This window comes from Euleptes europaea, chromosome 3 (genome assembly GCF_029931775.1).
Source record: "Euleptes europaea isolate rEulEur1 chromosome 3, rEulEur1.hap1, whole genome shotgun sequence".
Taxonomy (NCBI): domain Eukaryota; kingdom Metazoa; phylum Chordata; class Lepidosauria; order Squamata; family Sphaerodactylidae; genus Euleptes; species Euleptes europaea.
Genome location: NC_079314.1, coordinates 54,362,175 through 54,476,368, shown reverse-complemented (window position 1 = coordinate 54,476,368; position 114,194 = coordinate 54,362,175). Strand labels below are relative to the sequence as shown.

Sequence of the window (114,194 nt, the reverse complement as noted above, 5' to 3'; positions counted from 1 at the left end):
TTTACAAGTGCATTAAAAGTTGAATGTAAAACGTTTACCACAACATATGTTTGTGAAGTAGGTAGAAGAGCTAAAGTTCTGCCTTGGTAGCACCCTTTGTGTGAACATTTTTCCTGTGGATATGCTTCACCAAGATTTCATTTTACCAAAATGTGAAGATATCCTTTCATCAGGATATTTGGGAGGAGAGTATTATATAATATTTATTTTAAAAATCATTAAAATACTTATGAAATTCACAATTCATCAATTCATGTTACCTGCTTAGGGTTTAGATACCTACTTTTTATTTGTCTTTCTGTGAAGTTTACAATATATTCAAGTATGAAAATAGTGCAGCCCCCTCCCATAAACTCTGTTCACAAATTACAATGAACACACAATGAACATCCAACATTCTAACCACTACACCAAGCTACCTGTAAATTGTTTACATATTGCCATATACTAAGGTTCTTGTGGTGGTGTACAAAAAGGAAAATAATTAATAAAATGAAAGATGATTCATGTATGAAAAATGTGTCACTCTCGGAATCCATGGACACATCAGCAAGAGAATTTCTCTGTGAAATTCAGAATGAATTTCAATTATCACATCACTCCAAATTAACCCAGGGAACAAGTAATATCTGTAGACAGTCGCCTGAACAAAGCACTGACTCTTCGCTAAAGTATGTAATTAAAATATTTTCCTCCATGCAACCTGGCAACCAAGTCCAACCATGTGACAACAATAGGCAATTGCTGCCTGGAGCTGATTAGGATTTCCATTTCAAAATATTTTGGCAGAAGTTCTGGAAGGTTAACACCTGTGTGGTGGGTGGAAATTCATCAGGTGTAATCACAGAGGAGAGAAAACAGAGTTAAGCATACATATCCTTCATAGGACTGATGTTTTCTTTGTTCAGGAGCTAGAGACAGCAGCCACAGAAGGAGAAAAGCCATTGGAGGATGGGGATTTTTAAAAATCAAATTGGCCTACTTCCCCCAGCTCTCTAGAAGCACTCTGGAGGAGAACAGCTGAGGCTGTTTAAGATGCACATTCTAGGTGAGGAAGGAGAAGCTCACTGCCCTTGACTGATGCCACGCATAGAATCACAGAGTCGGAAGTGGCCATACAGGCCATCTAGTCCAACCCCCCTGCTCAATGCTGGATCAGCCCAGAGCATCCCTGACAAGTGTCCAGCCTCTGCTTAAAGACTGCCAGTAAGGGGGAGCTGGATGGCCCAGGCTAGCCTGATCTCGTCAGATCTCAGAAGCTAAGCAGGGTCAGCCCTGGAGACCACCAAGGAATACCAGGGTTGCTGTGCAGAGGAAGGCACTGGCAAGCCACCTCTGTTAGTCTCTTGCCATGAAAACCCCAAAAAGGGGTTGCCATAAGTCGGCTGCGACTTGATGGGCACTTTACACACACACAAGGGGGAGCTCACCACCTCCCTAGATAGCTGATTCTACTGTCGAACAACTCTTACTGTAAATCCCCCCCCCAATATCCAGCCAGTAGCTTTCCGCCCTCAATTTAACCCACTGTTGAATCTGCTCAGGAATTACATTGGGTGTTGGGCTGACCCACTGAATCCAGCCTCTGGAGAGACAGCAACAGGACTGTCTGAGGGATGGCATCATGAGGACATTTCTCATCTCTCTGTCCTCAAAGCATCACGGAAACACCATTGAGCAAGGGATAACATTCACTTCCCGACCCATTTCTTTTTACTGTTATTTTTTTCTTCAGCCCTTTTGTTTTAAGCAATAACACGTTGTTAGCTGTCTTAAGTGTCAATACTGGGACCAAAGTGGGATATAAATGCTCTAAATAAGCGCTCCATAAAGAAGCAAGCACATCTATCACATTTTTATCTTCCAAGAAGCTCAGAACAGCATACATTATTTTCTCCTCCATTCTATCCTCACAACCATCATGTAAGGTAGATCAGGCTGAAAGCGTGTCTGGTCCAAGGTCATCCAGTTTCATAATTACACAGGGATTTGAACCCAGATCTCACTGGTTCTTGGGACAAACTGCGCCCCCAGGTCTGTTTCCACTGGCAAACATGGTGCAGGAGGGAAGCTTGAAGCCCTTCCTCCTCCCTCACAGTGCTCACAAGCCAAATGGCACAACAAAGCTCTTTGAAGGTGAGTTCCCGCCCCATCATACAAGTAACCTGACCCGTCACCTGACTCATGTCACATATGTTGTGTATTTTGGCTCAAAATAAATACATTGTAAAGGCGAAAGAGGAAACAAACAAAGCAGGAGGAAGGGAGGGGAAGGGAAAAGGTGAACACAGGCAACTAGGGTTGCCAGGCTCTGCTGGCACTGGTGGGGATGGGGGGTAGGGTTGCCAGATGCAAATTGGGAAACTCCCGGAGATTTGGAGATGGAGCCTGGGAAGGACAGGGACTTCAGTGGGATAAATGCCACAGAGTCCACCCTCCAAGGCATCCATTTTCTCCAGGAGAACTGATCTCTGTAGTCTCCAGGGGAACTGATCTCCGGAGACGAGCTGTAATTCTAGGGTATCCCCAGGTCCCACCTGGAAGCTGACATCCCTGTAGGTGACACAAGATAATTGCAAATGGAAAAAGCAAACACCCTATGAAACCCTATTCCCGTGCTTTGATAGTCATAGAAATACATCTAGGTTAGGATACGGGCAGGAACTCAGAGTGCGCAGATGCAAGTTCTAGGATGTTTAGAGGTCTCCAATTTTACAAATTAATAATTATGATCAAGACAGGAAAAACACGCCAATCTATTTTGACCAAGATAAATTCACTACTATCTAAATACAGGTTCACTTTTAATTTGTTAGCACATAGCAAGTCAATTGTGTTGACCTCAACAAAGAGCACCACACAAGTGTAGGCACACCTGCTTAGCTGATCACATTCCTCCGTTAATATAGAAACTGGCTACTGTGAGGACACTTGGACGACTGGTATCTCCAACTAGGGTGTAGCTCTTCCACTATTAAGGGCCCTGGCATGCTTGAGGAGGGAGGGGCCAAGGTGGAGTGCAGATCAAGGGCAGATTTCCTGTTCAGAAAGAGGTGATATGTGGGTGGCAACAAGGGAGGAAACTGATGTTTTATGCTCAGGAAGCCTCAAGCTTGTTTACATGTGCCTTTCTGATTGAAAGGAAGGTAGGGTGTGATTCATTTGTATTTATACCCTGAGCATAACATCCACACTGACTTGTCCGTGTGCAGCATTGAAACAATACTGTTCTAATATAAATGTAATAAAAAGTTTGACTAGGCAAAATTCTGGGAGATCTGTGATCAGGTATTTCCTGCAAATGGCAGCTGAGAGAGCCATTTGGATGGGAGAATGTGCAAGTGTGTGTGGGGGTGGGGTGGGGGGAGACAACCTCTCATAGTATTAGTAAGCAGCCCTCTACATGGAATCAGCTAGAGACCACGGTAGAAAAACCTCTACATTCAATGCAATTTATGTATATGAAAAATGGAGACAGCTATAATTTATATAAATACTATTTACTGTAATAATAGCAGTGTCCTATGAAAATTTACATGTGAAGTTTGACACCCCCCCTTTTAGACAACAGATTCATGTCTGTGAATAACAAGCCCTCCTTTCTTTCTTCAGGACTGTTTCTTGGCATATGCCTGCTTGCAATCTAGAAATAAGAGATAAAAACATTGGGAAATGCTAGGGCAATTTTGATCAGGGCCATGGCATGGGGGAGAGGGAGCTTAAGTCTTCTCCCTGTGTGATTTCCCAACCTGAAATAGCCCTGGGGAGATACTAGTTGCCCCTCTGTGGAAGCCACATGTACAGTTGCCTGAAAGGGACAGCCCAGCCTGTTTCAGGTTGGGAAAATAGTGATGGGATATAAGCAATCGGACCCCTCCTCCCGCTATGGGATGCCACAGAGGCACGGGGGCCAAAGACTGGCATAAGAGCAAGACACTGCTCCCCCAAAATAGATGCTTCTCAAAGAGTTTTGGGAACCACCTGGTGTGTCAAGCTTGGGCAGGAAGGCGGTTGGCTGCTGAACCTTTCCCCTGCCCCTAAGATGTGCCTGTCTGGGCAATGGGCCCAGCTCATCCCCATTGTGTCACCCTAAGGTGATTTAATCAGCGCTCCCAGCAGACCATTACTTACCCTATCTACACCCATCCCAGCAATCAACAGTTCAGGCATTCTCTTGGGTCCTGACAACTCATCAAGCTTCTCCTGTCTTTTTGTTTGAACCCTGAAAAAGCAATCAATTCTTTGTCTCTAGCTTTCCTGCCAGCTCACCTCATACTGCTTCAGGACCCATTTTGGGGTATTAATATTGGTCCTTTGGCGATTCATAGTGTGTGTGTGTTCTGGATCTGTGCATGCACCCTCACTTGTGTGTGGGCTCTTCCTTTTGCTCCTGGAAATGCTGACCATTTCCCTCTTCAGTGCTGCTTTCCCTGGATATCCCTTCAAGACTGGTAACTATCACCCATCCCTGAAATCCTATCCAATTTCCTCCCTTTCTCTTAGTCAGCTCTTGTATGCTTTGTGTGCGTAAGTTCATTGCTTAAAATATAGTTCTTGTTTTACTATTTCTATTCTTTAATAAAACCAGTTTTAATTGTACAACTGCCTGCTCATTTGAGAGTTTCCACCCAGGACTATCCTGGTATATATAGGTTATTGATCCCAGTTACCCCCTCTTGCTCTCTTTCTCCAGCTAATTCTCCAACTAAAGTGTGTGTTTGGCGGGGCGGGGGGAGGAGACTTAAGCTCCCTGTCCCAATCTGAACATGCTTGGGAATCAAGTTCCCAGTATGGAATGTACAACACACGTATAATGACAAAGTTGCATGAGGGAAAATGTAAGGTACAGACAGGCCCACAAAGAGCTAAGGCTTTCAGTAGCAGCATGAAGTCAATTCCTGCAGCACATTGGTTGGAAAAGAAGAAGAGTTGGTTTTTATGTACCAACTTTCTCTACCTTTTCAGAAGAATCAAACCTTCCTTTCCCCACAACAGATACCTTGTGAGGTAGGTGGGGCTGAGAGAATTCAGAGAGAACTGTGACTAGCCCAAGGTCACCCAGCAGGCTTCATGTATAGTAGCGGGGAATCACACCCGGTTCTCCAGATTAGAGTCCACTGCTCCTAACCACTACACCAAGCTGGAGAAATCAGTTGTGTGCCACCTTGTACCAAGGCTGCATCCCTCAGGTGATCTGGAGGAACACCAGGGTACCATGTCATCCTGAATAATCATTTCCCATTCATCCTCACCGAAAGGTTATGAAGTAGGTTCAGCTGAGAGATGGCACCGTGCCCAAGGTCACCGAGCAAGTGCCATCGCTGAGCAACAGTAATTCACTCACTGATTGCTATTTCCTCACTCTTAGGGGTTTCATCCCTCCTCGTTTGCCTTCACAGCCATTCTGCACAACAAGTTAGGCTGAGATAAAATTATTGGCCCAAGGACACTCAGTGAGCCACATAGCTGAGAGGGATTTGAACTCAAGTCTTCCAGGTTGTACTCTGACACTCTAACTGCCACACAACATTGGTGCAGTGTAGGGAGAACAGAAATTACACATTCTTCACGGTGAAATTCCGTAGTTTCCCATTGGTTGCTGTAATGCTTTACTAGTATTAATATTCAGTGTGGTATAGTGGTTAGAGTGTTGGGCTAATATCTGAGAGATCCAGGCTCAAATCCTCACTCTGCTGTGGAAGCTTTCTGGATGACCTTGGGCTAGTCACTCAGCCTTACCTATCTCGCAGGGTTGTTGTTGTGTGGATAAAATGGGGACGGGGAGAATTAAGTTGTAAATTGCTACTGGTCCTACTTTGAGAATACAAATGTCCCTAATGGTGAATTGCATAGAAATTATCAATTTTCTCCAGAGAAACCCACTGTGGGTTTCATGGAGTCATCTGCCTGAAAAAATCAGTCTCTGAAGGTTCCAGTTCTTGAAAGGCAACTACTCTGGTTGACCCTAGGCCAGTCACTGTTTATCTCTTAGCTGTACCTTCTTCACAAGCTTGATGTAAGGGTAAAGTATGCCATGCACACTGCCCTAGAATCCCTGCAGGGATGGTATAAACATGTAACAAGTAAGGTTTTGTTGTGCAACTTCCTCTGTCAGCTTGCCCTGAGGAGGAAAGATGCTTTGGAACACTCCTCTCTCATTTGCAGTAATTGTTAGTATGACTTCAACTCCCAGCGAAAGAGGTGGCCACATTTGAAGCTGAATCCAATTCTGATCCGGCAACAATGCAGACAATTCTCAGCTTATGCCTTTTCTTAATACTCTTAGCCAGAGGTGAGTATCTTATCCTATGGCGGCAACAGCGTGTGATTCGTCAGAACTGATGCATAGCTTACGAGAGATTTATCTCAGTATGCGCTGCATCTTTCTCAGAATATGGTGGCTCTACAGGATGTTCAAAGATGCTTCTCATTTCTGACACATTCTTCTGACATCTCTGTGATGCCCACACCTAGCCACAGATATGTGAGATGTACCCAGCAGTGTTCCTCACTGACAAAAGAAATGGAATGTTCCTCATAGTCCCCTCAGGAAAGTCTCATGAGGGGGTTGCCATAATTCTGAAGAGTTTCAAAACAAAATATGTGATTAAGGAAGCACTGAACGATGCTCTGATGGCTGTGTGGAATGTAGCTAGAGTGTAGTTACTCAATGTACTTGTTGTGGACGTTTTGTGATCAAACTAGTCATGAAGGGCAGTGGACCCAAGGTTCCTTTGCAGATATCTGCACTATTACGTGAATTTAAAAAAAGATTTTATTTTACGTTCAAAGTCCTATGGAGATCATGTGGTTCAAATCCAGGACAAGAGCTCTCATTCAACTATATTTTTATTTAAAAATTGGATCATTGTGAGATTAAATTCTCCCCCCTCCAACTCAGCAGTTGTCTCACTAGGTGAACTGACTGTGTAGTTATTTAAAAAGCTGCTTTGGTGATTGTATATTCCAGATTTTCTGCTAAAAAACAAACACCAGCATGGGCAAGTTTTCATAAACTGCTTTGAGCATTTTGGGGAAAATGTGGCTAACGAATATTCTCAACACATAAAGAAAATCTGAGTTATCAGTATGGGTCTCTTTGGAGGGTTTTGCATAACATTCCTGGGATTTTTCTGGAGACAGGAGACACCCAGTAGGAATCTGAAAAAAAGCTGTGGGGAATAGATTCAGGGATATGATGTCAAAATAGAAGGTAATTCTGGATTTTGGGGGGTCATTCCTAGATCAGTTTCCAAGATGATGCATATTCGTTTGGTTTCACTATACTCATTAGTGGGACTGCTGTGCTCTGAGAGAGATTGTGTGGTTTGCCCAAGGGCAGCCATTGAGCATTACTTATTTAAGTATATCAGTCCTTATCTCATTTTATCCTCACCAGAAAAAAAGCAAGACTGCTTGTTATCTGTGGTTCTCTGAAGAAATCTGATCTGGGATTAGGTTAGTCTTCCCCTGGGAAATTCTTGGACATTTGGGGGAATGGAGCTTGGGGAGAGTGGTGTTTTGGGGAGAGGGGAGCACAATAGGGATGTGGTTCCATAGAATTCACTCTCTAAAGCTGCCATTTTCTCCAGGGAAACTGATATCTATACTCCGGAGATCAGTTGTAATTCCTGGAGATCTTTAGGCGTCACCTGGAGGTTGTCAATCCTATGTGCAATATTCAACATCCTGAGTCTGTCTGTCTGTCTGTCTGTCTTTCTTTCTTGCTTGCTTGCTTGCTTGACTTGAAAATATATGGGTCGTTTGATGTCAAAATCTCTGAAGCCAGACAAGAGACATGGGATTTTCAGCAACTGAGGGGAGGGAGGGGGAAGGCTTCAATGGTTCTGCATAGTTTACAGCTCTTTTTTTTCTCATTAGAAAGCTATATACATTATGCCAATAGGTGCAAATTAATCCAATTTGCATAATATCACAGGTTTAGGGGGCTGAACATTCTCCTGCAGATGCTGGCTCTTTCTTATAGCATACAATATACACAGTTCTGGAGACAATTTTGTGAAGTAGGTTAAGAGAATAGCTTGCCCAAAGCAAGGCAGAATGTTTAATAGCTGATGCTGAATAGGTATTTGATCTAACTCATCTGATGGTAGATTTTCATTTTGCCAGGTTTACTTACATTATTGAGTCATAACCTGATCAATCACGTGCAGGGACAGCCCTATTGGGGTGACCATACAGGTCCTCATCAGAACATGTACAAGTGGGCGATTCACAAGGACTTGGGAAGGGGGAATCTTATTTTCCTTTGTATCCCCTTCTCCACTATTTTCTCTTTCCTTTCCCTGGCAGCCCCTACAGCTGCTCCCTTTTTCTTGCTTCCCTTTCTTCTTCCCACCTACCAGCCAACCTATCTTTATCTGTTCCTGTCTTCAGCCTTTTGTCCTTCTCTCCCCCTGCTGGCAGCTTCTCCCCAGGAAAAGTCTGGTTGGGTTGCATGGTGGATGCCATCACTAGGCTGGGTTGTGTAGGTAGTGAGTCTTATCACTGGGCTTGTCCCTAGTGAGTCTTCCTCCATCAGGTGATATGACAGGGAGGGGGAGGGGAACTTTTCCAGGGATTTTTCGGCTTCCAACTTATAGAAACCAAAGCTTGGAAGGCTCAGAAGCAGCATTGTTGTTGTTGCACAGAAACCTCCAAAATGAACACTGAGAGCTCAGTGGGTATTCTTTTCATAAAACTACAGGCATTGATTCTATTATTTTGGGGTGTTTTAATTAAGTTATGTAGATTTCATATTTTTTGCAGACCTGGGACTTCTTTCAGTTTTGTAGAGAAATCCCTGTCTGTCTCTGGCTACATTTTGAGAATCTATTAATGATATACTCTGTGGTGCAATTTGAAATTGATATATGATAAGCAGAAGACCCACAACCCCCCTTTCTCCTGTTTTCAATCCTGCCTAACCTAGCCAGGATGTTCTAGCCCATGCCAGGCATGAAGGTGAGACTGTTTGTACTCAGTCTGAGCTCTTAATGCCTGTTTTTTGAAAGAAAAAATGGTGTGGGGCTTATTTATAGACCCCCCCACCACTGTCAGTGCCTTTAGCTCCTAGTAGAAACCAAAAATAATACCTCAAGATGTCTCTCTAACCCAAGGGAGGTAAAATCAGTCTTTGTATTTTCACTTCTTTAAAGTTAAATCCAAATGCTATAATTTATTTAACTCACTTTGCTTTCCTGTCCAGCACTTGTAACATGCAACTATGTGCTCAGATAGGGTTGCCATCCCCCCTCCCCAGGGACGGGGAATCCTCTGCCCCTGGGCCTTGTTTCTGGCTGCCACTTGGAGAAAATAAAGTACAATAAATGGCCTTTGGGCTGATGATACAATGCCATTTCTAGGGAAATCCTGGAAGTGATGTCAGTCTTCTCTAGGAATTGCAAGAAATGCTATGGTTTTACTACAGATTTCCTGGTGATTCCTAGGTGAGACGTCAGGTTTCTCCAGAAGTGACCATTCCATCAGCCAACAACCACCCCCATGTGCCTGTCTCCTGGTCCCCCGTTGGTTGTCAAGCCATTCCTGGCAACCTTAATGCACACTCATAACAACTCATCTGTTCCATACAGGGATATTATTGGATCTATTTTTAGCAAACTAGATGTGAGGCCTAAGGAGAAGCTTCAGCCCTTTGAAGCTACTTATGTGCTGTCATTTCTTCCCAGTAAGGTAGTGAATACTAGGACCATGTCAAAAATAAATAAATAAATAAGGTAAAATAAAACAGGACACTATATAGCCTAGTCATGTTTCCTTTTTTATTGTTATGCTGGTCAATGACTGTATTTAATAAATCTGTCCATTGTTTTGTTCTCCAGGGACTGCACTACAGTGTGAAATTTGCACGGACCTAGGCCACAACTGTACTGGGAAAATAGAGACCTGCCCACCTGATCATGACTTTTGCGGCACCACATTGTTTGAAAGTAAACATGGTAAGCAACTGTGATAAAATTACTTTGTTGCTCAGAATTGGAAATGTTTTTAAGGTTTTAGCTTTATAATATATATTTTTATAAAGTTATTATTACCTGGAATTGTAATATTGATGTCTTTTGTTTGGGAAAGGATTGGATAAACCTCTGGATCAAATTGCTCATGTTACTCTGAAACAGCTTTTAATAATAATGTAACCTTGAATATTTTACGTGTATTTCTTTATAATAAATCATGTCTTGTAAAATAAACTGGTTAAGAGTAACTTGTTAACCTCTCATGCCTATTGAATTGTGTGCAGAAAGTGATTTGTCCTTAGAATGAAACTTTTACAATGAGCTTGACCAAGGATGATGTGGTATACTCAGAGACACAGTGTAAAGAAGTGCAGGAGAAAAGGAAGCACAGTGGGGTAGTAGGGGAGAAGCATCCTACCTGGATCCACTACCTAGGCAAAACAATAGCATGGCACTGCTGGCCCTTTTCATCACAGCAAATCTGCTAAATGATCTTGCACAATCAGTGTCTAATTTTCAAAACCACAGAATGCAACAAAACTGAGTTACTTCTCAAGATTCATGTTTCGTTGCTGTAATGTAGACAGTCTAATGTCTGGCTCCTGCTGGAAATGGGGTCATCAGACTGAGGGCCTTCAATATAATAACAGCTTTTCTGTGCTGTTTTCTGCCTGGGGAAGACTGGCAAGTGGAAATGTGTGTGTAGAAAGGCATCTTAGTTGACCACCAATTGTACTTAATAATAAATATGTATTTGTAATATTATTTTTAATTATCGTGGCTCAGTCTTCTAGGTTCCTAGCCACTTTTACAGGTTGGGTATGTGTGTGTGTGTGTTGCTTCTGACTCATGGCAACCCTATGAATCAACGTCCTCTGAAATGTCCTATCTTTGACACCCTTGCTCAGGTCTTGCAAATTGAGGGCTGTGGCTTCCTTTATAGAGTCAATCCATCTCTTGTTGGGTCTTCCTCTTTTCCTGCTGCCCTCAACTTTTCCTAGCATGACTGTCTTTTCTAGTGACTCTTGCCTTCTCATAATGTGACCAAAATACGATAGCCTCAGTTTAGTCATTTTAGCTTCTAGGGTCAGTTCAGGCTTGATTTGATCTATAAGGATGGTGCTGCTTCACTCGTCTTGTTAGTGGCTTCCTAGAGGCACCTGGTTGGCCACTGTGTGAACAGACTGCTGGACTTGATGGGCCTTGGTCTGATCCAGCAGCGCCTTTCTTATGTTCTTATGTTCTATAACCCACTGATTTTTTTGGCAGTCCACGGTATCCATAACATTCTCTTCCAACACCACATTTCAAAGGAGTCTACTTTCTTCCTGTCAGCTTTCTTCATTGTCCAGATTTTACACCCACACATACAGGTTGTGTATAGCACCCCTTTTTGTCGTTGTTGGTTTTAGCTTACAATAGTCAAGGACTTTTACACATTTACTCTCTTGTTTTGTTTACTTTCTGTGTGTTTCTTTTATGGCTTGTTTGGTCAACTGTTTAAGGGGCCGCTCCAAACAGGCTGAAAATCAGATTAAGTATATAAGTAGTAAGTAACATTGCAGCGATACAGAAGAGGCAATGGAAGATAGCAACAACAGCCTTTAGGTTTTGCGTTTGGGGAAGATGTTATTCTCTTTTGAGGCTCTGTGTAGCATCATCTGTTAGAAATTCTTGTCTTTTGTTTCCTTGCAGAAGACATATTGGTTCATGGCATTATTAAGAACTGCATTCCATCCAGCGTGTGTGCAGCTGGTTCTGCTGATATAAACTTGGGTGACAAAGGAAGATCGAGGACTCATGTTTTCTGCTGTCAGGGTGATGCTTGCAATGCAGCCACTGCAGCCAAATGTAGGTATTCAGTCATGTCCTTCTTCCAAGCTCTGCTCCTGCTCTCCATTGGCAGCAGGAGGAAAATAGGGGGGATGCTGCTGTTTCTTTGATGTCACTTTGGGCTGAAGATCTGGAAGTGAGATTGCTGCCCCTCCCTCCCGAAATACTAGGGAGTCGGGACTAACCCAATCTCTATGGTATTTACCATAGAGTTTCAGGGGATTCCTAGAACTTCATGATGTCAAAGCATCAGCAATACTTTCCCCTCCCAAGACTAGTTCCCAAACAGTCTCCAGGGAGTGCAGGTGCGAGCCTGGTATCCCTTCTTCTTGGGTTGTTTCTGTTGTCAGGCATCTCTGGAACCCTGTGGTGCTTGCCACAAGGATGCTACTGAGAATGGCATCCTCTTTGTGAGCAATCCCTCCCTTCCTGGCTATTACATATAGTTGGAGAGAACACTATATGGCACAGGGTCAGCATGTTCTGATTTTGCCATACCTAACCAATGGAAACCAACCAATAGCATGGAGCAGAATAGGGAAACACACAATGTCAGTAAGAATGTCAAGAAATTACTGGGTGAGGGAAAGGATAGACTTCCTTACAAGGATGAGTGTTTTCAATATCATTTCAGTGAGATTATCATCTGATTTATAGGCAAGCTTCCTTCTGAGTTTGCAGGTGTGGAAGCTGCAAAACCGGGTGATTCTGCAAGGCTGAATCAGAGCTTTGCAATGATCTTAGAGTTGATGCAACTAAACGTGCTCCTTCTCTCCATCTATAAGCTCCTAAACCTTCTTTACAGCTCAGTGAGGGTACAGAGGAGACCCATAACAGATCTCTGGAGTCTGTTTTCCCCAGGATCCATTTGCCTGGTTCCTTCCGTGGAATCTCCAGTCCATCTTTAGGCATCTTCAGAGCTGGTTATCTTGGCACATTCCTTGGAATCAATCCATACCAACCCCCCTCCTCAAAAGGCCACACCAGCCTCCCCAGAGCTCATTAACTCCTGGGTTCGATGGAGACTCTGGGTGGGTAGATTCTTAGGAGGCCCACCACCATGTTGTCGCTAGAAATCTCAGGATGCAGTTTCGGCAACTCCAATATCCCCTGATTCACCAGCTCAAGGGCTATGGGAAGAAGTAACCCTTCTCCCTTTTTACTATGTTCTGTCTATTGCAACTTCCTTGCAGGTTCCCACCTCTTTATATAATGACATGAATGGAGCTTTACAAAGAGTCCTAAAGGGGAAAAAATGTTTCTGCCATGAGAAGCTGATCATCTGCATTTCATATACAAGTGTCCACCTTTTCGGGGAACTGTCTAAAACCTTTGATGGCCATAACATTTAATTCAGTTCTTAGTCAGAGTATTCTTTCCGGGGAACACTTTCTGCAGGTTTTGAACACACATCTGCATTTTTGCATTTAACCCAAAGGCATGCAAATTAAGTACTTAATCCAGAGTTTCTCTTTTCTGTTTGTTCAGTTATGTCTTCAGAAGCCAAGATCAATGGTCTGCAGTGCCCCGCTTGCTACGCTTCGCTCGATGAGACATGCAGTGATGCAGACATGGTCAACTGCGTTGGATCTGAGCTTCAGTGTATCAATTTGGCTGGATATGTCAATGATGGTAAATCTGATTTGTCTATTAATTGGGCTTGGGTCTCTGTCATTCAACAGTTAACTCCAATTCTACTTGACTCTTCTGTCCAAGGCTTTACAGACGAGGGACAAACAATTTCTAATAGACCCATGCATTATTGGCCCAAGAACAGCCAAGGACTCGCTTCTGCTGAGGAGCCTTCCTTTGAGAGAGGGAAGGGTGCCTCAATGGGGAAGACTGTTCCCATCAAAAAAAGACTCTCCACATAGTAAAGCATTGGATACATCTCATTAACTCCCTAGTAAACAGCTTACTGGGAAATATGGATTTGATGTTCTGGAATGTTGTCACCTGTTCAAAATATTTGACAGGATAGAAATTAGCACCCCTTGCCCTGGTCCAGAGTTCCACAAGCATACAGCTCTCTTGTGGGCAGAGGTTTCTCCCTTCATTAAATCCAATACAATTTGCAAGTGCCAGGAAACGAAGATGCCAATCGAGTTTCTCCACTGAAATGAATAAGGTCAGGTGATCACTGCATTTATGCATAATAGTTCCTGTGACCCAATGCAAATGCATGACTGGCAGCGCCATCCTAAGCAGAGTGACACCATTCTAAGTCTAATGAAGTCAAAGGGCTTAGATGGTTGTAACTCTACTTCGGACTGCACTGTTAGACACTATTTTTTTCTAGTGCGATACTTACACAACAGAACATTATTCTCTTTTTGATATTATTTTGTGAATGCATACACACACACACACACACACACACACAACAACAACAACAACAACAACAAACTGTTTATAAACAGTGATCAGCAATGTCAATTTATGTGGGGAAGATACTTTCCCTATTTTCCACTGAATCAGAAATCTGCAGTGATAAGACAATGGTAAAATTCTTCTCAGCATATTTGCAAGCAGTATAGATGGGCAGTTCCTGTGCAAAATGAAATAAAAGGCCATTGGCACCTTTCAACACTAACATTTATTTCCATATGCGCTTTTGCAAGTTACAGCTCACTTCAGGTACGTGGCGATCAACTATCAGTTCCCTCTGAGAACTGATACCCACTGCAGTAAGTTAGCACTTAGTTACCCTGCGAACAAGTTTTATCTTGGCTTTAGATTCCTAATGAGTCAGGTTATACAGAACATGTGCGTTGTATGAATTTTGAAATGGGAAGAGCACACAGGAGAATGGCTAGTGGGATGATTAACCATCGCCCTCTTGTGGCAAACAACTAATTGTTTCCTGTTCTTCTGATCCCAGGTGAATCGTCTCAGAGGATCGCCATGAAGGGTTGTGCCACCCCGTCAGTTTGCAGTGCTAGTGTCGGAGGCGCGGCGACATTTGCAGGCATCAGTTCAGCGATAACAAAGCTTGAGTGCACACCAGCCTCCAGCACAGCCAGCCCGTCGCCTGGACTGTCTGGACTCCTTCTTTCAGCAATTGTTGGATTTCTGCTGGTGAAGCTCTGATCCTCGTTGACTGACTGTCTTTGCTAATGCATCGTATGGAGGCGTGCTAAGCCAAGGCCTGCGCCAACGCTCGGCTCTCTTAATATAAACAGACAAATAGGGTGATGTGCAATTCAGCTATTTTGTACATTAATGACTGAAGCAGGAACATTGATTTTTTGAAGTCTTAGGCTCAATTTAATGAAATATTTTAATTAACCATTTTACTTTTATTTATTTAAATGTATGGTTCACTACAAAGTTACTGCAGCAATGGAACTCAAGTCCTGTCCTATTGCTATCACAGTGATGTCCACAATGACAGCGAATAATCTCCTCTTTGCTTGTCTAATGGGTTCATATCTGGCATATTATAATTATTTTATGTTTTCTACCTGTAGAACTATTTACTTAAAAAGCAAGGTGGCAGGGCTGAACAGTGCTAAAGGCTACATCTTGTGGCCTGGAGATCCCATCCCATAATCCAAGAGGTCCAGGGGCTGGCTGAGGTTGCTCAGTTGACGATAAGCATTTTGCCCCAGAGCCTATCAACAGTGGCAGGATTGTTACCAAGGCAGCTTTACCTAGGACTCTACCTAGGAGTTAGAAGGAGAACATGAGAAAGTAAAGAGACATGAAGGGTTCCATCAGTTTACTGATATAAATTCACCATGATCTAGATTTCAATTGCTACTAGTTGGATCTTCCCAGGTTACTGGATACCTCTCTGGAAGACAGGCATGATCCAAGGTTCAGTCTTGTTGACACAGGGTGGGTAGAAAGATCCCAGTAAAATCAGTCATGTATTGCTCTTGATTTTGCTTAACTATTTCAGTAATACCTACACTGTGGGAAATTACTCCTTGTGCACTTCAAGTTGTCTATTACTGGTGTTCTTCCAGCAACAGATACCCTCAAAGAAAAATTCTTCCTAATATTGTGGAATATGCAGTTGGGTAAAGATCATGCAAGCTGACTTTTCCTCTCATTTTATCTTTGGAGTTTAGGTGTAGGCACATTTCAATCACTAGACACAGCTGGTATATGGCACTCTTGCTTCCACAAAATGCAAAATGGCTTCTTAGGACAAAAATGGATTCCTCAACCCTCTGGCCAGTTCTTCAGCTTGGCTAACAGAAGCTGAGTTGGTATATAATGTAGTTGATTAACATAAAACATGATTGGTTAATAGGGTGCTGCCCTTAAAGATATAAACTTATCAAAAGTGCTTCTGTGCATGCACAGATTGCTTTCCCCTTCACACCAAGGGCTAGCTCACACAACCCTTTCAGCTTGTGACAGCTGTGAATTTCGGTAAGGCTGTTTTGCTAGCAATGGCAGCAATGGCTGTTTTGCTAGCAAGCACTGAAACCTAACTATAATTTTCGCCAACATCAGCATTCACCAGCTTTTTCTAAAGGTATATGTTCATATCTATTTGGCAATAAAGTATGGCCACAAACAGATTAAAGGTTGCATTGACTATTGCTTCTGACCATTTCTTTAGCTATTCATTAAACAGTAAAATCATTGAGAGGAAGAAAATATGGGACATTGATTTATTTCAAGGTTTTTTTGGTGTGTGTATTGTGGGGAAGGTTAAGTTCCTTCTGTGTGTATTTTATATCCTCTTTTCTGATTTGTAATTAATGTATTATTTGATGGATTGCAACAATCAATGAAAGCTTTCAATTCTGCTTCCCGTTTCAGATAATCTATGCTGAAACTCTGTAACATTCATATTAAACATATGAGCTTTTAAAACACGGTGCTCAGTGGAGCCAACCTCAAGATGGCCATCTGTCAGCAATGCTGATTCTATGACCTTAAACAGATGATGAGAGGGAAAGCATCTTGGCCATCTTCTGGGCATGGAGTAGGGGGTCACTGGGAGTGTGTGGGGGAGGTAGTTGTGAATTTCCTGCATTGTGCAGGGGGTTGGACTAGATTACCCTGGTGGTCCCTTCCAACTCTATGATTCTATGAGATATTTTTTACAAAGTCCTGCCTCTGGCAACCATATGGATATTAAACGTATGCCGCTATTCCGTTTCTATTCACATGTTGCCCAATTGGGAATTATTCTACATATGGCGGGACTGGAACTCAAGTCTCAGGCAAGTACACCCCCAAAATTCTAAAATATTTTATATGAAGTGGGATTGATATAAATACATTTGTACAGCCCCTGTATGCTGTTTGCTATTAATAAGGTTGCCAGGTCCCTCTTTGCCACCGGCTGGAGGTTTCTGGGGCGGAGCCTGAGGAGGGCGGGCTTTGGGAAGGGGAGGGACTTCAATGCCATAGAGTCCAATTGCCAAGGCGGCCATTTTATCCAGGTGAACTGATCTCTATCGGCTGGAGATCAGTTGTAATAGCAGGAGATCTCCAGCTAGTACCTGGAGGTTGGTAACCCTAGCTATTAATAATATAACTCACTCAATGAGACTCACACAAGGCGAATGACGAAGCATATTCTATTCAATAACAAACATGTCAGTAAAAGTAATAGCAATAGAGAACATTCAGCATAACCAGCAACTATGTGAAATATAACTGCTAATTCACTTAGACATATTCAAATAAATAACAATTCAGCATAGTTGCAATGGGTTTCTTTGCATTTTCCCTGCTCCTGCCACATCCCCAGCTTCCATTCTCCTCTTTACACCAGAGGGCTTTAGCATTTTAATGTTGCAGCAATCTGTTCTAACCATGTACTACTTCCCAGTTTTTTTTTTTTTAAAGAAAGTCTCTATTTCTTTTCGTTGCAGAGTTATAAGTGGGAAGTGCAAGATACAAAAGTGCAGATACAAAACTGAACCGCACCATGTGAAGCGTATTTCCCCTTGAAAATCGTCAGGATGCCCGAAAACCTATTGAGGGACGGTTGTAAAAGTTTCATTCATAAATCGTCTAAAACATACACACAGCCACAGAAAACGAATTATGTCGGTTTCGCCTTCCACACACAAAAGCCATCATGTACATTCCTGTAGGAGCCAATCCTAAACCATCCAGCACATATTTCAGACAGAATCGTAATTATTGCGCACAGAAGGCTTCTGTCTGGGAGGCGGCCCTCCCACGGCTCTCCGTGGCTATAGGCAGAGAGGACTAACTGGCACTCCTCTGGCCCAATCAGAGATGGGCTCACAAAGAGGGCGGTGAGAAAGGGGGAAATACTGTCTTTTTCTTTTATCTCTCCCCCCCCCCCATTTCTTCCTCCCACCTTTTTTTCTGCTTTGCATTTCTGATTGGGCTGGAGTAGTGTCAGCCAAGTATCGTTTGTGCCAATCAGAAACGACAAGGACTTTGTTCCTTTTGATTCCTCCCGCTGTTGAAGTGGCCCGAATTTTGCTCTTAAGCCGCTTTTCTGGGTTAGTATGTTATTATTTTCAAATGGCGATAGAGAGGAGCACTGATCTATATCGGGGTGAGGGGCGGGGTGATTTTAACAAGTTAAAAGTTTGCAATGAGATCAGTGTTGGAAAAGGAGATACTTTCGCTGAGAAGCCGCCTGGTTCTTAAGCTTGGATGTTATGGGAGCTCGTTGTGGCTTCTGTGGTTGCATGTTGTATTGCTTCCGTGGCAAATGATAGCCTGTAGTGCGGTATCCAGACAAGTCTGGATGCAGCCGTAGTGGGAAGGCAGAGGCGCTCTTTACATGCTTAGAGGGACTCTTCCCCTGAGTACCGTTGCGCAGTTCAGGAACTCATTCCTGAACCTCCTACATAACACGTTATAGCATATATTAGGGATGAAGGTATGTAGGCTGATCTTGGACTGTATGCAGTTCTAGGGGGTTCATGTGCCATCAGTCACAGACTTGGATCCTGATGATATTCTCTGCTAACAGAAGGTCAGCATTTCCTGGTCTCCCCACTCCTTGCTGCAGCCCCCTGATCTCACCCAAATGGTGGCATGCAGGGGACCCCCAGGAGCAGCATGAAAGGTAAATAGGAATTTGTGGGGGGCATCAAAAATTGCTCCATTCTGTTAGTTAAATTGAAAGTCGTTATCCAACCCCCAGTCTTCAGTTAAAGTGACCCTTTTAGCATCTGTACTTTTCAGCATAAGTGAAATGACTTTTAAAATGTTCTTTGTTTTGAAATATGTCCAGTCTGAAACTTGTGCAAATGTTCCTTGTTTGTTCATCAGAACCATGGCTTCTGGAACAGCATTGGTTTACGATGATGAAATGACCAGCCATAAACTACTTTGGGAGGAGTAAGTCATTTTTGTTTAGTTTGTAGTTTGAATAATGGCAGTCGTTTCTTTTAAAATAGAAGAGAATTCTAAATGGAATCCTGTTTTCTCATATGTAATGTACAATCGGGTCAGTTTTTGGGTCTCTTACAGTGTCATCCTAAGAACACTTTCCTGAGAATAAGTCTCATTGAATAGACTGTAAGCACATGGAAAGCAGGGAAATGTTAGGGTCTGAGTAGACCCGTTAAGATTGCTCTCTTATACTGAGGCCATTCTAGTTTATCTTTTTGTTCTGGGCTGGGTTTTTAATACTTTTAATTAATATATTCTAATTAATTAATTTTATTTAATAACTTTAAAAATGTCTAAACAGGCTATTGTACTTTGGTCACATTATGAAAAGACAAAAGTCACTGGGGAAAAAAACAATGCTAAGAAAAGCTGAAGGCACAGGAAAAGAGGAAGACCCAACATGAGATGGATTGACTATAAAGGAAGCCGTGGCCCTTACTTTGCAAGACCTGAACAAGGCTGTTAACGATGGGATGTTGTAGAGGACATTAATTCATAGGGTCTCCATGAGTCGGAAGCAACTTGATGGCACTTAACACCCAGACAATGTTTTGTTTTTATTATTTTTATTTTGTAATTCTTGGTTGCTGGAGAGCTGGCATAAAAATGTTCTAAACAAAGAAATATCGCAGTCCTACACACAATTGTGTGTGTATAAAATGCTGTCAAGTCGCAGCCATCTTATGGCAACCCAGTAGGCTTTTCAAGGCAAGAGACTAACAGAGGTGGTTTGCCATTGCATTCCTCTGCATAGCAACCCTGGTATTCCTTGGTATTCTGATGAGATCAGGCTAGCCAGGGCCATCCAGGTCAGGGCCCTATGCAGAATTACAATCTTCTAAGCCCATCAATCAAAGCACTTCCGATAGATGGCCATCCAGCCTCTGTTTAAAGACCTTAAAGGTTGCTGGAAAAGCATTTTTTAGATTGCTGAAAAAGCATTTTTAGTATATTTTCTTTCTCTGAGAGATAATGAGCATTCCTCCTTGATAACTGTTAATGCTATAAGAAAATGTGGGGCTTTCTTTGTTGTTTTGTTCAGCGCCATCTGTGCCATTGAAATCCCAGAGAGGCTTTCTTCCTGCTACGAGAACCTCAAGCGCTACAATCTGGTTGAACGATGCCTGTCTGTACCTGTCCGAGAAGGAACGGAGGATGAGATCACATTGGTGCACAGGTCTGCTGTAATGGATTTCCATCATGGTCCATGATAGTGAAATAATTGGACAGGCTTTTGCTCCTTTTTAAAAAATGAATTTTTTTATTCAACGGATTAACAAAAAACATATCTCATATATCATATATCCAGTTCAGTTAAAGAGAATTCCCCCCCTAAAATCTGTAACATTTACTACTCATAATTATACTGCTGCTGCTGTCCGATATAAATCAAATTTTTCCTGATAGTTCAGAGAGAGAGAGAGATAAAAAGAAAGCCAGCGTGGAGTAATGGTTAAGATATCTGTCTCCATAAACGACTCCTGCCCCTTAGTTTTCTCTCCTGGATTTTCTTATATACTGTGATCTTATCCATTAACACAATATGCCATATTAACACAATATGCCACATTAACACAATATGGCCATTTATTAATGCCTGGCAGGCTTGGCTGTTTCCAGGCTTGTGTTGTCTTTAAAGATTTTTAAGCACATACTTTTTTCTTTCTTCAGGCAAAATGCTTAAGAGAGCTTTTGCTGCTTGATATAGCCTTTAAAGTTGACATGTACCATTTGTTCTTTATAATGAAAGAACCTGGCTTTAGGCCAGTTGCCCTTGGATGGGGAATGGCTGAACAGAGCATGCCCTCTTGTGGAAAACAGGGAGGCCTAAACAAAGAAAAAACAGAAAATTTGATCCAGCCTTTCTCAATGTATATATTTATTTAGATATTTATGCCCATCTTTTTTCAGACATGGGGACCCAAAGCGGCTTGCTCTCCCCTCCTCCATTTTATCCTCACAATATCCCTGTGAGGTAGGTTAGGCTGAGAGTGTGTGATGTGCCGAAGGTCACCCAGTAAGCTTCCATGACAGAGTGGGAATTTGAACTGGAATCTACCAAATCGCTTTCTTACACTCTAACCACTACATCACACTGGCTCCTGAGGTGTTCCTGATCATCTTTTGACTATGATTAAGAGCGCGGGCTTATCCACTTCTTTTACACACTATTTCCCCACATTTCTTTTACACACTATTTCCCCACCTTCACTTCTTTTACACACTATTTCCCCACATGTTTTGGTATTTTGGAGGTGACCATGGTGCAGTATTATGTTTGGAACCAACCATGGTTAGCTAAAACCAGAGTTTGCACACCTGCTTGTAACCAAGGTTGCGGAGGTTTTAACCTGTTTGCAGAGGTCAAACTACAGTTGCAGAGCAGAGAGAGCTTTTTCTCCTACTCCCATAATATTAGAACTGGAATTCAGTGTCAGTGGATATAATGATGACTACAAGCATAGATACCTTTAAAGGGGGTTTAGCTGTGTGGGGGAGAGGTCCATCGATGGCTACTAGCCATGCTGAGTAAGGGAACTTCCAAATACCAGTGCTAGGAGGCAGCATGAAGGGAAGGCCTTTGCTTCTATACCCACTTTGTTTGGCCCTCCAGGGCAACTGATCAGCCGCTGTGGGAAATGGTATGCTGGACTAGATGGACCACTGGTCTGATCCTGCAGACCCCTTATGTTCTTATGTCAAACCCTGCTTAAAGGTAACGATGATTAGCATTAATGTCAGTGCACTCAAACACTGCACAAAGGGAAACTCCAGGAAGTTATGGGAAGGACGAACATAGTGTGTGTGATAGTGAGTGGGGTAGAGGTAGGGTAGTGAGCCCATGGTGAGCTTCTGATCATGGTTAGGTGATTAGAATCTTCACATCTCTAAGCAAGCCATAGCAGGAGTTTTCACCATCACCCGATTGTTTGGCCACCAAAACTGATGTGTGCTTCACCTGAACTAGCTTTTCAACATCAAAAATATTTTTCACCCTTTCAGTCTGGATTACTTGGAGATCGTGAAAACTACTCAGAAAATGAATGAAGAAGAACTTCGAAAAGCCTCGGCTAATTACGACGCTGTATTCTTTCATCCAGTATGTATGCATGATAATGGGCATTTTATATCAGTGTTCATATATCTGCCTGGGGCCATTTCAGTTTGGGAAAACAGCATGGGGAAGGGAAGGGTTAAGCCTTTCTCTCCATGTGGCACATTCTGTCTGAGTCTGGCTCTTGTGCACTTGGGAATTAAGTTCCAGGCACAGAAGTTACAATGTACATCTGTTGACAGGACCCACAGTGGGCATATGGGGGACAAGATGACTTTGTAACATGCAAATTTGCCCTAAGTTTTGAGGAGACTTGCAATCTTGTCTCTGAGATTTCATAGGCCTGCCATAGAATCACAGAACAGCTGGATGAGATGGGTAAAACAGGCACAAGGTTTATTCCTCTGTGTGCAGACACCATAGCAACTCCTATTAAATGTAACATGATCAGCATTACCCTTTTAATTTCACTAATTAAATTCCCCAGACCACATATCGCTGTGCCAAGTTGGCTGTGGGAGCAACGCTGCAGCTGGTAGATGCTGTGATGTCAGGAACAACACGTAATGGGATGGCTTTAGTAAGGTAATGGTTTTGTAAATGCTTAACAAACAAACAAAATCCTTGGCTGTCTCCAGTCCAGTTTAGGGATGAAGAAACTACATTATGTTTTCTTGTAGGCCCCCAGGTCACCACAGCCAGAGGAGTGCCGCCAATGGGTTTTGTGTGTTCAACAATGTTGCTATTGCAGCAAAATACGCCCAAAGGAAATACGGCCTACAGAGGTTAAGTAGATGTCCATTGGTCTCTATTTATGAATTTCATACAGTAAGACTTTCCGGCTCTTAAAATGACAGTTGTTGTTTCATGCAGGGTTCTCATTGTTGACTGGGATGTGCATCATGGACAAGGAATTCAATATATATTTGAGGAAGATCCAAGGTTTGTACTTTGCTTGCTTGTGCACACTGGAGCCACCTTGTCAAGGCCCAAGAAACCCAGGCCCAGTGCAAATGAGCCGAAAGCATGATGAGACCTTTACCCAAATCCGCTCTGTCCCAGCAAGACTTTTCCCCAGAGGTGAGGGAAGGAGGTAGAGACAAAGGCAGGCATTAAGTTCCTGAATGCAAGAGTAATGTTTATTAAGGTCACTCAAGGAAGTAAAAAAAAAAAAAAGCACCCCAATGTATTCCATTCATACCCAACTGTGCCTCCATACATATCTAGGTTAGCTTTAGAGGAATCTGATACAGTTTGAATTGGGGAATGCTGACAGGTGGTGAAGGTGATTCTGCTCCCCCCTTGCTTTTGATGGGGTTTATACCCCTTTTTGTCGCAGGCTCCACATGGTTTGCACCCTCCTTTCTAGGAACAAGGACAGCAGATCCAGGTGGGAGGTACCATAGCCTTCTGTTTGGGATAGCCTGGTGAAAACTTCCTCTTATCTGAAGATTGTGGTGGCTGATTCTGGGTTCTTGGTGGGACCTGATCCAGGGACATTGTCAGTATCTTGGCTGGAGGCTGCCTGTACGAGGTACAGAGGTAGCCAGGATACCACTGTAGAAGGGCTTAGGTGGGGGAGGCAGTCATACGCACAGTGTCCTTTTGAGTTCCCTGAAAAATGGGGAAAGTTATGGTCTGCTTGTTGTATCTTTTATTTGCATGGCCTTCAAGCAGACACAATCACACCCAGCCACACTCACCCCCATTTTTATATCATCAGCCTAGCGTTCCATGAAACGAAGATCCACCGATAATAAGAAACACAGGCTAGCATTGCATGTTGGTTAAAAGAAAGCATAAATTCAAGAATGAGTAATTCCAAAAGGCTATCAGTTCAACACTCTTTCTAGGTTTTCACAGCCTTCTCTACCAAAGGTGCTATTCTGCTGGTGTAATAGCACTTACACTTAGGAAATTGAATTTCTGATGGTAGGAGAGAGAGAAAGAAAGGTGATTGGTTCTTGTAGGTTATCCGGGCTTTGTAACCGTGGTCTTGGTATTTTCTTTCCTGATGTTTCGCCAGCAGCTGTGGCAGGCATCTTCAGAGGAGTAACACTGAAGGACAGTGTCTCTCCTTCAGTGTTACTCCTCTGAAGATGCCTGTCACAGCTGCTGGCGAAACGTCAGGAAAGAAAATACCAAGACCACGGTTACACAGCCCGGATAACCTACAAGAACCAATGAACTCTGACCGTGAAAGCCTTCGACAATAGAAAGGTGATTTTTTGCTGATTAGCCCCCACTTTGCTCCCCCCATGTTGTTTGTGAGGGCCTACTGACAGCATTTGGGGGGGCTTAATGAACCAGTAGGAGGGGGAAGATGGGAGCACCCTGTTCTGTGACCTTTGCTCTTTTTGCAGTAGCAGTGAGCCGTAGAATTTGGAATGCATGCAGTTCTTCTGGATCCCAATGCATTTTGATGCTTTCCAACAAAAGATAGTCTTCAGTTGAAATGTGTCTATCATTAAAACAAATTCTCAGTTTGAATATATTAATTTTATAAGTGTGATCACTGTTAGTGATTTTGTATTTTCTGTTTTCTGCCCAGTTTTTTGAAAAAGAAGAATCTTTGTCCTTTTTGAGTGCATAGTTTTGCCCTTCAGGGTTACCTTGAAATTCTTCTGGGAACCACTGCCTTGTTTCATACAAGGGTATATAGTGAACTGTTTCTAAGTCTGACCTTTGTGCAGCCCAGTGGATACAATGCTGGGCTTGTGGATGTTAGCTGGTAGATAGGAGACTAAGAGTGCATTTCCGGGGGGAGGGTGGAATGGTTTGGAGGCGGCGTGACTCCACGCCAGTGTAATTGCCCACTTATCATGGAATAAGGAGCACTTACAGGGGGCATTCCCATTGGCACCTGGGTGATGCCGAGCTATGTGGGGCTCCCCTGCCTGCGCAGCCTCTCTGGGAACGAAATCCCAGAAGAGAACAGGGGCACTGGCATGGGGGTGGGCGTCCTGGGGGTGGGCAGCCCAGGAACACCCCTTGCTGCTGCGGCAGGGCTATAACACTTTTTTTTGGTGTTGCAGCCCCACTCTTTTCAATGTGGGCTTTCTCCCCCATTTTCACCTTTTTTATTTTAAAAAGACTTTTATTCTGTGCGGCAGCCAGGAAGCCTCTTAGAAGGTGGCGTGGCTGCGCTGTTCCCGGCTTCCATGGATCCATCCCTCCCCCTCAGAATGAGCTGTCCCAGTACAATCCTATGCTGGGTTACTCTAGTCTAAACCCACTGATTTCACTGAAATTCACTGATTTCGGTGGGTTTAGGCTGGAGTTACTCTGCGCAGGATTGCACTGTAACCCTTAGAGAGAATGGCTTGCTGATTTCCAGAACAGGAACGATCGCTGGGGAACTATCTACGGTTCTTATGACAGCAAGGTACCAGGTGTAAAAGACGCTGTATAAATTATATATTGCTGATTCATTTTCCTTGGCAGTGCAGCATGGCAGAGAAGTTTCATTTGAATTTTAATGCTTACTTTTGTTCGACTCTTTCTTTCAGTGTTCTTTATTTTTCTTGGCATCGGTTTGAACACCAGAGATACTGGCCTTGCCTCAGAGAATCCAATTACGATGCAGTTGGTCGGGGGAAAGGAATGGGATTCAATATAAATGTACCTTGGAATAAGGTGAACCTCACTTGATAGCACAGTAACTTAAAAACATCAGAAGTGTCCTTCTGGATCAGACCAGTGGTCCTTCTAGTCCAGCATCCTTCTTCATATATTGGTCAAGTGGCCTTGGAGGGCCAAGGAACAGGGCATAGAAGTCCAGGCCTCTTCCTGATGTTGCTTCATAGGACTTGTATTCAGAATTTTATTGCCTCTGGGTGTGGAGGTTCCCTTTAGTCACCATGTCTAGTAGCCCTTGATATACCTGTGCTCAGTGAATCTGTCTAATCTCCTTTAAAGCCAACTGTGCTAGTAGCCATGTCCAATGGTAGTGAGTTCCACAATTTATTGATTTAATGAGTGAAGAATTTCTTCCTTTTGTCTGTCCCATCTCTTTCCAGTCAAGAGATGGTTGCCCCCAAGTTCTAGTACTATGGGACAGTGAGAAAAAGTTGACCTTCTCCACTCTGTGCACAATTTTATAAATCTCTATCATATTCCCCCCAACCCCTTTAGCCATTTTTTCCCCTTCAAAATTGAACAGTCCCAAATTCTTTAGCCTTTCCTTAAAGGAAAGATTCTCCAACACCTTAATAATCTTGGTTAACGTGACAGTAAAGCTCTGAAGTGGCACCTCGTGCACACGTTAATGGATTAGACCCTGGGGAAAAAATGTGATTTCCCAGAAGATGGTGTAATAAAAACAAGCAGAACTATCCCATTCCATTTCTTCTTGAATGTTGTCATTTGTGTTCTTACTTGCGTGCTAATTGCGTGCATAATACTTTCCCCATTTTGGCACACAGTGTTAAGAGCAGGCCATACTGGTAAGGGCAGAACCCGTAGCTCTGCTTCTCTATGTAAAGCATGCCATTTTTTGTAAGATCTTAATAGAATCTCCAGAATAGTTGACTGCTGTTTTTAAAAGTGATTATTGTTACGGAAGGAAAGGGGGGGGAGTGTCTTTCCTTACTAGGAAACTACCTTAGACCAAGGGTTCCCTGGAAAGTATCCTGATAACCAGCCACCACCACTCAGAAACATCTGGAGACCATTTAGACTGACACATTGAGAAGGTATTCCTGTAGAGCAGTAACAAAGTGACAGGATAGAAACCCTAGAAAATATCTTATGACCAACTGTGTAGTGTTATGTGGTCTAGCACATAGGGAAGAGATTCGGAGAAATGATAGTACTATAAGTTAAGCCAATAACAATGATCATTTTACTTTCCTGCTCTTGGCTTTGCAGACTGGGATGAAAAACTCTGATTATTTAGCTGTATTTCTTCACGTGTTGCTCCCGGTGGCATTTGAGGTAACTTTTTCTTTATTCTTAAAAATAGCATTTGCATGACAGAAAAGTGTCTAAAAGCCAGGTTTGTGTTTACAAAGAGAGATACCATCTAATATATTCCAATTATGTTTTATGGTCTTAGAGAGTCTGACCATTCTAGAGTTAAATGACATACTACAGAACAATCTGACAAGGTCAGCTTTTCTACTGTTTTGGAGGAGTTCCCATCTGATTTTTGCAAGAGCTTTTTCATGTGCTTCTTGAAGCAAATGCCTAGGGTATCCTCTTATATTTAAATTATTACATAAGATAGATGATCCCTTCTGAAAGTCTGAGATTTCAGAGCAATTTCTCTGTAGCCTCAAAAACTGACTGTAAGGTAAGTTTCTTCTGATATGTAAAGGATGGCGACTGTCAAATCTTAGAAAGGAATTTTTATCAGTGGGCTTTTTATAAAGTCTGGTAGACAGTTTTGTATCGCTGCGATAAACCATGATGTCAAGAAAGTTAATCTGCTGTTTATTACTATGTAGTTCACATTTTAAAAGAGCCCCGTGGAGCAGAGTGGTAAGCTGCAGTACTTCAGTCCAAGCTCTGCTCACGACCTGAGTTCGAAGTTGGTTTCAGGTAGCTGGCTCAAGGTTGACTCAGCCTTCCATTGTTCCGAGGTCAGTAAAATGAGTACCCAGCTTGCTGGGGGTAAAGGGAAGATGACTGGGGAAGGCACTGGCAAACCGCCCCGTAAACCACATCTGCCTAGTAAACGTCAGGATGTGACGTCACCCCATGGGTCAGGAATGACCCGGTGCCTGCACAGGGAATCTTTACCTCTAGTTCACATTTTATATTAACATCTTGCTGGTTCAACCATGTATGGAAATTTGACAATTGTGTTTGGCTACCTTCCTATATTAGAAAATATCATCTATATATCACCACCATCTAAAAATGCAGTTCGCAAACGGATTGTTGTTAGAATATACATACGTTGTGATTGATTTTCACAGCCATTCAAATGTAGTCTAGTTTTGTATATTGTGGTAATCTTTTAAAAACTAATTTAAGAAGCAGTATGAGGGCGGGGGAGAGAATATACATACTCCTGTTTTCCATATACAAATTGTCAATCTTAGGGTCCATGGAACACCACTTAACAATGCCTTTAGTTTGTCAATAAAATTTAGCGTTTTCACCATGGAAATTTCAGCAAGTTCTACCAAAAAAGTAGTCGGTGAGTGGCATTGCTGTCTCTTTGTGTGCTTTCTAGCAACTTTTTAAAGCCTTATCCTGTGGGATGCTAGTGTATAAAGCTACCACATCTAAGGTTACTAAAAGCACCTCCAACTTAATTTTGTCTATTGTATGTGGTTTACTGACTCTCTTGTATTTGATTGCATCAACAGAATAAATAGTGTCAAAAAATGACCCATATGTTTTGAGAGGTTCCAAAACTGAAATTATAGGTTTGCCAGAGGTGAAGTGACACTCTAGTGGAACTTAGGGAGGATATAGAAAACCAGAATTCGTGGATTTAAATTATCCAGAAACTGTCTCTCACAGGAGGAAATATAAGCCCATAGAAATCCCCTCATGAAGCACAGTCCTTATCTCTGATTGTGTTTGTTTTTAAGGGTCAGAGCTACATGGTGCATAATACTCCAGCTGTCACATCACCTCCAAATCATAATCTTTTCTATTTTGTATAACTGTTGCACCCCCTTTATTTGCTTCCTTGATAATGATGTTTTTATCATTTTTAATGTATTCAGTGCCTCCCTTTTGCATTTGCTAAGGTTCTGCCATGCACGTATGTAACTTTTTTCCCAGTCCCTCCAAGTCTCTGAGGATTTTATTTTCAAAAACTTGTATAGCAGGTGGAATAGGACCTGGAGGATAAACTAGTGTGCCAGTGTAGTGCTCTTAGAGCACAATCTAAATATTCCATTATTTGCGTTCTCAAGAAATACAGTAAACATGAGTATTTGCTCCTCTGTGCTTTACCTGACTTTTGTCATCAAAAGCCACAATACAATCTAATTCCTTCTGAATTACTATCAGTTGTTCTATTGGAATATAAAACTGTACATAACTGTATCTTACTTGATAGGTTTGGTTTTTTCTTTTAAATCACAGTTTGATCCAGAGGTTGTTCTGGTCTCTGCTGGTTATGATTCTGGAATCGGTGACCCAGAAGTAAGTATTTAGTAGAATCTCCCCCCACCCTCACCATGGTATCCTTTTTTCCTGAACGTAGTTTTTAAATCTCTGCACATAAGAAGGAAAGCTTCTTTGGTGGAGGGATATGGTGATGTAATAGCATGGTCATGGAAAGACACTGTTCTACCCCCCAAAAAAAATCTTCAAAGGGAGTATACAACCTGAAAGTGCAGAATTAGCACTGATCAAGAAATTAATCACTATTTATCATCTTGACTTAAGCAGAGATTTGGATTTTCTTACTACAGCTGTAGTAGTTCTACAGGTGCCCCCGTTTAGCAGTTTAAAACATATTAGGACCAGTCAGTTTATCATGTAACCCTGTATTGATATCAGTTAATTTTCTTAAAGTTCAGAAAGCTTCTTCCTGATCAGTTGGATTTATCCTCTTTATTTTGTTTATTTGTACCCCCTCTGACCTCTCTCATGAACCATTATGTGTAATCCCACTCCATTCCCTTACACAGAGAATTGTGTGAAAGATTTATGATGGGATTCACATCCAACATCTCTCTGCCTCAACCCTTCCCCACCTTCTGTAATTGTTGCTACAAGATTTCCCAAAATGATTTTCAGATATTGGAAGAAGTGAGCTGTGACTCATGAAAGTTCATATTGGAATAAATGTTGTTAGTCTCTAAGGAGCCGCTGAGCTTTTGTTTTATTTAGTGGTAAAGCATCTGCTTTGAATGTAGAACGTCCCAGTTTACATCCCTGGCATCTCCAATTAAAAGAATCAGGTAGTAGGCGATGGAAAAGACCTTTACCTGATCCCCTGGAGAGTGGCTGCCAGAGTAAACACTGCTGACCATTATAGGCCAATGGTCTGCTTGGTATAAGGCAGTTTCTTGTGTTCCACGGGTCAGGCTTGTTGATACGATGAATCATCAGTTTATTTGTTTTCAATTTTCTAGGGTCAGATGAGCGCTACACCAGAATGTTTTGCCCATCTTACTCATTTCCTAATGCATTTAGCCAAAGGAAAATTGTGTGTGGTCCTTGAGGTAAGCTTTTCAAGATAATGATCCTCTACATACTCCTTCCCTACAGTGTTTTCTCCTTAGCACATATTGAAATTCACCACATTTGAGAAGTTCGCATTTGAACATGCTAACTAAGCTGGTTCCCAGAGTTCCATCAAACTCTTGTGTTGTTGTTAGAAACAGAATTCAGACGAATGACATGCCCATGAGGGGATAAGGGCTATGTAGAAACAGCTTTGCTCAGTTAACAGGGATTTGTTCTGAGCTTTACAGAGCAAAGTAAATGGGCTTCACTGTAGGACATGTTGGGTTGGAGGGGGGCAGGTTGTGCCTTGGTCCAAAAATTGGGTTATAGGTTTTGGGGTTCACCCCCTTCTCAGTGGTGTTTTCAACTCTTGTTGAGTACAATGAAGTGTTGTCTGTAGGAGCAGCATTGCAGTGTAAATGAAACCTGCTTTCTGTCCCTGGCTACCTCCCAAGCCATTGGGTACATGAGTAGGCCTTCCCCCCACTGAGGGTAGCGTTACTTTCTACACAACCCGTCCTTGACCATGGATTGTCATGCTTGTCAGTCATCTCTTGGAAGCTTTGTGAATAGTTTGTTTGTTATATAATACACAGGCCTTTGGCTACTGCAGTATCCATGCTTGAATTTATTGTTTGGAATGTGGCCTTGTGCTTTATGTCTAAATGAATAAATGTTTGTTCACACAGGGTGGATATCATTTGCGGTCACTGTCTGAATCTGTTTGCATGACTATAAAAACTTTGCTTGGAGATCCTTTACCCTCTTTGTCTGGAGAAATGAAACCATGCTTAAGGTATCTGTGTGTGTATATGTACATTAATGCACGTATGTGGCTACAAACCAACCAGCGTTAAGCATTTTAAGATCCCACTAATCTCAGTTAAGAAGTTGACCACATCCTTAACCATCTTCTATTAAAAATTAGAAGATAATGTTTGGTTGTATCACAGCCCGTGTTGATATATAAAGTTGCTGGTGTGTGAAGGACACAGGTAGTATATTTGGAATGGATATGTTGTTTAGTAAATATCTGATTCTTCATTTTATGGTCTTAAATGCATAAATCAAGCTTCTCCAAAATGTAAGGGGCAAAACAGAAAATAAAATGTACCCTGAATGAGGTTGTGTAGTGGTTAGAGAACTGAACTAGGATCTTGGGAGACCCAGGGACAAATCCCCACTCTGCCATGGAAGCTCATTGGGTGATCTTGGGCCAGTCAAATACTCTCAGTCTAACCTACCTCACAGGGTTGTTGTGAGGATAAAATGGAGAAGGGAAAAATGTTGTAAGCCATTTTGGGTCCCCAATGGAGATAAAGATGGGACAAATGAAATAAATAAATAGATAGGAGTGTTCATATCTTTCTCACTGTGTGAATGGATACCTGAGGTAGATGGTGTTAGGAGTTCTATCATCTTATTTGATTTGTTTTCATTATGTTCTTCCTCCATGGAGTTCAGGACAACATTCCCCCCTCCTTTAACCTTACACCAGCAGCTTGAAATATGTTAGGTTGGCCCAAGGTCACCCAATAGATATTTTTTAATTGCTCAAGAGTTTTAACCAGGACCTTCCTTGTCTAAATCCACCATGCAAGCTACTATGCTACACTGGCTGTCAAGATCAGGATGGGGCATAAGAAACAAAGGCGTCTCTAGTATATTTGTGAGCAAGTAGGGCTGCATGGTCAATGGTTGCCTAGTAAGTTTAATCGAAAGCATTAATTTGAATCTGGCTCCTAAGCTCTTAGCCAGGGACTCTAACCATAACGCCACACTGGCTTTCAGTTATCTTTTTACTCCCTTGTTAGGATGAGACAAACTCTTGCAAGATGCAAAATTCACCATCTTAGGAAGTGAATTTTTAGCTCACAATTCGAAAATAGAATGAAAAATGTGTGAAATGTTTTGAGATCTCGGAAACCAGAGAGGAGCACTGGATATCTACAGCAATTCCATACCTCTCCATATTTTCTGTACACTTCTAACCCCCTTCTTTGCACCGCTTCAGACTTTCTAAAAACTAACTTTTCTGGTTGTTATCATTTGTATGCAGTTTTGAGCACTGCATATGCCAAGTACAGTTTTTGTTGCTGAGCAGTAGGCACAGTTCTGTCCATAGTTAACCTGCTGAAAAATGTGTTTTGAAACCTATAATCACCCTCAGTTGTCATCTCTTCCAGTGAGATCTTAACTCCATGATTGCTCCACTAGACGGGTGTAGAAAGCACAGTCCTACTTATGGCTGTAGTACCAAACCTTGTGGATTCATCCTCCCTGTCTGGGGGTGCTAGACTATATACCCGTGTTGGCGAACCTATGGCACGAGTGCCACAAGCGGCACGCCGAGCTCTTTCTATGGGCACGCGTGGAGCCGCCGGGCCCCCCCGCCCGTCCCCCGCCCCCTCTTTGCGGCCTCGACGTCATCTGCCTCCCGCCGCCCCACTCCGCCTTAACAGCAGCAGCAGCGCCGCCGCCCCACCCAGGCGCCGCTCCAGATCCGCCACCGGCTGATCATGCTCGGCCCCGAGGGCTGCCCTGCCGGCCGCACCGCTACGCCCACCGAGTCGCCCCCGCCCCCTTGGCTGCCCGTCCCCCTCCTCCGCCCCTCCTCGCGGCCTCGGCGCACGTTTCCGCCTCGCCGCAGCCAACTTTGTCGAGGGGCGGGGGCGACTCGGCGGGCGTAGCGGTGCGGCCGGCAAGGCAGCCCTCGGGGCCGAGCATGAGCGGCCGGTGGCGGCGGCGGGTCCAGAGCGGCGCCTGGGTGGGGCGGCGGCGCTGCTGCTGAGGCAGAGCGGGGCGGCGGGAGGCTTGCGGCGGGCGGCTCTTTTGCTTGCCACTGAGAGATGCACATTTACCCCATCCAGAGTCTCAAAACTGCATGGGGGGGTTTTTTGTTGTCTATTTGTGAAAGAGAGGTTTTGCCTTGGACTTGCCACTGAGAGATGCACATTTACCCCATCCAGAGTCTCAAAACTGCATGGGGGGTTTTTGTTGTCTATTTGTGAAAGAGAGGTTTTGCCTTGGACTTGCCACTGAGATGCACATTTACCCCATCCAGATTCTCAAAACTGCATGGGGGGGGGGGTTGTTGTCTATTTGTGAAAGGGGTGTTTTGCCTTGGACTTGCCACTGAGATGCACATTTACCCCATCCACTGCATTGGGGGGGTTGTTGTCCATTTGTGAATGGGAGGTTTTGCCTTGGACTTGCCACTCAGATGCACAACTCAACAATAAGCCCCCCTGCAGAGTTTTGAGAATGCAGATGGGGAAAATGGTGTTTGTCAGTCATTGCCATGATTTAATTTTATGGATGACAAAGGATAGTACAGTTTGTTCTGAAAATGAAATCCTTAAAGTGTGGAATTCTCTGCCAAATAATTTTAAATCAATGAAAGCACTTGGGATTGCTTTCCTTACTTTGTTTGGATCATTTTATGCTTGTGAGCATAAGATGTTAACGTATGAGTTGTTTTTTCTAAACTAAAACCTCAGTATTCAGGTTAAATTGCCGTGCTGGCACTTTACGATGAATAAGTGGGTTTTGGTTTGTAGTTTGGGCACTCGGTCTCTAAAAGGTTCGCCATCACTGCTATATACTGTGCCATCCTTACACCGTTCTACATCCATAGAAGTCAGGAAGCTTAGAATGATGTCACTCTGCTTAGGATGGCATTGCTAGTTAGTTAATATAGTCCATTTAATTTATTAATTATTTCATTTTATTAAATTTCTACCCTGCTTTCCCCAGTCCAGCCCCCAAAGTCACAGCACTAGCACTGCAGTATTCAAATCTTTCAAACTGCATTTGCAAATCTAGTAACACCGAAGTACTAATCTCTGGATACTGTGTACAATAGGTTAGTAATTTGTGTTGAACGTCTAAGCAGATCCTTATTCTGTTAGCTTTTTCGCAACAATATAGAGATCAGGTAGGTGTTTACAACATGCATTTTAAAAACTGAATAACTCATCCTGTACTTTCTTTTGCAGTGCAGTTGAGTCCATACACGATGTTAGAGCTGCACATAAGTCCTACTGGAAATGTTTGTCACATGAAGGTAATGGCAGATTTCTCTGTTTTCTTCTACAACACGCTGTGATCAATAGGGCGGATCTAACCACCCTTGACGGAGCCTTCCTCCAATTTAAGTGGCTTTTCCTTTGTTGGAGACAGAACTTCCCTGCTCTCCCTTTGTACTGCAGCACAGTTTGTCCCTGGAAAAACCATTCCCAAGGATGGACCTATGAGAATGCAGCACAAGAAGCTGCCATTGGGGGGTGGAGAGAGAACCATGAAAATATGGATCACCTTCCTCCTCTCCCATGTGCCTTGCATGAGCAAGAGGGCCTTCCATGTATGCAATGTTGGTGTAGATCAAAACTCAATATAGTATGAGCTGCAGTGCCAGTTTAGATTTTAAACAATGGAAATTATACAGGACACATGTTTGAATACAGTAGTCAATATAACTAATTGTGTGGGCAGAATTGTGGAAGACCAGGGGTCTCCAACCTTTTTGAGCCTGCATACAACTTTGGAATTTTGAGCAGGGGGTGGAGAGCGACACCCCAAAATGGCTGCAGCAGGAGGTGGAGTCAGATCCCAAATGGTTGCCAGAGGAGATGAAGCCAAATGGGATACCTCCCTCTGCACACCTCTTGGAAGAAGGAACACCTGAAGAGGGAATGGAACCACCAATCCGCCTGATCTTCCAGTGGAAAACCCTTTCATTTGAATGAGGGCAGCCAATAGCAAGCCCTGCTGTACAACGGCCCTGCCTACTTTATGAAAAACTTGGCAGGGACCAAGGGAAGTACTGGTAGATGCTATGGTGCCCATGGGCGTCATGTTGGGGAACACTGCACAAGACAAAGGCCACTTGCCCTCCGTCACTGCAGCTTTCTGTCCCCACCCCTCCAAATTTGTGCTTAAGAGTGTCAGTGGATCTGAAAAAACTGCAGGGAACAAACAGAGTCTGCAGGAGGAATAGTAATTGGCAAAAAACCTCCCTCCCTTCCTCTGCATCTGGAAAAAGCCATGCCTGAGGACCCAGGCCTTCTGTTTTCCCACAAGTTGTGTCTTTTGTTTCCAAAGATGTATTTTGTTGGTGTTGTTCTCAGACCTGACTCCCTTGAAAAATCTCAGCACCAAATCGTGTCAGCTGGAGCAAGGAGAGGCAGTTCTAACTGGCGCACCACTTGTGAGTCAGCAGGAAGCTGGAAAGGCAAACAGTGATGAAGCCACTAAAACGGATAAGTTTTTGGAACTGCATATGAAAGAAATCCTGACTGTGGAACCTCCTGTTAAAACAGCAGTAGCTGTTCCTGAAAGGAATGTCAACCTTCTGCCATCATCTGTCCAGAATGAAAAGAATGAGGACATAGAAGAGCTGAACGCCATAGTCCGGTTAGCCACACTTCTGCCTGTTTTACAACTGAACATAACATGAAGGAACCAACCTGAAACCTTTTTACATACCACTGGTTCCAATGACCCGCCAAAGCACATGCTCATCTCTCTGTCTCGCTGGAGTGGGAGCTAAAAGTGTTTATTTCTTGAATTTGTACCCTGCACCCTCTCCCCACGGGGACTCGGTGTGGTTTAAACTCTAGTTGATTGTAGCAGCAATTTGAGCAGCGATTTGAACCTCCAATTTATATCGCCCTGTTAATGTGACCCTCTTCTTTTAAACCTTTGGGTTGTGTTCATAAAAAGTTACAGTGAAACATCAAGTATAAGTTGAAACAAATGATAGTTTTCCACCCATGATCTGAGCATTCTCACACAAATTAGTCTTGGTGCATCTAAGTATAAATGCCAATATATCTTCAAGGAGGTTTTATATGCAGACCATGGTTGTTATTTATATCCCATTTTTGTTCCATCATGGAATTCAAATGTCATCAACCTTTATTGCTTATTGACAGAGTCTTAAGCATTTACATTGTACAAGGGAAACAGTTTTACAAAAATAGCCTGATCCCATTTAAGCTTAGCACAGAATAGGACCATTTTGTTGTGACAATTTTACAGCCATTACATGCAGTAGATATTTTGCAATCTGATAAATTTTCTTGTTATCAGCATCGTGATCAGATAAAAGGAATGGCGTAATCCAAGGTCCTAAAGGAAGATCATATTTGGCTAGAACGGGTAAAATCCGGCGAGTTCTCTTATGGAATTCAAGGCACCGTATGCTGAGATCTCCCATCTAGGCAGGGCCATACCGGGGGTGGGGGGAGAGAGAGACACAGCCGCTGCCCCTGTGACATGCAGAGAGGGCAGCAGAATTGTCTCTTCTATAGTCGCCTCTGTGCTGGGTAGAAGAGGCAGTTCTGCCGCCCTCTCTGCATGCCACAGGGGTGGCGGCTCACCTCCTCCCCACCCCCAGTTGCGGCCCTGCATCATCCCCAGCCTTGCTTAGCTTCAGAAAAGTTAATGCATCTTGTACCTTTAGACCACTGGTTCCCAACCGGGGGTCCGTGGACCCCCAGGGGTCCGCGAGAACTAAATTAAGGTCCGCGAAACAAAGTTATAAACCCATAACAAATTAATATTTTCAGTTAAAAGTTCTCTATTATAAAAATATATATTCAAATATTATTCTAAGTTTAATGTTTAACAGTTATGATTAAAGTTTATTTTCAAATTCTCGGAATTTTTATTTTGAACCTTGGGGTCCCTGCACCAAACAAAAAAGTCCTAGTGGTCCCTGGTCAAAAAAAGGTTGGGAACCACGGCTTTAGACCATGCTCTGGAGACTGGAACATATGAATACATGTTATTGAGAGTTCAGGCAACAAATAACTAGTAGTTTATATTGTTGGGTATTTTAATAAGGCATACTGCCTTTTCCTTGTATATAATTCCCAGATTATTTCACACCACTGGGCTTCTGTAGACAATCCTATTTTAGATTAGTCTTTTTTGTTAAAGCAATGAACAATAATGTCCAGACTACATCAGTATATTAAAAAGTACTTCTTTATTTATAAGGAGAATGTATATTTTGTTTCTCCACAGACCTACACAATGCAGGTCACAAGTAAAAATGAGATCATAAAATTTTTAAAACAATGTAAATGATCAATATTAAAGTCAAGCCAAGGGCATAAAAACAGCATCACCATGTGGACTGGACAACAAAACATTGAGCTGGGTGTCATCGGCATGTTAGTGACACCCAGTTCCAAAACCACAACTTACTTCCCCAAACCCCTGTTCCTGGCCCTCTTTTCCTTAGCCTGAGGTTCTGATCCTGAATGTGAGCCTGGATTAGAGAAAAGTGTTTGGGGAGAAGGATTGCAAGGAAGTAAGCCATGAAATGTTGGGTGTTTAGCCCCCTATCACCCACACAAACATTTTCTTCTTAAATCAGACCCTAACACTGCAGCACGTTTTGTTTGAAACACAATAATCTGCCTCTGTCCTGTCTAGTGTGGTCCTATCAAGCCCCATTATTCAAGCAATAAAAAGTAATCTTAAAAAACACACAACTCAAAACCTGAAGTGGAAAATTATCACAGCAGACATGCAGAAGGTCCCAGGTTCAATCCCTGACATCTCCAGTTAAAAGGATCAGGTGATAGGCGAAACGAAAGACCTGAGCCTGGACAGCTGCTGCCAGTCTGAGCAGCCAATACTGACCTTGAGTCTGACTCGGTATAGAACAGGTTCATATGAAAAGGGTTGTAAGAACTTCTTTTCTGAATGTGCTAGTTCCCTATTTTCAAACAGTTTAATCAGGAGAGCATTCAAATGTATCGCCCACCTGTAGTCTGGGGTGATATAATCTACTATTTTGCCTCAGTCAGCTGCTTGTGCAGAACAGCCTGTACTTTATTTCTTTTATTATTTTCAGAAAGGCTTAACTTTTTTGACAGTTCTTTGCTGAGAGAAAGTCCCAAGCCGGTTATGATGCACTTCTTCTGCCTTGTGGGGAGGGGTTGGCAATTATCAAGTTCATCCACGGTTTCTGTTGCCATGAAATGTCTCAGCCAATTAATGCTGAAGCAGAGAAAGTGGATATGAAAGGCAGATGTGCACTGACCTCTGTGAACTTGTCTAGATTACTTAACTTTTTTCTTGTTTTCTCAAATGGACAACAGTAGTACTTCACATTCTGTAAGTGAAGCTTTGTGTGTTGATCAGCATGCACGGCTGTTCCAGCCTTTCACATTTGTAACCTTTTTTTAAAAAACATATTTTGCAGTGAGTTTGTGAAAGAAGAAAAAGCCTTAAATGCACTGGGGAACATGTTGGCTATCCTTGAAAAAATAGTCAAAAAAAAGGTAATAAGCAATATATTCTGTTCTTTTTGATCCTTCTTCAGTGATAGAGCAATTATTGCACCTTTCTATTATTTTCAAAGCTGCTGTAGATATGTAGCTGTTTACAATTACAGTTGATAGAAATCCTTAGGTTAGAGATAGGGGGAGATTCTTTTTCTGTCAAGGCATTAACATTCTGGCAATTAACTGTGTTTTAATTATGATTTTCAGGTGACCAGTGGGCTTGTAGTATCCCAAGAAGCTTCTGTTTCTTCTGCTCTTGCTCTAAAACACTGCCATAACCTGAGGCTCCAAAAGTGGGTAAAAGTGCTGTTTTTGTGCAATTAATGCAGTGCAATTGCAGTGAAAGAGTCACCCCTTGAAGTTTGTTTATTGTGAAATAATCACCAGAATACTACACAGCGGTGCTTGCTGCTGTTTTTGGATTCAGGATCAGTCTTGACTGATTTGAAAACTTGTAGCGACTTCGTAGGACATGTTTTCAAGTTGAGTACTGGGAAAGTTTCAGAACGATCCATCCTTCGGATCTAAAGAGGTTTTTCACGCGCATTGTGACAAATGTTTGTTTGCAACCATATGCTGGGTAGATTAGCTATGGAGAAGAGATCAGATGTGGGGGAAAATAATCTTGCTCCTGTATAATGTGTGAAAAGCCTTACAGTATTGTGTGTGTGTGTGTGTGTGTGTGTGTTAAGTGCCGTCAAGTTGCTTCCGACTCATGGCAACCCTATGAATGAAAGTCTTCCAAAATGTCCTATCTTTGACAGCCTTGCTCAGATCTTGCAAATTGAAGGCTGTGGCTTCCTTTATTGAGTCAATCCATCTCTTGTTGGATCTTCCTCTTTTCCTGCTGCCCTCAACTTTTCCTAGCATGACTGTCTTTTCCAGTGACTCTTGTCGTCTCATGACATGACTAAAATACGATAGCCTCAGTTTAGTCATTTTAGCTTCTAGGGTCAGTTCAGGCTTGATTTGATCTATAACCCACTGATTTGTTTTTTTGGCAGTCCACGGAATCCATAACACTCTCCTCCAACATCAGATTTCAAAGGAATCTATTTTCTTCCTATCAGCTTTCTTCACTGTCCAGCTTTCACACCCATACATAGTAATAGGTGTTACCTTGATGCAAATACACGATGCACAGCATAACAATTCAGGATGGCCATGGATTTGAGACACATTGTCCCAGTGGTTGCAATCCTCAGATTTGGCATGTTTTGCAGGCCAAAGCTGGTTGAAAGCACCTCTTCAGAGAAATGTCTTTAGTGTGTAAAGACAAAATCATAGAAGCATAGAGTTGGAAGGGGCGATGTAGGCCATCTAGTCCAGCCGATTCCACTGTTGAACAACCTTACTGTATTTTTTCCCCCCTAATATCCAACTGGTACCTTTCCTCCCATAATTTAAACCCATTATTGCGAGTCCTATCCTCTGCTGCCTACAGGAACAGCTCCCTACCCTCCTGTAAGTGTAATTGGCCTCTGCAACCTATATTGAATTGGTATCCCTGCAACTTGGGAGGGGGTCTGGGATAGTATTGATATCTAGCTATATTTGTTTGGTTCCTTTTTTTGTGCAGCCTGCTATGTCACTGCTTTTTATCAGAATTTATGGGCAGATTTTGTGTGTGTCCGCATGCTAATTTCTATCTACATGTCATGCTATTTATAATAACTATTGTACACTTTAAAAGCAAGGTATACATTCTGAAGTGCATACTAGTTTATAACATGTATAACATTGGCAATATTTGCCCCGTAGAGTCCTGTGCATATTTATTGGTGACATGGATATGAAAATTGATTTGGATGATGGGTAAGCATTTTGGCATTCTCCCCACCCCCAATACACACTTTACATTTTCAATCTACAAACCATTTAATCTAGAGCTATGATGGGGATGTTATGGAAAAAGGAGACCTGTTATTAGAGTTGTAATCCTGTGCCCACTTACTCAGGAGTAAGCAAAACCAGCAGGACTTGCTTCTGAGGAAGTATGCATAGGATTGAGCTGCAAAACTGTTTTTCTGCTGTCTAAACAACCACTTACCATCAGTGCCAACCAAAGCAAAGTTACATCCTTCTAAGCCCACTGACTTCAGGTGCTTAGAGTGGCTCTGTATGATGCATTAAGAAAACATGCTTATAAGGAATGGTCCTGTTGGCTGTCCAGTTTTGTTATGGCAGTTTCTCCAAACTCTTCTGCATCTCTTCCCCGAATATGAAACTTATCCATTCTGCTTGTTGTAATTTCTTTAGGAGTTGTTTTGTATGTAAGCCTTTTTAATTTATCTTGTATCATTCCCACAACAGTCTAATTGGCTGCTCCTTTTATGCATGCAGTATTTCTGTTGGCTACCAGCGGAAACCATTTTTGTTTAAATCATTAGCATAATGCTATTCATTGTAGTTTTCGGTGTTTTGAAATACTATTTTTATTTGCAGAAAAGTCCTCTTGATGAATATTTGTGGTAAACCATCTGAGCAAGCTAACACCAAATACAATGTTTCTCTAAACTGGAAAGAGGTAAGCTTAATTTTTTTTTGGGGGGGGGGGTGGATCTTTTTCTCCGCTAGGCAAAGTTCATTGAAAAAGCATCAACCCAAACTTAGAACTGAGTTAAACATTCAGCAAAATCATATGACTGGAAGTGTGGACAGCACACACTCATGTACAACCATCTTTACATCATTGTGTATGCATGTTTGGGAACCCTGGAACAGCCAGGCTTCCTAAAATATGTACACGCAGGTATTTAAATATGCATGCAAGAAGTTTCAGGAAATGTGTTTGCCTCTGGAAATGCCAACGTGAACATGTCTTGCCCTATAAAGGTGTTCTTAATGGGAAAACACTGGAGGAAAATGTGTGGAAACTACTTCCTGATAATTTTCTGCTTTGTACCCAAACTTATAGCTGTTAATGCAGCAGATCTCTGGCTGTGGCTTCAAACTCATAAGTGACTCATGGCTCCTGAAGGCAGGAGGAAGAGGATTAGCCAGGAAAGGAGGCACAATGGCAAATTTGGATGTGTCAAGTGGCCAGGAAATAGTCTGGTGTTCAGTAATGCTCTATCCTTATAAATATTAAAAATCTATATATCTAATTCCCAAGCCTGCCCCCTGCCTGCGGATACTTAAATCTGCAGATAGGGGCCGGCTGACCCCAACAGGTTTTTCTGCAGATTCAAGGGACCTCCTGCAGAAATCTGAAACTTAAAAAATAAACAAATGGGTTTAAATACCCCCAAAACTAAAGAAAGTGTTCTCTGTACATGTAGAGAATGTACCTACCATTGAGGGGCTGTTGCCTCGGCTGATGTGCCCAAAGCGGGCTCACCAGCCGAGATCAGGACTTGGGGGGGGGGGTTGCTGCCTCGGGCTCACCAGCCAAGATCGGGGGGTAGTCTCGGCAGGTTCATCAATGAGGGAGAGGGATTCCCCCTGCAAGTTTTGTGGGCCCCCACTTGTAAAATATAACACTTATTTAGTGTTAACTGATATGAGACTTGCTGCATTTTATGTTGGGGTGGGGGTTACTTTGCACATGGGTCCCAGAATGCACAGCTAATTTAGAAGTGGGTTCCACTTTAAAAAGCTAGTGAACCACTATATTAAATTATTAAGAAATGTATATTTTCTTTTTAAAATTTTGTTTTAGAAAAAACGCTGATTATTTACATTATACAACTACTCTCTGAATTTCTTCTTGAAGGATGCTGAAAAAAGCACTTTCTCCTCTGCGCTTTTTGGATTCATCCTTCCGGTAGCGTATAGCTATCAGCCTGACCTAATGGTTATAGTGGTCGGATCAAACCAGACTCTTGGCACAAATGGGATTTCCATGCTTATGAGCTTACTGCAAGGGTTAGCCCAGTCTCGAATTCTAGCTCTGATCCAGGTAAGGCATTGTCTGATGACAAAATATGGATAGTGCTTTAAAAAAACAAACATATTAAGGTGGAAAATCCTGAGGGAATGGATCCCTAGGGAGATAGGGGCCTAATTTTTCATACCTTTGGATTTTGTAAAAAATTGGATGCCTCAAAGTTACTGTTCGTTATTTATCCCTATTACCTGCTAACACTGGAAAACTTTATTGTTGTGTACAGGAATTCTCCTCATCTGGGCACCCTAGATGGGGAGTTAGCACTGCTTTGCTTTTGAACCATCCACATTTCCAGACTCTCTCCCTGTCTCTTGACTGACATCTATCTGTTTAGCATACATATGGGTGGGGCCAGGGGTGCCTTGGTGATCCGGAGTGGCTGCTTACAACTTCCTACAGAACAAGTCACTGAATAAGGGAGACTAGTCCCTCTGGTGATTTTCATGCAAAAGTGGGTCAGCCATCTGTTGTGGATTCTCTAGCTTTGGATCTCCTGCATTGGTAGGGGGTTGGACCGGTTGACCTGTAAGCCCCCTTCCAGCTCTAGGACTCGATAGTTTCTGAGGCACAAGACTCAAGTGTCCCATATACTACAACACAATTACCAGGAGATGGTATTTTCAATAGCATATCTTATTTTGTTTAAGCTAATCTGTTTTGAGCCATTGTGTTATACAGTTGCTCTGATTTTTTGGAAGGATACAGAGGTGCAACTTTTGGAAAATATAACTAAGCCCTTGATGGGTGACATTACACCTGGCTTTGGAACCTGTACACCAGCTTTACAAGAGAATATGCAAATGGTAAAAAAATTACAAGAGCAACTTCAGCAAGAATGGAAAATGCTTCAATGTTCAGGTAAGTAATCATACTGTTCATTATAAAATGGAGACTGTTTCAAAAATGTATTCAAATATATATTCCTGCTATCCGAGAAAGTTCTGTCACTCTTGCAAGATTGAGTTACCTTTCAATGTGACTAACTGTATGTTTTTCCCCTTGTGTAGTAAAAGTCTCTCTGACTGAAAGATGAAATTACTTGGCTGCCATTTTGGTGATTTCCTTCTACCTAGAAGTAATCAACAGCATCACATCAATACTTATTATATGCAAATTGTCATACAAAGAGAAACAGTAATTCAGATCCACAGCACACCTCTGCAATTCAGCTGTGTGCATAGATCAAAAAAGACCTGAACATCTTTTAGTCTTTTCAGTTCACAAAAAAGAATGAAGACAGCGCTACAGAGAAGGAATTATACCACAAGAATCCTCAGCTATTTTATTTTAAGACATTAGCATGTTGTTAAATGTATAAATTTTTTGTATGTCTCTGATTATAGCCAGTTTCTAGAAATGGAAATCATTAGTCTGTGATGTGCAACTTGTCTTTAAAAAGAATTGCAGATAGATTTCCCAGTGTCTCAGACCTCACAGCAGAGTGTGCTGACAAGATAAAAGGAGAGTTGGAGCCAGTGGCCACACAGTGCTCCTAAACACATGAGCACACATGAAATTGCTCTATATCTGTCAGGGTCAGCATTGTCTCCTCTGACCAGCATTGGCTCTCCAGAGTTTCAGGAAAAGATCTGTCCCACCATCTACCTGGTCCTTTTAACTGGAGATGCCAGGTATTGAAACTCAGATCTTCTGCATGCAAAGCAGATGCTCTACCACTGAACAGCAGACCCTCCTCTAAGATGAATGATTGAGATGCTGGCCAAAATGGCCTCAAAATAAGGACAGCTCTTCTGAGTTGCTTTTGTTTACTGTGATGAAAAGTATAAGCAAGGGAAGAAACGATGTTATAAGGTCATATATTTCTCTCATGAAGAAATTCTGGCTATTCCGGACAAAATTACAGCTAAAAAAGCTATCATTTCATGTAACTATCAGGTCTTTCCTCTGTGTAAAGAATGTAACTTCTTATAACACATTAAAAATCTTACTCCAGTGAATTCACTTTAGCTGATATTTGGGCTTTTTTGAAGTAGATTTGCAGAAAAAATTTTACATGGGGAGAATTTGGAGCCTGAACATTTCTTTAATAAGTTTTGTCTTACAGTTCGTTTGACATCTCAGACTGTTTTATCCATTTTGTGAAACTAATGTTAACTTGCAACAGAAATTGGAAACATTATCAAAGTCAAAATGGACCAGTTTTAAAACATCTTTCTGTAAGAAAGGTTTTGCATCAGGCAAAGGAGGGATGAACCCTAGCAACTGAAATGTAGTTAAACCTAAGGCCTGCCCTTAAGGGCCTTTGTCAATATAAAATGTGAAGCAGTTGGTTTCCTATTATGGATTGGTTCTAAGAGAGGACATGTTAATAGAGCTGAACTGTAATCTAATTAATTTCTTCTAGCTTGTTTTTTTGCTTTTCAAGCAACAATAGAATCACCCCCCTTATTTCCTCTCTCCAATCACATCTCCCCGATGGATACATCCAAAACGTACAGCTGGATCAATATATATTTTTACTTACCATGGGCTGTAAATGATTTAATAATTGGGGTGGGCTTGTAGTTTTCTACTGTGCCAACCTAAGCAATCAACTGTATTCTCCAAGCCAGAAAAAAAGGAACACACATATGACAGTTGCTAGACAGTTTTCTTCTGTATACAATTTCTGACAGATGGTGGTTCTTTTTTAAAAAAATACCTAGGATGTCCAGAGAAGTTTCTGCTGTAGCCCTTTAAAGCTGGTTCTGAGCTATTTCTGTGCTTATTTATTCAGAAGTAAGACCTACCTTATTTAGTGGGGGTTGAGAGAGCATTAGAAACCACTTCAGTAGTGCAATGCTGTGGGAATCTGTAAAATATGGGCAAAAAAAGTCACTCTTTTAGCAGCTTGTACTATTTAGAGGATGCTCTCAGCATATTTTCTATTACTGTTTCCTGTTCTACTGGAAAGGCGATTATACAACAGTGAAGTCCTAAAGGATTGCTGAAAGGAAAGAAGTGAATCATATTTCAGTTGCTTTCTGAGCTAGGAATACTTTCCTTTATACAGCCCTAAAGCTACCGGTGAGGGGGGCAGGAATTAAACTGATACTGCCCTGGAACTTTTCAGTTCAGAAGATTCAGATCTAGGAGTGATAATGAGCATTCCTCTGACCATGTTTACAATGCTGATTTCACCCTTGAAAGACCTCAAGGGTCGCCCGCCAGCTGGGATTTGCAGGGGATTTTTATATCCTTCAAATTGTGATAATAGTACGGCAAGAAAAAAAATCCAGCCAACCCCCTCCCCCACCCCCATCCAAACTTTAACAGCGGCCTCACTGCCTTTTCCCCACTGCTGTAATGGCACTGTTCAAATCCGGAACGTGTGACCTAGTGCTAAACGAGTTTGTTCCTGAACTTCTGCAGTGTGCAGTCCCTACATATTATAATAACTCTATGTATCTGGGATTAAAAGTTTATTTAGTTTATCGCATTTGGAAAAGAAGCGCGGCCAAGCGGCAATCCTCTTGTACCGGCCCTTCCAATCATAGCAGTCCCTAGCCCCACCCTCCTCCATGGGTCGCTTTCTTGTGACGTCTGAGGCTCTGCGACTCGCTGACGGAGTCGGCCAAGCGAGCGCTTTCCCCGCTGGTTTCCCCGCTCTGGCGGGCGGAGGAAGGAAGCTGCGGAGGCCCGGCGGAGGACCAAAGAGGCGCTTCCCGCGCGGAGCCTCCTGGGTAGGGGATGTTGTCATGGGAACCGGGGTTTCGTTGACGCGGGTTGGAGAGGGCTGGAGCCTGGAAAGAAATGGGAGTCTTGTGGCACCTTTGAGACGGCCGCGTTTTTATTGTGGCGTCAACTTCCGTCCATTGCATCGCTCGCTCCATCTGCAGAAGTCCACGGAAGCGTCTGCTGGAATAAAGAAAAACGTGTTAGTCTTGAGGATGTCACAAGGCTCCCGTTTATTTTTGCTGCAGCCAACTAACAGCGGCCACTTCTCTTAAAGTCTTGGTATTTATTTGCTTATGTAGCTTGTTTATAGCCCATTGGTCTCACTGAAACCCAGGCGGGTTACCAAGTACAGAAACGGAGGGGGAAAGTCTCCTCGTACGGTATAGGAAACCCAGTGAGCAGTGCAATAGGACTAGGAATACAAAAATGAATGCCTGTGTGAACAGCAAACTGCCTGGGCTGGTGTAGTGATAGCAGTGCAGAATGTGGGATTACAAAGAGACAAGACAGTGCAGTACCCACTGCCATAGGAAGGTGCCCATCCAGTCTGTTCCATCCCGCTGTAGTTCTGATTCCATTCCAAGAATGCCCAGCTGAACATTTTATGTTTTGCACCTTTTGCATGTTGATAGTACTGTGTGAGCCTTGATATGCTACAGGATTGAACCCTGCTCTTGAGTATTCCTCCTAATGAGCTGTAGTTATTGTCCTAAAGTAGCGTATGCTTCTTTCTTTCCTCACCAACTTGCCTTATTGTGCCAAATTCTAATGATTTTGCCAGATTGGTTTCATTTTTATTCTGTCCTTCCTCCAGGAAGCTTGAGTTTTCATGGTTCTCTTCCCCTCCATTTTCTTCTCACTGTCACAATGGCTCTGTGAGGTAGGTCAGGTTGAGAGAAAGTGACAAGCCCAAAACCACCCAGTGTAAATAAAGGATGATAAATTAGCTTGGGGAGGGGTGGCGCAAAAACATCCTGATTCAATAGTGCCACAGCATTGTTCTGGGAAGTTATAAATACATTTGTAACTGTATTCATTCTAAGATTGTTTTATGAAAGTTTCAGAAAACTAGCAAATTCTGATATAGAGTGTTGGCAATCACTATTACTTTCCAAAAGCACTGGCAGATATCTTGTATATCAAAGCAATATGTACTCTACAGCCTAATCCCATGCATGTTTCCTCAGAAATAAATCCCACTTTGTCTAATTAGGGCTTGTTCGTAAGTTAAGGGTAATAAGAGCATGAAGGCAAAACAAATCCCAATTTGTTCTTGGGGATGGGGTATTGATCCATCTACCTAGTGATCTACCTACTTATATATACAATGCAGCTGTTGAAGTTGCAGTTTAGAAGATGTCTAGGGAGAGAGGGGCATCTTAACACTTTGTGAACTTGTTTTCTGTTGAAGCCTCCCCCTGCCCCAGCTGCTTTTACCTCCACTATAGAAAACAATTTGAGCAGTAATGTGCCTAGATTACATAAAATGAATCTCCAAAAACAGATAATATGATTTTTTGCTGTTAGCTAGACAAGCTATTTCTGAGACTGGACAAGATCTGAACAGTTGCTTTGTCCAGCGGCTATTTTGTGGTCTCAGAAAAAGAAAATCCTGGCTGCTGCTAATTTTCAAGCATCAGAGCACTTCAAGTGTCCTGACATTTATGATTTTGTAGGATAGAACTATACTACAGTTTGAGAATCTAGGCCTTAATGAGCAGTTCATACAAATGGGGGTAATGCAGTGGTTAACAGTTCAACAGACTGTACAATAGAGTAACTCTGAAGTGCTTATTGTATGCAGTACCTTGCTTTTACTGCATCATCTTCTACCTTTGTAACTCACTTTCTCAGTTATGGAATGTCATGCCTTATGCCAGTTTTGTTTATTTGTTTGCATTATTTTCCAATTCTATAATCCTACTCCTACTCCATTAGTATTGGATGTTAATTTTGTAATCCACTGAGTCTCAAGGAGAAAGGTAGGCAATATATGAAGTAAATAAAATAAGATTGTTCTGTAAAACCAGCACAGGAGGAATGCCACAAATGACCTTTCTTCCCTCTCCCCCACCCCCAGGTCTTCTAGGAGCTGTAATGAAGCCCTATCAGATGCATAGAGCTAGATTCATACTAACATGTCTTCAGGAGGATAGCCAATAATTTACTACTACCATGGAGAGTATTACAAAGCTATTCGGTGACTTGTGTGAGGCCTACAGCGCAAGTTTGTCAAAGACGGATCATCTGGGCAGAGGGAGGAAAAAGTCAAAGAAAAGTCTCAAAAAGATTGCATATAATGCTTTGTTTGCAAACCTTTTCTTGGACGAGGCTCAGAAGGTACAGTCTTATATTTGCCGACTTCCAGTGAAGAACAAGATTTTGATGCTGTCTTTCAATTTGAGAGTTGCTGGAATGAGCCCAGAAGCAGACAGGTTGGAAGAGCTTGTGGATGAGTTGGAAATGTCTACTTCTTTACCATTTACTGAAATTAACTCTGTTTTGGATCTTCTAGTACAGCTTGCAGGAACGGGGCCACCTCAGTGTACACCTCCCAAAACGGATTACTTTAAGAATAACAAGTATGTTGGAAGAAATATTAAATATCAAGGTTATGATTATTACGATGTCAGTGTGTTTGAAGCCAGCGTACAGACATTTATTGCCAATCAGGAGTGTCAGTATAATGATACAATTCAAAAGATGCTACAGGTCATGGAAGCAGCACCAGGCACAGGTCTTCCTACCATGGAGTCATTTTCACAAAGGTGCCCTGTAGGTGACAGGTTTGAGAGGGAAACTCGTGTCTCGCTTTTTGGTGCTCTTGTCCACAGCCGCACTTATGACATGGACATCAAGTTGGATCTGCCACCAGTGCCTGATAATGCAGATTTGTCTGGACTCGCAATTAAGGTGTGGACCTTTTGGTCGTCTTTTTATTTTCTTCCTACTTTATGCAGTGGTTTGTGAAGATACATTGGGTTGGATCCAGCCAGCTTTTTACTGGGTGAAAAAAGGAAGTATGGGTCCCTTTGACCACCAAATGGGCCATGCTGGGGCTCACAGGATCTTCATGAACAAAAGCCATGTGGGAAAGGGTCTGTAGTCAGGAGGACAGTTGAGTGAGATTAAGTGAAAAAGCTGGCTGGATCCAAACCCCTGTCCTAGTTGTATTAAATTATGACTCCTTATTATGTCCCGCTGATTTCAGTGAAACCTCCATGAGCAAAGCAGTCAGCATGAGAGCCTCTGCTTGTAACTTCCTTGCTGTTTATTCCTTCCACTTTCCATTTTTTACTTTTCTGTCTCTGGCTCATTCTTTCACCTTCAATCTCTTACAACAATTCCTAATGGGATTGATCTGACCCCACTGTGGAAATTCTTTGCCTAGTGTAGTTCCCATTATTATTAAAGTACTTTTAAAGTCTTCAGGGTCTTTCAGTTTCCCCAAAGATTTTCCAATGGAAAAATTGGGAAATTTGGAGGAGTGCTGAAAAACTCTTGGTTGAAATATTTTCTCTTTTTGAGAGAGAAAAGCCTTGCCTTACAAAGTGTTTCACTCATTCTGTATGTACTACATGAAAAGGTCTGAGAATTTACCCAGTGGAAACATTGGGAAATTTTAGGGAGCACTGCAGAAATACTGCAGAAATAGTTATACTGCAGAAATATACAATACACTTATACTGAAGAAATACACAATATTTTCAAGAATTTTTAAATTAAATAAAATAATTTGGTAACAATTAATGTGCTATAATGCTTTTAATGATAATACTTTATTAAAGAGTTCCATTTTATAAAATTTAGCATAATAGCTAAACGCACTTTTAGTCATGTCTATTGTGACTGTGAGAAAGTTTCTGTCCAAATAATATACTTTCTTTTGTTTACTCTAGAATTTGCTTTTGCTGTCAGCGTTTAGATTTTTTTACCTCTCAGATGGCAAAAATTAAAGATATATGTGTTATGGTAGTATAGTGTTGGGTATACTTGCTATTTTCTTATAGAATGTGAAGACATTTATATTTTTTAATTCCATACATATGCCAAATAGTACAGTTTTATATACTAAGTTATAAATGAGTCATTTATGTTGTTCAATCATTAAAAGCAATTTAGGTTTAATAGGGAAGTGTTGCATATATTTCAGTTTCCCCAAAGATTTCTGTTTTTTTTTCCCAGTGACAGAAGGATGTGATAACGCTGCAATGATGGAAATGTACTATACTGAAGGAAGGAGGGAAAATCATAGCCAGTCGTTTACATACACGAGTTATATGGGTTATTTATATTACAGGTTCCTCAAAGCATAGATCCTTCAGAAGATGAAGGATTCCAGTCCGCATCAAACCTCACTCCTGACTCTCAGTCAGAACCCAGCGTGACTCCAGATATTGACCTCTGGGAAGCAGTGCTTACCTATGGACCTAGTAAGCGAAGATGCTGGGAAAGGATCGGCTGGTGGGTGCCTGGCTTTAAACTTGACAGCTGTTGCATTTGTAATCTGAAATGGTTGATTAATAGAGTATCAAACTGGAAAGGTTCAGTTCCCAAAATTATTTCCGATGTAAGAACAGAAGATCTACTGTTTCCAATCTATGAGGACCTGGGGGGCGGGTACCATCTGGAAGCAGACTGGGATCCAAAATGCTAAACACGTATTCATACTTTTCAGCCCCCACCTTTTCTCTAAAAAGGGCTCTTGTATGGGATCCCTCCTGTTGTCTATTTTAAATTTGTATACTATAGTATTGAACTTAATTCATGTATTTGTGCTTAAGACCTTTGGTCAAAAGAGCCTGAAATAAAAGGAAAGGAACTGTATGGCATCCTAGGTGGCATTCAGTATAGTTAAAGGCACTCTTGTAACAGAGCTCACTGCCTTAGGGCCATGGTATCTAAGATCGAATATTTATAATTTGGGTGGCAACCATTCTAATTCTAAGTTGCTGGAATAGAATATGTCCTAAGCAATGACAGCTTGATAGTTTTAAGGTATTTTCCAGTCTGTTGAGCATTTAATAGATAATGTACATGAAAATAAGTGGCCATTTTAAGAAGAAAAAACTGCAGGGCTTCTAGCCAGCAATGACTTCTTTGTACAGTGTTGTGTTTCTAAACAAATCATCAGATCGGCTTAGGCTATAGCTTTTCAATAGCTTTTGGTGGTGTGTCTCTGGGTGCTTTTTAAAGTTCTGCTAGTTTCCAGAACATTCTCCAGGCAGAGTTCATAGGTGCTGCATTATTTATAAACCGTTGTGGCTCCCACCTTATAGAATGGCTTGCCTGAGGAGGTTGGGAAGGTTCCCACTCTCCTGACTCTGCAAACTGTGCAAAACTGAATTAGTCAAGAGGGCTTTTCTAGGCAGGCAATAGGGTACATAATGATTCACAGTATTGTACAAAATGATATATAAAATTACTTGGATAAATTATTAAGGACTATGGTCTATACTACAGTGTATAGCTTGCTGTAAGTAGGATCCTATTACGTAATTTTTGTATTATTTAATGAGTCATGTTAATGCTTAGATTCTGCTTCAGTTCTGTTTTTAAATTTCTGGTTGGTTCTACAACCCTAATCCTGTTCCATTGTTTATTGAATGTCCCACCCTGTTGATTGTATTGACTCACTCTGTGTAATCCACCTTGATGGATTATAAATAATGTAAATAAAAATAAATAAATAAACGGCCAGATACCGGAGTCATGTGAGGTCTGGATCTTAGTGATGCTGAGAAACAATAGAGGAAATCCCCCACTGTGTTTTTTGGCTTTATTCTGATGGCCACGTAGATGAAAACATTTTCCACAACCTGTGAGCCTAATTTTTCTTTGCTTTAAAATGTCTATCCTCCTGCACTCAAGGTGGCTTAGATAATCAAATAGACTCCAGGGTGTTAACACAATTACAATAAACCATAAAACAAGAATAATCACCAGGGTATTGATTTGTAACTTCTTGTTATTTTTTTTCCAGCCCACCTGGAAAAAAGGAAGAACCATACCTTTCCGAAGCTGGAAGAGAAGCCTTTGACAAGTTTTGCCGACTTCGAGAAGGGGAGTTACAACTCTTCAGCAGCACAAAGCTGCAGCTTCCACAACGGGTGCTAATAAAAGAGCTGGAACTAGTGAAGGATGTTCTGAATGTCCTAATTGGAGTTGTGTCTATTTCATTCTCATTTAATCAGGTACCCAGAAACATCTATAGATAAATCACTGCTAAGGATCACCTGTGATCTCAGGTTGTTAAGACCTGAGATGTGCATGTTTACAGCCTACAGAAATTACAAAAGAGTATTATATATGTACACTCCTGAGAGAACACATGTTTTTCAGATCTATGTTCTTCAGAAGAGTCATGCTCTTGAGTTTTGCATATCAGTGAAGGCTTCTGGTGTTTCAGGGGGTGGGTTGAATTTTTTTTAGGCTACAAATACAACTAGCAAACTCTGAGGAAAGTTTTTTAAAAGAGCTGCTAAGCCACCAGACCTCATTACAGAACTTTAAAATTATATATTCAGTCTTGTGTTACAGAAGAAGATTTAAAAATGAGCCCTCTTCCACTCCATGCAATGTTTTGATTTAAATGCAACAAGGGTTGCGAACTGGCCTGGAGGGAAAAAAATCTTGATCTTTTATTAGAGGCTTAATGGGATGTCATTTATCTGGTGATGTTACTTCCCTCCATGTCATGAAAAGCTTCAGCTGCCCATTTCCATACATTAAGCCAGTTCTCCAGGCTAGTTGGCAACATTTTCTGCAAAAGAAATTATAACTGCAAGAATGAAACTTTAAAAAATCCTGCTTAATTCTTCATTCACTGCTATAAAAATAATTTGTTAGCTGAATTTTGAATAACAATGTTTTCCATGTTTTTTTTAAACTGTGTGTGTGTGGGGGGGTTGTCTGATTTTGACCTCGCTTATTTAGTAGATGTTACCATAATGTCTTGAATGGCTAGCCCTGCAATTACTTAGTGAGTTTCTGGCAAGGTATTCTTCCTGAATCAAATCCTGGTTCTGTTTAGCAGCTATAAATGATGGTGACAAGGACAGGTACACTAATTTTGTTTTGTCCTGTATGTTTTAATTGGCGATTTCTGCCCTTTAACTCTATAGGCAGCCCAGATGTTTACAGTCAAGCAGGGCATATACGTGTCTGGAACATCACCTGAAAGCATGCATCAGCTCTTGTCGGAAGTTGCTCAGTATGGAACTTATTACACACGCCTGAGTCGTTTCTCTGTCCAACCAGTCTTAGACTCTTCATACAACAAAGGACTGGTGTTTCAGGTAGCATGCTTACCATTTGTCTTGATCTAATGTTCAGGAAACATTTACATTCCTGTCTTAATTTGGGTATATCTCTTTACATTTTCATTACACCATTCAAGTGAAGCTTTGGCGTAGCAAAGGTGTCGTCACAGCTCTGAATAAAGTTTGGGATGCACCTGTCTAGAATCCATGTGCATATGCTTGTATGCACACCATGTAGTGCAATGTCTAGAGTGGTAGATTTGTATTGGGGTGGTGGTGAAATAACAGCTTAGCTCAATGAGCATAACAGTGGCCTGTTTTTCTGAGGGGTTTGTGTTGCTAATGTTGTTTCCTTGGACCTTAACAACGGGATGAGTTGCGAATGACTTTCAATCAATAAAACTGTTAATTCTATTTACAAAAATTGATTGTTTGATCTTGGGATGGTGGAGGGGAAGACTTAATGGAAGGAGCTATGGAGACTTCGGGGTGTAGGCAGAGATGGTGATACCTGTGTTTATCCAAATTAGAAGTGCAGTTTTGATTGCACTGGTGAAAGTGAAACAATCAGATGCCTTTGTACCTTGGGCTTAGCACCTTTCTAGCAGGGATGGTGAATTTGTGAAAGTGGTGCGCAGCTTCAGCAGGCACACGGGACATGTTGGAGTGTGCAAATAAGTGTGATGGTGGGGAAGGAAATTTTGGGGGAAGCAAACCACAGGGAGCTTAGCAGACCTGGAAAAAGGAGGGGGGAGAGTTCTGTTTCCTAGATACAAGGTGTTTCTCAAAGGGTTAGTGGACTTGTTAGTGGACTCTTCCACAAAATATATGGAAGTTGTACTGGTTCTGTGTGTGTGTTAAGTGCCGTCAAGTCGCTTCCGACTCATGGCGACCCTATGAATGAAAGTCTTCCAAAATGTCCTATCTTTGACAGCCTTGCTCAGATCTTGCAAATTGAAGGCTGTGGCTTCCTTTATTGAGTCAAACCATCTCTTGTTGGGTCTTCCTGTTTTCCTGCTGCCCTCAACTTTTCCTAGCATGACTGTCTTTTCCAGCGACTCTTGTCATCTCATGACGTGACCAAAATACGATAGCCTCAGTTTAGTCATTTTAGCTTCTAGGGTCAGTTCAGGCTTGATTTGATCTATAACCCACTGATTTGTTTTTTTGGCAGTCCACGGAATCCATAACACTCTCCTCCAACACCACATTTCAAAGGAATCTATTTTCTTCCTGTCAGCTTTCTTCACTGTCCAGCTTCCACACCCATAGATAGTAATAGGGAATATGATGGCATGAATTAATGTAGTCTTGGTTGCCAGTGACACATCCTTACACTTCAAAATCTTTTCTAGCTCCTTCATGGCTGCCCTTCCCAGTCTCAATCTCCTTCTGATTTCTTGGCTGCAGTCTCCCTTTTGGTTGATGGTGGAGCCAAGGAATAGAAAGTCTTGAACAATTTCAATTTCCTCATTGTCAACCTTAAAGTTGTGTAATTCTCCTGTAGTCATTACTTTTGTTTTCTTGATGTTCAGCTGTAGTCCTGCTTTGGCACTTTCTCTTTTAACTTTCAGCAGTAGTTGTTTCAAATCTTCACAATTTTCTGCCAATAATGTAGGGTCATCAGCATATCTCAAATTGTTAATGTTCCTCCCTCCAATTTTCATTCCACCTTCATCTAAATCTAATTCAGCTTTCCTAATTATATGTTCTGCATATAGATTGAAGACATAGGGAGATAAAATACATCCTTGTCTGACACCTTTGCCAATTGGAAACCATTCCGTTTCTCCATATTCTATTCTAACTGTGGCCTCTTGTCCAGAGTACAGGTTGCGCATCAAAACGATCAGATGTAGTGGCACACCCATTTCCTTTAAAACCAGCCATAGCTTTTCATGATCCACACAGTCACAAGCTTTGCTGTAATCTATGAAACACAAGCTGATTTTCTCCTGAAATTCTCTCATATGCTCCAGTAACCAGCGTATATTTGCAATATGATCTCTAGTGCCTCTTCCTTTCTGAAACTAGCTTGAACATCAGGCATTTCTGGTTAAGGGGGAGATTAGGAACACTGGGGGGAATAGTTGCATTGGAGTTTTATTGCCTCTTGCTCTTATGGGCCCTCGCTAGGTGCAACCTGAGACCTGAATCTTTGTCTGCCAGAAGTTCCACCATAGCCTGGTGTGGATCACATTAACCTGAAAAATCTGCCTTTCTCTTTTTATTTTGTAACATCTGGCCTGATGAAGAGTCCTGGGGAATTCAAAAGCTTGCACATTGTTATGTGTCATTTGGTTGGTTCTAGTAAAAGATATTAAATGGATTTTGTTCTTGGCTTTTTAGTGGCCATATGCTTATAAAGTATGATTCCTCTCTACAATTCTGGCCTCTCTACAATCCCCCACCTTTTCTGTTGTTGTCATCTGAATATAATTGCTACTGCTGGGGGGACGACTGCCTGCAGGCTTTGCTGCAGCCTCTGTGCCACAATAAGTGCACCAGATGTTCTGATATTTTATATTTTCATGGTTTTTATGGGGCCGGTTTAATTATGACTATTGTTTATATGATTTATTGTGATTTCATTATAATTGCATTTTAAGAATGTCTGCCCTGAGCCCAGCTTTGCTGGGGAGGGTGGGATATAAGTTTAATTAATAAATAAATATGTATTTCAAAAACACACTAGATGAAAACAACTTTTAGTAGTGGAACTTCTCTCCCTTTTCCCCTCTTGTCAGGCATTCACGAGTGGGCTGAGGAAGTACCTTCAGTACTATCGAGCATGTGTTTTGTCGACTCCATCTACGTTAACTCTTCTAACGATCAGCTTTCTCTTCAGAAAACTGGGACGCCAGCTGAGGTAATTTCATGGCAGGAATGCATTAAAGGAGAGGAAGCCTTCAAATCTAATCTTTCATCATCAATACAGGTGTTCCCTTTAAACTTTGACAGCATTGCTGTGGCTTAGTCATACTTGCTAAGGCAGGCCTATATAGGTAGCCTGGCTAGTATAAACACTGTACTGCCTGGGCCTAATGCCAGGTCGAATTGTATCATGTTTATAGTGCTCTGTAGTCTAAATCAGTGTTATATCAATCACTTGAGATGGCATGTTCCTAGATGAATTACGCTTTTCAAGTGACCAGTAACGTACAGTTTATTCTATGAAAGATGGTCAACTTCTGTATTCTTAGGGGCCTCTCTATTCTACATGGGGATAGGGGTGTTCTTTGCTGAACATGCCGACCTACTTACAGCTGGTAAAGCTCTTTAAGAAGCTGCTGTCATAATGCAGTACGTGCTTTCTTGTTACGAAGCACAAATACTCGCAGATAGCATGATGTACAAATATGCACATTTCTACACTGCTTATAGGTTATCTGCAAAATTACAGGGTGGAATGTGTTTTATTTTGTACAGTCGGAAAGTATCCCGTCTTTCCAAGTGTAGCTATTCTTGTTAGTGTACCTTCTTTAACATTTGGTAGGTCACGAGAGGCCCAACAAAATTACTTGGGGGCAAGTTCTGACCCACAGGCTGCCACTTGCCTTCCTTGGTCTGAGTACAAGGATTTAGGGTGGCATGGCAAGGCATTAAAAGGCTTATGAATGGTATGGTGAGAGCGGATATGGAGATTCCCCCCCCCCATGCAGGACGAGGGTCATCCAACTAAATTGATGAGCGATAGGCTGATAACAGATTGAAGGAAGTAATTCATCACATAGCACATGTATTAATTAACATAAGATGTGTAAGATACTAGTTTATATGGCTTTAAAAAGGCTTGTACAAATTCATGGATATCTAAACATCCATGACAGCTAAACAGAACCTCTGTGTACTGTGTGCCTGTGAATACCAGATGTTGGAGCCAAGCACTGGGAGATAGCTGTGGCATCTTGCCCTGCTTCTGAACGCCTCAGAAGCATTTGACTGTTGACTGTGGGAATGTTAGACTAGTTGGACACTTGTTTATGGGGATTTTAAAGGTGCCAAGCAAGTGTAACGTGTTGTTGATGTTTGTTGGTAAGGTATTTAGCTGAACTCTGTGGCATTGGATGCACTGCGTTGGGAACTGCGGGAGCTGCTGGTGCTTCATTTCCGACTGTGAGTATGATTGTGCCTCACTTCCGAAACTATAGGGGACCAAGAGGGGTGTGGGCTTTATCAGTAAAAAGACTATCCAATGATGGAGTATATTTACCAGAGCTATGTGCTGTTGACCTAAACATCTTGTTGGGAGTGCTTTGAAAATGGCTCTCCCATTTGGCGACTGACGTTTAATGATGTGATGTTCAGCTTTTAGTGTGTTTGCCCATTCTTATGTAAAAGCTTATGCCAGACAATGCACATGAATGCTTAAAAAAGTACTTTTCTGTGATTAGCATCTTGCACAATATCATCTTCTACTTGGTTCCTGTTAATGAGCTCCAATAAATAGAAATATCTGCAAAACAACAAAAACAGACTTTGCTCAACCAGAGGAACAGGTTCTAAGTGATCCCGTCAGGTGAAGAAGGTGGCTTCTAATGACACTGTTCAGCTGTCTGAACAGAAGTGTGTGTGGATGAGATTCCTTTTACAGTGACATGAATTTTCTGTTGTATGGATTTCAGGGTGTGAAACTTCTTTCATATCTGTACGAAGAAGCTCTTAATAGCTGCAGCAATGAACATTACCCAGTTCTACTGTCACTCCTAAAAACGAGTTGTGAGCCTTATACAAGGTAGACATTGCAGTTTTAAATTGTACTTTGCAGAAATGCCGCAACAAAGATAGTTCATGGATTACCTATATTTTATGTTTATGTTAATTCAGGCTTTGTGCAAAAGAAATTGGATATTCAGAGTAGATATCAGCCTATTTTCATATGCTGAAATAAAGCTAAACTTGGAAAGAGTTTCTATTTATAATGAAATGCATCAGGGTGCTTCCAGAAGTAAAGCTACTATCTTTGGCAAAATAAAACGATTCTCTGAAATAGCAAAACTTTAAAAAAGAACAAGCTTCTTGCAATGATCTTTTGGAAATCTGCCAGAAAATTAATCGGAAGCTCTCCATGGCAGAATGGAAAATCCAGCTGTTTCAAAGCTACCCTCTGCTGGAGTGCCTTGGAGTTGAAATTTCCCTTGGGGTCAGTACTGAACATGAGGCCTCTAGGTCTCTGCAGCTGTTATTTTGTTTTCCTAAACAGACCTGTTAGTGATGATAATCTATTGAACAGGATACTTTAATTAAGGAAGGTTACTCGGTGAAATCTTTTTCAAGTGTGATGTTCAGTATTCTGTCTTTTAGGTTTATCCATGACTGGGTATACAGTGGTGTATTCAGAGATGCGTATGGTGAATTCATGATTCAGGTCAATGAGAATTATCTTGGCTTCAGAGGTATGCTGCAAATTAAGGTGTCATCTTTTGAATGCCTGTCACATCACTTTAGTAACCAAAGGCCTTAGCAGCACAATCAGAAAAGTACGGACTGACCTGCCTGTTATATCCATCAAGCTGTTTTTGCAGAGTCTGGCCAAGCAACAGCATTGTTATCTCTTGTCCTAGCATGGTGGAAAGGATAAAGGGTTGCTGTTGAGGCGAGAAAAACCCATGTTCATGTCTACAAAAGTGCCATCGTAGGTATGGTTGTCCTTGCGCTCAGCTTTGGGAGGCACTGAAGTCAACGTGGAAACTTGCCAATGGTGAATCACTTAAACCTTCCAGAGCTGGATTAGGTGTTCTTTAATGTGATCGAGATGGGGATCTGAACTTGTAGTTATTGCAGTAGGATGAAAAACCAAATTCAGCACTTCTGTGACATTTGGACACCATCCCAGGCCCACCTCCCACTGTGAGTGGCGTTCTGCAATCAGCAAATTCCTGAGAATCTGTAAGATATTTTCCTTGTTGTGCTGCACTCTGATGATCCATACTAGTTCCCTCCTCCATTATGACTCTGGGTGCTGGATGGAGTGAGTCCAAGGTGGATCAGGAGCTTGCTTAACCTGATGATGTTGGCATAGACATGGCTGTACAATGACGGGGCACTTTACAGTCCGGCCACCATTCCATTCCAACACCTGGTGCTCAAAGTCACATCCCTGGACTGCTGTGAATTTTTAAAAAAGTATTCAAAAGGGAGAAGGCATAAAAGGCACGATCTTCCCTGTCACATGAACACATGAAGCTGCCGTGTACTGAATCAGACCCTTGGTCCATCAAAGTCAGTATTGTCTACTCAGCCTGGCAGCGGCTCTCCAGGGTCTCAGACAGAGGTCTTTCACATCACCTACTCGCATAGTCCCTTTCACTGGAGATGCCAGGGATTGAACCTGGGACCTTCTGCATGCCAAGCAGATTCTCTGCCACTGAGCCACGGCCCCTCCCTATCCTGTATATAATATTGGGAGCTTCTCTGTAATGCACACTGCCAAAGAAAGTTAGTTAACATATCTCATCTGGAAATCAGTATTCTCACGCATTCCCCCAGTGGCTCCTAAAACCAGCAGCCCACGCGAACTGAAAATATGTGATATCCCTGCCCCAAAAGTGCAGCCTTAAAGCGAAGGTGTTTGGACGGTGCACAGCAAAGGCAAATGGTGGCACAGTTGTTGTGTTACAGACTGATTATGCAAAAGGCCCTGAATGTAGCCTGCTTTCTTACCCTTTTCACCTTTTTGAATCTCTAGATAAACATTACTGGACCCATGGGTACATTCTGATTTCCAAAGAAGCAGAAGACTGTGTCCCTGTGTTCTTGAAGCATATTGCTAACGATGTATATATTTGTGGGAAAACCATAAATTTATTAAAGTTGTGCTGTCCCAGGGTAAGTACTTGTTGCTCTTGGGAATCACTGATTAGATACATTCCAAGCTCCACTATGTAAATTCTCCTACAATAATTTCTACTGTGGTATATCTAAACTGCTGAAATATTCTCTGTTCAGTATGCTTAGCCTCGCACAACACAACATTCTGAAAATGAGAACCTATTGGAAATGTTTTCCATAGATAGATTTGGCACAGAACTCTTCACATAGGGTATCAAAAATGTGATTGCTATAACCAGTAGCTGTCATTTGTGATATAGTAATTGTTGTTTTTATTAAAACGAGCTAGGCAATGTAGGAACGATTAAAAACAGAATGATAGATTTACAAGCTGGGGTTTATACTTCAAAAATATATTTATTTTACAGCACTATATATGCTGGTCAGATATCCCTGTTCCTCGGATATCTGTAATTTTCTCCCTTGAGGAATTGAGAGAGATTGAGAGAGACTGTGCTGTATATGTGGGCCGAATGGAAAGAATTGCACGATACAGTTCCATCAGCAAGGAAGAAAAGGTAAATTGAACTGCAGAGAAGCTAATTTTGTATTGCCCCAAATGTGGATTTCTTTTATTAAGAGGCAGTTATGTAGAACTGTGTCTTCCTGGTTGGTTTCTCTTCTTGAGGAATAAGTCTTTTAGAGGTTTTACTAACATGACTGTTAATTTTGATATTCTGCCTTTGACAAATACAGGGGTGCATTATATTCAGTTCATGGATTGGGTGCATCTGATACAATGCCTTAAACCTCACAGAGTCCAGGTGCCTGCTATATAGTGAAGATGTTGAGTGATCTGAGTATCTCTCAAGCTATTGGAGCTTTTGGAGACAGGCTCTGACTCAACGGTTTTGCTTGCTTGAAGTTCCAGGTTCCAACCTTGGTGTTTCCAGTCAAAGGATCTCAGGTGCTGGGAAAGACCTTTCTTGGCCTGAGACCCTAGTGATCTGCTGTCAATCCAAGCATAGTTGATGGTGAGATAGATGGACCAATGGCCTCCCTTGGTGTGAGACAGCTTTATAGTTTAGTGAAATACAATGTCTATTTATGTAAAATTGTTGTTAGGGGGCTAAAGCTTTATGAGGATATAAAGCACCTTGAATCCTTCAAGTGGGGAAAGGGCGCGGAAGCCAAAACTTGCCACGTTCATCACTGTTCAGCCCTCTTTGTCTTTTCCCTTGAGGAAAAACAGAAGGGAAGCAGGATAATAACAAAATTCCCAGTGTGATATTGTATTTACAATACTGTTGGGCCTCAGAGTGTAAATAACAGATGGAAATTGTAGGTTTAAGCTGTGCTAAAGCTAACTTCTCTAGCCATCTATTTAACCTTTGCACCACAGACATTTCTATGGAAAGCAGATTTTTAATTCAGCCCTAGCCATTCAGTTTCTATAGCTAATTCAAAGTTGAAGTTACACATCTGAACTTAGAGCTTTGTCTATTGATAGGATATTGTCCCAGCAAATTTAGTGCAGCAGCGTGATTTGTGTTATTGTGTTGTTATAAAAATGTATTTGCTGCTGCACTAAGTCTTAAGATCATGTTGTTAAGATAATTTAATTTGAATGTATTTCTTCTTTCAAAGGACAGTATTATTAAAAACCATGCTTTAATGTAATCTTACCTATCCAATGAAATTAATGTACTTAATCATGCAATCAGCATGTGCAATGCATACAGTTACTCATGTAATTGCTGTAGCTCATCATGCAATTTATATATAAACAGATGGTCTTGGCCCACCGTTATATACTTTGGTTGCATGAGTAACTTCTTATTCTTTATGAGACTGCACACCATTGTAAGACTGTACACCTGATTTGCGATTTAAAATCTGATGATCAGAGTAAATCACATGACATTGCCTCTTAGGAGCTGCGTATGGAAATTGAAAAACAGGAGTTAATTGTTCATGCTCGAGAAACAGCAAGCAAAGCTCTAAAAGCCATTACCGGTAAGTTTCACCTGTGTTTGAAATCTACAGTTTATTTTCAGGGATTGCTTTTTTCCTCCCCCATTTGAAAGGCTACATCATTCTCCATTTCAATTTAGATCAGCAAATAGCCGAGAAAGTAGCATGGGATGCGAAGAAACGAGAACAGTTTCAGAAACTGAAGGAACAGTTTGTAAAGGATCAAGAGGTATTTGCATGAAAGCAGAATGCACCTTTCCTGTGATTGACTTCAGGTTGAGGATGCGTGTATTTTTAAGTCAATATCATACAGTTTAAAAGCTTGTGAGAAGGCCTGGTGTGGGCCTTTGGACTATGATTTCTAAAGCTTTCTGAATCTTTACCTAGCGCCGACGTGCTCTGAAACAGGAGGAGATCGATGATGATTTCAGCTATGCTCGGGAACTTAGGGAGAGGGAGAGAAGACTGAAGGCTTTAGAGGAAGAGTTGGAAAAAAAGGCAAGGTAGGAGATTGCTGGGCACCACGTATGGATGAAATCTGCATTTTGTATGTAGGGACCTTATAAAAGTTCTGCCACACCCCTGAAATTTTAGATCTATTAAACAGCTTCCCTGCTATCAAAGTGGAAGACAGACGTATTTAAAGTATCCACAAGCTCCTCCCTGATACTCCTCCACCCACTTTTTCAGTACAGCCGCCCAGGAATCAAGTGTCCCATCTCATCACTGTAGTGTGAGCAACTTCTGTCTGGCCCCTTGCAGCCTAACTGAGCCTTGACTGGATCACGAAACAGAATTGATAGCCTTCCCTTTCCCAATCAGGGCAATGTGCCCATCCTCAAGTTTAGCTTACGCATAATGTTGAAAGTCAGTAAACAATCTCTCTCTAACTCACATTTCAAAATTTCCCTAAAGAGTTTTATTATACCATCTATTTTTGTATGTACCATATGTTTTATATATTTTTATATATTATACCGTCTCCTTTTATATTGGATCAAAGATGTTGGTGATGATCTCTATTACAAGAACAAGACACGGTACAATTATCACTATTATTATCTCTTAGTTTTCTAATACTTTTCAGTATGCAAAGTGTGTTATTTATTTATTTATTCATTTCATTTATACCCTTCCATTCTTCCCAATGGGGGCCCAAAGCAGCCTACATCGTTTTCCTCTCCTCCATTTTATCCTCACAACAACCCAGTAAGGTAGGTTAGGTTATCTAGGAACCTTCCATGGCAGAGTGGGGATTTTAAACTGGATATCCCAGATCTTAGCCATTTGCTTTTCCTCACGACAACCCTGGGAGGTAGGTTTGTTGGGAGTGACATGCGCAAGCCAGTCAGTGACTGAAGGAGGGATGGAAGGTGAATGTTTCATATCCAAATCCTAGGTTAACAGTTGCACTGCTGCGACTCTTACAGTAGCCACTACAATCTAAACTCTTCTTCTGCTTTCGTGTTCCTTTTCTTTGGTGTAGGCAAGAATTAATTGACCACTACAGCAAACTGTCTGAAGATGCAGCACGTAGAGAAAAAAGAGCTTTATGGAAAATTCAGAGACACAAATTGGAAACAGCCCGTCTCAGTTTTCTCTTGGAAGATCAGAAACGTATTGAGGTACCTTCAATGCTTTTCTCTTTATCTCAGGCATGTTGATAATGTACCTATATATGCATCAGCTCTGTTAAGCTGTGATATTTTCCATTTTCATGCTTAGGGCATGCTCGAGAAACTGCCTAGTGGAAAGTACAGGAAGAAACTGGACATAATTCCAGAATACCGGAGCCAACACATTTCTGCTCCAGTTTTGCCTGTAAGAGATTCCAGCCTTCAGGTCAGGTTTTTTTTGGGGGGGGGCGTATAAATTGACTGATGACATGCATTATAAAAGCCATAGTTGAGTGTAGGATGCCATTTTGTGTGAAGCCAGCTATTTGCTGAAAGAACTGGCAAGCTACGAAGTTAATACAGAGCTACTCCTCTGTGAGGAACTGGTCTGTGTAATTGAAAGCAAGTTGCTGTCTTTGAAATCTGGTCTAATGAAAACACTGCCTGTGATAAAATGTCCTCTCAGGCCTTTATTTTTATCACTCAGAGTGAGGGGATTTGTACTGCTGGCACTGGTGTCAAGTTGCTACTCATAGCAGTATAAATCCCTCATTCCTGGTAGTAAAAACAAAAACATGCCCTGAGGGCATGTCTTACCACACTGCTCATGTAGCTGCTCGTATTCTGCGGGGTCAACACAGCCTCAGTTTTCTGTTCTGAAAATAAGTAAGTATTTCTGTTCTGAAAATAATAGGCTGTTAACATTCTGATCAGGATTGAGTCCTCACTGGGACTGCTTATAAATATTTCATCCACAACTGCCCACCAAGTACACATTCATGTCATTGAATGGCCCTGGAGCTGCATGCGGGAGATCAGGACATTTTAAAAAGTTCATATTGCATGTGGGTACATACAATATGCATACCATAGTTGGCTCTCAGGCATTTATTCAATGAGATGCTTGGGCCTGATGACCACCAGCCAACCTCTTAATGCTAGGTTTGATTCCTGTTTACTGCGTGGCACTTTTTAAAGGGCCTAGTGGAAAAGTCTGGGATTTTATCCTTTGACGGGGGTAAGCAATATAAAACACCTCTCCTTTCCTGAGTGTCAGAAGCCATTGCAAGTGAGGACAGGGGGCTTTCTAAAATCCCAAATGCCCCCTACCCCCATTTGTAGATCACTTTCTAGGCTACTTGGTTAAGAATCATTGGCCACCATTGCTTGTGTTCCTGTCTTTAAAAGTCTGAGTGTCACAATCCTATCTGCATGTCACAAACTAGGATCATAGTAAGGTCTCTTAAAATCTACTCTGTTACCAGTAGGCCTATAACAGATGTATAAAACTGTACATTTTTTCTAAGTTTGAAATGATTCGGTGTGGGGTAAGTGGTTAAAGTGTCAGAGTAGGACCAGAGAAGCCCAGATTCAAATATCTGGCTGACCATGAAATTCCACAGGTGATCTTGAGCCAGTGTCTCTCAGCCTAAACTAACTCCCAGGGTTGATGTTAGGATGAAATGGAAAGGGAGAACCCTGAGCTCCTTGGAGGAAAGACAAGATAAAAATGTAACAGATTGTTTCAATGTAACAGATTGCTTTACAAGTTATGTGATTCTCAGGCCAGGTGAGATGGCCTCTGTGTTTTGAGCTGTTCCTGGAGTGTCCAAGAGCTGTGTCAGTCTATTGTTGACCATATGTATGCTGGCCAGTGATGGTGTCTGTGATTTTTTTTTTTTTTAAAGGGGGCACACCTGCACAGCGCAGATACATTTAGAACACGGTCAAGTACTAGATGTTTCCACAGTGAGTGATCCAGCTGTGGGATCATTCTGAAAGCTCTCAGTAGAAACAATGTTCACAAGTGAATTAAAAAATGTTACAGCGAAGAAGCTTCAGAGGCTAAATAAAGGGCATGAAGACATTCCACTTGTATAAATGAGTGATGTGTCCATGCTAACAATAGTTTGTTTGGTTTTGCATTTCAGCGAACATCTGCAGAAATCGAAGATCCTTGTGCTGTGAATGTTGGTGACAGGGTTGCAGACTCTGGAATGGAACGTGATGCTTTGGATGACAAATCACTGGACTTAGCACAATCAACAAATGTGCGGTCCGATGATCATTGTGAGTCAGAAAAGGAAGAGGCTGCTTCTGAGGTACACTGTACTGAACAATTAGTGGGTCCATCGGAGAGCATGCCTGAACTTAACCTGGACTTTGAAGATTTCTTGCCAAAATCTCCAGAAGAAATGCCTTTCACTCCCAGTGAGCAGGAGACAAGTTTGTTGGACAGAGCGTTGCAAAATATCAGCTCAGAGCTTTCCTTGACTGACTGTGCAGACAAACATAATCCTGTGCAGCAAGGCACAGCAGAAGAGGAAACCAATCCCCAAGTTGAGCCACTCAGTGAATACGATTTTAACACCATTCTGAGGCCTTCTGTTTCGCAAAGCCATGTCCGAGTCGGAGAGAATGTCTTTGACGTTGAGAGCAGTAGACCTCGTTGGAACGTTCATGGCCATTCATCTGACGCAAACATTAAAGTAGGGGAATACGTCCCTCTTACCCAACTATACCAGTCGCATGCCAATCCTCATGGCCATTCCTCAGACGCACATATTAAGGTTGGAGAATACTCCTCTGAGGTGGAACCTAGACGGCCCCGCTGGAATGTCCATGGGCATGTCTCTGCAGCTCATATTCAAATTGGGGAATATGCCTCTGAGGTAGAGTCCTCCAGGCCTAGATGGAATATTCATGGGCACGCATCAGATGCCAATATAAAGATTGGCGAGTACGTGTCAAATGTAGAGCCAGCGAGACCACGGTGGACTGTTCATGGTCACATATCCGACGCCAATATCAAGATCGGGGAAAATGTATCTGAAGTTGTGTCTTCTCGACCTCGTTGGAATATTCACGGGCACGCCTCCCAATCACACATTAAAATTGGAGAGCTAGTTTCCGACATGGAGGTCTCCAAGCCTCGGTGGAGCCGTTTTGGCCATGTGTCGCAGTCCAGCATTCAAATAGGGGAGTGGACCCCCTCAACTGAAACTGACCCGATTCCTCATCATAAAACAACCTCTGGTTCTGTTTCTGGCTCTACAATTCAGACTTTCATGTATGGTCAAGAATTCTGTATGCCCAAAGGGAGCGATGAGGGCCAGGAACAGGCCTTGCAGCAGTCAGAGTTATCTGTTAGGGCACTGGCTGACGATTTGGATGAACAGCAAGAAAGAAGTTTGGGACAGAGCCCGAAGAAGGGTGAGTGACAGTCAGTTACAGTGTTATTAGGCAGGCTTTTAATGATATAGCCTCTGAATAGAAATCCATTGCATCCAATTTCTGAAACAGTACATAGATATGAACCAGGTGGGACTTGCTTGGATGGAACTCATCTGGCTTATAGCCGGGTGTGTAAATAGCTTGACGGGTGGGTTTAGCTGAATGAAAACTTTGTTCTGGATGGGCAGTTAAGCAGGAATTAATTTATTTCCCGTGTGACCTAAGCACTTTTACACCATGCAAAGTGTCTAACTGCAATGCAACCTGGTGCATTGATTGGATAAAAAATAAATGGGGAAGACTAGCCTCCCCTTGTTCTACTGTTGCTACTCAGTTCAAGTAAGACTCGGGTCATTGTAGATCAGAAACATTTTTAGTTTTTTTTGTCCAGTTCCGTGTATCTTAAATATCCAAGTACTTAATATGGTAAATTTTGCATGTTTTCCTCCCTAATATGATTGTGTTTCCTCCTTCGGTTAATTGCAGTGGCTCTGACTGATTATATCAAAGGTCTTCCCCCCGATCCTCCTCAGAACTTACAGGTGAGAAAGCAGGAACTTTACCTGTGGTCTGCATAAGGGGTATGAGTAATTTCAGAGTGCCGTCCTGTGACACCAAAATAATGTTCCTAGACCAGGAGTATGTATGATATGTTGCATTAGAACAGTGGTGGTTTTGCAGTGTTTTGATCCTTTGTGCTGTGTATTAAGGATGGGGATCCAGCTGCACATTTCACAATAACCAGAACTTTTTTAGCTGTCTTTCTACATTTATGTGAAAAATCGTAAAAATCCTAGTAGCTTAAAATACTTTAATGTTTATTAGATCTTAATTATGTAGAAACGCTTTGAAAATGTGGTTTGTTAAAATGCACAGACAAGAATAAATGTCAAGACATGTTTCTCTTCAGGCAGAAGAACCTGGGAAATCCACTGACATGGTCCCTGGGATACAATCCACTTTCTTCTCTGAAATTAGTGCCTCTGAAAGGCCAGGAGGAGGAGATAATACTATTGCAATATGGGAGGAAGAACAAGATTATCTGAAAGTGTTGACTGATCAGTATTGTCTTGAGAAATATCAGGACAGCTATGATTTGTTGTGTGAGTAGTTTCAAACTCTCAAAATAAAGGGCAGTAAGGAAATGTAATGACTTGCCATGTTGCTAGCCCTCAAGGGGGATGATGATGTATTGCTTTGTACTGCATTTTAGATGCCGTTCTTGGACATAATTTATTTTCTGCAGTAACTTTGGAACATTAATGGAAAGCTTTTCTCAGGACTCTTTAATACATTAGCGAAGTGGGAGCTTCCTTTCTTACCATCCTCCCAACATATGCAGTGTTTGAAGCTGTACGATGTCCCGGTGGCATTCATTTCTATGTTTTTTTTCTCCTCTGTTCTCTGTATATTTCTCCCCCCCCCCCCCCACACATTATCTCTTTTCTATCCCATATCTTGGTGGCACACTTTCATGTTTTATCCCCCCCCCCATCAGAAATTCCTGTCTTGTCTTTTCTGTCACAAGCTATGACAAGCAATTTTTTTCAATTACAGTTTTTATCATTCCGTTTCTTTCTCTCCAGTTTTTCTTCTTCTTTATTTTAATGAGCAAAGTGCAGCCATTTCAGTCTATAGCCCTAAAGAGTAGCCTGTCTCGGATCAGGGTACCTTACAGTGATGGGGGAAGAAATCTGTCAGTAATTTTTTTTTTCCAAAATGGAAAATGTGTTCCATTTTAGTTTTATTTCATTTTTGCCAAAGAAAATTTTCAAAATTCTCAAGATTGTTTCATTAAATTAGTGACGATGAATGGATACCATTTCTAATAAAATATTTGGCCAGTTTGGCAGTTTCAGGCGATTATCACTAGGAATTGTGTGATGAAGTACATATAGGTCCTCTTGATTCATAAACTGTTGGGGGGGAACCCCTAAATACATATAATAATCTAATTATTATTAGTGTATGATTTCACCAGATTGGTGATCACAGCATCTCTTCTACTATGTGAGGGGAGACATATCCATAAGCTTTGTTTTTTATTTGCTCTACACAGACAATCTGATATGAAACTACCAAGTAATGCAAGTGATGAGGTGCTCAATGACCTCTGTGGCCAAGAGAGAAATTCTGTGGCAACAGATGATTGGACAACCATGTCCACAGCCGTGTCGTTCACAATGCTTTGGGTGCGCTAAAATTAGTGTGGCAAAAGTTTTTGGTGCCTTTTTGCCCCTCAAATTAAAACAATGTAAGAAACGTACAAGCTATATTGTCTTTAAATTTCTACAAATGACATTCCAATAATTTTCATGTAACATTTTCAATTAGCTTGTTTTCCTGATCAGATATTTCAACCCATGTATTTATTGCTATTAAGATATAAAATTAATATGAGGTACTTTCAGATTTTTTTTAAAAAATGTGATTAAATCAGATTATGGCCTATTTAGGGCATCAATAATTTCCTGGGAAAATTTCCCATTCAACGTTTTCTGGAAAACCCACGTGATTGGTACCTGAAGGATTGCCTACTCCCTTATGAGCCAGCTTTACCTTTACAGGTCCTTCTTTGTATCCCCCACCTTCAGGGAGCAGGTGGCTATGAGGGTTAGGGTCTTTTGGGCTGTGGCACCTCATTTATGGAATGTCCACCTTTGACCCAGTGCCTGGGTCCAGGCTGCTTGTTTTCTGGTGCTAGGCAGAAACGTTTTTCCAGATATATTCTTGGGATTGTATTCTTAGCAAAGTTTGGGATTTTTTTGCCCCCATGTAGCAGAGCTTCCAGTTTCCCATCTCCTGCATCATGTGATACCAAGATCCTACACTTTTCCTGTGGATCCTTCAGTACAGCCAGGAACAGATGAAACAGCTGTACAATTGAGTGAGCTCTTATCTCTTCCAGTGCTGATGAAGCGGTCAGTTACTGCCCCCTTGGTTTCTCAGTAAGTACTGTTTAGGAGCAACAGGGTTTCGCAGCACTCTCTTTTGCATTACTGGTTATGTGCTTGAGAAGGGGTAACATATTCATGTATCAACTGGTTGTCTTTCCTTACTTTGGCAATATATGCAAGTCGACGACTGCAACAATAACTGTAAACTGACCTAGTAATTCTTGATCTGCATCCTTTTTTCAAAATTCAGCCACCTTTAACATATCTGCAAACTCTAAATCATATTTCTCCTCCTTCCTTTCATTCAGCTGTGTGTGCCTAAGTATCGCTCTCAACAGTCTGTCCACTGTAGGATTTATTTTTTCATATTGGGTTGGATGCTATAGTTGTGTGAGTAGAATGAGATTGGGCAAGAGGGTCTTCCCGGCCTCTTACCAACTGCCCCTGTGCCCCCCAAATACCTTCTGCTGAGAGGCTCCGTGAACAAAATGCACTTGTCAAGAGAGAAGCCATCTTAGAGGGAAATTGCAGCTAAAACTCTCATCTTCTGGCACTCCGACTGCTTGCAGGTGTCAGCCAATCCCCCTCAGACTGATGGTTATTCACCAAGGTCATCTCGAGAGCCAGTTAATTAGTTCACACAGTTTAGCTGTGAATCTGGTATGGGAGGGGGAAACACCTTCTCACCCCAGAAAGTTCCTTGGAGGCAGACCTGTGATTGGTTAGGAAGGTCAGGAGGTTATGGCCAGCAAAATCTATATTATAGACTATAGCAGAGAGAACTTTCCCTTCTTATCTCTTTCCTCCACCCACCACCCTTGTTACCTGAAGATACCCTGTGTAAGCGCTGGAACATCATGCTTCTAACAACCAGCATTGCTGCCATTAGGACAAGTAAGAAGAACAGTTAGTTAGTCCTTTGTTATTTTGTGCACATGATGACTCCACTGAACTGTATGCCTTGTTTTTAATAACTTCTTTTTTTTCAATAAGGCTTTTTGCTTCATTTTCATGTGAATTACTAGACAGTGATCTGAACCTACCCAGGGCCAGAGTTTTGTTAGGTTTCCACACCAAGGCAGGGTCAGCCTTGACAGCACCTCCTGCCGTGAGGAGGGGAATCAGGCACAATAGCACCCTCTCTTCCAGTCTCAGCTCCAAAGAACAAGGGGTGGAGATTTTGCCTGATTCCCCCTCCTGTTTTCAGTCCCCTCATGTCATGGTGCATTTTGTTTACAAGAGCCCTCCGGCCCTCAGCAGAGGAATTCCAGGATGCAATGTGGGCTTCTGAGAGAAATTCTTCTCCTTAAGACAATTTTATCTTTGCCTTTCAGCCAAGTTTGCTTCCCAGAGCAGATCACAGAAATAAAAAGACAACGCAAATAGCAATTGAAATTCAAAAACACCTTTTGGGGAGGGAATTTGCCTGTCTACTTCCTGTCCTGCCTCTGATGGTTTTATGTTGGTAGTAGGAGGGAGGGGAGCTAGAGCTGAATCTAAGCATCATGGAAAGTACCAAAGTGGGGAACAGTAATTCTAGATTGGATATAATTGCTGCTGTTGCGTGCAGTTCTTTGTGTACTCTTAAAAGCAAGTGGAAGTAAAAGAGGGAAACTGGCCTTACCTGGCACAGCTGCCATCTTGATCTGTTTTGTGGAAGAAATCAGTCTTGACAGGAGCCTGGCAAAGGGTGTCAGGTCTTTGGGAGGAGCCTATGGTAAATTTTGGCTGTATGATCACAATGTTGGGCATTTTATCTTACTTCTATACAACGGATTGTGGAAGATTTCCACTTGCTCTAGAGCTGCTGTACGAGTGGAAATGCAAGAAAAAGACTGCAGTAGCCACTTAATGCTTATCCTTATTGGATCCCCATTTGCATTTCTGCTTGTACGAGATCTTGGACAACCAATTTCTGGGCCCTGTAAAATAGGAGGAAAGTGCTAGATGTTGCCAGAGATCCTGCATAAGCGGAATAATACTAAGCCCATTTATGTTTCCTCTTGGGTATTGCTGGATCCAAGCTATAAGGGGTAATAATAATTCTTAAGAGTTCGGCTGGCTTTTCATGACTCTGGTCGGTTGATGTGTCTCAGCTGCCTGCCCAGGGATTGCTTGTGTATTTGGTTGATTTGCCTTTTGATTACTAAAAAGGGGCTCTGTAATAATTGGTGATTTAAGTTTTTATTTAAAGTATTATTTTTGAAAAAGAGTAATTGGACCATGTTTTCACTTACTGCTAGTGTTTCCCTCGTGAACAAAGCCATTGTTGACTACTACTTTGTGGAGCTGAATGTCGAGAAGCATTTTGAAGCTTTAAGGCATTTTTTGTTGATGGAAGATGGAGAGTTCGCTCAGTCACTGAGCGATTTGCTGTTTGAAAAGGTAACTTGCCCAGCCTTTTAAAAAACTTTTTGATACTTGGCCATCACCAGTAGCGAACACATGGAACAATGGCATTGCAGTTTCTGTACAGCAATTAGCCACACTAGCAACGAATAAATGTTCGCTGTGGTGATCATATTGGCACAGTCTGCACTGGAGTTTTAATAGCTGGTCAAAACAATGTTCTTTACTATATAAAATGCAAATTCTGCCCTGGTCTGTGGGCCTCAGTGAGCAGTGTTAAGTGCCTCTGACCACCTGAATTCTCTGTCTCTAATGTGGCATTTCTAATTCTAGCTTGGATCTGGGCAGACCCCTGGTGAACTTCTCAACCCACTTGTCCTCAATTCCATCTTAAACAAGGCTCTGCAATACAGTCTTCATGGAGACACCCACCTTGCATCCAATCTCTCTTTTGCACTGAAGTACCTTCCCGAAATGTTCAAGCCCAACGCACCCGATGCCCTCAGTTGCTTGGAGCTACGATACAAAGTGAGCAGGCGCACAGAAAGGCACAATTTAATTTTTTTTTGTTTTTTTTAAAGAGATAGATTGGAGTTAATTAATCCTGATTGTTCTCTAATGTCATTTGGCTGTTTAGTCTGGCTTCCCAGCAGCAAAGGCCTTCAGACCTTAAAAGGCAGTGATATATTCCAGCAATATGAGAATGTACAGTAGTGGTAATAATATGTGTTTTCCCCCCGAAGGTTGACTGGCCCTTAAATATTGTCATTACTGAGAACTGCATGAATAAATATAACAAGATTTTCTCCTTCCTGCTGCAACTGAAGCACATGGTGTGGACTCTTAAGGATGTTTGGTTCCACTTAAAGCGAACCGGTAAGATAAGTCTGTCTGCTTATTTACTTAGCCTACAATCCAGACTTGTTCAGAGTTTTTGGATAAGCATATTCTGTACACATTTCCAAAGTGTGATTCCTGTATCCATGTTCTATGAGAGCTGCTGATTATTAAATTCAAATCCAAATAGTTGAGGGCGAGTACATACTGGTTCAAGAGAAGAGATTTCCTCTTCTCTAACACAGAGCATGAAGGATGTTTGGCTTCCAAGCTAGTCAAGTAGCAAAGTTTGTAACTCTTGAATCTATAGCTGTGCCTTTGCTGATGCTGTAATACTTTATCTTTTCAGCCTTAGTGAAACACGCATCCAACTCTGTTCAGTTTCGACAGCTCCAGCTCTATAAACATGAAATGCAGCACTTTGTTAAAGTGATTCAAGGTTATATTGCCAACCAGATCCTGCATGTGACATGGTGTGAATTTGGAAGTAAGCTGTCTTCTGTTGGGAACCTGGAAGAAATTCACAGAACACACGCGGAATACCTCAACAAAGCTATCTTCCGGTGAGAAGACTGTTGAATATGGTACAGCACTTTGGTCTGCCTAGTGGCAAGGTCAGCCAACCAACAAATGTTGAAAATAATATCAGTCTTTGTGCGTCATGGTACACAGACTTTGGGCTGAAGTTTCTTAGGTTTGCAGAAGTCACTTGCATGCCTAAACAAAGTTTTCAGGTTGAGTAAGATCCAATTAAGAAAAAGAGGCTGACAGAAAACATTACATAAACTTGCAAATAATTGTGAATTCCTAATGAAATGGTGGAAAAGGCCAAAGAGGAGGGGGAACAGGGATGCTAGGAAAATGAGAACTGGGGGGTAAAGAGGTGGGAGAAATGGAGATGGAAAGAGTTCCCCAGTGAACTGGAAGATGGAAGGAGTCTGAGAAGGAGAAAGAAATCTCTTCCGTCTAAAGTAGTAGACAAGATCTAAGCATTCTCCTGGATTAAACAGAGATCTGGGATTCCTGTCTCATTACCAATGCTACTTTCTCCACGTGTACTACCCCTCTGCATATCACACCTAATCCAGTCACGCCTGCTAATGTCATTTACTTGCTTTTGACATTTACGTTGCCATTCTGTCTAATTGACTCTTCTCTACTTAAGGAAAAATGGAATCACATTCTAACTATATCTGAAAAAGTGAGCTGTGGCTCACAAAAAGCTCATACCCTGCCAGAACTTTTGCTAGTCTTTAAGGTGCTACCAGACGCTTGCTCTTTGCTACTGCTAGACTAACATAAGCTACCCATCAAGATCTAAGCAAAGCAACTTAGAACACCTCAGGGATTAGGTAATGGGATAGGCAGGATCCTGCTCACAGGATCCTTGCAGAGTAACCAGCAAAGTAGAGTTTGGTGGTTGCACAGGCGGAGGAAAGAATGTTTGGTGGCCCAAATGTGCACTGCTGCATAAAGATCAGAAGACAGACATCCAAAATGCTACAGATTTTTTATTTAATATTATTTACTCAGAATTACTGCAAAGATGCTTCTCCATGCAAACCCGGGAGGGACTAGATGAAAAAACAGTCATAATGTGCTGACTTAAAACATTACGTTCTTCATTTTGATCTTAAGTTTCTGCAGAGGGTTTGCTTTTGTATTGCCACTTGCCAGATTCATAACATAAAAATATCTCTGTTTAGTGTTTTTCAAAATATATTTTGTTTCCACAGGGGATTATTGACTGAAAAGGCAGCCCCAGTGATGAACATCATTCACAGTATCTTTAGCCTAATTCTGAAGTTCCGTAGCCAATTAATCTCGCAGTCATGGAGTTTCGATGCTGGCAAGCAAATGGCGGTTCACCCCAACTTCGGTCTGATGCAACAGTCCTACAACACATTCAAGTATTACTCCCATTTCTTATTCAATGGTAAGCCTCCATATAACTGTGGTAAAGTGTTTAACTCAGTAGGGGGGAAATACTCTTGAATTTATGTCTTAGATAGCACAACATGCAGCCTTTGGGTGCATCTTGAGTTTCTTAGTGCTATCTGACAGCCAGTGTGGCGTAGTGGTTAAGAGCAGCAGACTCTAATCTGGAGAACCAGGTTCAGTTCCCCATTCCTCCACATGAAGCCCGTTGGGTGGCCTTGGGCAGGTCACAGTTCTCTCAACTCTCTCAGCCCCACCTACCTCACAAGATGCCTGCTGTGGGAAGAGGAAGTGAATGTAATTGTAAGCTCCTTTACGACTCCTTAAGGTAGAGAAAAGCAAGGTATAAAACCTGCTCTTCTTCAACTGTCAGGAAGAAGTTTTTTCTGCTGAAGTTTTTCCTCAGCTGAAAGAGATTTCAATAGCAAAGATATCAGTGGTTCCTAGCATTGTCCTTGTTTTCCTCTGGCATTTTGAAAGAGCTGTATCATAAGGGTTTTAACTGGGGCACTATATTTTCATATTTTGACACCTTCGCTACCTGTGAAAGCTTGCCAGCAAGACATGCACCAATGAGAAATATCACTGTGAAGAATAAATAAAAGATACTCTTCATTTTGTTTATTCTTGGGGGTTATCGCACTTTGTATTCCCAGCGATGTATTAAGAGTTTGAAAATGTTGTAAAAAACATCACTTTAAAAGGGTTTTTGGATACCACGGCTTATAAATGGTTGGAAAACGTCTTCACAGCTAAAGGGGCCAAACAAAGTGCGAACAGTATTTTTTATAACGTTTTCAAACTCTTAATACATCGGTGGGAATACAAGTGCGGTAACCCCCCCTATCCCTTGGCTAACCCTCAACATTTTGACTCTGATGCAAGTTCCACTGTATTTACTGAAGCTTACAGCGGTAGCAGGTTAGATTTATAAAGAGCTGTTGTGCTTGATGGTACTTTTGCTGAAGCATGGCCTTGTTTTAATGAACTAAGAAGTTAAATTATTTTTACAACAAAAGAGAGATGTGACACCTAAAACATGGTCAGCTGGAAACACCCCATGAAACAGGATCTTAAAATGGGCTTAAGTGAAAATCTGCTGGAGCAAAGGAAAGAAAATATGGCAGCTGTTGAACCCTTTTGAATGCTGGTCTGGTTTTCTATAGAGTTCACAGGAAGGCTTTGGCTTGGATCCTGCATTCCACAAGCAGCAACATCAATAGACTTAGCATGGTTCTGCTTGTACCAGATCTTGTGCAATACTTAGTGCTTTCCTTCCTATAATTTAGAATGCCCCCAAATTGCTTCTTGTGCAAGCCGAAAAGCAGTTTGGAATATAATATGTTCAGCTTAGCGCAAAGTGCTAGCATGAGGGATATTTTTCCACACTTTGGTAAGCCAAAATGTTTTAACATTCAGGTTAGTTCTGAGGGGACAGAATTGCATATCCACATATCTCAAAAGTTTCATTAAAACGTTCATCTTACTGATGAAGTGCTTTAAACTGTTCTTTGTTTTCTCTCCTTTCTCCCTGCAGTTGTAACTAAACTAGTAAACAGAGGTTATCAACCTCACCTAGAGGACTTCCTGTTGCGAATCAACTTTAACAACTACTACAAAAATAACTGAGCTTTGATACTGTTCTACTGGTAGCTTATATTACAGGAACAAAGACAGCAGTATCATGTGTATATGTTTGTTTATAAAGCCTGTTTTGGTTGAATGCTGCTCTTGCTAGAGTATTTCTAAGAGAAGCTTTCCATTAAATACTCCATTGAAGGTGCGATGGGATTCATAACAAATAGGATGGAAATCTGGGAAGATGCCATTTTTTTCCATAGCATGGCAGAAGTTTTTCTTGTCAGTATGGGTGCAGGAAAGCATGCAGCCCAGCACCAACATGGCAATGTGTGCATCAATGTAAATTTACTGATGTGTAAATTCTTTGTAGCATTGTGAACATTTCTCATGTAAATGTGCAAGCAATAAAAAATAAAAACATGACTTTGAAATTGGTAAACAAACATCGTAATTAAAACCTTTATTGCAGACATCACTCACATTTTTTAAAAATTGAATCAAAAAAGGTTTTTTTAATTGTCTTTCTTTGCATGTCAGTCTTTTGTAAAATAATTAGACATCTGCTTCTGAGGCCTGTTGGAAACTTTGCTTACCAACACAGCTGGATTCATAATGCAGATTTGGTGGCAATCTAGTCCACATTCTGTAACCTATACGTGATAACAGATGCAATGAGGGGGAAAGCAAGTTTTATCACCATTATGACTCCTCCCTTGGTCTCAAATGGCCTTTATCATGTTCAGAATCTGTTTAAGAGCAGCGGACTCTAATCTGAACTGGGTTTGCCCCCGTTACCCTAAATGCTCTTTAATTGGGGAAATTAGCTGAACAGTCGGAAACTATGTATTTATAAAGCGGGATCCCAACCAACTATACCAGAGCCCATTAACTGTGGCCTTGAGAATAAAGACAGACAAGAGATTCCGAATTAAGAGAGTTTGTCATTTCTTTCATTCAATGATGCAACACAAACATAGAGATTCTAAGAAATAAAAGGTAGTAGAATAAGGACAGCTGCCAACGTGGCAGGAGGTCGTTGATTGGGAAATACTGCACCTTTTTCCAGATGAGTTGTCCAAGTTCCAGTAGACTAAGATAGCAGAAAAAGGGGGACATGGGGAATAAACGGGCATGGGTAGCCCCTAGTGTATTCTAGCACGGCTGCTCACTCCGGCAGAGTGGCAGGCTGTATGAAATGGGAAGCCCTAAGGTAAGGTTATGGGTGTGGGCTACCCCAGTTATACTGTTTTTCTGGGGGCGGGGTGAGGGGATTTACCCCTCCTGCGTTCCCAGGTGACAAAAAGGTGACAAAAGACTTAATGGCTAGCTGAGAATTTAGAAATCTATTTTAATTCCAGTGGCTTACACAACCCGGGAAGAACCGGGAGATCTCTGCTGATGTGCTTAACATTCTTAAACAAAAGGCGCGATCACTGCTAACACCTGGGGATCGCTGCTGCATAGCTGGAGGAACGACTCATTGCTGATATCAGGATCGCTGCTGATTGCCCATTAAGCTGCTGATGTTGCAATGGGAGGGGGGTGGTGTTGGCACTGACTACGTGACTGTCTGCTTTTCATGAAATGGCTGGAACAGGGACGAGCAGGAACATGGAGTCTCTCAGGTTCTCTGGAGGTTGCCCTTGCCTCTGCTTCCTAGCTGCCGGCTGCACGGAGCGCACAGGAGCTGCTGTGTCAATTACAATGGAGAGCGCAGCGGCCGTCCCAGTAGCGGTTGGGGCGGGCGTGTGGCTGGAACAGTAGTTGTGTGCCTGCATATCGACTTGCCAGGTCCAGTCCAGGAGTTTAGGCGGCCCGCATGGTTACACCCCCCCCCCACGTATGAAGCCGGCTAGGTGACTTTGGGCTATTCACAGTTCCCTCAGAACTCTCTCTGAGCCCCACTTACTTCACAAGGTGACTGTTGTAGGGAGGGGAAGATGATTGTAAGCTGCTTTGAGACTCTAAAGATCAAGAAAAACAGGGTATAAAACCCAACTCTCTTTCTTTCCACTACCAATGCTGAAGTCACCTCAGAGCCAGTTTCATTTCTGTCCATTTCTAACAAACAAAGGGGCTGGAGCCCTCCTTGGTGGGGGAGGACAGCAGGATCACTCCTTTGTATATACTGTGCAATAATTCCACTTGCCATGTCAGTAGGGCTTCAATTGCCTCACCACTGAGACTCAATGGGGGTTACTGCACTTGTATTCCCAGCGATGTATTAAGAGTTTGAAAACATTTTAAAAAATACTGTTCGCACTCTCTATGTATTCCCACCGATGTATTAAGAGTTTGAAAACGTTATAAAAAATACTGTTCCCACTTTGGCCCTTTTAGCTGTGAAGACGTTTTCCAACCATTTATAAGCCGTAGTATCCAAAAACCCTTTTAAAGCGATGTTTTTTAGAACATTTTCTAACTCTTAATACATCGCTGGGAATACAAAGTGCGGTAACCCCCTTAAAATGCCTGATTGTTTTGGAAACCAATTGGATCTATTAGCCCCCAAGGAAATAGATCCAATTGGTTCTGGTCCGGTCTCCTTTGAGAAGGAATTTAAACTCAATAGATCATGACTTGGCCCTGACACCAGTCTTCTACTTCTCCAACAGGAGCACTAGAAGCTGTTCAGTACAAAAAAGCAACTCCAGCCTGCAACTGCACTTAGGCATTGACTCTAACACAGCATGGGACTGTCTCACGGTGGCCATAAGGCCTCCCGAGCAAGGCCTGACCAAGCAGCCTCAGTCCAAATGCTAGGAGTCCCAGAACAATCATCCTAGGGCAGGGCTATCCATATTTTTTTTCCAGTAGTGGGCTGTATGATGAGAAATGTGTGTATATGCTGGTGATGTGCATTTCTAATTGGTCACAATGGTGAAATACAGCTTGTTAGCTATCCAAAGTGATGGATTTTTTTTACTAGTAATACACAGGCATCCCCACAAAATCCCTCACCAGTTTTATCAACTTAGTACAAAAGGGTAAAGTTGTAGGCCTAATGCTAGTCTCTGATCAAGGCAAGAGGAATACTGGCATTTAAAAGGCTGAACTATACTTGAGAACTTGGTTATATCCAGTTGGTTGTCTTGTCGCAATTCAGACTCCAGGTTTACATCATGCATGGTGGCTTCTCAGGATCAATTCCAGCAGCTTTAGGAAAGAGAACTTACTTGCACAGAGACCGGTTGGGCACATAGCCAGATATTGTGTTTTCTTAATTGGTATAGTTTGCTTGAAACAATCAGGTGCTTGGCAGTAAAGTTTCATAATGCCCCAATGTCATGATGCAATAGTCGTGATATTAAATTTGAACAGCTCAATATATATATATTTTGTTAACACCCTCAAGCAGTTTTCTCTGCATTTTCCCCTCACACACCATTCAGTGGACTTTAAAAAGTGGTAGGAATGTTACTAGTTTTAGGGTATCAGCAATGTAGCTACTGATTACAAAACAGCTGGAAAGCAGCCCACTTGCCGCGGACATGAGGGTATATGGTACTGGATGCTGGCAGAGAGGTCTGGAAATTTGCACCTTCCCATCCACTCTTCTCAAAGGTGTTTTGGGTTACCAAACTGGGTTTGAGAAAACCTGAAGTGGAGCCAGGGAAAACCTGGAAGGTAGATAAGTGTTGTGTGGAAGCCCAAATTAATACTTGTGGGAGGGAGACATATGGAAGAGTAAAGCACCAGCTTCCTTCCTGGACTTCTTGACTCAAGTCAAGACAAATCTTTTGTCTCTACAAAGTACATGCTGGTCCTAGAGCATACTTGGCATGGAAGGGGATCTACTAACTCTGTTTAGTTTCTTAGGCCCTGGATTGGGATAAAAGGAAACCACTGACGGACACAGAATGCTTCTCTCCTCTGCAGGTAGAAGGAGGCGGCATGAAGTTGAGCTCCTTTGCCAGGAGGCTGTACCAGCCTGGACAGTCAGCTGAGCAACATATTACTTTAAAGCTAAACTGCCAGAGCACACTTTCCAGTCTCATTATTAATGCCTTTGCACAAGCTTTCAGAATCACTCCTCACTCATATGTGGATGATATACAGACCTTGAGACTTTGTGGCTTACGGAGAGCCATTTTATGTTCCAAGCTTTGGGCATGCTGTCACTGCACCTGTTTCTTACATTCCTAATGTAGTTTCCGAAATAAAAACAATAAAATTCACTTTCTTCACACATTTTGAAGGTGTGATCGCTCAGCAATATTAATACAAACACACTTCAAAGATAATATTGTTTCTCTGGGTCAAAAAGTAAGCAAGACAACTTTTAATATGAACATGGTTAAATTCATTTGTTTTCAACAGAACAGTTGCCAGATATTGCTCTTATATGCAGAATGAGAAAATCAATGTCATCAGTATTAAAGTGCCATACTTAAAAATTGCACAAAACATTTTTTTATTGCAAAATCTGAACAAAGGTTAGCTCAGGTTGGATTGTGAGATACAGGAACCCTGTTCCCATCACTTGCCCTGAGCATGTTTTTAGACACATCTGTGCACATGATCCTCAAAAGCCACAATTGAGACTTGCTAATTATAGTGAGAAATGAGTAAATCCAAGGTAGAGTTCATTGCAAAGCTTTCTTTTGTATACCATGACACCATCCCCATGCTCATTCAATATGCTGAGTTTCTCAACTCTTGAGTGTTCATTTTCATAAACACAGAAATGACAACATTGGAAGTTTATCACCACATCAAGATGTCCAGATTAATGAAAATATGGCAGGAATAACCTACCCATATACCTCACTGTTGAATTTGGTTACATCTTCCAAGTTACAATTTAAAGTCCCATTGACTATAATCCTAAGTAGTCTCCTATTAAAATCAAAGTCATCAATCACTCAGCCTGGCCATTAACACATCTCTCTTTGAGATACAATCCATTCCAACTATGTTTTTAAAATTCAAACGTTATTAAAATAGGATCAAACAACTGCCTGCATTAGCAAATAGTTTGGAGAACGGAAGACTTTACAGAGGTAGAAAAGTTGATACATAGGAAATAAATAGAGTATATAAAGATGTAAGTAAGAAAGCATACAGCATGTGAACATGGAAAGCAAATAATATGCATTTTTTGGCAAAATTATCCTGTTAGAGCAGTCTTGCTTAAAGTTACATCCATAACCACACACTATAGTATCGGTATGGATCACCTGTTGGGACAGGAGGAAAGAGGGCTGGTAGTTCTCAACGGGCACAATCAGTACTGAGAATCTTCCAGGGGACTGCCTTCACTACTCTCTCATCTGCTTAAACGAACTGTACATGCAGCTCCAGAATCTGGGGTGCAATTCTGAACCAAAAGCACAGCCCCAATTTGTGCATGTATTTCCCAATCCAGACAGAGATGAATACTACTTGCTTCTGCATGGATGGCATCTTAGCAGGATCAAGGCTCTCTATATAATGGAGATGTAGAGAAAATCTAATTTTCTTATGTCACCTGTGTGCCCTTTCACAATGCACATTATTGCTGCCTTTTCCTCAGAGCCCCACAATGTTTCTAAAAACATGATATAAATGCAAAAGTTCACAATAAATGAACTACTCAGTTAAATTAAACACAGCTTCAAAATAAGCAATGATCTCAAACCCCCTCTCCATCAAGAGAGAATCAAATATCCCTGCATAATAAAAGCATTTTCAACATGGTTAGTAAGTACCATTAGTTCACCTTCAGACAAAAATACACCCGACATTTGGTTTGCTATTTTTGTCTTCACAAACACAGATTTCACTTGGATGTTCAAAGATGCATGTGTGTTAGCACTTTGATCACTATGGAGAGAAGACAGAACTATTGTCAGTCTCCAAAGCCTAACAGTGTGTGTGGAATAGGTGATTTGTCACAGTTCATAACATGAACATGGTTAAGGTGAGACTGTGAAGACATCCAAACAATCTGTCTGTGACTTAATAGCACTTCTAATGCGCCTTGCTGCATTTTCCACTCATAAGATCAAGACCTCTTCGTGGAAAACACGTACAAGGCATTTACGAAGATCATGTGACACAGAGTTCAGAAGCCCAAGGGGGCGGTTTACTACTGTATGGAAGTCTGCTTGTGGTCACGGAACTGCAGGCAGCAGCAACAGCCACATTTTCCTCCTCTATGGGCTCCTCATCATAACATTCTGTGTCTTCATACGGCTTTTCTAAGAGCTTCAAGACTTTCCGTACCTGGAAGGGAAGCAAGAACACAATTATTACAGCAAAATTCTGAATCTCTGTGCGTGGTTGGATTTTTTTTTAAAAAAAAATACAACAACGGTAAAAATACTATATAAAAATAAGTCAATAGTATGTCAACAATAGCAAACATATCAAGATCACACAATAAAACCACACTACAAACTTATTCACATTTTTCAGTAAATCGTTTCAACTATTCACAACTGGTGTAATAAAACGAATTAGCTTATTAACTGAAGAAACACTCCTTAATCGAAAAGCTATATGAGTCCAATAGCACCTTAGAGAATAACAAGATTTTCAGGATATGAGCTTTTAAGTCAAAACTGACTAAGTGCTAGAAATTTTTCTTGCTACTATTGTCTGGATTTTTTTAGGTCTGCTTTAGGACACTGCTATCATACGTGTAAAAATGAGGCATTGTATTCACTAAAACAGTGGTTCTCAACCTTTTATATCTGATATCCCACCAATCATTCTACCAAAGAACCAGGGTCCTATTATGACAGAAACAAAAAGCCTAATTCTACCATGTTTACAACTTTTTACTATAAATAATGCAAATAAAAATAAACAAAGAAGTATTCTGTTATTATGTTTATCATTTAAGGTTCGTTTTAAGGACATGAAAAATTGCAGAAGCACAACGGATAATTCCAGGCAGGTAGGGTCAGCGGGAATCGGTACATCAAAGGCACTTGCTGGTGGAAAGGGAAAGGGGAATTAGGAGAAACACCAACTGTCCAAGGTTACTACTAACAAGCCCGAAGGTTATAGATGCGTAATCCGTGGAAGGTAGGGTCAACGGAAGATGGCACATCACACTTGCAGGTGAACACATGGGAACTGAAGGAGAGCAAATTCTTAGTAAACTGTTATGAAAACCCTGCATCCCACCTAGACTACTTCTGCATCCCACTGGTTGAAAACCACTGCACTAGAGCACCAACAATTACTAGTGTTTAGATTGTGTATCTTTGCAATTTTAAGTAGCTACTGAACTGCCATCTTGTAGGTGTCCTCTTTTAATACTAAGCTTACTGAAAATGCAGTGCCTTTGGTAATCTTTGTACTTTTAACTGGAATATTCTTACCCATTCTATATTCTTTTGAAAACTCCATGAGCTGTTATTTTGCAATGCAAAGAAGCATGGTTTACCTCTGAAAAGTCACCATTTTCTGCTGCCTCTATAGCATTTTGAGCAATGTAATTTCTCAAGATGTATTTTGGATTGTTTAAATTCATAACCTTCACACGTTCAGCAATCCAAGCACCAGCACCACTAATGTGTTCTAATTCTTTTTCTAGCCGAACTCTGAAACAACACAGAAACAAGAACAAGAAAGTTCAGGCTAATGGAAAAGTTGTTTATTATTTTTATACAGTGTTCACGTTACCTTCCTGAAATACTTACATATATAAAACTACTAACACTGAGACCGAGACTATAGTTTATAACTAAATTTTGCTCTAACACCCAAAACCTAGTGTGATTTCATCTTTTTAAAGTCTCGTTTTTCAATGATAATACATTCTGATAAATTATTTAAAATTAAAGGGCTTATTTGGAGTATCACAAAAATACATATACAAAATACTAGCTTCAATGACTAATTCATAACACTTATCTAAACAGTATATATAATATTATAATATTAAAAAGGAGAGAAAAGGTTTCTGTGCACAATGCACACATGTAAAATGCCATTTGACTTTCACGGAATTATTGCATGTAATGTTTTTAAAATGTCAATTAGCAAATTTCAAATACATGGCATGTAATTGTCCCACCTGTAATTCAGCAACCAGTCTTTCCAATGTCCTTTATTTCTGCTGAGCAATTCAGCTGCTGTCAACTGCTGTAGCTTAGAGAACTGCTCTATGCGTTCCAATTCTTTATTTATGTTGGATTTTGTTCCAATTAAGGCAAAGAGCTGTGGGTTAGACTGTGCTAGCATCAGCATCATTGAAAGTTGTCTGTAAAAAGAAAGCAGAAGGAAAACACAAATCAAATACCACAGAAAAAACAGGTCTTTTGCAACAATCTGTAATGGTGGTGGCTGGTGCCTTCAATCAGGTACAGAAAACAAGACAAGTATATGTGTTTGGCTCAGCTACCAAATAAAAACTCTGATCCCCCCAAAAAAATATTCCCCAAAATTAGGACTAAATATTAAACAGAGTACAATCACTGCTTTGGAAAAAAAAATACCTGGGATCCATTTGAGGCTTGTAAGCAACTTTCAGTTCTTCTATAGAAGCACACTGCTTTGAAATCTTATCTAAGAAGTTTTCCAGCGTTGACAGATCAGAGTCTACTGAGAAAGAGCTAAGCAAGCGGAAAGTGTTTGTAAAATCTGCCCCTGAAAGAATTAATGGAAACTAGATTCAGCTGTGCAAAACAGCCCTTTTAATTTGTTTCTACAAGACTATTTGGGTTATGGAAAGGTATGGTATAGCTGATCTTGTCAGATGTTGGAAGCTAAGCAGAGTCAGCACTTAGATGGGAGACCAAGGAAGACTTTGCAGAGAAAGACAATGGCACCTCTGCTTACTTACTTGCCTTGGAAACCATACGGGGTAGCCATAAGTAGGCTGCAACTTAACAGCCCTTTATGCATGCACACGCAAGATTATTTAAACCAGTGACCCTCAAGGTGCCCACCAATGGCTTTCCAGGTGCCCACTTGCTTCTCTCCCAAATCAAACAGCCAGTCTTGGCTTTCCTCAATCTCACTGGAGTAGGAGGTATCTCAGAAGAGCCCCAGTGTCTGCAGAGAACACCCATTTGGAAGCAACTACTTCCACTGCAGGAAGATGCTTGGCTTGGAACTTCCCCAAATTTTGTGATTGGCTCGAGTCACTATGGCAGCCGTTCTGTGATTAGCCATACTCCCCATGATAACCATTTTGTGACAATGATCCCCTTGATGTTGTCAAAATTCCTAAAGTGCTTCCAGGTTCAACAAAATTTGTATTGTTTATTTAAAATGCTTTAAGTATTTGTAAATTTGTTGTTTTGAAAGCATTGCAATCCATATCATTAGCTTAAGTAGACCAACAAATGAATATCACCTTGCATTTCTTTTAAAGACATAAATATAATCCACACTCACCTGTGACATGCATAGTTTCTAAAAGGTCAGATACCAGTTTATTATCATCTTCTAACTGGAGCTGAATGAATCCTAGCTTCTTTCTCATTGTCTGCATATAATGCGCCTCAAATTCTGCATTGTATTCTTCTTCCAGAATGGGCATACTGATATCCAAGGGCAGTTCTGGAACTAAGGCTTCGGCAAGTTTCCCGAGATTCCATTTGCAGATCTCTGGTTGCTTATTATAAGCGTAACGCCCGGTGTTATCAGACCCGTTGCAAATATGTTCAGGATCATAGCTATAAAAGCAAAAGAGAACTGTTTGGCACAATAGTTCATAAATATGACTAACTAGAAAAACCATGCTATGGCATAGAACTAAATAATGTTAAAGGATGTATCGGTCATGTGGCTCTCATGCTGAAACATAATTCTGTACTCATTCATTTTAATCTGACCAAAGATGAGACAAAAAAAAGCAGCTACGGAACACAGGCAATAAAACATGGGACAGATATAAAACTAACAAACTCGAAAATATTAAGGTTGCAACACAGATTCTTGCACAATCTCAACACCAGCACGTTTACTCTAATTTAAGGATTTTAAGATATTATAAATCATAATATATATATGCTATTTTGTACCGTCAATGTAACATTTTCAACTAAATGATTCATACTGACCTGTCCATAAATCCAAAAGGTCCATAATCAATTGTAAGACCAACTATACTCATATTATCAGTATTGAGCACGCCATGACAAAATCCAATACACTGCCATTCTGCAACCATCCTTGCTGTCCGCAGTGTCACCTGAACACACACAACTTGGTTAGTTTTCAAGATCTTCCAGCTTCTGAACATGACATTTTCATAAGCATCACATTCCTGTATTATTCCTAAGAGCCTTAGACCCATAGCTACCTGATGGAACTTCTCCCATATACATTTGGTCTGTTTATTAAGGTTGTCTTTGAAACATCTTCTCTGCTATCTCCTTTGGAGATGAGGTGGTTTTTCTTGACAGTATACCATAACCAATGTGCACTGCCCCTTTTAATTTTTTAGCATTAGCAACACACACATAGCTTTCATACAGAGAAGATCCAGTGGTTTGGGGCAATACAGTAGTGGTCTCAATGGTACAGCTGGTGCATTCAAAAGCCTTTGCTTTTACACACATCACAAACTCTAGATGTTCACATTGGCTTGGATCCACACTAGCATTTCCACAGCAGCAAATCCTTGCACCTGTGGAGGAGAATTTTCTGCCTCCTCCATCCTGCAGCAGCCCAAAATGCCCCCCCTGAAATCCCTTCCTTGGGGGAGAGGGGATCCCCAATAACAGGATTTGGAGGGAATACTGGGCTGCTACAGGATGAGGAAAATTGTATTCTGCATGAGCAAATACCTGATCCTGCAGAAATGCTAGTGTCAATTTAAGACATTTTAATTAGAGTTGTTATAGCAGAGGTCAACAACACATCCATCTGGGCAAGGCTGACCACTGCCAGTGGTATCAACAACACTGTGACAAGGTAAAAATGGCATGAGAAATGTAATCAATGTAAACAAATTAGAGGAAAAAGAACAACAACCCATTTTGTTCGTGGACACTTTATTTTAATTTAGTTTTATTTGATTTCTACCCCACACCTTTGTCACCACTGGGGGAAAAAAGGCTTAGAGTCCTGCTCAGTTATAAAGCCCACCGAGCAGCCTTGGGTTAATTATTTTCTCTCATTCAAACCCTCCTGATAGGTTTGGTACAAGATTAAAATGTCATTTGTACCACCCAAAGTGTGGGCCACAAATTTTACACGTGCACGCGCACACACACACACGTGCGCACACAACTGCACTTGACCTACCTCTCTGAAAAAAGCTGCATTCCTTTGAATATTATCGTCAGGGTGTGCTTGCAGAATCTCTGGATAAAAAGTGCTGATCACATAATCAAGCATTTGTATTCGAATTTCATTTCTGTTAACACTAGGGCCTTTACGTCCGGTATATCCATCAGGAGGCTTAAAAATTTCAAATGATCCAAACCTATTTAAAATAAATTGTTCACTACTAGAAATAATTCATACAATAAAAATATTTCAATGAGAGCGAGAGAGAGCAGTTTTATTACATATGGCCAAAGAAAATATGCATCAGAGAAACATAAAAAACTGAGATTACAGTAAAAACAATTAAATGAGACTGAAATACTATATAAAACCCTAGCCCAAGACATAAAACCATAAATTGTACTACAATGTGTGGCTCCAGCCAGAATTTTCATGGCAGCTGGGTAGCAAAATGATACCCCGTAAGTGATGCAGGGATCTACATAAGCTAGGAGGAAAATAATTTTCTCAGTGATTGGACATAAGACTGGTTAAAATGGCTGTGAGAAACTCAGACATGAGCTCCGAGTCAAGAGGACAGAGCAGAGTATAATGGGGAAGATCTCTGGTTCTAAGGCTCCACAGAGACACAGGCACTGGGTGACATGCTTTCAGATGTAACAGTCCATTAACAGCTATTTTTGCCAGATGCATTTTGGTAACACCTACTGTAATAATGCTAGTGCATAGCTCTACTGGACTAATGTAATATATATTTTGAAACACCCCACATGGAGGCCAAACCTTTATAAATATTTTAGTAACATCTTTTCAACAGTAATTAAGAAAAGTTAGAGCTATGGAGCCAGGAAATATTTACAATTACTGCAGGCAAAACTTACATCCTTCAGGCAATATCCCTGCAACATATTTAGTAACTGTGTAGTTATTACTGCACTTTTTAATATTAAACAAAAACCAGTATGTTTACCTGATAAATGTTGGTGCTATTCTCAGGACAATTGTGCACTTCTCTTTTTTTGGATTTCCATCATAAAATATATCGCGAATAACCTCTGAATCAGATGTTACACATGTTCCTGCTCGGGTTGTGGGTATTCCTAGATGAAACATTGCTTCACTGCAAAGGAATTCTCTTATGCTTGATCGCAGAACTTTACGACCATCAGCTTGCCTGTAGTTTACAAAGATTTTACAAGAATTAGAATCAGGATTTTAGCGAATATCTCAAGCTACTTTTTTAAAAAATCAAATGGGAAATGTGGGGGCAAAGGAACAAAGTCACTATGAAAAAATGTAGCCAAAGAACACACTTCAGGTGCATGTGTACCTATGCTTTCAAATTCTCTTCTGTACTGCTAATGAAGCAAGGAGCAATTATTTCCTAATTCTTTTGATCTGTTCGCACCTATTAAAATGAAGAAATTTACCATGAAGTTATCTCCTTGGTAAATGAGCTATAGAAAAATGTGAACTCCGGCCATTTATGCACAGGCGGTTTTGCCTTGGATATGCCACTCTCTCGATGCACATTTTTCCCAACCGAATTCTCAAAACTCAAAAATAAGCCCCCATGCAGTTTTGAGAATTTGGATGGGGGGAAAGTACATCTAGAGAGCGGCAAATCCAAGGCAAAAAACCCCATGAATAAATGGCCTCACTGATACTTAAGATTTGATTTAAAAGGCTGATGGAACAACTGCACGGCATTGCATTGTGAAGTGGCAAAGCAATCCTCATTACTACTGCAAGCCCACTCCTGGTGAAATGAGCAGGGTTTACCCAAAAGCTGTCCAACCTCGATTTAAGGGCACTTTCACACAGCCCAAATAGTACTTTCAATGCACTTTGAAGGTAGATTTTACTGTGTGAACTGGCAAAATCCACTTGCAAACGATCGTTAAGGTGCAGTGAAAGTGGACTGAAAGTGCATTATTTGGGCTGTATGAAAGCTCCCTAATGACTGACTGAAGCTTGATTTCAACGTGACTCCGGCGAGGCAAAAGCAGCTCCCCGCAGACGAAGCCTCTGACTGAAACTGGATCCAGTACCCGAGCAAAGCAGCGACGCGTGTCAGGTTTGCGCGCTCGCGTTAGATCTCCAGGAGCCCCGGCTCTCCTGTCTGCTCTGCACGCGTGTCGACCAGAGGCCGAGCCCGCCGGGGAGGATCCCGCCGGCCGACTGCAGCCGGGCAAGCCGAGAGAGAGGGGGGGGGGCTTTACCGGGAGAAGGGGGTGAGTCCGGCGCCCTTGAGCTGGACCTCCCAGCGCTCGCCGCGCGGGTTCAGCACCTCGCCCAGGTACATGGCGGCGCCGTCGCCCAGCTGCCCAGCGAAGGCGCCGAACTGGTGGCCGCAGTAGCAGTGGGCGGCCGGCTCCGAGCCCGGCAGCGCCCGGTTGCCGCTGAAGTAGAGCGCGGCCTCCGCCTCCAGCTCGGCCTCCTCCTGCGGCGTCCGCGGCTCCCTCAGGCCCAGCAGCGCCAGCGCCGGCGACGACATCGCCACGAGCCGCGGGTTCCGCACGGGGCTAGGCCGCACGCGGGAGAAGCAGGCGCCCGGCACGGCCCGGGGCACGTTCTCCTCGCAGGGGTCCAGCGGCAGAGCCCGCAGGGCTCGGTTGTCGAAGCGAAGCGTCCCCAGCCACCGGAGAGCCTCGCCCGCAGGGGAACCCGACGCGGCCTCCATGACGGCGCGCGGCAGCCAACGACCGACGCAGCGGCCGTTGCCCCCAACCGCCGCCGCCACCCCCATTCGCCTACTACGCCCGCAGCCACCAAAGGGGGAGCCCGCGAGCCCTGGGAAGAGGGGCCTCAGAACAGCGGCCAATCACAGGGCGGTATATTTGCAGAGCCCTCTTCCCTCCAATCGGTTGACGGAAATTCTCTTTCTCCCCCCACCCGCAATTCTTCTCTATGGCCACGCCTACGCTGGCGTCCCCTCGGCTGATTTGGAGCTTGCGCACTGGGTTGCGAGTTTTTTTAGTGCCTTTTCCCAGATAGACGGTACCTTTCTTGATTGCAAAAAACGTAAACAGCCGCCTCATTATATAAAAGGTAGCTTCTGAGTTCCCTGTGAGAATACGGAAGGGATACGTTTCTTTGCAGCTTCAAATAACGAAACAAAAATTTTTCAGTGGGTAGCCGTGTTAGTCTGTCTGCAGTAGTAGAAAAGGGCAAGAGTCCAGTAGCACCTTAAAGACTCACACAAATATTTTATGGCAGGGTATGAGCTTTCGTGAGCCACAGCACACTTCTTCAGAAAGCTCACACCCTACCAGAAAATATTTTTGTGAGTCTTTAAGGTGCTACTGGACTCTTGCCCTTTTCTACTACTGGAAACAAAAATTAGTTTCAGAGGATTGCCATTATGGGCTGCAGTAGAACAGTTAAGATTCGAGTCCAGTAGCACCTTAGAGACCTACAAAAGTTTCACAGTGTATCAGCTTTCAAGAGTCACAACTCCCTTCCTCAGACATCTGACCAAGGGAGTTTTGACTCTCGAAAACTTATATCCCAACAATAACAAATGAAGCTGCCTTCTAACAAATCAGACCCTTTGTCCATCAAAGTCAGTATTGTCTACTCAGACCAGCAGCAGCTCTCCAGGGTCTCAGGCTGAGGTCTTTCACATCATCTCCTTGCCTAGTCCCTTTAACTAGAGATACCGGGGACTGAACCTGGGACCTTCTGCATGCCAAGCAGATGCTCTACCACTGAGCCACGGTATTTGGTATTTGCATAGCATAATGGCAGCACTCTTACATATGGTATTTGTTAACAATGTTAACAAACAAGTCTCAGTGTCTGAGGTAATCCATGGTGGATTTAAATAGTCAGATAGGGATGCCAACCTCCATGTGGCACCTGGGGATCCTCTGGAATTACAGCCCCTCTCCAGACTACGGAGATCAGTTCCCCTAGAGAAATGGATGCTTTGGAGGTGGACTAGCATTGGGAGGTCCCTGTTCTCCCCAGGCTCCATCCCCAAATCTCCAGGAGTTTCCCAGCCTTATCACCCCATCAATGGCTGGGGGGACCTGGCAACCTACTGTTCAGATGACAAAATAAACAAGCCTCTATATCAAGTCATATATTGCACTGTTCCATGTGAAATAGGCAGTACAAATAGTCTTTCCGTTTCAACAGGTGGATGGTAGCTTTAGGTGAAAACGGATTCTACAAACTCTTAACAGCTTTTAACAAAAGAAAATCCAGCACTCCTCACCCTAAAAACTTCAGCAGTTTCTAGGCTAGGACCAGTTACTCCCTCACCCTACTTTATTTAGGTTTTCTTTCCAATGAGGACCCAAAGCAGCTTACAGTAACAAACTGGAAAATCCTGAAGGAGAGCAAAAGCCCTTCAGCTCACACCTCTGGGCACAGTCCAGCTTTAAGCACCTGTAGAAGAGTCAGGCAGACTCAAGCAGATCTGATGCAGCTGCTACTGGCCAGCAAGAAAGATCTTCCTCATTCTCTTCCTTTTCTCTTTAGGGGTGGCTTCATACAAAACATTTATTGGGCTGCCAGCTGTCCATCAATTGCCTCCACTCACTAACAGGTCCAACCCCACCCCTGCAAGATTTCTCTGCAGGACAAAAAATCCGCACACTATTGTCACAAGTATAACATCCCTTTAAGAGCATTCTTACCTTGACAGGCACTTGAACATCAGCGCTGAGTTTCTTTCAGTAGACATACATAACCTACCTTAAAAAAATCAGTAGCCTTAACCCCATCATAGTTCTATGCCTCTTCTGCAAACCTAATTAGTCTATAACGTGTCACAGGTTGTTAGTGGTTTTTGATGTAGAAGTTTTCACCCTCAGAAATTTGTAGACTGGTATCTTTGCTCCCCTTTTCTACCCTTGTTTTGTATCTACAACAGAGCAGTGGATCACATGGATGCACAGCTCCCAAATTCCGGGAAAGGATGGCAGGCATCAGCCATGCTATAGCCTTCACCGTGGCACTGGCAACTGCAGTGCTGCCAGTGCCATGGTTGCTTGGGCAGAGAACCTGCCCAGCACGTCAAGCAAAATGGTCTGGTGTACCACTGTTTGCACACATGCCAGAGAGGGCCACACCTGGTCTAAAGCATGGTAAAAACAAGATTGATCGCGTCTCTCCTCGATTATAAAGGGATTTGGCTCTCTTTTGGAAGAAAAAGCCCCTTTCATGAATAAATCATATTTATTCAAGATCCGTGTGCCAGATGCTTTCTAAAAAATTGAGTGAACATTGCTGCCAAGAGGATTCAATATCCACACAGCACAGGCAGCCTGCTTTACTAGGGCCACATGCCTCTTGATATTCTTTGTGATAACCAAAAGTTCTTTAGATACAACTTTACACCAGACACTTTTGAAGAAAAGACACATACACACCCCGTATGGGTAAAGATGAGATGCCAGCTTCCAGATAATCATTTTATTCTTGTTTTTTTTGGCATGTTGAAATACATAAAAAGCACAGTCTGCTTCAAGTCTCTCATTTAACAGGAGTCCATTCAAGCTTAAGGCTCACATGTATGCAATGAATATTGTTTTTCATAGCTTGCAAAATTTTACCTGAGAATGAATACTTGCAGCCCATTCCTGAAGGGGGTGGGATAGATCCGTGGCAACTGGGAGTGGCGCAGCCTCGCCTCCTCCTCAGAGGCGTCTCTGCCGCCGGAGACAAAAAAAGACTTAAATAGAAAAACAGGGGAAATGCCCCATTGCACAAAGTGAGCCTGCGCCACCAAAAAACGTGGTGCAGCTACACCGCTGCTCCAGTGGGCGTTCCTGGGGCTAACAAGGTTAGGTAGCTGCCCAATAAGGCAGCTCTGACCCTGGGAACGCCCCCTCCCATGCTAGCACAGGCTTTCCCTTCCAGAAATCCCTGCTGGAGTGGCCGTGCTGGTGGCAGGGACCAGGGGTTCCCGGATGCCGGTGTGTTTGCCCCCACACTGGTGTGGGTGCCACCTTACTCTGTGATCAGGTGGCACCTACGCCAGTGTGGGGTTACGCTGGCTCCTAAGCAGCTTCACGCCTCCCATTCAGGAACGGGCTGTTAGTTACAAGATGTGGGTGGGAAGCACGCAAAAGATCTAGCAGGTTTTTAACCAATATTTTGGTGAGACTCAAGATAATCAGGAAGAGGGGCCATCAGACTATCTAATAACCTCCAAATATAACTTTTAAAAAGAGAAGCTGTTTCATCAGGTACATTTTTATCAAAACCTCCAAAAGGAAAACAAGGAGAATCCATTAGAATTCAAGCCATCTCAGCTGCTAAAACATTGCTTTAACACAGTACTGTCCAGCTCAAAGACTCCACTTTTCCCTCAAACAATTGTCAGTAAAACCACATTAATCTTTAGATCTTCTCTTTATTTGTAAATGTGTAATTCACCCTTTTGTCACAGTTTCTCATATTACCTTAAGAGGCCCTGTTCAGTTTAGCTTCTGTACTTGCCCAGGGGGTAAGCATAATAACCTCCCAATAGGTGATAAACTCCAGTTTTGAGTTACAAAAAGCCACTTAGCTCCAGACAGTTCCATGTGATTTGAGTGATACAATGCCAGAGAAAACAAGCTTTACAAATCAAGTCTACTGACTGCGCCTAAACTGGCAATTCGAGCATTAAAAAAAAAAAAAAAAAGATATACGGTAACTGTGCTACATGATGCAAACAAAGAAAAGCATCAAACTTATGTGGAATAGTAGTTTGCATTGTACAGTTCTTTGCAACTACCGTTCTTTGGGCACTGAAGGTGTTCACCTCTCCCTTTATGAAAAATAAAAAGTGTCTGGAATCCATCATATGCCCTATTAAATGATCACAAAGACTAGAGAGAACTCCCTAAAGCACTGTGGCTGCAGCATGATCAGTAAGAAACCAAGTCTATATTTTAAGGTCAAAGTCAAAACCCTAACACAATGTATTCTAAATTTAAATTTAGTTTATGTGGGCTTGATTTCAATGGAACTTAAATGGATTTATCTATGCTGGATTGAACCCAGACACTCATGTTTTTACACTGCAACAGTATTAATTCCTCATAAGACAACTTGGGAAATGTGGGCTTACATTTGGATTTTCTGAATGTACACTCAAGTTGTGGTTCTCTCCAATGCCAGCTTTCCTTTCCCCCTCTCCATGTCCTAAACCTGCCTTCCCAAAAGATGGAGAAAAGAGGACTCAGCTCCAAAATGGTCTCAGTAGCCAAGAAGTTGAGTGAAAAACGCTCCATAGCAGCCTTTCAAACGACAGGTTAGTGATCATGACAATTATAACATTATTCTCTTGAAATGGCAACATGTGACATGTACTCAAAGGCAACTTAAAGGCATATAAACATCAGTAAAACACATAAGAGAAAGGCGCTTTTAAAAAAATGTAGAGAGAAAGTTGAAAGAACCCATAATTCTGCAGAAACAAAACCCAGGCAGTTTTTTAAAAACACTGTTTCTGGATTATTTGTTAAACAGTTAAAGTAACATTCCACTGATTTTTTTAAACCAGTCTTTTATTACATTCAGCTGGAACTTACATGGCATCCAGAAAAATGAGGGGTTAATACTACGAAGATCAGTTCCAGATTTATTTTTTTTAAGAAAGGGATGTAAGAAAGCAATAGTATGAGAGATCCAGTCTCAACAATTTTGCAGTACTGAAATACATGCCAACAGGACTTGGTTTAACATTAGGAATAAAATGATATAATCCGGAGGAACTGTGTTCCCGTAAACATAAGTTACCCAACTGCAACTAAACAATAAAGTCGGCAGTGGAACATCTTTCTTGAAAAGGAAAGGGAAAGGAAAAGACTGGCCAGGAGGCCTAAAAACAAAAAGCACAATCCAGCCAAAGTTAAGCACCTTAAAATCCACTGGGTTGCAGTTTTGAGCTGCTTCTCCATGGCAGCTACGAAACAGCTGAGCCCAGCACTTCCCTTGCCTCAAGCCCCTTCAGCTCCCCCCACCCAGCTTTCTTTAAAAATCAGCAACTGAAATATAATTGTAGCATTACAAGGACTGATCTACTAGTTCCTCTAAATACACAGATCTCATTTGAGAAAAAAGTCTCCAGCCCCTTTGGTTGAGAGATCTATGGGGAAAGGCATATTTCTGCAACAGAAAGGGCTTTAGTTTTGTTTTTTAAATTTTAGATCAAAGGTGGGAATTCAGAAGAACTAGCAGATAGTTACTACAGTGTAATAATATAGCCATGTCAACTGCTGACTTATACAAACAGCCTGAAAAAGCTCTCTGGTGGCAGGGGGGAAATGGTAGCTGCCGGGAGTGGGGTGGGGCAAGAAAATGGTGCAGATGTGGGCAGGTCCCAGCAAAATGCAATCTTCCCATCCACATGGCATACCACTTTGCTTTGATGGCAACCTTTCAAAAAGAGATAGTCCCAAAGCAGGTTTGGGAAAGAGTACCGCAAAAAGAGAAAGCGGAAGATTATGGGATGATATTGCTTGAGGGCTCCAAATAACCCCCCACCCCCCAAAAAAAACCACCACCCCATTTTGAATGCCAAACTGGGAACAAAACCTCTGTGTGGAAGCAGCCAAACACATGTATAATCCCCCAACTGAAATGGATGGGATTTTAAAGGGACTGGATGATGCCAATTGCATACAATTTTATTCTGTAAGGCTCCTAAAGGTATTTGGAGTGAGTTTCTGATATTTTCAAAAGCTTCTGTGTTCAGGTTGTTGTTGTTTTAAAAAAACCTATGAAGTATAAAAGTCTTCCTGTAAGAAGAGGTCTTTCCAAGTAACTATACAGGTGCTTAGCACCAAGAAGGATAACTTGATATATGGGCCCCTGTGCTTTCCAACAGGAACAAAACCAATGTAACGAAGGTTCTGTTCCTGGGGGGTGGGGGACAGGAGAGATCGAAGATCACAGTCCACTAGCAAGCTCACTGAAATGGACTGCTGCATTCTTGCATAGGTCTTTTTCATTTCAATGACACTTGCGTATGGGAAGTTCCCAGGGGATTGTATCTGACAATATTAAACTTGATATTATCTGCAAACTGTAATCATATTTATAAATATGTCATTACACATACTGATATGTGTTTGTGTATGTATATCAGGTACCTTACAGTGGCCTCTACTTCTTTTATCCTGCACGTTTTATCATGGTGGTGAGTCACTGCATTTTTAGTTAAGTCACAGCTTTTGTCACACTTCACCTCAGTCCATTTGGTTACACTGTAACTCGGTATCAGATGAGACATTGGGACAGAAACCCCTCACTGTTCTTTTCCAGCCTACTTTTACGATGCTGTTCTTTGCCCCAGCTTCTTGTAGAGACTCTTCTGATTCAATGCCGGGGAGTTATGTCTGCCAGTTTCTGAAGATAGCTCTGTGCAACAGGCATGGAGATAATAAATTGCACTGTCCTTTGTCCTATCCTGTAGCAGCTGTAGCCCACTAGTCCAAATACTGTGGTCTTTATGACGAACTTGAGGATCTTACTTGCAGTTGAGGGAGGAGGCACACTGGAAAAATGAGGAGGGAAAATAGTTGACCTACTAGCCAGCTAGACTGGAAGAAACAATACTCACTTACATTAAAAACCACTTACATTAAGAAATGGCAGAAATTATCTTTATAATTCATCAATATATTGTTCAATTAATACTGGTGCTGATGAAAAGGTTCATGAAGTAACACCAAAGCTATGGTCCTTTTGCCCCATTCTGCCCAGTTACCAGCTGGACAACACTGTACAATAGTTAGCTCAAACCAATTTACCATTACGTCTGGTAATCATTTTCAATTATCATCATGTATGGATCAGAAGACCTGAACGGGCATAGTATTCACCAGTATCCCACATTACTAGTCTATGCTATAACATGAATTCCAGTTTTGAAATCCTATTCATATTACAAACAGGCCTTGTGGTTCACACAAGTCTCCACAGAATAGGAAACAGGAAGTCAGGATAATATCTGGGGATGGCAGCTGCTGTTGAGCTCCCATTTAAAGAGCCACTGAAAACAACAGCTGTTTGGCACTTTCTTGAGGCAACTCAGCATGAGGTGGAGGCAGGGCTGAGCTGCAGCAACTCCTTGTCACCCTCTCAAGCGGAACTCCCTTGCAAGGCACAGAGGGAAAGTACTTGAGCATGCAGAAATTGCGGTGCTATCTTTCAAAGGGCTGGGGTGGGAAGGAAGAAGCCTCCCAGTACTTATTCCAGGCTGTGCAAGAAGGGAACCACCGAGGAGGCCATTGAAGAAGTACGGTATGGGGTGGGGTCAAGCCTGGCGGAGGGAGTGGGATTCCAATCCCCCTCCACACACAGAAGTCCAGATGCATATCATGGTGAATTAACCATGACCCTTTACCTCATATAAATTAGCTTTGAAATGTATCAGTTTCTTCCACTGTATTTACTTATGACACTGGCTGTTACCGCACTAGGTATTCCCAGCGATGTATCAAGAGTTTGGAAATGTTATAAAAAACATCGCTTTATAAGGGTTTTTGGATACTACAGCTAAAAAATGGTTGGAAGACGTCTTCACAGGTAAAGGAGCCAAACAAAGTGCGAACAGTATTTTTTATAGCAGTTTCAAACTCTTAATACATCGGTGGAAATACATAGAAAGTGCGAAAAGTATTTTTTATAACGTTTTCAAACTCTTAATACATCGCTGGGAATACCTAGCGCGGTAACAGCCACTGTCTACAGTTTACATATATTACTCTGTAATACAATTACCTATATATGAGTATTTCTACAAGTTTTCATTGAAATCAGTGACCAGAGGCTTTCTGGTACCTGTCCCACCTCCACTCTTTTTTCTTCAATACTTTCCAGAGTGCTAATCCCTAATGTTTATTTGCACCAGATGAAAGGAAATAGTCTTTTTGAACTTTAAGCTTCAGTGCTAGCCAAATAAAACGGTAGTCAAAAATGTGACATTCCTTTATCTTTACTTGCAGTGATTTGTTTGCCTGGGGAATCAACATGACTTTCTTCCTCAAAGCCTCATTAAAATGTTTCCTGTTCAATAAAGGCCATTTTTTCGCATCATCCAAATCATTCTGGAAATTCACCACACTTCGTGTTTACTGTAATTAGTAGTCTACCAGTATACCTATTAATTGGAATTTTCTTCTCCTGCCCCTCCCCATACTAACTGCAGAAACGTTAACTTACAAAGAAAATGACACAACCTACCCGAGAGAGAATTACCTCATTATTTCCTGGATGTTCAAGTGGGTATTCCAGTTCTTTTCAATCCCAGGCACATGACCCATGCCAACTACTCCAACTACAACTGAAGGGACACTTCTTCTAGGTTCAGCTAAAATCGAGGGAGAAACAAAAAAAGATTCCAGTCATTACACTCTTGCTAGCATGCAAAAGCTCATGGCTTGGATCCAGCCAATGGTGAATGGAACAGAGTTTGTAGAAGGAACATATTTTGCCTCCCACCGCAGCTTTCCCAGAACCTCACCCAGAGGCTGCTGAGGATCAGGGGACCCTTGGGAATGACATGTGATGCAGCATGTGTGTGGGAGAGTGGCAGTAGGAATCTGCAGAAATGACACTGTTTCATGAACTTGTGCTCTGTTTGTCCAGGACAGTGTGTGGTACTAATGATTGGGGGGGGGGTTAAATCCTCACTTCCACTGCAGTCCCCTATGCTATATCCCATCCACCTCCTGGGGTTACCCAACACTTAGGAGCAGCCTGATGGGGGTCATCAGGAAGGAGACAAAGATCTGTTCCATAAATATGCTTGTTCACGGCTGGTTGGATTCAAGCCTGTTTACCAAAGTGAACATTTCTGCCAACTTATTGCTACATCCTATTTTGAATCTAGTTCATGGATATACTAGCAGCAATGGGAGGACTGTCTCCAGAGGATCATTGTCATTGATTCGTTAATCCAGCCTCCTCATCTTTACTTATGTTTTAATACTTTTCATAGAAATTATCACAGTATCTATCCAGGACTGAGAGTACCAACCAGTGATGAACAGAAATGGTTCCCAAAGGGTCTGAGAAATCAAGTTGCCCAAGCAAACAGGATTTCATGTGAAATACACCTGAACAGAACAGGGGATTTTCAACAACAGCCTTTTCATTATGAACCTCTGCCACCCCAGAAGCTCAACTTTCAGGAGACTCACAAAGCCATTTTGCGGAGGGAAATTGCAGCGGGCATTTAGGAAGCAATAATCCAAGCCTGCTTTATTTACTTTAGCTACTGCTTTTAACAACTGTCCTTAATTATCTGTTAATTTTGAAATGGGGCTGGATCCACACACATGCCATTTTCCATCCGTGGACAGAGTCCCCCCTCTATCAGCAGGACTGCAAACAAGTATTGCCAGAGGTCTGCAAAAAAAAAAAAAAACCCATGGAGTGATGGCAGCCCAAATGATGCCTGACACTGCAAAAGTGCTCAATGTCACCATCAGAAGGAAGACCTTCTGGTGGTGGTGATGGAGGGGGAGAGGAAGCAGCGCTGGGGAGGTGGGATAAGATTTCCCTCCCCTGATGAGTCCTCGAATGTCCACCTCATTCCCACACATATTCACCATCTACTCATTCATTATGATATCCAAAATCTGAACCCCTATCATGCGTATCGAGGTCCTATGGATTCAGCCCATTGGGCAAATTCTGCTAAAAGGAAATATCTAAAATTTGTGGCCTCCCTTTAAAACACATATTGCAGTACTTCTAATGTGCACTGTTTTCTACAATTCTCATCTAATTTATCCTTAAACAGCCCTGAAAGACTATTTCAGAGATGTGGAACTGAAGCTGTGACTCGTTGGTGGAGCTGGATTCAGATGCAGAACTTGATAAAGTCCACACTGATTTCTGGGCCAAGTCCAAAATTGCTAGCTAAGGGATTACCTTCAAAACACTGACTCACTCAAGCTGATCTGCTGAAGCTGTCTCCTGGAAAAAGCAGCTGAGGCCAGGTTCAGTAGAAAGTGCAGTCAAACTAGTTTCAGTTACTTGCACAGACTAGTTTAGGTTTCCTTCAAGGCAGCACGGTTTACAGGACCGTCACTGGAAAATGTACCTCTCATTTGTACATGTCTACATACCTTCAGAAACACGAGGTAGTTCTGTTCGTCTGGCTGCTTGCTTCAGCATATACGTCAAGTAAATGTCTCTTTCTGAGACAATCGTTCGATGAAGATCAGGAAACTCCCCAATCATTTCTGCCATCATTTGCTCCAGCAAATCCTTTTGCTTACATTTCTCCACATCATCTTTACTGAAACAAAGAGTCTCAATGTCTACAGCATGTTCTCCGAGATTAAAGGAAATGTAAAAACACTGGTTTGTTTCCATGGATAATAGATTTCCACCCACAGAGCTCAACTTTCTCACCTTCCACTTCCTGCTGCAGCCAAAAAATTGGCCCCTGAAATGCTATTCCTTGGCTGCAGCCAGGGTGGTGGTGGGAGAAATCAAGCTCTGTGGGCAGAAATCCTTCCAGCCATGGTTGTATCCAACCTGTTCATTCCTAAAGAACAATATCTGAAATATGCCAAGAGTCTCTGCACTAAGAAACAGAAATATCTTGTGTAAACATAGTTAAGATCAATGCTCCAACACCCAGCTATAAAGGAATTTTTATTTTCATACTTCTTTACCCCCATGATGTGGCATCCTGTGGAAATACACTGTTAGAAAGAATCCAACCCAGTGAGTGTATATTCAAAATAATACAGCTTACTTACTTGTTCATACATTAAACACTCTGATGTACATTTTAAAACACAAAAATTATATAGGTTGTTTCCTGAGGCAGAAAGTTAAGCTTTGCTGTTATGGCAATGTCTCACTTTGTAGAATCAACTCCTTGATTCTATGGTGTGGGTCTATGGTATGGCAAAGTGAAGAGATTATTTCCATTCTTAACATATCTTTACAGAGGTTACAAAACATAAATCTCCAGTACTTATTGTGAGCAGAGAATCGGAATAGTTCTTCAGGTGATGCAGAAAGGTATGGTCTAACATACCAGCTAAGATTCTAGCAACTTACTGAAAGAGGGGTAGCCACGGACTTCAGTGGTGTGTATTTGCTTCATGCACAATTTTTCCAATAGAATTTGATTATATGAAATGGGGAGGGTAGGAAAAGTTGGTTATTTGACTCCCCCAAGCTATAATTAAAGTTAGTATGCTAAATGAAATCTCTCCGTTCTAGGGAGAGAAAGTGTTTCTTAACCAGGGAAAGGGTATTTATCATGATAAGCTGTAACAATAAATAAGCATTTTGCTTAATTTGTCAGATGCCTTTCTACAACCCCTCCCCAACTACTCTCATCAATTTATAATATACAAACATTAGAATAAAAAAACCCTCAAAAAAACCTGGATAGGAAGCACTGTAGAGAAAGTGTTGTTTCTATTCCTTGGATATAGTGGTGTGGGAGTCGGGCACAGAATTTGCCTTCCAAGGAAATCAATTTTCATTTTTTAAGAAGTCAAAATTGCCCGCTTGCAGAAAAATAGCTAAGAAACCTATCTGGCAGACAATTCTGCTGAACACACAAGAAAAAAAAAAGAGTTGTCAGCTTGATAGTGAGTAGGATGTGAAGATGAGTAAAAGCACAGAAAACACGTTCTAATTATATCACACCACCTCTGTGGAGGGAGGTTTAGCCTTAATTGCCTGTTACGGCTGTGCTGCAGTTGATATAATTCAAGCCAACATACAAAGAGGAACAAGATGCAGACTTCTTTAACTAGGCAATTAAGTTTTGTTTAACCATTGTTCTACTAAATTGGCATACAGTGTACTGGCTTGATTCAGTGCCGAGGGGTACTGTCAAAATGTACCTTCCTTGCTTATCTTCTGTACAGAACATATGGTACACAGTCATTATTGAAGAATAAAACTTTTTGTTATTGCAAAAAGAGGACAAAGTCTACCTTTAGAAGAAACCTGTTAAGGCCAAAAGCTGCAGCTAGAAATGAACCAGAGACCAGGGGTCTTAAGGTTGACTCCCGCATTCACGCTCATCATGTGTACGCATACATGCGCCATCACCAGACATATCCAGCTCTGAATCATCAGGATGACAAACACGACATTCAACCCCAAGATTACTATCTATGTAGTTAGTGCAGCTAACAGAAAAAGTGTAATATTTAGGGAACCTGTGAAGTGAGACGCTGAAAAAAAATTGGGTTAACCCCATAAGTATAACTCTCTGCTAGATCCATGCTGACTGAGGGAAAGAGTCTGGGGGTGGGGGAGAGATTCTCTGAGAGGGAACTCAGGGAAATAATTTGAGGGCGAGAGAAAGAGCCACACAGAGAGACGGCTGCAAGCAGAGACAGTTGAGGGAAGACAGCAACTACCTTCTAATTCATCTGCAGCCCATCAGTGAGCGGCTGACAGGACGACCCAGAAATACACTTGGAGGCCTTATTGTCAAATTATAATACTTGGAGGGAGGAGACTCTGGATATTGGTCTTCATTTTACCTGTGGGATATGTATATTACCATGTGCACCCAGACCATGGGAGGGGGCAGGTGCAGTTTTTTTATTTAGTACCTGCAGCATTTGACCTTTTGGTTTGTTTTTTATAGGCATTTGTGAAGTATAAAGAAAGAAAGACAGACAGAAAGAGTACTGGAGGAAGTGCTTACATTAATTGGCATGGATCCAAACCTTGTTTTCCTATTACCCAAGAGCACTTGGGAGGGGGGGGGGACACAGACACAGGTAGTGTATTTGCCAGCTGCCACCCTCCCACTACAGACCTCCTCAGCACACCTACTACTGTTCCTGGGTGTCTGCTGTTCCCGGAGGCAGCATTTGGGGGAAGGCTCAGCTGGAGAGCTCCATTCCTCCTGCTGATTTCTACTCATGTCACTTTGGATGCAAGCCTTTCTATTACTTTCAAAGGCCTTAAATAATAACTTAACTATTTTTAATGCACACACATAACACCATTGCCAAAAGATTCCTGTATTCTGGCATCCACAGGAAATCACAGAGCTGAATTATTCTGACCCACGGTTTTAAGAATACTGCGAAAGTAATGATGAAGATGTGTGCTATAAATAGGAACGTTGGTCACAGCATTCTGATTTTGCACGCTCTCTCTCTAACTCAGCCCTTAGCACCAGACACGCTGCCCATCCTGGGATGTCTGAGAGAAAGGCAGGTATATAAATATTTCAAACAAACAAAAATTTAAACAAAGAAATGAATCCTGATGAGACCAAGCACCATTGGTGGCACCAAATGCACAAGCCCTCACTCTCAGAGGAAAGAACTCAGAGATACCACAAATCTAGGCATCCAACCCTTCCAAAGGGTTGGCCATTTAGGCTGGAGAGATGTAACCTTCCTACCTGATTGGGTCTGAGAGGAAGCACAGGCCCCAGGCAAGCTTGACTTTTTGCCAGAAAGAAAGTGCAGCAATGGCTCTCTTGAAGGTGACTGGGATCGGCCTGTCTCCAAGATGAAACTTGCAGAAAGGTACTTTGCTAGCCTGCAAGAAGCATGTTAGCAATTATGTAGTATTCTCTACAGAGGATCACAAACACACGCTGTTACACAGACTATAATGCGATCCTATTTTAACTAGATGATGATAACACAATTAAGAATTGTCTCTCTCGAGCAATTTCTCTTCAAACTGAAAACCTGTACAACAGAGTGAATCAGAAAAAAATACGTTTTATGATTTCAACCTGCTGTAAACTCTGATGCATTCTTATACGTCCACAGGAACCAAAATTAATATCTGAAGGCTCTCTTTCCCTAAAAACTTATCATTTTCTAGAATGTTCCAATGGAAGAAGAGCTGAACAAACTAATGGGCATGGGATAAAATCAAATAGAAGCTGTCCCAATTTGTTTAACATTCTCTTCAGCTACAACACCCATTATATAAATTTCAGCTTATTTACTGCGATCTGCATTAACTGTTCTTGCTGAAAAAATGCAGAAGATACACACAGGAAGTGAGAAGAACATTAGATTTCTGACAGTAGCCTTTCAGATGTTGTTTCAGGTTTGAATGCGGCACAAAAGAATGCGACCAACAAAAATGTCACACCACTGTCTTTAGTGACGGCCCCCTGCAGTTCAGTCGGCATTCCCCCCCCCTCATAATAAGACATACCAACTGCCTTTTTCCTTTTTGAACAGTCTCACCTCTTTGAAAGCCTCCCTGAACTCTCCTCCAGGAGCCATTCCCAGCTGCTCTGTGATGTGCGCCGACACCTTCAGCAGAAGCATTTGCATTAATCCAGACATGAGGCCATTCTAATGAGGGAGGAGGGGAAAGAGAGAAAGCATTTCAAAAAGGGGACTGGCTTAATCTGTATGGCTCGCCAGATAACAGGAGGCATACACATGGCGCTATTAACTATAGTGAAATAAAAATCAATTATTCTGGCAAAGGGGAAAAAATGCCATCAACTCCGCCCTTGCGAGCTGATCTCTTGCTCAACACACTTTGCATTATTTCAACCTCAGCTATTCAAGATGGTTACTGAAAAGCCTTTTAGTAACCAGCTAAGGAATAAAGTGATATACAATAAAAATAGTACTAAGTTTGCCCACCCAGTTAAAATGCTCATTCTCCCACCTTGCCCAGAGATGAAAGCGTGAACAGCAAGACTTGATTCAAAGCATAGGTTTTTGGAATCAAAGTGCATTAAAACATACAAACGCTTGCCACAGAGAGAAAGGCAAAGTTTGAACGTTATCCATATATTCTATTTCGCAATATTATCTGCATGTGGCACAAGAAACCGGCATCTAAAAAAAATTCATTTTAACATGCTGGGAAGTTCTAAACACGGAAATAATTAAAAGTATGGCGAGATAAGAGTGTCCTCTTCACAGTTATACAGATAACCCCTGGGGAGTTGCGGATATATAAGGCTTTTGATAGCAAGAGATTCAACATGGTGCTGGATACTGTGCTGTAACCATTCACCTCCTAGATTTTGGGAAGAAAATCCAGGAGACAAATGGTTACAATGGCACAAAATTCAATGTGTTGAATCCTTCCATGGGTTCTAATAAAACAAGTGGTACTTGATGTCCTTTGAAAATATCCTAGTATTCACATTGTATCAAAAAGGTTTTATTTTCTTCACAGCAAAATAAAAAGACTGTTTGTCAGTATATTCATTTCCCCCTCCACACACACAAGATTACAGGTTCAACCCCCATGTGTAAACATGAACAGGGAAAAAAAGGATTAACTGAGAAGGGGGGAGGAAAAAGGGTGGGTCAACAAGCTGGCAACAATAGCGTGGCCTGCCTCCATCAAGAAGGGAGAGCCACTTGAAGCTTGCACTTCCACCTCCCCTCCCCTGAGCTGCTCTGTACGGCATCTGGCTAATTCCAGGTATCCTAAATGAAAGGTGAGGAGCAGGCATTTTCTGGTGCCACTTGTGGTCAAACTCCTTCAAACCAACTGCTTGATGTGCACCTTCTCCTTGTAAATTTGCCTGGAAGATTAAATTCATGGAGGAACTGTTCCGTTCCAGTATGACTATTCTTGGGTAATAAACCAGGCTGAAAGAACAATGTGTGGACCCAGCTAGTAATAATTCTATGAGTCTCCGATTAGAATTTAACCCTGTAACTTGATTCACTTACAATGCTGATCTCCACATGCTTCTATGAATGTAAAAGCCACGGGCCAAACTAGAAAATATGGTGTCCCCAGGGCTGCTGCCACTATATTACCACTGGAATGGCTACCATATTTGAGCTACCTTGGGTTTTGGCTCCTGAAAACTTGGGGAGAGACAGGAGCCTCTCTTCTCCCAAGACATGGTCCGGACCAAGATGTTTGTAAAGTGAGGGAATTCCAGTGGTAAAGTAGTAGCAGCGACATCCCCAGAGACATTGTATTGCATAGTTCAGCCCTCAGACAGCATAATAAACCTCCACCCAAGCTCCACCATTATGTGCTCACTGACATCTTAGCTGAGCAAGGATTTTAAAAAGCCAGAAAAAAAAAATTCTTTCAGTTGGTCTGCACTCCATTTCTTCATGCACACGAGCAGATAATTTTGCCACAGAGGAACTTGTACCTGCTTTATAGCTTGCTGAAGTTTCTCCAGATTGATTTCTTTGGCTTCCTTTAGTAACGTCCTCTCATCCATTTTTAACATAGAAACTCTGTATTGGCACAGCTCAACCACGACCACATCAGGCTGGACCTCTTGTATGGTCTGAAAAGAGATCCATTTTGTCACATGCTTGCACACTATATTTTTTTAAAAAAACATTCCACACAGTACCAATTTTTTAAACAATTGGAGTAAATCTGCAAGCATACAGAAGCCAGTGTCACAAATCACAAGGTATCACTTCTTCCTCCCACCCCTTAGCGCTGGCTCCTCCCTGCTTCCGTTCTTGACCACGAGAGAGTTCAAGCACCATTTTGGACTGCTGTGGCAGCCACAGTGGATGCCAAAACAGCCACCTGAGCGTAGGCCATGGGGCTCTTACCCTGGTATTATTGACTTACTTAGAAAATCTATATGCCACCTCCCCAGGGAAACTACCTAAGTTTTTTTTGGGGGGTGGGGGGCTCTTTGAGCACACTCAGTGGCAGTGGTGGCTTTGCAGAACTGGATAACCCCAAGGCAACCATTCTCCTGGGGAATTAAACACAGTGACGTATACTTTCAACCACAGTTGCAGTTCCTTTGTTTTGAGCATTAAAAAAATGAAAACCAAAGATTACTGAAAGCACTTACGCACCCTGAAATAGAAAAGGGCTATAATATTTCATGTAACTAGTTACCTTCACTACATCTCTTTTGCTGCTGTCACTGAAGTGGGCGGTGCCAACCACGTACACCTTAGAACCCTCCTCCGTGGCCAGTTCTGTCACAGTACTCGGAAGGCTGGGCTTTTTCTGCCTCTTCTTCATCTTCATCTCCAGAAGTATTTTTAAGGCATCTGCATCAGCTACATATATTGTAACAAAAAGACATATGTGTCTGTGAACCGGAAGTGAATGTAATAGAATGTTTAGATTAGGACCGGGGAGGGGGGGGCGATTGGGGATAGAGTGAAAGTTTTAGAAAACTGCTCTCTTGCTGACAATTTTTTGTTCCCTGTTCAACACCTGCTTCCTTTCCCAAGCTGCAGCTTCAATGCGTTTTAAAACTAAAATATGGAAAGGGCATGGAGGCCTGTCTCCCAAGGTAATCCCAACCAGTCAGGGATCATACAGACATTGTATTGGATGCTGCATCATCATGCATCCAATCAGATTCCACTACATAATGATGCCACAAAGTGCAACGTTTCCTACTCTAAATAGCTAGCCATTTTTGCTCAGCTTCACAGCCATCCACTACACTCTTGGTAAAATAAGTGCATTTCCTAGGAGCCAAGATTTTCACAAGACACCTCCCCTCAACTCTGCCTTAGTTTAAGCAATCACAGGAATTCATGCTCTGCGCAGCACTAATATCATGTTACCACATTCAGATCATTTTCAAGATTTCTATACAGCAGATGCTTAGATATATGTACTGACTTAGTAGTTCAACATCATCAGGGCCCAACAAGGATATAACTCAATAATTATCCATCACACTTGGCTTGTAGGTCCCAGACAAACTATTCAAGGCATCAGTCAAGGTTGCAGAGCCAAGGCAAGAGATGTCAACAACAGTGTACATGCAATGGTTATTAAAAATGACTGAAGACAGTAGGCTTAGAAGAGTGTAACTCTACTTAGGACTGCACAGTCAGTTACTCACTGTTTAAGGAGAGAACTCTTAGACTGTTTAAAAGCCATTTATTAGGCTCAAGGAAGAAAAAACCCTTCGCCAGGTTAAAAGTGAAAGCATAATTATTTCCTGAAACGTAGTGGGGGGTTTTAACTATCAGAAATGCCCTACTCACACAATAAATATGATGTGAATAACAAAGGTTTGACTGTTGATAGTTGCACTCTTGCCTACATAAGGCATTAAAATCCAATTGATGTAGTGATAACATGTCTGGTAAAAGCAAGAGCTTATCTCAAGTCAAACTGAACCTCTGAATGACACTGTTTCAAAAACACAGTCAGTATGGTGCAGCCCTCAGACTGACAAGCACTGGAAAGTCCCATGTTCATATCCTGACATGGCCGTGATCCTCACTAAGTTGTCTAAGCTTAGACTGCTGCTTTATGCCAATCTGCTTCACAGGGTCGTTGCATAGATAAAGATGAGCTTATTTATTTATACCCTGCATTCCCCGCCCAAGGGGAACCAAAAGTGCTTTACATTGTTCTCCTCTCTGCCATTTTATCCTCACAACTACTACCCTGTGAGACAGGTCAGGCTAAGAGTGTGTAACTGGCCCAAGGTCACCCAGCAAGCCTCCTTGGCAGAATGGGAATTCAAACCTGGCTCTCCCAGATCCTAGCCCCACATTCTAACCACTATACCACACTAGTCAACACATGGAACCATGAGCCATATGTAGAAGAAAGGCAAGATGGATGTGGTAAACTGGACTGATAGCAATCAGTAAAGTTGAATCAAATATCACCGCAGAAGTCAACTCTTCCCTTCTGAATCAGGGCTAATTTCTTTAGGGAATGGAGGTTAAAGCCTGCCTCACATCCTTTGATTCAGTGTGCATCCTGGTTAGCCGCAGGCTTGGTCTACATAGGCAGCAGAATGAGGTGGCACATTGGGCTGGATTACATTGAACTTTAAGACTGGACTATGCAACAGTTCACAGAATCATAGAGTTGGAAGGAACCTCCAGGGTCATCTAGTCCAACCCCTGCACAATGCAGGAAATTCACAATTACCTCCCCCACACCCCCAGTGACCCCTGCTCTATACCCAGAAAGTGACAAAAAACCCTCCAGGATCCCTGGCCAATCTGGCCTGAAGGAAAATTGCTTCCTGTCCCCAAAGTGGTGATCAGCATTTCCCTGGGCATGTAAGAAAGGGCCATGAGAGCCAAGAGCTGACACAACTCTTCCTGCCCTCCCTTTCATGATCTGCCTAAATTCACAGAATCAGCATTGCTGTCAGATGGCCATCTAGCCTCTGCCTAAAAACCAGTCGCACCAGCGAAGACAAAGGACAGAACACTTTCCCCTGCTCGGTTAGTCTTCTATTTGTAGTGAGTTATTGATGCAACGAAGCACTCATTCTACCATCTCATTCCTCAGCCTGTGTAAGTCAGGCCACATGCATGCAACCTGAAAGGAGCCGCTTCCATTGAACATTTGTAGCATGACCTTTCATTAAAACTACTACTTTCAACCAAGGGACTAATATTACACTGTGCAAAAATGTAAGTTTTGAACAACCATCTTAAGGACATACAAATATTTGGTGCCATGTCTGAAGCGTCTTTTGGTCCATCTCCTTGGGCATCAGCTGAAGATGGTGGTTCTACAGCAGCCTGTGTTGAATAATAAAAAAGAGGAAGGTGAGGGGAGAGAACTTTAATAATCATTTTTTGCATTCTTCTTCACACTGATCAGTTTCTAAACAAACCAAGATTTGGCCGATTTGACCAAATTGAGGAGAGCGAGTGTGGTGTAGTGGTTAAGAGCAGTGGTCTCTAACCGGGAGAACCAGGTTCTATTCCCCACTCTTCCACATGAAACCTGCTGGGTGACCTTAGCCAGTCACATTTCTCTCAGAACTCTCTCAGCCCACGTAGAGGCAGGCAATAGTAAACCACCTCTGAACGTCTCTTGCCTTGAAAACCCTACGGGGTCGCCACTGGTAGAGCCCTCAGCTTTTTATTTGCAGCTTCTCCTGTTGTGGATAGTTTAGCTCTCTCGTTGGAATCATTTGTTACTTTCCTGCCTCTCGGTTTGCTGCATCATACGATGTGCATTGCACTGCCCTGACAAACATGTAGGTTTGGTTAAAGGATATTCTCGGCTTTGGGTAGGGAGTTCAACCTTTTGCTTCAAGGAAAGCACTTTTAACCAACAGACATATAATGCTGAACAAGAGGACTCTTTGTAGATGCACACCCATCCTTTCCCTCAAATCCCAGCCAACAGATGGTTTCATGGTTTTCTTGAGAATCAAACACTACCCCAAAGGATTGTCTACTACACTTTTACACTATGCTTATTTAAGAGGTTTGAGGGGATGGAATCTGGCCTGAGTAGAAACCGAAATGGAGGTATAATGAAGTAAACTGAACAGGACAAGATGGCACTCTGCTTCCAACTTTGTTTTACACCAGGCCCAGCAAAACCCACTGAAATACTGTTACGTGTTTTTACACCCAGGTACTCAGAGAAGGGAACTTCAAAGATCTGATATCTCCACAGATCTTTAATTCACCCTTCTATTAAACAAACTCCTCTCTCTCATGTCCAGCTTCCAACTAGCCAACCTCAGAGAGTGCAATCCTCAGCAGGTCTACTCAGAAGTAAGCCATTTAATTCAAAAGGGCTTACTCCCAAGAAAGTTCTCTTAGGACTGCAATCTAAAACTTCATCTATCAGATCTTAACCTATTCCTCACACCCAGCTCCTACCTGATGGTCCAGTGAACCACTCTCATTGGCTCCTGTATCGCTGGAGTACATTTCTGTCCTTTCCCTGTTACTGCAGGATTCTCAAAATCCAGGCAGATGACAGTAAAGAAAAGGCTGAGCAGGAAATTTCTACCCTCACATTTGATGGATGAGAGAATGCTAGTACATAGGAGGAGTGAGTGAACTTCAGCCTGAAGCTCATTTTATAGAACAAGTTCTATACTGGGTCACAAGTCATGGCCTGGATAAAGCAGGACGCCACACTCCCACACAAATCTAATTTTGCCCATGAGAAGCGCTTGTGGCACTCTGAGGTGGTATGGCATGCTTTGGTTTTCAATTTCTACAACCCTTTAGAAATGCTGCTGAACCAAAACAATTAGTGGGTTTTTTCTACCAGCTACTTTGGATGCTGCTGCTCTCAAAACCGTACCTCTTGAGGCTGATCACCCTGCATTGCTGGAATGTCCTTACAAAAGCCAAAGATGACCTGTGAAACAATACAGAAGGAAGGCTATGAAATATCCAACTTACAAAGGTTAAAGCATTCACTTAAAAATATATGGCCAGTGAAATAATGGTTGCTTTTCTGAAGTAACAGAAGCAAAAAAATACCCAAACAAGAAATTGGCTTAAAACATATAACTCCGCAAATGTTGCTATTGAAGATATCTAATGACAGTGACAGGACTGCAACTTGTCTCATGCAGGTTTGGATTCTCATGGAGGTTACCCATTTGTCCAAAAGAAAAAAAAATACAACAAAGTCCGACGTTGAACGTTTTACCCAGAGGTCAGTAACAGATGTGTTAAGGTTGGCCACATATACGCAAGCCAGTTTTCAATTATACCCTGTCCTTCCATCTCTTGAAAAGAATATTCTCCTGAGAAACACAGAATGCAAACAAAGCCCTCTCCTTTGCCCAGTGATTCAGTTGCAAAGCCCTTTAAAAAAAATAAAAAAGTATTCTTTTTTTTTTTAATTAAACATAACACACAAGAAACAAGCCAAAACCAGTCTTGGGGGAAGCAGCTGGAAAGGGTTAAGCAGCCTCCCCAAACTTCTTTTAATTAACACACACATCCAGAAAGGTACACATGATCATGTAGGTCCAATTTATCTCCTAGTTTTATCACTATCATTCCAAACCGCAAGGCTGGCTACTGTCTTCATGTATCACTGAACTGTCTACAAACAGAACAGTAGAAAAGCTGAACCAAAATCTTTACTTTTTATCAGGCCAGTTCCTACAGGTATAACTGGCCTTTGCCCCGTCTGGATAGTTGCTAGTGAAACATTTTTATTATAATAGCCAGCATAAAAGAAAGGCCACTTTGAATTCTGTTTATTTGTTAAATATCATCTCCTTCAAGAAGGGAAGGACTCTGATCACTTTGGGTGAGACTGGAAAATCCACTCAAATCTTACCCATAGTGATCTGAGACATGAAGACTGGGGGAGGGGTGTTACAAAGCCTTCACTCCCAGTGTTGGCTTGGCTACTCCCTTCCCTTCATCTTAGCTACAAGAGTACATGGTGGGTGGGTCCCAGACTAGGTCCCCCTCCTACACCAGATTTGTGTCTAAGTGTTGGCAACCCTACTTACAGTCATAATATTTTACTCATTGGGTATGATTTTTTTGAACACACTAGGGAAAAGAGTCAACACAGATTTTTATTTATGTCATTCTCTGATCAGCAACATTTAATTCATACTTTCACAGTTAATTAAAAAATTTTTTAATCATATTGATTGCATTTTGTCATCACTGAAAATTAAGCTGCAAAGCAAAACATTAAATGACTGGGATTATTTTTCAAGTTCTCTCTGTTGTGCCTTTATGTGACTATCCAAACACAAACACACAAATCATAAACACATGAATACGTGAAGCTGCCTCATACTGAATCAGCCCCTTGGTCCATCAAGGTCAATATTATCCACTCAGCCTGGTGTTGGCTCTCCAGGGCCTAAAGCAGAGGTCTTTTACCTACTACTTGTACTTTTTCACTGGAGATGCCCAGGATTGAACCTAGGATATTCAACATGATACCTGAATAACTATTATCAGAATGACATGAAAGTGGTTAAAGGTAATTTTCTCCAACTATCTGTCTACCGTTAAGGTTACACTGTGGCTCAAATACATGAACTGGACAGTGAGGAAGGAATTGGAGGCTTCAATCTAAGAAAGTGTACACAAAGCAACAAAGCTACATCCCATCCAATCAGCTGTTTGGTAAGGAAGGGGGAGTATAGGAAGACTGATCCCAACTCTCCCCTCCCCAATAACCAAGCAACACAACTTTAATCCATTTTTAAGGGTTTTGTCCTCAAAGGCCTTGGTTGTTACATAGAAGAGGGGAACTATGAATGTGGAACCCATTTTTGTGCACAATTCTTTATTTAGCTTTATTGTACTGAAGCAAACGTAGCTCCTACCTGGGCTCAGGTATGTGGGTGGTAAGTTATTCTGGATTAATGAACTCAGAGTAAAAGAGTATGATCTTGGATAAGTGCCTCCACATCAAGGTATCTTCCATGTAGTTCTATTTTTTATCTAATATCCTGCAGATACAACTCATTTTTTGCAAATGAAATGTTTCACTTTCCACCAACGCCTTCCTATGACTTTGAAATGACCAGAGATTGTGGTACGTTTAGACATTTAGAACACTTTCAGAAACAAATGATAGCTGAATCAAACTGCTGAAATCTAATGCCTTGTTTTAACCCTCAAAACAGATAAATTTCAGGTCTGCACCCTGCCCTACCATCCACCCAGAATCTTGATTCCTGATTTTATACATCATGG

At 41.9% G+C, this 114,194-nt stretch overlaps 5 protein-coding genes across 6 annotated transcripts; 3 read left to right on the top strand and 2 right to left on the bottom strand.

Moving 5' to 3' along the window:
• Nucleotides 1–6,200: 6,200 nt before the first annotated feature.
• Nucleotides 6,201–14,935, top strand: LOC130475708 (phospholipase A2 inhibitor and Ly6/PLAUR domain-containing protein-like). The gene is made up of 5 exons (XM_056847543.1): nucleotides 6,201–6,292; nucleotides 9,843–9,959; nucleotides 11,673–11,828; nucleotides 13,299–13,442; nucleotides 14,692–14,935. The coding sequence occupies exons 1-5, from the start codon at nucleotides 6,244–6,246 to the stop codon at nucleotides 14,898–14,900; spliced, it is 675 nt and encodes a 224-aa protein (XP_056703521.1). The 5' UTR covers nucleotides 6,201–6,243; the 3' UTR covers nucleotides 14,901–14,935.
• A 4,039-nt stretch (nucleotides 14,936–18,974) lies between these two features.
• Nucleotides 18,975–43,582, top strand: HDAC10 (histone deacetylase 10). The gene is made up of 20 exons (XM_056846486.1): nucleotides 18,975–19,109; nucleotides 20,206–20,340; nucleotides 22,167–22,263; nucleotides 22,706–22,803; nucleotides 22,899–23,003; nucleotides 23,092–23,160; nucleotides 25,728–25,854; nucleotides 27,088–27,153; nucleotides 29,266–29,325; nucleotides 30,264–30,353; nucleotides 31,047–31,153; nucleotides 34,356–34,423; nucleotides 35,487–35,772; nucleotides 38,579–38,657; nucleotides 38,868–38,953; nucleotides 40,422–40,475; nucleotides 41,106–41,187; nucleotides 42,376–42,561; nucleotides 43,248–43,407; nucleotides 43,557–43,582. Exons 1-20 carry the CDS (start codon nucleotides 18,976–18,978, stop codon nucleotides 43,580–43,582), a joined length of 2,115 nt encoding a protein of 704 aa, XP_056702464.1. The 5' UTR covers nucleotide 18,975.
• Nucleotides 43,583–48,365: 4,783 nt separating this feature from the next.
• Nucleotides 48,366–76,838, top strand: TUBGCP6 (tubulin gamma complex associated protein 6). Its single transcript, XM_056846292.1, is given in 26 exon segments — nucleotides 48,366–48,392; nucleotides 48,394–49,140; nucleotides 50,528–50,691; nucleotides 52,211–52,421; nucleotides 53,352–53,525; nucleotides 56,237–56,358; nucleotides 57,530–57,605; nucleotides 58,115–58,224; nucleotides 58,794–58,885; nucleotides 60,178–60,317; nucleotides 60,689–60,838; nucleotides 62,195–62,276; nucleotides 62,375–62,463; nucleotides 62,622–62,737; nucleotides 63,721–63,859; nucleotides 63,960–64,076; nucleotides 65,782–67,063; nucleotides 67,571–67,626; nucleotides 67,995–68,187; nucleotides 69,864–70,032; nucleotides 72,225–72,366; nucleotides 72,664–72,858; nucleotides 73,074–73,206; nucleotides 73,517–73,730; nucleotides 74,904–75,103; nucleotides 76,643–76,838. Coding segments are annotated over 26 exon segments (5,232 nt in total). The 3' UTR covers nucleotides 76,735–76,838.
• A 5,711-nt stretch (nucleotides 76,839–82,549) lies between these two features.
• SELENOO (selenoprotein O) lies at nucleotides 82,550–90,613 on the bottom strand. The gene is made up of 9 exons (XM_056846787.1): nucleotides 90,087–90,613; nucleotides 88,835–89,038; nucleotides 87,880–88,060; nucleotides 86,691–86,821; nucleotides 86,023–86,303; nucleotides 85,119–85,269; nucleotides 84,698–84,883; nucleotides 84,065–84,221; nucleotides 82,550–82,893 (listed from the first exon to the last, which is right to left on the bottom strand). The coding sequence occupies exons 1-9, from the start codon at nucleotides 90,611–90,613 to the stop codon at nucleotides 82,708–82,710; spliced, it is 2,004 nt and encodes a 667-aa protein (XP_056702765.1). The 3' UTR covers nucleotides 82,550–82,707.
• Nucleotides 90,614–97,182: 6,569 nt separating this feature from the next.
• On the bottom strand, nucleotides 97,183–111,841 carry TRABD (TraB domain containing). 2 transcript variants are annotated; one of them, XM_056847124.1, is made up of 9 exons: nucleotides 111,811–111,841; nucleotides 110,198–110,276; nucleotides 107,653–107,819; nucleotides 106,934–107,074; nucleotides 105,033–105,143; nucleotides 104,225–104,364; nucleotides 100,947–101,119; nucleotides 99,070–99,181; nucleotides 97,183–97,363 (listed from the first exon to the last, which is right to left on the bottom strand). In XM_056847124.1, the coding sequence occupies exons 1-9, from the start codon at nucleotides 111,832–111,834 to the stop codon at nucleotides 97,186–97,188; spliced, it is 1,125 nt and encodes a 374-aa protein (XP_056703102.1). In that variant the 5' UTR covers nucleotides 111,835–111,841; the 3' UTR covers nucleotides 97,183–97,185. The 2 variants fall into 2 exon arrangements, with proteins under 2 accessions (XP_056703102.1, XP_056703103.1); XM_056847125.1 differs by having other exon boundaries at nucleotides 97,232–97,363; nucleotides 99,055–99,181.
• Nucleotides 111,842–114,194: the final 2,353 nt, after the last annotated feature.

Excerpts from the sequence above, each read along its gene's own strand:
- LOC130475708 (XM_056847543.1), top strand. The coding sequence starts at position 6,244 with ATGCAGACAATTCTCAGCTTATGCCTTTTCTTAATACTCTTAGCCAGA. Across the intron at positions 9,960-11,672 it reads ATTGTTTGAAAGTAAACATG|AAGACATATTGGTTCATGGC; the intron begins GTAAGCAACTGT and ends GTTTCCTTGCAG. Across the intron at positions 13,443-14,691 it reads GGCTGGATATGTCAATGATG|GTGAATCGTCTCAGAGGATC; the intron begins GTAAATCTGATT and ends TTCTGATCCCAG.
- TRABD (XM_056847124.1), bottom strand. The coding sequence starts at position 111,834 with ATGCAGGGTGATCAGCCTCAAGAG. Across the intron at positions 105,144-106,933 it reads TTCAGCAAGCTATAAAGCAG|AATGGCCTCATGTCTGGATT; the intron begins GTACAAGTTCCT and ends CTCCCTCATTAG. Across the intron at positions 99,182-100,946 it reads ACTACCTCGTGTTTCTGAAG|CTGAACCTAGAAGAAGTGTC; the intron begins GTATGTAGACAT and ends CCTCGATTTTAG.
- HDAC10 (XM_056846486.1), top strand. The coding sequence starts at position 18,976 with ATGTTCTTTGTTTTGAAATATGTCCAGTCTGAAACTTGTGCAAATGTT. Across the intron at positions 23,161-25,727 it reads ATATTTGAGGAAGATCCAAG|TGTTCTTTATTTTTCTTGGC; the intron begins GTTTGTACTTTG and ends TCTTTCTTTCAG. Across the intron at positions 30,354-31,046 it reads AATTGTGTGTGGTCCTTGAG|GGTGGATATCATTTGCGGTC; the intron begins GTAAGCTTTTCA and ends TTGTTCACACAG.